Here is a 144,179-nt window from a genome sequence, read left to right as displayed (position 1 = left end):
CAGGCTAAGATTAATCCAAATGATTCATTTGTTATTTAAGCTTTCAGACAGTTTTAGAAATCTTTTACAGTCATTCATGGTCCTCTATAAATATGTTAAAGCTTTAAAGCTTTCATCTCCATTCATCTTTGAGCAAACTACCCACATTTTTAATCTATCAATATCTCCTGGTATATTCCCGTCTATCTGGAAATCTGCTCAAGTGACCCCTCTCTATAAGAGTGGAGATCCAGCGACCCTAGCCCCAATTACCGTCCAGTATCCAAACCATCCTGTCTGTCAAAAGTCCTCAAAACATTTCTGCCTCTTCACTCTATTCTAAGCCCCCATCAGTCTGGATTCAGAGCTAAGCACAGCACCACCTCTGCTGCTACTTTAATAATTGATAATATTGTTTCTGACATTGATAAGAAGAGGTATTATGCTGCTGTTTTTATTGATTTATCATTTGATACAGTCGATCATGGTCTTCTTATTCAGATACTTTTTAACACTGGCTTTGATTTTATTTCTTGTAATTGGTTTTATAGCTATCTTTTTAACAGACGCCAGTGTGTAAAGGCTGGAAACATTCAGTCAGAGTTTTTATCTTTATCTAAAGGTGTCCCACAAGGATCAGTCCTGGGCCCTATTTTATTTACTATCTACATTAATAATGTTGTTTCCTCCTGAGCAGACTGTCGTTTTCACCTTTATGCTGATGACATTATTTTACACTGCTCTGCTGATTCTGCCCACTTAGCTGTAGAAAACTGCAATGTGCTTTTAATCGTCCTCAAAATGCTTTAATTTCTCTTAAGATAGTTCTGAATACAAGTAAACAAAATTTATGATCTTCTCCAGAGCTAGAGATGTAGATTTTAACAGCCTTCAACTATCCACACTCAGTGGTAACAGTATCGAAAAGGTTTCAGTATATAAATATCTTGGTATTTGGCTGGATATTAAACACCATATTGAGACTCTTGCCAGTAAACTTAGGCAGAAACTTGGTTTTCTGTACAGACACAAATCAAACTTCCCTCCTGAGTGCAGGAAAAATGTAATTGAAGCTATTTTTCTGTCTGTGCTTGATCATGGTGACATCCTCTATAGACACGCTGCCACTTCCACACTCAAACCTCTAGATTCTGTTTATCACTCCACTCTTAGATTCATAACTGGAGATCCTTACGACATTCATCACTGTATTCTGTGTGACAAAGTTGGTTGGACTTCTCTGGCACAAAGACGTGATAAACACTTGTATGTTTTTATCTGTAAGTCCCTAACTGGACATACACCTTCATGTATAACATCTATGCTGAACTGGACCACTGGACATTACAATACTCGCTCTACGGACTGCTTAATGCTGCAGGTCCCAAGAGTTTACTCTGAATTGGGTAAATCTGTGTTCAGCTACTGTGCTCCTTTAATGTGGAACAACTTACAACAAAATCTGAGGATTACTAATACTATTAATATACTAGTTTCTGTAGGTAAATTTAAGATGATGATCTCAAATAATTTCACCACAATGTGTAATTGTTTTCATTGATCATACTTCCTTGTCTCATTTTTAACTTGTTCTTAATGTGTCTTTGTTGTATCTCGACATCATTGTAAATGAGGGAAACCTCAATGATTTTCGAGAATTAAATAGAGGTTAAATAAATGTTTCATTTTTTTATTTAGCTGCAGAGAAATTGTCATTTGCTATTTCACCTCCATTACATCTCATCGGTGTCCAGGTCAAGCTCCTCCGTGCATCCTGCATCTCTTTAACGCTACTTCCAATCATCTCATTGGTGTCTGGGTTAAACTCCTCTGAAATCTAGGGTTAGGGTTAGGGGGTTATCCTAACCCTAACCCTCAGAAGTCTCTTACTCATCTTATCTTACTCCTTCCATCAGCACCACCAGTGTCTAGACTCCATAGAGGGGTATCCTATCCTGCTGTCTGCCTCACTACTCCTTCAAGTTCATAAAGACATCAGGATGGAGAATATACGCCAAAGACATTTCACAGTTTCAAACATTTCCAAACTAGTAACATAAATTTGTGTTAAACTCATAAATCTCTGCTGATTGAAAATACTAAAAGTCGATTGAATATTCATTGATTTGGTAGGCATTGTTACTGTGACTTCTGTATTTGCATCTGTAGCACAGTGTGTGATTCTCTACACCAGGGGTTCTCAATGTTGGGGTTGGGACCCCATTAGGGGTCACGAGACACTGACAGGGGTTCTCCAGATGCCTTAGAAACACTAAGAACATTTTTGTTGCCACTTTACACCCACTTTGCCTAATTGTAACCCATTTTTATCACTTTTTTCCTGCTGATTTTGCCAATTTTAATATATTTTTGCAACTTAAAACCCAATTTTTGTCCATTTCAAACCCTTTTCACCACTTTTTTTCTGCCTGTTTTTGCCACTTCTAAACCAAATCTTGCCACTCTCTGCCTATTGTTGGCTCTGTTGACACATTATTGCCACTTTTAACCCCTTTTACCTATTTTAAGCCACATTTCACAATTTGAAAAGCCAATTTTTGCCAGTTTCTGACTATTTCTGCCTCAGCTAACCCTTTTTTGCCCATTTAAATCAATTTTCTTCCCATTTCACCAAATGTCCACCTATTTTTGCCACTTTAATGCCATTTCATCCACTTTTGAATCCTCTTTTACCAATTAATATGCCCTTTTTTTATGTTTTGCCCCTTTTATCTAATTTATGGCATTTCTAACCCATTTCTGCTACTTCTAAAATCTAATTTCACCTCCTTTCTCACCATTTTTTGCCATTATTAACCAATTTTAGCTATTTTAACAAATTTTAATTCTGTTTTCAACAAAGGGATTAACATTTTTAAGAGGGTTTCTTACTACACAAATGAATTAAAAAATTTTCTTTGATAAAGAGTGGTTATGATTCAGATTAAATATAAAATACCACAGCTTAACTTTACAATGGACCATGGTTTTGCTGGCCCCCAGTTTGGCTGGGGCCCAGAAAGCTCTCCCATTTCTCCCCCTTAATGGGCGGCCTTATCTGCACATGACTATTCTTGAATGTGCATGGCTGTGTTCAACCATCTTCAAGTACAGTGGCGGTCCCCGGTCCCTAGCACCTTTATTTTGGGGGTTGCGAGCTGAAAAGGTTGAGAACCCCTGCTTTGTGCAATGGTGGTTGCTCTTCACTGGATCAACTAAAGTGTTAGGGTCATTAAAGAGACCAGAGGACACCGCCTTGTTTTTCAGGTTTTTAATTTGCAGTCATTACATGTCAGCTTAAAGAGAATAAATAACACTCATTAATACACCATCACACTCATGGTTACAGCGTGCACTGAAAAAAATCGCCTACTTTTCTCTCTAGTTTCTGGGTTTCAAGGTCCAGCCTCATCAGAAGGATCCAAACATCATCAGACAAGTTCACCTGACTGAATAGATATTTGTGTCTCTTATATGTAAATTGAACAAAAAAACTCTCTAGAGATCTGTATTTGGAGCTAATCTGAACTTAAAATCCCTCCTGGAGGGTGACATGTTTTGGTCCACGCTGGTAGTCTGGCCATGGCGCTCCTCGTCCCGTACATCTCAGATCTCGGCCACAGAACTGCTGGATTTTCAGTTTGCTGGCATCGGACATCATCAACATCCGAGCCAAAACCAATTTAATAATTTCAAAACAAAGCAACAGGACAGTATTTCTGTTGGATTGTTTTAAACAGAGAAAATACCCTCAACAAAACAGAAAAAACAGCTCTGCTTTTAGCAGCTTTTATTTGGAATCATCATAAAGTTCACAATGATCTGTGAAACTTAGGCTTGAATCTGAAAGACTAGTCTAAACTAGTGGTTCTTAACCTTAGGGTCGGGACCCCCTTTGGGGTAGCGAGACACTGAGAGGGGGTCTCCAGATGCCTTAAAAACCAAAGGACATTTTTTAAGTTACACTGTTGCAACTTTACACCAATTTTGACACTTTTTTAAACCCCTTTTTCATCATTGTTCCCACTAATTGTAACACATTTTTGCCATTTAACACCTATCTGGTCAGTTTTAAACCCTTTTCACCACTTTTTTCTGCCTGTGTTGCCATTTCTAAACCAATTCTTGCCACTTAAGCTGAACGTTGCCTCTGTTGACCCATTACTGCCCCTAATAAACCCTTTTTCACCCAATTTTTCCCATTTTAACCACATTTCCACCATTTGATATGGCAAATTTTGGTAGTTTAACCAATATCTGCCTATTTTTCTGTCTCAGTTAACCCTTTCTTGCCAGTTTATATCAATTTTCCATCCCATTTCACCAAATTTCCACCCATTTTGCCAATTTAAAGCCATTTCAACCACATTTTAACTCACTTTACCACTATTTATGCCCATGTTTGCCACTTTAGCCCATTTTTGCAATTTTTATCTAACTTTTGCTACTTCTAACCCATTTCTATTAATTTTAAAATCCTACTTCACCACCTTTTCCACCATTTTTTGCCATTATTAACCTTTTTTTTTTTTGACAAAAAGAATGTGCATTTTTAAAAAGGCTTTTTACTATAGACATGAATAAATTAAGATATTTGTTTCTTTGATAAGACTGGTTTATTCAGGTTAAAAATAAAATATGGATTTCACAGCTTAACTTTACAATGGACTATGGTTTTGTTGACTTTCATGGGCCCCCAGTTTGGCTGGGTGCTAGAAAGCTCTCCCATTTATTGGCGGCCTTGTCTCTGCATGACTACTCTGAACAGTGCAGGGGAACAGCAGGGGTCCCCGGTCTCTGGCACCTTTATTTTGGGGGTCATGGGCTGAAAAGGTTGAGGACCACTGGTCTAAACACAGAAAAAATCTTGGTATATTGGAAGCAAATCTAAGGTGCTTTAGGTTGGACAAGAATATGGATGTCTGTCTACTTAGAGTAAAATAACACAGAGAAGCTGAAAAGCATGTTGTACTTGCTCTAAAAAATAAAAGCATAAAATTAAATGACCAAAAACAGAAGTAAAATTAGGATTAAAGAAGGATGAAGCTGACTGAAAATTAAAACCAGCTTAAATAAAGGGGGTCATTTTTACAGCATCTTTTTGATGGCTAAAAAACACGATATAAAACCAACCATCACCTCCACTGAGATTCAAAATGGATGAAAACTTCCTACAGCTCAAACCTGACTGGAGAAAATGTCTCTGATAATTGCAGCTCCACTTTGATCGGCTCCTTTTCACTGGTATCCAAGCCCACGCCTCTTAAAGTGGCAAAACAGGGGGATGGTGATGGACAGACAGATAACCTGGACAAAACACAGTTACCAACATTTTTATACACACTTCAGATTAGAGCAGATGTAAAAGTCTCAGCTTCAGCTTTCCTTTCAAGCCTGATAATTAGGAAAAAACAATAGAAACCAAAGACCTGAATGTATCGTACCTGTATGATAAACATGGTAATAACACCCGCACCTGTGCTCAGGTAGTTATGGGCAAACCAGTTCTTCAGTTTATCCACACATCCCTAGAAGACAAGAGGTCAGCAGAAAGACTCAATCTATCCATGTAAAACACAGAGAATGCTAACACACACTCATGCTTTCACAGTGTAAGCAGAAAAGATCTTAGCGGCTTTTTAAAAGGCCTGATCGTTGGTGAATGTTAATCTTGTAAAGCTGATGGCAGCTCAGCCAGACCCGTCTTATTATAATAACTTTATTTATTTATATAGCACCTTTAAAAACAATGATGCCAGGTCTGAGAACACACCTGACCAATCAGCATCATTTGAGGAGAGCGAGGCAGTAGCTACATGTGGGTCAGTACTGGAAGCTGATAGCGATGGCTGCTGCAGGTGTAGAGATTAGCTGGGATGTTGCTACAGTATAGTGTCAGTTTTATCTGCATTTCTTCACTAGAAAAGTAAAAAACAGCACTGAAAGCTTTCCTTGGTGGAAAAGATGTTTTTGCTTTTCTCCCAACCTGCTTCAGCATTGAGTTTGCAATTGTTACAGCTGGATTTAGTTGTGTTGCAATGGTTTTGCCGTCCAAGTTATTAGCTTGGATGTAACTTTAAAGGGGACGTATTATGCGAAGAGCACTTTTTCAGGTGTTTCTAACAAAAATATGCGCCCCGGCCCGTCCACAATTCCCTGAATTTACCAGAAAAATCAAATCCCCACCTCTCTTTCTCCACCTTTGAGAGAATGTGTGCTAAAACAGGCTGTTCTCATAACCAGGACTGTTGCTCCTCCCCACTTGGAAGACAGCTCCATCCTCCTCTCCTGATCCACCTGGGGATCCCCATCCAGGGGCGGAGTCAGACAGCTCAGTAGCATTTAAAGACACAGAAACAGCTCGTTCTGAGCAGGGCTGAAACAGAATAGAATGAGTTAAAAATAACTAAAATTGTTAAAAAGCAGCAGAAAGGTGGGGGAAAATGAGTGAAAATAACTAAAATGGGCTAAAAGCAGCAAAAAGGTGGGGAAAAATGGGAAAAAAGTGACATGTAATGGCAAGAGGCACCATAAAAAAGGGGCAAAAAGTGGCTAAAAAGTTTATGTTTTTAAATAATATTTTAGATTAAGACATAAAAGATCCACATGTGGCTCCAGAGCCACGCGTTGAGTATCACTGGTGTAGAGTGTTGAGTTCAAAATGGACAAACATCAGATGTTTTTCTCCTCATTAATGCTTTTGCTAGTTTTCACTCTTACTGTGAGGCTTCTTAAATGAGGGCCTAAAAGTTTTCTGTCTTCTGGGAGTTTCCATAGAGAACCATTCATAAACAGCCCAGTGATAACACAGTATCAATAACCTCTTTCCAGTTGGTTTGAAAGCGGACGCTACATGGGTCCTTGGTACAACAGGAGACCGGGACGTTACCTTTCCAGTCCGCCTCACCATGAACTCCACAGCACCTAAACTGTACAAGAGAAACCACATCAGTGGCATGTTGGACTACTGTAGAAGAGGGCAAATGTGTGTGACTACAGAAATAACCACAGATTTCTTTTAAAGACCAGAGCCCTGGATCACTTACCAGGTGCTGAACAGCATCAAAGTCATCTTTAATGGTTTTGTTGCCTTCTGGACTGGACTGTCTGTAGATCTCCAGGCTTTGCATCAGGTCTTTCTCAAAGTACGAGTCAATCTGAACAACAGACAAGTCAGCTTTGTTGTTTTCAGTGCAATAATATCAGCTGGTGATATTCTCAGCTGTAAGCACTGACCTCTCTGCTGTAGACCAGGAACACCAGAGCCATGGCCAGCTCCACCAGCATCAGGATGACCAACAGAAGGAAGAACTGAATCAGGGAACAACATGGTGAGTTCGAAACATGACCTATGACCTGATTTCAGCCATGCAGAGATAATGAACCACTGAGATAAATCATTCACACCACGAGAGGCAGGGTACACCCTGGTCACCTACGGCCAATTTAGAGTCACCACTTAACCTAAGGAGCATGTCTTTGGTGGTGGGAGGAGGCCAGAGTACCTGAGGAGAACCCATGCATGCAAACTGCACACAGAAAGGCCCTGTCTGACCAGGTCATAATCACTGATCACCAAAAAGTCTAAGGGCCGTATTTACAAAAGGATTCCACAGATTTGTGCCCTCTCAACTGTTAATCAAGAGAGGAGGATAGCGTGCAATCCACAAAACATGTGCAAAGACGGAATCAATGCACAGACTGCTATACCAAAAAATAAGGTGTGTATCACATAATCTCACTCACAGACAGATGATTGGTATCTGTACTAGCAGGGGGAAAGTGATCAGGTCACTTGTAGTAGGTGAGTTTTACTTGTAACTTCAGGAAATAGCAGTGAGGTTTAGTCTACCAGGGCTCCACTTGGAGCAACAGGATTCAAGATAAGTCCCCCATGACTGGATTCTCCTCGAGGCATTGCCAGGTGTGAACAAAATCTTGAGGTAGTGTTAATGTTGTGATGCATACAGTGAAATGCAAACTCTTGAAATGGCCACAGATTCTACTCCTAAAATGATACATACAGCTTTTCAGCCTTCTGTAACCTTGTAAATCACATTAAAATGAACATCACAGCTCATACTCACACTGATCAGCATGCAGCGATTCTCCCTCATGCCCCCTAACACTCCTATGTAACACACACACATGACGATGGTTCCAGTGACCACCAGAGTGTTGGCGGGGTAGATGGGCCAGAAGGTGGTGATGAGGGAGGCATACCTGGAGTGTATCATCTGGAACTCCCCGAAAGCCACCACAAATGCACCACAAAGCTTCAATGGAGACAGGAGACAAAAGACAGCTCTCAATAAACTGTTTCTGAAGCAGCATGAATCCCACCCTGTTCAGACCAGGCATTAATATAGATTTATATCTGATTTAGACCTCTGGATACAAACTGGTAGTCCTTGATGCTTTGTGTGGAAACACCTCACTGCACACTGATAACTGTGAGCCTTCCAATATATCCCACAATTCCTCCTAATCTGCACTTGTCACTGCTGTAACACCTCTGTGTCTACATTCACACCCCAGCTACTACACACACCTCTGTGTGTCTACATTCACACCTCAGCTACTACACACACCTCTGTGTGTCTACATTCACACCTCAGCTACTACACACACCTCTGTGTGTCTACATTCACACCCCAGCTACTACACACACCTCTGAGTCTACATTCACACCTCAGCTACTACACACACCTCTGAGTCTACATTCACACCTCAGCTACTACACACACCTCTGCGTCTACAGTCACACCCCAGCTACTACACACACCTCTGAGTCTACATTCACACCTCAGCTACTACACACACCTCTGTGTGTCTACATTCCCACATCAGCTACTACACACACCTCTGAGTCTACATTCCCACATCAGCTACTACACACACCTCTGAGTCTACATTCCCACATCAGCTACTACACACACCTCCGTGTGTCTACATTCACACCTCAGCTACTACACACACCTCTGAGTCTGCATTCCCACATCAGCTACTACACACACCTCTGCGTCTACATTCACACCTCAGCTACTACACACACCTCTGTGTGTCTACATTCACACTCAGCTACTACACACACCTCTGTGTGTCTACATTCACACTCAGCTACTACACACACCTCTGTGTGTCTACATTCACACCTCAGCTACTACACACACCTCTGTGTGTCTACATTCCCACATCAGCTACTACACACACCTCTGAGTCTACATTCACACTCAGCTACTACACACACCTCTAAGTCTCTACATTCACACCCCACACTCTCAGAAAGGATGTGTTAAAAAATGGCACAACAAATGTGTTGTGACATGCATAACACATTTTTTGTTGATTTCAACACAAGATGTGTAAAAAAAGCCTAAGAAGTTGTACACACTGCATGTGTGAGACAGTTTAACACAATTTGTGTTATTTTGAGTGGCGGAAAGGGGGCGCCCTTTTTCATGTTCACTGTTCCCGCCTGAGAGAGGAAGGAGACAAAGGAGACTGAGAAGGAGCCTGTTTCACTTGGTTTGCTCCCCAACAACTCAGTAAGTATTCATTTCTACTATATTTAGATATATATCATCAAAATATAATGTGTTAGGGTAAATTTAGCATGTATATAATCCACCAACTAAATCGTTTTTTAAAGGAAATTCATGATTAAGTTAGGTTGCGTTCAACAGGGCTGGCTAGCAGTTAGCTAATGTTATTTTTAATTTTATTTCTACCTTACTGGCAAAAATACACAATGTAAAGTTCAATTGGGACCTTATAGTCGGCTTAACAACTGCTCCTTTAAGTAAAGTCGGCATTAAACCTTGTCACGTTAACATTTAGCTAGTTAAGTTAAAGTCAATACCACAGTCTGTTAACGCCGCCATTTTACTGTAGCTGTACTGCAGGGTTGGGTTTGGGAAGGGAGAGAGACTTAAGTTGCTTATCGGGAGGCTGAACTCATACTGTAGACTACTGGAAATTTTAACGGACATTTTTCTTATATAACTTTGACCAAACTAGGACCTTTTGGAGTAGGACTGTTGACCGTTGTGTTTTAATGTGACACAGACAGGTATAACACTCTGTGTTAACTGGACGAACGCGCTATCAGTGTTTTCTTCTCGGTAGTTTTTACTTAGAACTTTACAGGAAGTATGGGTTACTATTGATAATTAGTGGGAATAAATAATCTCCCTTTTGCTTCAGTAAGGCAGAGAGAAGGAGAGTGGCTGTCAGGTTAAAGATGTGGAGCAACAGCTAAATGAAACAGTCATTGATTTAAAATATTTGTTCCTGTTATATTCCTTCATCAGTGAGAGATGCAGCTGCAATAAACATTTCTGTGTCTATGATTAGATTTATCAAATGGACTTTAAACAAAGATGAATAAACAGTGTTGATCTTTCCAGAATATGAACTTGAGCAGGACGTTAACTCCATTTATTATTTAAATAGATAATTTGACACATTATTTTTTTACTTAGGCTGGCAAATATTAAAGTGTGATCCCAGCATAATCATGTAAACAAAAAGGGTCTGGCACACAATTTTTGGTGTAGATTAGTTGGAGTTAAAGTGAGAGAAAGTTATGTGACCTGATGCAATTTTGACTCTTTTTGCCCTGAAATTGCACAAGATTTTTATGCCTTTAACTTTAAATTGCATAAATTTTTCTCTTAGGGGAGCACACCCTGATACCCCCTAGACAGTACCCTACCATAGTCTGCTAGAAATCCTTATTTTCTTTTAAATACTCAAATGAGTTCTCCTCTTTTAAGCACAATATTTTTTGATTTAGGGTATTTTTTTTTTCATTTTTGCTAATTTTTTGGATGGTCTTAGACCACAGGAGTAAAATGGTAGTGGTTCCCTTTTTAATATTGTTGTGTTATCTGCTATCTTCAGTGTGATGCAGAGTTTAGAAAAATGTCTGGGGGAGGAGTGCCTTTGGATGTGGGAAGGACACATCATTCCAAAAGTGGCATCACTTGAAAACGACCCCAAGGAGAGAGAATGGTAAGTTACCTTCCATTTATACCAGATACAATGACTGTCAGTTTAATGTGTTTTTATTTGGTGTGCACATGGCCTGTGCCATTCATTTTTATTATAGGAATATTATCTGAGGGGAATCCCATAGGGCCATAATATATTAAATTGTACTTTAATTCATATCGCCACTTGTGCTGAACCGTTAAAAAACAAAAAATGTGTTTATTGCGATTCTTTAAACTGATGGTTCGTAAGTCCTCCAGCACATCCTTATGGGTACTGTTTTTCTCTGTGGTAGTAATTTATTGAACAGCCTATGTCAGAGGTGGAATCACTAATTGTATGTATGCCTTTTGTGTTCTACTCAGAGTCACTTTGCTTCAGAGCTCTTCAGCTCCTGGTACACTATCTGCCTCTAGGAAGGGCCAAAGGATGGACCAGATAGAGAGTAAAATCAGCCCTACCTTACATCTTGGACCTTAGACCGGTAAGAAAGATGTTTTTGACTATGAATGTCTCACGCTTTTGAATTAGTGAATCCCATCTCAGCTATTAACAAATGTTGAAAAGGGTTTTTGTTTTGACATACTTAAGAATGTTCAATATCAAAATGTCTGCGCTGGTATGGAAAATCACCTTTGGTTAGGCAATTGATCATTATAGTGGACAGCAAGGTAGGGAAATGTATGCACCAGTATGCGACGTTTCACACAGGTTGAGAATAAATTTTACGTTAGTGGCTTAATGTGACCCTTACAGTGTTTGACAGTTGGGTTCTTCAATAAATACACAACTTAAGAAATGAATATCTAATTTACATGTTGAAATTTTTCATTTTCAAAATATATAAAAAAACACTATCTACTTCTTGATAGAATAAAGTTATAATAAACCATTGGGATTATATATTTAAATATTTTCAGAATTTTGAGTGAAGTTTGACTTGATTAAAGATATTGCTTATTGTCATGAATATAGACAACACGTTTTGTACACTGATGAAACCCATTTTAAGAAAGATGATTAATATTGATTTATTGACACCCCTATTTGATTTTTTTTTTTTCCCCCAGATTGGAACCAGCATCCCCAGCTTCTGAGCCAGCAGTCCATCAGCTCAATCTTTCATGTATAGGACACCCCAGCACAACAACTCAGTATGCCACTGCAGTAAAGAACAACAAAGTCACCATTCCACTTCAAGATGATGGTTTGACATGAGCCATAGACACGCTGTTCTAAGCTGTTTTGGAACAAGTCCATTTCAGTAATGTCTCAGAGGATGCAACAAGTGAATGGTGCCCCCTGTCTTGTGCTTGTGCAGTTTGATGACAGCATGACCTGATGCATCAATTATTTGTAGGCTAGTGCACTCTTGTTGAATTCTATTAATTGAACTTCTGTGAATTTTCACGCTGAACTGTTTTTTTTTTTTTTCAGTTTGATTTTTGATTAGTGCTTCAAATGTCAGCATACAACTGGAGAATGATTTGACTTTTCTAATGCATTTACTTTAATTTGTGTCTTGTAAAGTTTTTACGGTCACCATTTTTGTAAGACAGACCTATTCTCCAGTACACAATGCAATATTATGATCTTAAAAGCTTATTTTCTATCCATACATTAGACTCATCAAGACTGTATTTTGTTATACTTTATATATATTGTTTGAAAAAAAAAATCTGACCTGAATTTTATGCAGTTAATTTGTGATTATTTATTTATTTGACTTTTAGCATACAGGTAAAAAAGCATTATTTTAAATAATGCATAATTTAAAAAAAATTAACACATTATGTGTTATTTTTAACATATCTTTAACACATTTAACACACAATTTGTGTTAAACGTGCAAACACAGTGAATGTGTTAAAAGTAACAGAAAATGTGTTGTCCTTAACTAGACACACCAGTGTGCTAAAAATTAACACATTATGTGTTATTTTCAACACATCTGTTTTGAGAGTGCAGCTACTACGCACACCTCTGTGTCGCTACATTCACAAGTCTGATGGAAACAGTGATTTGACCTTATATTCCCTTTATTGGACTGAAAGGAAAAATGCCATCCACAAATATTTCCTTTTTTGATAATAATGAATATTATAATAGTGGTAATAAAAGTGATAAAAATATTATAATAATAAAAATAATAATAATGAACATTATAATAGTGGTAATAAAAATAATAAAAATATAACAATAATATAATAATATTATTATTAATAATATTAATAATACTAACAATAGTAATAATATTTTAATAATAATAACAATGATAATAATAATAACGATGATGATAATAATGGTAATAATAACAATGATGATGATAATAATAATGATAATAAAAATAATAATAATAATAATAATAATAATAATAATAATAATGATAATAATAATCATTCAGACTTATATAGCGCTTTTCTAGGAAACTCAAAGATGCTTTACAGAACAAACAAAAACACAAATAGGACAGGAAGAAAAACATGAATGGTTAGGAGTTGTATGCATTGTTAAGCAGGTAAATTTTGAGTGATTGTTTGAAAGTGAGCAGAGAGTCAGAGTGTCTGATATGGAGGGGGATTGAGTTCCAGAGGGTGGTGGTGGCGATGGCAAAAGCTTGATAATAATAATAATAACAATGATAATAATAATAACAATGATAACAATAATAATAATAATAATAATAACAATAACAACAACAACAATAATAATAATAATACTAATAATAACAATGATAGTAATTTTCCATGTCCTGTGAACAGACTAAGGCATGTGAACATTAAAAGGCATATACTTTTTTCTATAATGTGTTAAATCACAACTGTGCACAGATTGTGCTGATTAGCCTGTTTTTTACCCGACACTGGAAATTCTAGGTATCTGAGGCTGTATCCTGCATTTCCTGGAGGAGTCACTACTTAAACTCTGAACTATTTAAACATCGCTTTAACTCTTAGTAGGTCTGATCTGAGCTAAAGTAGAGGCTAAAAGCTCTGATCAGATGGAGGAGTGCTAGAATGAATGATCTCTGTTTGTCCTCTCTCTGATTCTAACAGACCTTTAAGACAGTCCAGTGTTTCAGTGTTGGTTGGACAGTGTGAGGTAACTCAGGTGTATCCTGGGCTTTAAGTACTTACCCAGCACAGAAAGTTGAGATTGATCACCATCGTTTTCAAGAAGTTTACACAAGAGCGACTCATCCTTCTTAAGAATCTTTCTCTGTACTATGTGGAATAAACACTAGCTGTTATTCTAAAGAGAATCAGAGATTATAATCCAGAGCTCCTTCAGAGTGAAAATAAGAGCTGCTGCTGCTCGTCTCTGGGTGTAGGACTGTTTACAGGACACCACTGTTTGATATGGCAACACTGAGCTGTGAGGCAGCATGGACACCTGTGACCTATTCAGACTGAACTAGAGTTTCCTGCTCTGTTATCTCTCTGGATCAATCATTTGATGAAAGTTTGAACCACAATTCTGTGATTAACACAGTTAAACTGATAGAGATGAGTAACTTCTATTTAACCCACACTAAAACAGTCCAATGTTTCTGTTTACATCAGGAGACAAAAATGACCAACTAATGACTGGGCAGTGATTGGTTCAGTGTTGTGTAACCTCCAAGTACGAGGAGAAACTGACAGTAATCAGTCACTTTAGAAAGTCTGATGAGGCCTTACTTTCTACCTGTTGTTCTGAAGGCATGAAAAATTAGACTTCAATGTTATTTTTCTAACCGTAATTTTCCAAGTAGACCTTCACATGTCCACTGGAGTGGACAACATGCGTTCTCACTTTGAACTAAAGAGAAACTGGATTAATATGACTTCACTTCAACCCATTTTGCCAATTTTATCAAATTTTTGCCACTTCTAACTCATTTCTGCAACTTTAAAAAATCTAATTTTACCATCATTTCCAATGTTTTTTGCCATTATTAACCAATTTCAGCATTTTTTTTTACCCATGTTAATTATTTTTTCAGCGAAAGTGATTTGCATTTTTAAGAGGGCTGTTTACTACACATATGACTAAAAAATTATTTGTTTCACTGATAAGAGTGGTTATTTTTTCAGGTGAAATATAAAATGTGGGTATCACAGCTTAACTTTACAATGGACCATGGTTTCTCTGACCCCCATGGGCTCCAGAAAGCTCTCCCCTTTATCCCCCTTATGGACAGCCTTGTCTGCACATGACTGTTCTTAATTGTGCAAGGCTATGTTCAACCACCTTCAGGCGTGGTGGGGGTCCCTGGTCTCTGGCACCTTTATTTCTGGGGTTGAGAACCCCTGCTGTAATATATGCTGTAACTGGAAAGAGAAAACACAGTCATATACAAAGTTTGTCCATTAGAACCTCCAATTCAAGAGTGGGGTAACAATGAAAACATGATCCCAGCAGTTTAGTTGCAAACATCATTAGTGAAATACTTACTGTAAATTAAACTAGTCCTTCTTTTCATTTGGAGAACTGCAGGCCTCATTCAGACACTCAGGTCAGAAGTTCATTGAAGTTTGGCTCAATGAACCTCATTCTGCTTGTGGGAATTCACACTTCAGTATTTTCCAGCTCTTCATCCACTTCTATAAACACCTATCAATGTATAAATGTCTTTATTTCATCCAGATTGATGTAATAATTCTGGAATTAATCCCTAGAAAGACTGCTGACTGTCAGCATGCTTGTCCCATCAATGATCTTTGCAGAGAGGCTTTGAAAGAGAAGACTAGACTATCTTACAGAAAACTGGAAAAGCTCCCAGGGCACAAACCTGGGTGAGATACTGCATGCAGATGTACTTTGTTTTTCATGTGCATTCAGTGTCATAGCACCTGTTTGATGATATTCAGATTCATGCTACTATGTATTAATTGCTTCGGAAATAATTTTGTCGTCAGTACACATGGTCTTATTTATATAATTATTTATTGCTTGAATTTGTTTAAAAATACATAATTTTAACCCAAGAATAATCGCATATTATATCGAAATCGCAATATTTGGGGAAAAAAAATCGCAATTAAATTATTTTTGCAAATCGATCAGCCCTACTCAGTCCTAGCTTCAGCTAATCTTCATTTTCCTGTTAGCCACTCATCATCACTGTCACTAACACCATCCTCACTTGACTCAGATATGATCTCCACTATCTTGTTGGCCCTCCTATCATACTCTGCTCTTGAGCTCTAACAAATATGAGGATAAATGATAAACTGCTAATTGCTTTAAATAACTTAAATACGTTTATTTTCAGGAGTTAATGGAATAGAGCTGCTGTAAACAACCTACTTTCTGTGATTTAATTTATTTACTAGGTAATAAAGGCTGTGACAGTTTTCTGATTGAGAGTGGTTTAAGTCAGGGGTTTCCAAACTTTTTTCTCCAAAGGCACACCTAAAGTCAAGCCAAAATCTCAAGACACACCATATTCATATCCATACATAATACACATTTGATAATGTTACAGTCAAGGTGGCCCCTAAGGGAGATAAAAGGGGGGAGCTTTCTGATTCCCAGCCAACTGGGGAATCATGGAGTTGGCAACAGGTGCCTGGAAAGTGGTAAAAAAAATGAGTTAAAGGTGATGAAAAAATATGGCAAAATTGGGCAATAAGTGGTAAAACAGAGTAAAAACAGGCAGAAATTGGCAAAAAAAAAGAAAAAAAAACCCATGGGGGTCCCGACCCCAAGGTTGAGAACCACTGCTCTAAGGCATTAAGAATGAATGGTGCGTTTTTTTTAATAAACATGCCTGGAACTGAACCAGGATCTGTGAAGTAAATGTTAAAGTTTGAAACATTTGCTTGTCTCTAGAAAACAGCAGCAGTTTTACCAAAGCCCATTATTTAAAATGTTATTGGACACCATAGAGGGGTTAGACATTAGCACAGCTTTCATGATGGCAGAAATTCTATGAAGAAGAAGAAAGTGTTGATTTTCACATCATCTTTTACTCTGCTGTTTCAGCTGCATTCAGCCATTTAAAGATCAGTTCAAACTGGAGAAGAAGTCAAAGCCATATGATCACAACTAATATGTTTGGAGGGAAACAAACATTTTAATTAACGTAATCAGGTGAATTTAGTACGTAAACAAAACCTTCCTCTTTACATGAAATCTTGTGCTACTTCTATTTGGTGCACAATCATGACAACAGAAAAAAATCACAGTCTTACCATAACAGATAGTTTTAGTCATTACACTTATATTAAAAATGAATAAAAAACAAATTAACTTTAGATGGCAATCAGAGAACTTGTCTTTATTGGTTTTCCATGGCCTGCTAACTAAATGGAAAATTGGATTCTTTAAATCTAAGCTTGAGGGATTTTTTTCATCTTTTTATTGAGAGTCTTAAAACATAAATCACAATGAACGAAAACACATCAAATGAGAAGTCTGGATCTAGTAAACTTTCCCTGAAAGGTCATGATGCATGTGTTATAGCCTGGTTCAACCTGAACAGTCTACTGACGCACGTCCATCACTTTTGATGTCAACTGGTCATTTTGGCCCTAGATGAAATTTGAAAAACAGAGAGCTAATCATCATCATCAACAACACATCTACAGACAATAAACATAAATTTCAGCAGATTTAAGTACTTTGGCTACTTGACATGTTGTTCCCAATCATGCAAGAGCTCATTACAATTTAGATTTTCAGTGCATCGACAAGAAAGATCCACAGGTTCACTGGTCTTCACAGCAGCTTATCAGCTGCCTTTTGGCGGCACCAAGTGGCAGTAAGAGGTATCTGCATGTCAGTAAAGGTCAAGGTAACAATGTCATACAGCATCTGGGATTGATTTCAGAGTTTTTGTCTGCCTCTTCCAAAACGGACACCAGAAACAGAAATCTACAGAGTCGCAGCAACGGCAGCTTTTAGAGACCCGCTGTGCTTTAAGCTGAGATGAACTTTAGACATTTAAAATTTCACTAGAGCAGCTTCTTTTCCATCTTCACCAGTACACACACACACAAAATATTTCACAGCTGGCTGGCTTGTTGGTGACCCCCCCACTGTTTCGTATTGGAGGTGAATGTTCTCTTGGCTCTGGGCTTTAAAACTAAATATTGTTCATTGATCATTCGGTGGTTTGCTTCAGAAGAGCTACGGCAGTATTTGCATTATTGTGTGTTAATTAAGAAACACACGGCGTGGATTCACAGTTCTCTGGTCAATAGAACCGCTTGCGTCTGTTTTCCTTCCAGCGCCCGTAAACCATCAGACCAACCACTGCCAGTACCCCCAGGCCCAGGATGGAGAAGAGGAGCGTGAAGAAGAACTGGACTCCACTCATCCCTTCCTCCTGGATATCCACTGTGAAGAAAAATGAAAAGTCGTTATAAAACTCTCATCAGAGTTATCTTGACTTAATACAACTGCTCAATGAAGATGGATTTGCTTTACACCACTGATCATCAACTGGCGGCCCGAGGGCCAAATCAGGCCCCCCAAAGCTCCCTACCCGGCCCCCAGAAGATTGTTAAATTCAGAAAAGGAGGAAAAGAAGACGTTCTGGTTTTAGGAGTATCTTTTGGCTTCAAATGTCTGCAGCTGTTAAGTCCATCCCAAAACGATTACTATTAGTTTTAGAATGATCTGATTTTGATCTGTTTTTACAGAAATTCACTCGTCAGCCATTATTAGTAAATATCTTTCTAAAAATGGGTTGAGACTGGCAGAAATGTTGCAAAAATGGCCAGAGTAAGTGATGAAAAAGAGGCAAAAATGTGCAGGAAAAGAGGTAAAAGTGGCAAAAATAGGTCAAAGAGGAAAAAGGGTCAAAGGGTATAAAAATGGGTTATAAATGGCAAAAATGGTGGAAAAAAATAATGAAAAAAGGTTAGAGGTGGCAAAAATGGATACAAGAGTGACATAAAGGGGATAAAACTTGCAGGAACAGTTGTTCAAAAGGAATTAAAGAATGGAAAAAAATTTTAAAGAAGCAAAAAGTGTTTTAAATGGGTTAAAATTAGCAAAAATATAGCAAAAATAGCCTGGCAAAGTTGCAAAAATGGGTTAAAGAGTGTCAAAATGGGTGAAAAGTGGCAAAAATGATCAAAAATAAGTTAAAATTGGTGCTTAATCACAATAGGGGAGGGCCCATTCTTTGGCCCGGACAATTCTGGCCTTTCTCCTTGTGGCCTGCTGCATTATAGATAATAGGGATAGATCTCACTGGTAATAGCTAAAAAATTTCCTGCGTTTAGAAAATAAATACAAACACTAATAAAATTATATGTTAATCAGACCAAAACATTAATTCAGTTTTTGTTTGTTTTAAAGACCGGCCCTCAGAGTCTCTATCAAGACTAAATCTGGCCCTTGTGCAAATGTACTTGATGACCCCTGCTTTACACCAACAATCTCCTCTAGAAAAATTCAACATTTTACAACCAGGGTTTAAAAGTTTAGTTAAAACTGCTAAAAAGATTAATTATGTAGGCTGAGAGTTACATACTGAACATGGCAGACTTTTCAAAGAATGATTCTTCCCATTGATTGGTTACGTGAAATGCCAGAACAGAGTATAATCAGTTAAATGCTAAATATCAACCAGCACTACTTCTTAATGATATGGAAACATGGGAAGAGGACAGAATATGTCTGTTCTCTGTGCAAGGCCATGTGCTGAAAAGGGAAATACACGCCTAGGGAGACAGTGCTCAAGCCCTGTGTGCCCAGTGTTAGATAAGGTTGCATGTTTGTAACACCTGCTGGCTTTATTATTAAGCCCCGTGAGTAATGCTGAAATGTGTGATGGTGATGTTAGATGAATTTCAATAATTTAATCTATATCAGAATTTACAGAGTCCAGAGAACCACGCTGTATCTACCTTTGAACTGATCCATGTTGTCAACACTGGGAATGCTGACTTCCTCCTCTTCCGCATCTTCCTCAGGAGTCCTCTCTACAGTCAGCTGGTACAACTTCATAGAGATGATGTCATGGTTATCTACAACAAGCACAGAGCAGGAATTAAGTCTCAAAGAAATGATCTGCATTTATTTCTCATTTTGGCATCTTTGAGGATTTTAGGAAGAGCTAATGAGTGAAAAACATTCTTCAGCATCTATCAAACCAGATTACCCACTCTTTGTTTTGAGTCTCAGTTGTTAAAATATCAAACCAGTGTTGAATCTGAGTTGAAACCAGTAGATTAACAGTGAGATGACCCTGGGTCATATTTCTGGGTAGTGCTCATGTGCAGCTCTGTCTCCTTACATCTCATGTGTTTGGGTGTGTACTGTGAGAACAGGTGTTGATGAAGCGGCTGTGGCTGATTGGCTGGTTCAACTGGAATTGCTGCAGCCAGACTGGCTCAGGCCTGACATTACAGCATTAAAATCTGGCCTTTACTGGCCACTTCCAGTAAGCCCAGCATTCATCTGTGGATACATTATCAGGTCTGTGCCAGCTAGAGATGAGTGCAACTGACCCTTCGGCCTCTGTCCAATCCTAGGTTAGCAGCCATAACCCTGCGCGACAAGCTTTCAGCAGACGCTAGTGTACTGAACCAGTGAGCTTACAGGACATCCAAATCTTTATAGTGGGTTGTTGAACTTTTATTTTTCACAACACAAAAAACAAGAGTAGATGTCAGGTATGTGAAGGCCTTAGTGAAGGGTCAGTTAACAGGGTCTCTGCGGGTTTCAACAAGTCAAATTTAAGACTTTTTAAGACTTTTTAAAGACCATAATAAATACAATTTAAGACCCATTTCACATCCATACTGGCAAAAAAGTAAAAAAGACATGAAGGGAAATCGGAGGCCCAGAATTACTTGCAAAGTATATGTAGGGCCCAATGAAAGCTGTTTTATTTTTTGCCATATTGTTTTTTCCATTTCAGTGTATTTTGGAATTCCATTTTTTAACCTTTCCACTAATTTTACCAGAAAAAAGAGTGTCTTGTTTATGTCAATGAATCAAATGTTCACTAATTAAATAGAAATAACCTTAAATTTATTGAGTAAGAGCTACAGTTGGCCCACAAGCCGTTGTTTGGGTAACCCTGATATAAAATAATTATAACCAGTGTAACAGTCAGATATTTCAAACATTTCAAGACACATTCATGAGTATAATCACATCCTAGCTGATATTTATAATGCAAATGAAGAAATCCTTCTGTTCTCTCAAACACAGAGTGATAGTAACTTAATAAGAAGGTCACAATAAAGTTAAATGGTTAATAGTAAACCTGTTACCTAAACTTTTCTTTACTTTCACAGTCTGTAACAGTCCATGCAGTTTGATGCTGCATTGTTCTACTCCTGACTGTAACGGTTCTCTCCTCATCTCTCTCCATCCTCGCTGTCCATCTGCCTCACATCAGAGCGCTACGTTAATACAGACACGTATTGGCACGTTAAGCAACCAAGGGGAACTACAGTATCTACAGGATGAATTATTAAGCTAACTGTCACTCAAATTTAACATCATTTGTTTTGACTAATGACTTACTACTCTGTGACATGGATTTGTTTGATTTGTGTTTGTAATGATTTTCTCTTTTCTATGTTTGTAACTGTACATTGTGCTACTGCCTGTCTTGGCCAGGACACTCTTGTAAATGAGATTCTTGATCTCAATGAGGTTCTCCTGGATAAACAAATTTTAAATAAAAAATAAATAAATTTAGACTGCAGGACTTCATGAAATCTCGAATCCGTCCGACCTGATTCTGAGCCTCCAAAGGGTGAGCGATGTGCCTCGTGTGAGGTGAGGCACACCACTCAGGTGGTGTGGTGAGGTAAAATAACTCGAAGCACGGATGAGTTTTCTTGAATGTGCAACATTATGTCCCATGGTACTGGCCCGTGCGGGGCTACGTGATGTTCGCCAGTGTTTCGTTCAGCCGCTTTGACATGCTGTTATTGTAGGAGGGGGCGGGGTGTGTGAGGGACAAGTTGTGCTCCGCTTTAGTGTTCCCTCAGGGACATATTCCTCAGATATATGTTCCTCTTTCTAAAAAAACACAGCATTTCAGTCAAATTCATTCAATTTCCGCATTAAATTGTAAATTCCGTTTTTATAGGCCAATTCCGAGACTCCGTCCACGATTTCGTTATAATAATACATTAATAATAAATTTTTAAGACCTTTAAAAATTGTATTGAAGACATTTTATGAGATTTTGAGAGAATTTTAGACATTTTAAGGCCTCAAATTCAAATGATTGGATTTAAGACTTTTTAAGACCGCACGGATACCCTGAGTTAAAACTAGGACCCTTTGCTGCTGGCACCAGAATTATGAGTCGGTCAAACTGATTAACATTTTTGATCAGTTCAGGCCTGTAATAGCACTCAAAACTGTAATTCAACTGCCCGCCACTAGCAGCCACTGTCGTTGTTCTTGATGACTACTGCTTTGCTGCCACACTGGTAGATTTTTTGAGGACTGAAAAAATATTTTTTGTGTGAACTTTAAGCTTCTCTTGGCTTGTTGCATTTTGTTCTGATTATTTTTTTAGGAGAACAGTTCAAATATTTGTCGCTTTGTTAATGATATGGTAACTGACATGAGCTTGTACAGCGCTTTTCTAGTCATCCGACAACTCAAGGCACTTATACACTGCAGGTCACACCTACCCATTCACACCCATGCACTCACGCTTTCATTCACTGATGGCAGGGGTTGCTATGGAGCAGTGATGCTGGTGTGCAGCCTGTCTTCATACCTGACAGATCTCCAGTTGCAGAGGAGGCACCAAAGAAGTAGCCTTTAGGAAGCCGGAGTCCTGTGATATCTGCACACTCCTTCCATTCCTGCCTTCCATCTACATCTACCATAAGCTAGTAAGAAGAAAAATAGTCAAAGATACTGCAAATTATCTTTAAAAATAATTTTCATTAAAGCTAACAAGAATTCAAAATATTTATATCTACGAATGGCACTCAGTTATTTCAGCTTTTTTTCTGTTTGAGATAAATGTGTCTCATATGATAAGCTTAAAACAGTCAAAAATATAGAAATAAGGAATTTTACATGGAAATATTCTGCATTCATTTCATTTAAATCAAGAGCTTTCATACCGTGAATCTGTTTTTCAAGTATCTGATGAGAAGGTATGTGTCATAGATGGAATTGCGTGCCATCGCTGTACACCCTCCAAGTTCAGTGGGCCGTCCATCAGTATCGTGGTCATATGAAAGAGTCCCGTTCCCCAGCATCACTGACACGTATGGAAAAGCCCTCTGTAGTGTGGACAAATGCGTTTAACATGTAGCATAACATGCTAACATGTACCAAACTGGACTCAACAAAACATCATCACACAAGTGTTCAATCAACATTTTTATCCATGATTGGAGGATGCTCGAAGTTTCCTGGTGAAAAGAGCCTGAAGAAAACAGCTATTTTATTTATACAATTTTAGAAACTTTGAGCTGTACCCCATAACTCACACATTTTCAAATTGAATCAAATTTATTTTTTTAAATTGAAAAGTAATAATAAATAGAAATTAACATTTCTTATCCAACAGTATTCTGCTTATGCAGGTTCTCTCAATAAAATAAGAATATCCATAACACCTAAGCCAGTGGTTCTCAACCTCCTCTGCCTGCAACCCCCTAAAATAAAGGTGCCAGAGACCGGGGACCCCCCGCTGCACCTGAAGGTGGTTGGACAGCCATGCACTGCTCAGAATAGTCATGTGCAGACAAGGCCATCTATAAAAGGGGATAAATGGAAGAGCTTTCTAGCGGCCAGCCAAACTGGGGGCCCATGAAGGTCAACAAAACCATGGTCCACTGTAAAGTCTAGCTGTGATACCCATATTTTATATTTAACCTGAATAAACCAGTCTTATCAAAGAAACAAATGTATTTATTCATGTGTGTAGTAAAAAGCCTTCTTAAAAATGTACATTCAGTTTTGTTGAATAAAAGTAATGAAAATGGTTTAAAAATTGCTAAAATGGGTTATTATTGGCAAGAAATGGTGGAAAAGGTGGCTAAGTTGGATTTAATAAGTAACAGAAATGGGTTAGAAGTGGCAACAATTAGATAATAGTGGCAAAAATGGGCATAAATAGTGGTAAAAGGGAGTTAAAATGTGGCTGAAATGGCTTTAAATTGGTAAAAAATTGGTGGAAATTTGGTGAAATGGGACAGAAAATTGATATAAACTGGAGAAAAAATAGGCATATACTGGTTAAACTACCAAAATTGGGCATATCAAATGGTAAAATGTGGTTAAAATGGGAAAAACTGTGCGTAAAAAGGGTTTAATAGGGGCAGTAATGGGTCAACAGAGGCAACATTAAGCTTAAGTGGCAAGAGTAGGTTTGGAAGTGGCAAAACAGGCAGAAAAAAGTGGTGAAAAGGGTTTAAAACCGACCAAAATAGGTGTTAAATGGCAAAAATGTGTTAAAATTGGTGGGAAAAGATGATGAAAAGAGGTAAAAAATGTGTCAAATCTGTGTAAAGTGTCAAAAGTGTAATTTAAAAAATATTCTTCATTTTTTTAGGGCATGTAGAGACCCCCTCTCAGTGTCTTGCGACCCCAAAGGGGGTCCTGACCCCAAGGTTGAGAACCACTGACCTAAGCAGTGCTACAGGCAGTTTGCCTTCATGCTGCACTGATGCAATATTTCATGCAAAAAGAGCCCTGCCCATGTATCAAGTGCAAAAACAAACATGCTATTCCATATACTTAACATATACTTTTTAATGATTCATCCGATGTAATTAAGAAGGGTTTGAAATATGTTTGTGTTTTGACTCATGAATTCACAAAATACTTCCATTTCAGTTTTATTTTTAAAGATGCACCCATATTTCCAAAAGTCCAATGACAAAAATGCATCTTTCATTTCAGAGGTAAGTTTAGTAACAACCAGGCTTTTCCTGCATACTAAAAGGTCAAAGTTAAACTTTGCCACCCAGCCAATTTAACCCAAGAACAATGACTAACGGTGTTGTAGAGTCCCAGTCAGACACCAGGCAACAGTGATGACATGTATGAAATGAGATTATGAGATGCTGAATAGGTGAAGACAATGGATGGACATTCTCAGCTCATGAAATAACAGCTGATGATACCTGAGTCCCAGGTTGTGTCCTCTGCACATTTAAGTTGGTTGCAGAAAGAGAAACATTACATATGTTGAAAATTTATTTAATGCTGAAACACAAGACTAGCACGCTCAATCATGCAAACTCGTTTGTTTGTTTAGTGCAATGCTACAGTGAATAAATCCTATCTTGAAAAATAAAAACATCCACTAAGACAGGTTCAGGCCTTATTTTATACAATCCAAGGCTGGAAATGGAAGTTACAAACTCACTTACATCATGGTGTTTGTCAGCATTTGGATACGTGTCCACAAATACTCCAATTCCAACAAAGTTGTTCATGCTGCCGAACACCGGGCCTGCAGAAAGATTGAGGCACATCAGTCTCCTTTATCGTTTAATAACACACAGAATTAATTTCTCCGTGTAAGAGTAAACCAGTGAAAATAAATCAACATAACATATCACTAAGAGGATGTGGGGAATCTTAACAGTCATCCTTGTATTTTCCTTCTTTGAATGAATTCTATAATATTAAAGAATAATTGTATCAAAGAAAAGACATGTGCAAGTCAAAAAAGAAAGAAAAAACAATTTAAAAGAGACTAAGACTGAGAGCGTTAACAAAGAATGACACAGGGAAGAAAAGAAAAAAAAGAAATTCAAAGAGAAAACTCAACAGACCAGTCACTGAATCCTAGTTGGAATTAAATACTAACTACTGTACATGTCAAAATCATAAACGCTTTGTCTGACAGTAGTAAGTAGACAGTAGTTTATTTTTTTTATTATTTGTTAAACAAGAAAATGGAATGCAGCTGGATTTTTTATCTCATTGTGTATTTGATATTTTGGACTGTTTGTGAATAAAAGTTTCTTTGTGCAATCATTTTACTACACCAGATAAGGTTATATTGCTCACTGAACTATGTAGCTGTGGTTTCAACCATTTATATAAATAATAGGGCTGACAGCCTCAACTCGATTGGTCGATGACCTCATGTCCGACCAAAATCCAATTGGCTGAACAATCGCATGTGCTACTTTAAATGGAAGAATCAATTTTTTGCAGGGGTGAGAAGGGAGACATGTGTTTTTTATTTTTTTAGTTATCTAGTGTTACAAAATATAATTTACAAAAAAAGAAAATAACTATGAATACAACTATTCAAATACAATTTGCTCATGCCTTTAAGAGTAATTAATTGCAGGTTAACCTCGCTAGGACCCTCCCACCTTAGAGGAGAGCACAGCCTGTGAAGCACATTTATACTCCGTTTCTCGTTAATTGACAACATGTCGAAAAAGTCAGCGGTGTGGCAACATTTTGTTAAAAGGAGTATTATTTGATTACAACATAAGGTGGTTATACTGCAAAAATCGCAAGATTTGAAGTTCATTTTGGGTTTATTTTGAATTTTAATCACCACCTAAATGCACTGACTACATTGTCAGTGATAAGTTTGATGTAGAAATTGCATGAAGGTTTTTTTTTGTTTGGTTGTTTTTTTTTTTTTTTTTGGTCCGTCCAATTACCAATCGATTAATTGATGACCTGGTGTGATTTTAGACGAACAAGTTTTTCTTGGTTGACTACAGCCCTAATAAATAATTAAGTTATGAAAAAATAAATCTATTCAGTTTTTAAAAAAGATCATCAAGCCTTAGGGTCACTGGTTTCTATGGACATAAATCTATTATTCAATATCAAAGATAAGCAGACTGAAGAAAGTTTCTGGTGTTATTCTGACAATAAAATATCCCGACTATGGATAAATGGTAACCAGTTTAATTTAGATGAAATTGCAATATGTTTTGCTGCAATGTTCAAATCACAGAAGGTGTAATATTTCTTCAAGATGAAATGTGTGTCAAAACACCAGTTTTATATTTTTGCAGCAGCAGAGGTGTTACGCCTTACATTTCATGCAGTCGTCAAAGTGTTTTATTACAATACTTTAGAGAAATACAGGATAGGTTTTTCTTAATCTAAATGAGCATTACATAAAAATTAAACCTTCCCTTTGATACAACAATTCATGTTGAATTTGCAAAATGAGGCAAAAAAAAAATCACTTAAAAATAGCTTAATCTACTGTGTGGGTTATAATAAGAATGGTGTATTGCTCGTGTTTGTTGAAAAGCACATAAGATGAGGAACTTAAAAACTATAAACTAACTAACTGCATATTAAATTGCAATGTGGCGGGGGATGTTCAGCCCTATTAGACATAGGCCTATATCATTACTGTTTTTGATTATTAATTAAAATAGGATCAGATTTGTGAAGTTTTTTCTTCCTTTAACAGTATTGGTTAATAAAGTCGAGGGCTGCAGATACACTCGCTGTTTCAGCTAACATTTTAAAATGTGTCCAGCTTCATCATGAGTGTTATTATGAATAAACTCTACCATGCCTGGACCATACTACTGCAGGATCCTCCTGAGCTATGACTTTAAGAACATGAAGCATCTAATTTTTTTGTATTGCATCAGAGAAATAAAAAATCTTTTAATTAATTAAGTCTGAACCCACCATTCTGCATACGGTCCTTGGTTAGCCAGATGGCCAGACCATCCCCATTCAAGTTTTTCTTTGCCTGACCTTGGATTTTAAAGTGCACCTTGAGCTCCCAGTCCTGCAAGTAGAAAGGCTAAAAAGCAACAGAAATGAAGCAGAGCAGGTTATTGTGTGTGTGAGAGTCAGAGGTATAGGTAGTTTGCAGTCACATGATCTTGATGGCACACAAATGTCAGATGAGGGGGCAGGAAGTAAAGTACACCAGTTGGGGGTCAAAACATTAAAAATCAAAATGGACATTCAGGCTACAATTAAAATTTGATCATTTTTACATATGTTAGGAATTATTTTACACCAGGGGTCGAAAATTGAAATTCTCTGAGGTCTGGTTTGAACAAATTTCCTTAGCAAAGACCCAGGAAATAATTTAATCTAACCTGTAATATGATTCAGTCCATGCTGATAGAACTACTCAGTGCAGGAATCAATTCCTGCCCCCCATCTGGAGTTCTCTGCTGTGACATCATCTGCAAAGAACTTACTGGATAACTTTTCTAAGGGCTTTAGCTGTTTACTGTTGTAGTATTAGCCAAAATAGAGCTATCTGAATTAAGTTTACAAACTGGTGTAATTTTACTTCAGTTTTAATGTTCGATAATACTTACAATTCGACTCCAAACTGCTCCCTGTCTGCTCTGCAGGTCTGGTGTCAGCCTCACATAGTCAGGTGAAACCATAGCAGTGCCCATCAGATCCCACTGTGAGGAACTAGAGAAGCCCAGTCCTACAAAAAATGAAATTTACCTGTTAGTCTTAGGGGTGGGAATCAAAGGGGCCCCGTGATTCGATATTATAGTGATTTTAAACATTTTTTTTGCAATACAGTGAGTATTGCAAAACCATATATTGCGATATATACCATTTTTTCAACAGTTTAGCTGTTTTAGCATTAGTCTTGCCCTCATGTTTGTCGTATTTCTACAGTATTTTATTTTCATGTAGCACTTCTTGCAACCTCATGTGTCATGTCCATCTCATTCGTGCCCTGCTTGCATTCCTAACGTCCTTCCCCTGGTGCCGCCATGTTTGTTGTACTAACTTTCTCCTGCTCTATGACCATCACTTCTGCCGACCTGCCAACAAACAGCTGTCCAGACAATTGATTCTATTTTTCAATTATCACAGACTTCGGTTTATATTAGCAATTAATAAAAAAAAAAATCAATATTTGGTGATAAGGGCCGGGCAGTTATTTGAAAATTACATTAAATCGCAATATGGGCTGCTGCAATTTTCAAATCGCAAAAGGTGCAATATTTCTTTGATCTGAAATTTGTGTTAAAATACCAGTTTTAAACTTTTTTTTGAGCAGAGATGTTGTGCATGACATATGCAATCATTCAGGTACCATTTTTTTAGAATAATCTACAAAAAAAAACTAACCTTCTTCATTTTTGTACTTTTCTCTTAATAAATATAAGGACAAAAAACCTTCAATGCAATGATTCATATCCAATTTGCAATACGAGTCAAAATCATCAAAATTAGACACTTTTAAAAGACTGTTCAGCCCTCATTTAGGAATAAAGGAAAGTTGCAACATTGAGGAAAAAAATTGCAATTAGATTATTTTCCAAAATCGTTCAGCCCTATTTGGTGGACAAGATGATACAATATATCACCAGACAAAATATCACGACACTATGCTGTATCGATTTTCTCTCCCACCTCTAGTTAGTCTTAATAAAGCCTAAAAATCAAACATCTGTGTGTGTCTTGGCTGAATAGCAACAATCTTGACTACTTTTTCTGCAAATAAATAACAAATTCAGTCAGTTTAAGACTGGGACAAATAAAACACCAGCACATTTATTGTTTACTTTTATTCAATACCAATAAATAAAGAAATTGACAATTCCCTATTTAGACTTAACATTTAAAATAGATTATCCTGTGGTCATATTACTGTTAGTGGTTCTGTAACAATCTTCTCTATTGATTATCGGGAAAGTGATTTATTTCCTGCAACATCAACATAAACTATACCAACATAAACTGCCATATCCTACATCTTTTTATAAATATATCAATAAATCTCAACTTCTCAGCTATTTTATGAAAGGACATTTCATGTACAGCTGCAGAGACGCTTAAGCCCAAGTTGCTCACTGTCTCTACTACTTATTATTATAATGTTACACTGTCCCTCAGGAAGAGGCGCCTGTAAGAGCTAATGCTGTCCTTATGGTATTTGATACATGGTATATTCCATTCAAGAGGCTACAACCGACCTGAACGTTAGCTGGTTCTTCTGATACTTGTGTGACTACTTATCTGTCTTGAATCAAAGCCCAACATTATTACCCAACTGACATGTTGCTATAATAGTGCCACCATTTCCCGTATTGTGACACTAGCTATAAAGTAACCACAAGTTCCTAAAGAGCAGATTTCCTCTTAATTAGGCAAATTATCACACAATTTATAATATTCGTAACTTGCGTTCAAGTATGAAGTAGACAAAGCTTTGGTGAAATAGTTAAAAACGATAAGAGTACTTTAAGAGTTAAACTCATGAAGACGTTAGCTCAGTCTCTCCTCTTAGCTAACTCCTGGTTACCGTAACCGTTGGTTGGCTCGGTTCCTTACCTCGGTATGGCTTAGCTAAAGAATACTCCCGCTTTAAAAACTCCTCTATGTGCTCCTGGTCTTCCGCCAACGTCTGGCTCATCAGAACACAAACGGCCACAAACACGCATGTCAGTTCAGGGATGTTTTTGAAATGAAAGGGTAAATGTAAAATACTTCTAAATCCAACAGTAGTTGACTTGATCACAGTGGCATCCATCTTTACACTCCCACTTTAAACGCGTCACGTGGTATCAAGAGCAGGAAAAACTACATTTCCGGTTTATTGTTAGCTTTCAAAATAAAACGCTTTAGAAGGCCTTTTCATTTAAATCAATCAAGTTATCAACACTTGAATAGACGTAAGCAAATGTACCAAATACAATTCAACAATAAATTAAATTATTAGATTTAAAAAAAGTTTAAATAGCGTAAAATATCAAAATAATTGAATATCTTAATTTGATTTAAAAAAATAGTTAAATATGGAATTACAAAAAGTTTTCAATCTAATGTGATGACTTTGTACATATGTCTACGTTTATTTATTTTTTAACTTTAAATTGTTAATTGCTTTGGAAATGAACCCAGCTGATTCCATCCCAATACAGCTAATGGATTTGAATTGAGATACACAGCAGTGGCGGTTGGTGCATTTTTCTTGGGGGGGGGGGGGCTACAACAAAATCCCAATTTGATATGTTATATATGTAAGGTACATCAACAGATGTTACTACACAGTTATATTCAGTTATATTAATATGCCTTTTTTACATCTGCATTTGTTTGGTTGGTGGACAAATACTAAAATAAAATGGCTATAATAAGGGTCATCATCAGCCACTGGTAACTAACTCTTATCACTTAAATTCTTAACTTATCACACATTATCAACTCAATACATGACAAAATTTTGTTAAAGAGCTGTTTGAATGTTTATTTTAAATAGAAAATTCACAAAAGACACAAGGTGCAAGTAGTCACTGCTTCAATAGTGATTGGTTGAGTAAAAAATATATATACCAGACCTGGATGCAGCAAAAATGCTTAAACTCACAAAACTATTATTTACTGATTGATTTACTTACTCCTTAATATTAGTCACAGCTTTGTTGCTTCATCCTGACATCTGGCCGGTCAGGTCCAAGCTCTTCTTTGTCCTCCTCTCAAAACACCTTACTGAGTTTTCTTATTGCATTTTGTCTTCCTAGACTGTCTTCAAATTACAAAGTGTATCTCTCTGCTGCCACCTGTTGGCGTCTGGTGAGTGGTTGGTGGTAATCCCTTCAGGGCGCAGCCATGTTGCGCCCAGAGGGCTCCTATCACTTGTATTGAAGAGGAGCGAATGCGCATGTGCAGCCTTACAACGGCAGTCAAAGGAAGGCTTTGGGCGCAGGAGCCTAGTGCCAAAGAAAGGAAACAAGTGAACAGGAAGTAAAGGCAAAAGCTTAAAAGTTTGTGATCTACTGATTTATTGCACATTATACATTTAAATCTCTCAATAAATCATCTTTACAGTCCGTAATAAAGTTTACCTGTATTCATATAAATTTATTGATATTTAAAGCGAATGTTTACAAAATTGTCTAATTAACTAAAGATCTGTCCTCTCTTTGTGGAGAGTCATGGGGGGGCGGTGCCCTAGCGCCCCCTATTGACCAGCCGCCACTTAGATAGGTAGATGGATAGATGGATAGAATATGAGATAAACATCGAGATCATGAGTTTAAAATGTCAAAATATGATATTAAATTTCAAATTCATGAGTTTTAAAAGTCAAAATATGAAATAAAATGAAAAGTCATGAGTTTTAGAGGTTAAAAAAACTAGATAAAAGTCAAAGTTAAGAATTGAAAAAGGTCTAAACATGACTTTATAAGGTCAAAATGGGATTTAAAATTTAAAATTATGAATCTAAAAGTTAAAAATATGAGATAAAAGTAAAAGTTATAAGATTTAAAAGTTAAAATATGAAATAAACGGTCAAAACCACATATTGCAAAATTGAAAATATAGAGAAAACAAAAATTTCTCCTACGTTCCTGACTTTTTAGCAAATTATTTTTACTGTTCCCTTTTTCTAGTTTTTTAGACTCAGCAAGGATATTATAAATCAAAGTTAAGTTTACATTTTTTAACTGGAGGAAATCTGCAGACCTCATACTGGTGGGCCAATTCTAATAAAAATATCATATGATCTGGTGGGCCGAGTTTGACACCCCTGCCTTAAACTGGCATTGAAAACCTTTCAGATTTATAAAATCATTTTCAAGCATCTTCAATGTTTAGAAATTACAAAAAGCATGACAAACTTGGAGAGGTGTACTACTGAAGGTAGTGGAATCATTCTGGTCATTTTAAATCTAACCCTGATTTTTCTTAATAGTGTCTTTATCAACAGCTCGTCTTTTATTAACTTTGACTGTTTTTCTGCCACGCATGTTGGTTCACTCACTCAGCACTGCTGTGTTTCATAAAATATTGATTAATTTACAAAGCCAAGTATTGACATGTGGTGCAGGAAGCGGGTTTGTGAGGATCCTGGGAGAAATAGTAATGATGTGACTAAGGGTGATGCTATTGCTCCTCAGAGGCAGAGTGGGAATAAGAGAGCAGACATGAAGGTGTTAATTATCCAGCAGTGACTTTGCGGCCTTCGTATTTCCTGTATTTGCCCCCTGGGAAGATTTTATTTACCAGAGAGCTGCAAAATTCCAGCCGACCCTTGAAACCTGAAACATCAGCGTCTAGCACCTCTTTTGGCACCCGCGTATCTTTATTTGTGAATCCCATAATCTGCAGCAGATACCAACACATGCAGCGTGGGGCTGTCTGCAGGGCCATAAATTCTAACTCAGCTTATTGAGTGGAGAAGATCAGACAGCATTCTGTGTGCAGCAGCCTCCACTGTGCCTGATGGATATTAAACATCCATCGGCACTGTCAGTTTACTGCTTATCTTTGTTAAAGTTATCCACACCTGTCCTAGTACAAACACTGGGAGTGAAGGTTCCCCAGATTAGAAAAGGCATCGTCAGACTCATGCTGTGTTGTATTATTCTATGTACTGTGGAAAGCAATGATGAACCAAAAGTGCTGTATGATATAATGTTTATGAAAAACAAGATGATTAATTACAAAGTGATCCAGCAGTCATTGGCTTCTTATGAGAATACTACGGTGGCCCTGAAGGCAGTGGCCTGCACAGACTTTTTCAAGGGCAGGGGCAAAAAAAAAAAAAGGGGGGCACTTACAGCGCGTTCTCGCCACTGAAGAGGGCACTAAGTTTGGCGTGCTTTCGAGGGCACTTTAGACATGTTTATATGTTCTACAAATGGCACATTATATAGCCTTAAAACAGACTAACTAGACAGAATACTCAAGTTAGTTTGTAATTAGGATCAGCATCCACAAGAACTGTGTAGATTCAACATTGGACTGTGAAGAACACACAGAAATAAATAAATAAATCCCCCCATTTTCAATGAAGTAGATGCCATTTCCTGTATTCTGGTGCATTTTAACACCATATTAGCACCAGATAATCCAAACTGGTTCTGTGAGATATAGTTCTGGCTCAATATAGATCAAAAAAGGCCCAACATAAAAGTCACTGCAACAGTAATGTTTCATAGTATTTCTTGGTCCTAATGGTCTTCTGGAGTTTAGTGTGTTTTTACCAACCAAGAGGGCAGTTTATCAGGTTTTAACCAGCCAAGAGGGCACTTAAGTGTTTTTTTAATTCACCGAAGAGTGCAGTTTAGTGTGTTTTGCCAATGAGGAGGGTACTTAAACACGCCTCTTTGCCACCCAAGTGGGCAGTTTTTCATGTTTTAACCAGCCAAGGGGGCAGTTTAGTGTGTTCACAAAACACAAAAAAATTTTGCAAAACACAAATATATTTCACATAATCAAAATATATTGAACAAATATATTTCACCAAAAACAAAATATATTTTAAAAAACACAAAAATATTTCACAAAACCTGAATATATTTCACAAAATACATTTCAAAAAACTAAACTATTTCAAATCACATAAACATATTTCACAAACAAAAATATTTTACAAAACACAAAAATATTTCACAAAACCAAAAAATATTTCACAAAACATAAAAATATTTCACAAAATATATTTCACAGAGCACAATATATATTTTTTGTTTTCTGAAATGTTTTTGTTTTGTGAAATATGTTTGTGTTTTTGAAATGTATTTGTATTTTGTAAAATTTATTTTGCACTTTTGAAATATTAATGGTGTTTGCCTTCAGGGCCACCGTAGAATACAGTACTGATGCGCTTGTCTCATTCACGGTGTAGGTGACAGCTTTGACACTTGGTATAAACCACTTTTTGATAATGAGTGGAGCCAGATTACAGTTCTCTGATTGCAAAGCCTCACTGGTGCCTCCCTTTGGAGGTTTGGACGTGTCCCAGGAGGAGATTACAGACTGGACCCATAGCTAATTAGAAGGATTACATATCCCACCTGGCCCCTAACACCTCACAAACCGAGGAAAGAGAGGGTCATCTGGGCTAACTTACTTAGCTGCCAATGTGACCTGACCCTTTCTAGAAGAATGAAGACTCTTAAGACTCTTATCATTCAGCCAGAACAAAGAGTTGGAGCTCAAAGACAGCGTCTTTCCACCAGTCAGGGTCGTCATTTTTACATCCAGTGCTCATGTTTCCTAAATAGCAGGTTGTGAGTTTACAACACACTTCAACTGAGCGTTCCCTCGCAGGATCCAAAAGTGCACAATAACTCATATTTTAACATCCACACATTTACGGATTTATTCAAACAGGGACACAGAGCTAAAAGAACAAACTTTTTTTTTGTTTGTTTCCAAGCTGTCCTCCATGTATGCTCACTCTAGGGCCCGTTCTGTTTAACATAAGCAGAAATCACTGCAGAAATACACTCACAGAGGCTCTCATGCTGCAGGGAGTTGGACTTATTGTAAATCTTAAAGACCCTGTAAAGTGAAAATAGATCAGTATTTAGGTTTGTTGTATGACAGGTCACTGTGTTATAAACCCCTGGGTCAAATTTCAATCAAATAAAACATCTCTAAGTTTATAAAATTAAGCTTCAAAATCATGAAATATGAGGCAGTAAAATCTGCTCCAGGATGGTGTGGGCGTGTCTGTTTAATGAGCTGAAGCCACGCCCACTCAGGAGAAATAAGATCCTCTCAAATTAAAAAAATGTTACAATGTGCATTGAAGAAAGCACTCATGCTATTAGCCTGTCTCTTGACCTTTTGTCGACCTTCGAAGAAGAGACTAATACCCCTTTCCTACTGGCCGAAAAACCCGTTTAAACATGCTAACAATCTGCTCCTGTCGCCAGTGGGAAAGGCTCTCGGCTTTCAGACCCGCGTCGACTGACCCTGCAATGGACACGGGTTTTTATCGGCTGGCCTCCGATCGACTCCAGTGAGAATGTCACACCCGGGTGAACGCGGGACGACTCTGGCATAACGTGCCTAGGTCATAATATCGCACCCGTAACTTGGGACAACAAAAGGACGCCGGCAGCTGAGGGACGAGCATTGTTGTTTTTTTGGACTTTGAAATTCCATCCGCCTTTGTACCATCAGCGCTCGAATGTCGTTCAGTCTGCGCTGAGTTTGTATATTTTGAAACAGTTGACCTCCATGTCCATGGCTTCCATGCTCCTTTCCATTGTTTACCTAGCTGTGTTTTGGTGCGCTTGACATCAGCTTGACACACCTGAGGAGAAAAAACAGCCATGCAGCTCATCTGCTGGCGATGGGAAAGGAGTCACTTGCCGATTGTTAGTAACCTTGCAAAGCAGATGGATACGCTCATTTCCTTGTTTTTCACTTTTCCATCTTGTTAAGCTCCCGTCTGAACCATTTGTGCCCGGTTAGAAAGTAAGAGGACCAATCAGCAACGAGGGGCAGTACTTTCAGGCACGACAGAGTCGTGACGTAAACAAGCAGCGGCAAGAGGGGGTACAGTTATGGAGGAAGAGATTAGCATGGATGCTGCTAAAGCGCCAGTTTTATCAGAACTTGACAACATTTCTTTGTTAAAAGAAGAACAAAGAACAGCAGTGAGTTGTTTTCTATTCAAAAACGACAAAAGTCGAGTACTTATATGTCTATAGTCGCCATGTTTCGCGTTATTCCTAGGTAGCTGCGCATGCCAGGTCACCAGGTCGTAACACAGCAGTCCAGTTTGGGTCAGTTTTCCCAGAATCCAGCATTTAACTCACAGTTTCTGCAGGATTCTCCTTCCCATGATGGTGTTTTGTGATCAAAGGGTTTTAAAGCTTAAGGCTCTGCAGACAGTTTGTTGATATGATAACCAGAATGTGCACCATCATCATTGATGATAAGAGCAGCTGGATCCCAGTGTAGTTGAGTTGAAATTACACCCACAATAGAGACAGTTTACTGGGTGAGTCCAGCCTCCTACAGTCAAGCCTGACAAGCCGACAGTGTGAAGCAGTGGATGATTAAATAATGAGGAGACCTTAATGCCTCCCCTGGCAAGACGAGCTTCTGTTAATATATGACCACTTAAAGCAGACAATAACTATCCTTTGTGTCTGCTTAAAGAGTGCAGACAGTTAGAACAGGCAAACACCTCTGGACATAAATATTCACACTATTAAAATCAACAGGCCTGAGAGAACAGAACCAGAGCTGGTGGGGTGAAATATAGCGGCGTCTTAGTTAAGGCTATTCATTCTGTCAGCTTTTTGTGCTGACATGAAGGAGAACACATCCTCTTAATTAAAACTCTCCTCTCACTACTTTCTCATCAGACCAGACCCCTGCAAAACTATAGTTTTCACAACCAAAAATCTATATGATAATATTCATGGAATGTAATTCTGCTTCATCAGATCTTTCAGATGTTAGAATTGCACGAGTTGGAAAAAAGGAGCAGCTTCTAGCTTTTGACTCAGCAGGAAGTTGTGTGGGTTTGAGCACATTTGTAAATGCAAACAACAAAAGATGGACCTCTTTATGCTGTGAAGGGCTACTTGAGAAAATTAGTAACACTCTGCCAGAGTCCGTTAATTATCCTGTAAGATGCACTCGTCTTTAGTTGTAGAGTAAGCTAGAAGGAAAGACAGAAGGATTCATTGTTTTTGGAGTGAAAGTGCTTAGAGGTGTCGTCTTTAAAACAATTCCAGTGAGCGAAGACTCCAGCACAATTGGTCACAGATGTTTAGTTATTGCACATTTACGATTTTTAAGACTTTTTTGATAAATATCTTTGCTGCCATTAAAGCTGTGTGAAACGCCTGGTTGGAGGGACTCAACACACTTATGAAACTAGAAAAGCACTCAGTGAGCGCAGACCATCGCCATTAGCCCTGTCTCCCAATAGTGAAGAATCCATTAAAAACATTCCTGATTCGTCCCCATGTGCCCCCCACCACGGCATTCACCGATTACTCCCTCCCTGGTGGGGTGGAAACACGGTGAGTTAAAGCATTGACTTGGCTACGTGTGGACTGTCATGGTGGAAGCATTGCCTGCTGGTGCCAACAGATGCACTGACAGTCTCACCCATGGTCTCACCGGTTGACTGGAAGTCATGGCAGAGGGTGAATATTCCTCTATTCCTCCCAGCATTGTGAGTATTCTCGCTACAATTCGCTGTCTTTCTCTCTGTTACGCTTGATCCCGTGTTGGTGTTAGCATCTTTGCTAACATTAGCAAAGATGTGCTTTACCTGAAAGTGGAACTTCAGGGTCGTTGTGCTTCGGTGTAAAGACGGTTCATCACTGCAGCATGTACCCACAGTTTTGATTTTATCTTAACGAATATTCTCCAGCTTTTAAAAAGGAAACTGCCATTAAGCAGACCTGTGTCGGGCTCCTCTTCACCTCTTGTGAACGTCTGTGCTGAAGGACTACGGGTGCAAGTTGGGGTCAAACTTAGTCATATGATTAAATTGATTTATTATTTTTTAAGGCATTACGGTTTCAAGATTAATCACAAGTGTTAACACATTAATGTTAACAGCGCTACTTTAAATGTATTCAGATTCTACAGGTTGTTCTTAACCATTTATGCTGACTAAGAGATCGTTACAATAAATAGAATATAATCTGTCCAAACCTTCCAATTTCTCACCTGTTTGACCAAACATCTTTCATCCCTCACCTTTAAAAGGAGCCTCACACTGATAACAGATGTTCAATGCTCATCAGTAGAGAGGCTGTTTTACTGTCACAGCTCTCTTTAACACCCATTCAATCCATCTTTCACCTCTCAATAAGCTAATAGTTCTAATGTGTCAAAATTGATTCCTGGGGGCCTCCTGCCTCCTCCTCTCACTGCTCTTTCTCATCCACTTACTTTGCTTACTTTCACATAAAACTGATTCATGGAGTCTGGAGCTGGAAAAATCACATTGATTTTTGTTTGTTTTTTAAGAGTAAAGTTTGCTTTTTGTGCAGAATAGCCTCAACCTAAATTATGTTTGAAACTGACAAAGACAAGCAAATACTATATAGTTTTTACTGAACAAAATAAACACACATAAAGTAGAAGATTAAAATCACCCCAGTGAAAACTGAGATTGCATTATGAAAATGTTCATCTTAAATATGATGGGATCTCTTTGGGGTTAAGAGACTAGAAAAGTGTAAAACAACTATATTTCTTAATTATTAATTAATGACCATGCCCCTGAGCACCATTCTCAACCTTTTTGGCCCACAACCCCCAAAATAAAGGTGCCAGAGACCGGGGACCCCCCCGTACCTGAAGGTGGTTGAACACAGACATGCACGTTCAAGAACAGTCATGTGCAGACAAGGCCGTCCATAAGGGCGGATAAAGGAGGAGGTTTTTTAGGCCCAGCCAAACTGGGGGTCCATGGAGGTCAGGAAAATCATGATCCATTGTGATGTTAAGCTGTGAAAACCATATTTTATATTTGACCTGAATAATAACCACTCTTATCAGAGAAACACATATTTTATGACACACTTTTTAAAATGTATTTGTGTGGTAAATAGCCTTCTTTAAATGAAAGTAACTCCTGTTAAAAACATCATTTAAATGGGTGAAAAATTTCTAACATTGGTTATTAATGACAAAACATGGTGTAAGAGGTGATTAACCCTCGTTCCCTTGTATTTTTTAGCTCCATCTGTCCTTGTTTGTCTATATTCTGGACATACAGAAAACCGTTCATAAAATAATCATTTTTCAACATTTCTTTTTTACTTTCACTGCTTCAAATCTTTTCTTCAACCCTGCCAATTAAATTTTTTTTTTTTAAATTCAATGTTACTCCCTTTTTATGCCAGTTATTGTAAACTATGCCTATGACTTGGATTCAGTGAGATAGCGTCCATGCTAAACAGATGTGACTATCGGAGTGATAAACACGCCAGTTTTACCGTCCTTTTCTCGAGCCTCCTCTTCTACCAAATTACATGCGAGCGAATGCATTTGTTCATGTTAAGTTTATTTTATGTGCAGGCATAAAGAATCAGAGGAAATATGTAGGAAATGAATCTTGGGCACACACATTTCCACCTCTAATCAACAGGTTAAAAGAGGCAAAAAATCAGATAAAAGTGGTAAAAATAACCAAAAATGGGTTAAAGTGGCAAAAACAGGCAGAAAAAGTGGTAAAAGGGGATTAAAAAGTGGAAAAAATGGCTTTTAACTAAAAAAAAAAAAAAAACTGGTGGAAATTGGGTGGAATTTGATTAAAAAATTGATATAAACCGGCAAAAAAAATTGTGGTTAAAATCGGCAAAAAGAGGTGTAAAAATTGGTTGATAGATGTAATAATTGGTCAACAGAGGCAACAGTAGGCAGAAAGTGGCAAGAATTGGTTTAGAAGTGGCAAAAACAGGCAGAAAAAAGTGATGGAAAGGGTTTAAATTGGACAAAAAATATGTTTTAAGTGGCAAAAATGTGTAAAAATTGTTATTAAAAGGCGATGAAAAAGGATTAACATTTGGTAAAATTGGTGTAAAGTGGCAACGGTGTAATTTTAACAATATTCTTAGTTTTTTTTTAACACATCTGGTGACCCCCTATCAGTGTCTCACGACCCCCAAGGGGGTCCCGACCCCAAGGTTGAGAACCACTGACCTGGAGCAGTAGTTCTCACACTTTATTTACCCTAAACCTAAAATCAAGCCAGAATCTCAAGTCACACAATATTCTTATCTATGCAAAACAGCCTCTTTAAAACAAGTTAAAGTAACTTTAGTTATCGTATCGTTATAGTAACAGCATGTGGTCCTGAGAATTCTAACGGCACACCTAAACTTGTATCAGGGAACACCAGTGTGCCTTGACACACCATTTGAGAACCCCATCAGAAAGGAGGATAGACACAACCCAGGTCATGCTCTGGATGTCTTTGTACATTACCAAGGGCATGGGAAAATAATCTGATGAAAACAAAACAAAAACCACAGCTTAAGGGCGGAGTTATGGGTAGATGTGGCACTTCAACATAGCCTAGAGTACTGTTAGGGCGGGTAGGAGGGTTACCACAACCCCCTGGTTGTTGTGTGTATGTTCTAAGTACCTGAAAACTCTTGGTGGTTGCTGGGCGTGTTACCAGGGGTGCAAAGGCCCAGAAAAAAGAAAGGCCGTTAAGCTCGACCTTGGCTGCTGAGCGACACACGATCATGTCAAATGTGTCGACACTGACTCTGGCCGCCCTCCCTCCTCTCTTCACCCCGGGGTTGTAGAACATCAGGACCTGTGAAGAACCGTTAGCGCTCAACATGCCTAAAACTGTGTATATGTTGCTCTTCTTCCAGTCTGCCCTCTGTGTGTCTGATACGGGCTCATATTTTGTCTCCTTCAGCTCCTCTGCTCTGCTGGTAAACTACATTTTTCCCACCTCTGAAGCCAAACTGTGTTCGCTCACACTCACCCGTTACCATCAGGCCATTCATCAACGTTCAACTGTCCAAACATGAGAGGTGTCGGGGAGACGGCACGGCCAGACATGTTTGGAAGCTTTCCAGTGACCGTCTGCAGAGGATTTCCAGTCAGCGGGGAGATGTTTGCTGGAAAACGTATAAAATATTAAGACATTCTCAAGTTTGCAAATGAGCAAAAGAGAATCTCAAAGAGATTTTACATAAGTGATGCTTAATGATACAACTAGCTCTTATTGTGTTTACAGAGTTTTGAAAGTATTAATAAGGTGGAAAAATATTGGTTCACGAGGTGCTCAGTGGAATATTCCCTAAATCTGCTCACATGTTGCCTGTCCACACCAGCAGCATGTCACCATACGGGCAAAAGTAACCCATTCAGTCTCTATTTAAAGTTCTTATGATTCTGGACAAAGAGAGAGAAATAGACATTGAGTTTGTTTCAGAGTGAAATGCTGATTATATGATTTTAGATGCACATTTTTTTGATTAGGAGCATGCATGCCCCTCTAGAGCAGTGGTTCTCAAATGGTGTGGCGAGGCGAGGCAAGTCTAGGTGTGCCGTGGGAATTTGTACAACCATACGTTACTACTTCAACTTTATTACAAGTACTGAAAAACCCTGAGAATGGGCCCTCCCCAACTGTGATTTCAGTGCTTAAGTGTTGGATTGGTGGCGTTGGTGCTAGCATCCTGGCTAACAGTTAGCTCATTAAGAGCTGAAAAGCATGGCAAGCTATTATTGGGTGGAAATTAGTGTTAAAATCATTAATTCATGCAACTTTTAACCAAGCTGACCATTTTTTCTACCCACTTTGACCACTTTTTTTGACAACTTCGAGTGGTCAATCTGCTGCTTTGTGGCATTTTTGCCACTTCTTATTACTACTTTTGACCCATTTTTGCCACTTTTTTGGAACTTTTGGCCACATTTAACCCATTTTGCTACCCTTTAGCCCATTTTTGCTATTGTTTGGACATTTTTTGCCCCTTTATAATCCCTTTTAATACCTTTAAATCACTTATATTGCCACTTTCTGCCATTTGTAACCTATTTTACCAACTTTTGGACACTTTCAACCCATTTTTGCCACCTTATTTGCCCATTTTTGCCCATTTTAGCCTATTTTTGTTCACCTTTTTTTCCCAGATTTGCCCTTTTTTGTCACTTTAAACCCATTTTTACCACCTTATTCCAACATGTTACCCTGTGAGGCCACTTGTTACCCATTTTTTTCTACATTTTTGAGACTTAAAACATGTTTTTGCCACTTTTAACCTGTTGTTTGGCCATTTTTTTGCCAATTTCTGCCCATCCTTACTCTGTTTTGCTAGTTATTGCCCAATTTTGCCATGTTTTTCATCACTTTTGACTCATTTTTGCCACCTTCCAGGCACCTGTTGCCAACTCTGTGATTCCCCAGTTGGCTGGGAATCAGAAAGCTCTCCCCCCTTTATCCCACCCTTAGGGGCCACCTTGACTGTAACATTATTCAAAAGTGTATTTTGTATAGATATGAATATGGTGTGCCTTGAGATTTTGGCTTGACTTTAGGTGTGCCTTGGGAGAAAAAAGTTTGGAAACCCCTGCTCTAGAGCCTCTTTAACCTCCACATACCCCGTCTGCCCTGCGTTCCAGGAGCGCAGCACTCTCCTCTGACCAACACTGAGCGGCCCTGCCTGGGAGCGTTCCTGCAGCACAGCGCTGAGCAGCTGGACACACTATCACAGTACTGTTCATGCAGGAAGAGTGTGAAAACAGGCTGGTTGATTTGCCACTCATTTATTATTCTATGATTTTTTTTGGCCTCCACTGTTGGTGAGTACACGAAGAAGTTAAAGAATTACATTTACTTTAAAACACGGATCATCAACTGGTGGCCTGGGGGCCATATCAGGCCCCCCAAAGCTTTCTGTCTGGCCCCCAGAAGATCATTAAATTCAGAAAAAGAGGAAAAAAAGATGTTGCTGGCTTTAGCCTAAATGTCTGCAGCTTTTGAATCCAACCCAAAAACCTTTAATATTGAAATAATTTTAGAATGACTTAACATTTGATCATTTTTTAATAGAAATTTACTTGCCAGCCATTATTAGTAAAAAAAAGAAAAACAAAATAGGGTTAAAGTTGGCAGAAATCTTGCAAAAATGGACAGATAAAGTGTTGAAAAGGGGTTAGAGAGTGGCAAAAATTGGTGTTAAGTGGCACAAAGGGACAAAAAATGGACAGGAAAAGTGGTGAAAAGAGGTTAAAATGGGGCAAAAAAAAAAAACAGGAAGAGTAGATAAAGAAGTATCAAAAATGGGTTAACAGTGGCAAAAACGTAAAAAAATAGCAGTGAAAATGGTTTAAAAACTGGCAAGAAAAGTTGCAAAAATGGATAAAAAAAGTGGCACAAAGGGGATAAAACATGCAGGAAACCGTTTTGAACCGTGCCGCGGCGTGATTCCTGGAGCCTACCCCCTCCATCTGTACCAGGGCCATGGAGGTGTGCTAAGGAACACTTACACTGGTCAAACAAGCCCTGAGTGAAAAAGTGTGACCCGCTCTGCTCTAGTGCCATTTGAGGTTGACATTTGGAGCTAAGACTGAATTTCTTAGGTGCAGGTTTATAGAGCAAGCGCCCATGAACGTATACGCACCGGTCATGGGACTGATCCATGGTCTCATCCTGTTTGGTGCAAATTACGAAAAAAAACTATTTAATGTCAAAAAATAGATTTCTGCAAAGTGATGTCAATTTAATTACATGTATCATAAAACGAGTGACTGCCAGAATACTCGCCTGCTTCAAGTCAGTATTTGGAAGAGTCACCTTTGGCTGCGATCACAGCGCTGAGTCTGTGCATGAGGATGGTGGCATGAACAGCCCTTTTTGAGTCCTGGCACAATTTCTCCATTGGATTGAGCTCTGTACTGCAGAGAAGGATCCCCACAGCGTGATGCTGCCACCACCGTGCTTCACAGTAGGGTTGGTGTGTTTGTGGTGATGTCAGTGTTTGGCGTCTCGTCTGATGGTCATAAAGCTCCATTTTGGTCTCATCAGGGCTTTCCCAAAGTTTCCCTCATGCCTTTTGGTGAACTCTAGTCCAGATTGAACCTGAGCTTTCTTCAACAGTGACTTTCTTTTTGCCACTCTCCCATAAAGCTCTGACTGGTGAAGAACCTGGCCAACAGTTGTTGTCTGCAGAGCCTCTCCCATCTCAGCTGCTGAAGCTTGGAACTCTTTCAGAGCAGCAGTCAGATTTACACATGTGCAATATGCCTACCATTTTTTATATGATGGATTTAACTGAACTGATGTTCAGCGACTTGGAAATTTTCTGTATCCATCCCCTGATTTACACTCTCAGTAACCTTATCTCCAAGTTGCTTGAAGTGTTCCTTTGTCTTCACAATGCCATGGTAGCCAGGAATACTGACAAACCTTCCAGACACAAATGTCTTTATACTAAATGGCAAAATGGGGAGGAAAGGGGTCAGAAAGTAGCAAAAAATGGGTGAAAAGTGACAAAAAAAAAAAACGTGTTATAGGTGACATAAAATGGTCCAAATGGCAAAAATTGGCAAAAGGGAGGAAACAAGTGGTATTAAATGGCAAAAGGTAACATAAATGGGTGAAAAGTGTCAAAAAAATGGTAAAAAAAAGGGCAAAAATGGGATAAAAGTGGCAAATGGAAGTGACTAAAATGGGCAAAAGCAAGAAAAGTGGTATTTAATGACAAAAGGTAGCCTAAATGGGTGAAAATTAGGAGAAAGAAGTGGCAAAAGAAGCGTCAAAATGGGCAAAAAGTAGGAAAAAAGTTCTATTTAATGGCGAAAGATAGCTTAAATGGGCGAAAAAAATCGCAAACAAATTGTGACAAAGGGCGAAAAGGGCTAAAAGTGGAAAAAAGTAGTAGCTAAAATGGGCAAAAACTAGGATAAGAGTGGTATTTAATGACAAAATCCAGCTTAAATGGGTGAAAGTTGGGAGAAAAATTGTGAAAAGGGGCAAAAATGGGACAGAAGTGGTGAAAAAAATCAGTAAAAGTTGCAAAAAAAGTGTCACAATGGGCAAAAAGTGGGGAAAAAGTGGTATTTAATGGCAATGGGTAGTTTAAATGGGTGAAAAGTGGCAAAAATGGTGAAAAGGCCAAAAAAAAGTGTCCCGTTTTAAAGGTTTTCTGGGGGAATAATATTTAAAATTATGACATGAAACAGCCATGAGTATCACTGATCTAAGCAAGTGTTTTGGTCAAAAAGCCAAATTATATTGACCATGATAGATTTCTAAAATCAATGAAAGGGTCAAACATCCAAGGGGGTGAGTACTTTTTACTGGCCTCGTAGACTAATGGGTGCTCCTGCCTTGTTTATATTATCCCCACACCCAGCAGGGTCCATCCAGTAAAGGAGGGCTCTGCCAGGAAGACTATGTTCCTGGGCAGGGACCCAGTGGAGATCTGCGGGTTTATCCTCAGTGACAGGTTTCACACACAGCCTTTGGGCCAAGCCCACAAATAACAGCCAGGGGTCTTGTTTGCCACCCTTCTCAGGCCTGTTTCAGATTACTGACTGGCTCTTTGAAGCCGGCTGATGGACATGCTGGGTTTTCCCCTGCCTCTCTGCCAGAAAAAGACTGGAGCATCAACGGCAGTACCACTCGCTGCTATCGAGAATAACCTCTGAATTAGGTAAGTATCAGAGCACAGAAATGACAGGAAACAAAAGGTCCAGTGTGGGAAAGTTTCTGATTTCACGGCAAAAATGCTATTTTTGTTTCTGTGAAAAATAAAACGCTGTTTCTCCTCATGATTACTCCCCCGAAGGCCTTAACTTTGAGGGAATATCAAGCTACTATACAAATAAGTCTACAGTTAACACCAAAAATAGGCACAGTAGTTGCTGCTGTGTTTATGAAAAAATGAACTTTTCATCATTTGATGTTTTTCTATGTGGAGGATGACTAAAACCCAGAGATTTGTTCAATTATAGAACACAAAAGAGAATGAAAAGAACGACACAAAGTCAAAAAGATACACAAACATGAACATAGAAATATGTTCTCTAATGTTTAAGTTTCATTCATATACAACAGCGTGCGTTCTACTTTATTTCAAATCAAAGACAAAAAATTTTTTGTGTAAGTCTATATCAGAAGAATTTTAGTATTACGCTAAAGCAGTGGTTCTCAACTGGTGGGTCAGGACCCAAATGTGGGTCGCAGAGCAGTTTTCAGTGGGTTGCTTCTAGGTGTCTGAAAAAAATGGAAAGTCTTGAAATCCCTACTGGACATGCATCGATACCTTTTTATTTTACCCTCTTTTACTGAGAAATTGGGTAAATTAAATGTTTGATCAAAATTTCAACTGATTAAGCTCCCCTTATTGCATCCATCTTCTTACATTCTCATTTAACTAAACATGAGTTGCTGAAAATTGTTAGGAAACTTGGGTCGCGATCTGTCGATGGACAGACTGGTGAGTCCTGAGGCCGGACCAGTTGAGAACCACTGCTCTAAAGTTAACATAGTAATACCTCTGTATCCCAGAGCTTGCCTTTTATTCTCATTTATATTTTTAACTTTTATGAGTCTTTCTTTAAGATAAAAGTCTTTAAGAATTAAAAAAAAAGGCCTTTGTTGTCAAACTCTGGGGGAAATTAAATATATAAATCAGGGCTGTTAATATGAAAGCCTTAACACTGTGATTAATCTTGAAACCTTAACCATTTGAAACCATTTAATCATTTGACTGAGTTTGACCACAACTTCCTCCCGTAAGACAAGGCAAGTTTATTTTTTTACAACACATTTCAGCAACAAGGCAATTCAGAGTGCTTCACACAGGACCTTAAAATACAAGAGAAAAAGAAACACAATGGAAACATTTTAAATAAAACGTGTAAAAGGTGATAAAAACAGCAAATAAGACCCACAAAAGATAAAAACATGGGTTCCTTTCTGTTTCTTGGTTTTGTTTTGTTTTGGGTTTTTTTGGATGTCAGAAACAACCGTGGTCCAGAGACTGGTTTCTGTCCCAGACAGTTTCACATAACTGACCTATCCCTCTATATATATGCCAGAAACAACCTTGGTCCAAAGACCGGATTCTGTCCCAGACAGTTTCCCGTTTCTGACCATCAGAAATAACCATGGTCCAGAGACTGAGATTCTGTCCCAGACAGTTTCACATAACTGACCTATCCCTCTATATATATGCCAGAAACAACCGTGGTCTGTAGACCAGATTCTGTCCCAGACAGTTTCATGTTTCTGGCCAATACCTTTACATATATGCCAGAAACAACCTTGATCTGTAGACCGCATTCTGTCCCAGACAATTCTACGTTTCCAACCATCAGAAACAACCGTGGTCCATAGACTGGATTCTGTCCCAGACAGTTTCATGTTACTGACCTATCCCGGATGCCAGAAACAACCTTGGTCCGGAGACTGGATTCTGTCCCAGACAGTTTCACATTTCTGGCCAATACCGGATCTTTATCAGAGCTCCAAGCTCTTAACTTAAAACAATTTTAAAAAATGTACAAGCTGATAAAAACATCAAATAGAACCCCAAAAAGATTTAAAAAAAAAAACACACATATTAAAGTAAAAGTTACAGTACAGAGTTTGAGAGAAAATAGGAAGTTTGAAGTTTTTTAGTCGAAGGCAGCAGTGAACAGGTGTGTCTTCAACCTTGATTTAAAAGAACTCAAACCCTCCGTAGTCCTCACATCTTTGCTAATGTTAGCAAGGATGCTAAAAACAACACGGGATCAAGCCATGGTCATACCTCCCTGTTCAGCTGCTTCAGGACAGTTTTCTTCTTCAGCTGCTCAGATAAATGCTGAAAAGTGCTCCAAACCTTTGAGACAGTCCTGTTTGTTAACAATATTAATCCAGTGTAGAAACCCACGATGGAATTGGCAAAATTGAAGTTAATTAGCGAACTTTAGGAGCTGAAGACGGAAAATATGATGCATTCAGGTAAGCTCAGTAAATTAGACGACTGTATTCTATATTTTATGATGTGTTTAAATGTCACATGAAAATGTTAAAATTTACTTTTGACTTTTTGAGTGCTATCTCCTAATGCTGACAGGCTTTAGAGCTCCTGTGGTGGTGACCATCATAAGTGGCACATATGTGTCCTGAACCTGTCGCCCTCACTCATAAAAAGTTTTCACTGGGACGGTCCTGCACTGTTGGGGTCCATCAGGCAATAAAAAGCCTGTAACCAAACCCACAACCTAATCCAGCAGGGACAATCGCTGGCAAAGGCCGCACCGCCACAGAGCGAGATCCCTGCAGACGGTCCACATACAGCGCTTCATGAGAGGGGAAACCACATTAATGGAGCTACAAAAACCACAGACTAAGACTATCAGAATGGTGGGTTACTACTCAGGTTTCATGAAGTTGGACAAATGCATGACAAGTGCTGTATGGGCGAGCATGCCATGACAATGCACGTGGCTTTCAGCACCATTCTAACATGTGGACATGTGAATTTTCTTTGATATCCTGATTTTTGGGGGTGAATTAAGGAGCCATTGAAGGTGCATTGTCGTGGATCAGTTACTAATATGTCCAGTACCAAGAACAACACCTCTTTGCTCTTGCTCTGGAACCGTTGGCTGCTGCCGTCAGGAAAGATCCTAACTTTCCTGGAATACATATTGGAACAACTGAACACAAAGTGATGCTTTATGCAGATGACATTTTGATTTTAGAACTGGACCACAGCTTCATTATGCCTTCTGCCTACGACACAAACAAACAGGATATTGAGGTTTTGGGGACCTCTGAAACCAGTATAAACTTGTCTTAACAGGGTCAAATATGTCCCCTTTAATGCTTCTGTTGAATCCAATAATCATTTGAAACTTTGAGGTGATTTTACAAGTTTACATTAAGCTGCATTTATTACAAAGAAAAGAAAGTTGTTTAAACAAAGATTTGTTTTTATCAAGCTACTGAAAAAGGTAATTTAATGTTACTTGGATTTTCTTATGTGCTAATGCACATAAAAAATAACTACAAACAGTCGCCTTATGTATTTTTCTCAGAGATCTGATTGGGTATTTTTTATTTGTGTTCTAAAGATCACGTTTCAAAGGTGCAATAGTAGCAAAGTTATTATCTGGTGCAATTTTGGTAAATGTTACCTTCTTTAACTTAAATATTCAGGAAAATATTTGGAAAATTCCTCTGCTACACCAGGAGTTCTCAACCTTTTCAGCCCGTCACCCCCTAAATAAAGGTGCCAGACAGCGGGGACCCCCACTGCACCTGAAGGTGGTTGAACACAACTATGCACATTCAAGAATAGTCATGTGGAGACAAGAGTCCAAAAGAGGAGATAAAGGGGAGAGCTTCCTGGGGCCCAGACAAACCAGGGGCCCACGGAGGTCAACAAAATTCTGGTCCATTGTAAAGTTAAGCTGTGATATCCATGTTATATATTTAATGTGAAAAAATATCCACTCTTATCAATGAAACAAATCTCTTCTTCAAATCATTTGTGTAGTATAAAGCCAGCTTAAAAAATGTAAATCTATCATGCTAAAAAAAAGAATTAAAATGGGTTAAAAAATGGGTTAATAATGGCAAAACTTGTGGAATAGCTGGTGGAATTGGATTTTAAAAGTTGCAGAAATAGGTTAGAAGTGGCAAAAAAAATTATAGAAGAATGGCAAAAAATAATTTACAAAAGGAAAAAATGGGTTACAGTGGCTAAAATGGGCATAAATTGTGGTAAAAGGGAATTAAGAAGTGGCTGAAAAGGCTTTAAATTGACAAAAATGGTTGGAAATCTGTTAAAATGGAAGAAAAATTGATAAAAACTGGCAAAATAGTGCTACCTGAGACAGAAAAAAGGCAGATATTGGCAGAAAATGGTCAAACTGGCAAAGACGAGTATATCAGATAGTGAAATGTGGTTAAAATGGGAAAAATTTGGCATAAGAAGTGGTAAAATGGGGTTAATAGTGGGAATAATGGGTCAACAGAGGCAATACTAGGCATAAGTGGCAAGAATTGGTTTAGAAGTGGCAAAAACAGGCAGAAAAGAGCAGTGGAAAGGGATTAAAATGGCAAAAATAAGTGTTAAAATGGCAAAAATGTGTTCAAATTTGTGGGGAAAAATGATGACAACTGGTTACAATTTGGCAAAATTGGTGTAAAGTTGCAACAGTGTAATTTAAAAATATTCTTAGTTTTTTTAGGGAATCTGGAGACCCTCCTCTTTGTGTCTCGCGACCCCCAATGGGGTCCTGACCCCAAGGTTGAGAACCAATGCCCTACACAATCAAATACAAAAAGACAAGAATGATATCAACACACTGAAGCTGTTTGACTTCATGGGTTCATTTTCATGGGTTCTTTAAATTGGATGTGAATGCTGCAGGGTTACAGGGTTCTTATGGTTCATCAGGTGGCTTAAACTGTTAAAAAGAGTTAGACTGATAAAAATATTCAGCCCAACCTACTTAGAAACACACAGGAAACTCTTTTCAAACTTTCTTTTGGTAGATTAGCCAGATTAATGTTTGTACAAACTACAACTGTTATAGTTCAAGAACAAGAAAATCAAAGTGAAATTTACATTCATTTTCAAGTAGATTCAACAAGACTAATCTTTGTTTAACTTTATTTTTTTAAATACATGCAATTCCACATAAACTGAGCTTTAAACATAGCTCACACTCTCAATACAGCTTAACACAATAGTTTAAATGATACCATTTATGACTCCCTCCCACTGGTTAATACTGTTAACTATGCTGTTAAAGCATGAAAAATGAATCTGGGCAAAAGTAAATTGAACTGAATTTAATCTGTGATATCTACAATAAAAATCCAGGTTTCTAGCCTGACATAAGTAAATTTTGTAGTCAGTTTCTTTTGTTAAAAATACAATTATATTTTTTCTTCTTAAACATGAATAATATAAGCCAGTCTTCCAAAGTTCATCCACATAACTAAGCCTGACTTTGTTACCTTTACTCAGTTTCATTCTGTGTTACAAAAATACAAAAACAACAACAACAACAACAACAAAAACTACATTATCCATGCCCCCTGTTGCATTGTGGGTATTTCAAATTAGTGATAAATGGCTTTTCTAACAATCAGGAATAGACAAACTGCTAACTGAGGACATGGCAGTAATGGGGATATGGGGATATGGTGGAAGAATTTTCCCATGATGCCCTGGGGCAGAGTGTTTCTATGTGTTTAGATGTGTTTAGATGAGATCAGGTGGGTTTAGGTGTTGAACGTTGTACAGAGATCACTGCTGGGATTCCTTTGTTCATCTCTCTGATGGATTATTGTTGATTCTGATGATCAACACGTCTGCACCATGAGTGAAAAGAGGACTTCCTGAAAATCAGTTTGACCGGCTGAATTAATTTTGTAGTTTAATATTTAACCAATCTCTGATAATTTCAGTAATGAGGGAATATCAAGAATATATGGAAACAAATGCAGATACTTGCATGCAAAATAGCTGGGAAGCATAAATTATACTGCTCTTATTATTGTGTTAAACTGCATTGGAAGTGTGAGTCAGTTTTACAAGCTGAGAATAATTGAAATTAAATGAATTTCAAAGAAAACATGAAGTTAAACGAAGATTAGTCTTGTTGAGAATGTAAGTACATTTCACTTCATTTTTCTTGTTCTTGAACTAAAACAGAGAAGAAGTTTTGACAAACATTAATCTGAATAATCTACAAAACAATGATGATAAAAGTTGCCCAGGTTTTTAAGCAGACTGGGCTGAATGTTTTTATCAGTGTAGAATGCTCCACAAATATTTGAGTAATGCAAAAAAACGTAGTTTTTAAAGTAATATTTGCTTAAATTATTTGATCAGACACAACTTTCGGTTTTACAGTGTTTAAAACACTCGGGGCACAAAAGGCCAACAGAGGATGACTCCGCCCACCGCTGGTGTCACGAGTCCAAAAGTGTCAATGAGCAAATCAGCGTGGACAGAGGCGAGGGGGCATCAGAGAGCAGCGGAAAGCAACCAGGAGTCATCCGAGGAAACCGAGGGAAGCATGGAGAGAGATGACTGAAACTGCAGACAGAGTTAACATGTTAGCCTGAAGTGAGTCAAAGATCTTCTTTTCTTCCCATGTTAAGACCATGCGTGTTTTCTCCGACCTTTGTGCTTCTCCAGAAACCCTCCAGTCCTTCCCAGCCGGAGCAGGAGACCCGACCCCTGCGTTAGGACCGGCCCTCTTCACGGCCGTCGCCTTCTCCTCCAGAGGATCGTCAGACCTCATCACAGACCCGATGAGCCACAGGTCACCTCCGCAGCAGACTTCGGTGTTCAGCAGGCCTGTCCAGTCTTTAGAGGGGGCAGAGGACGAGCCCAAAGTTTCTCTGGAAGAAAGCGACCTTTGGAGACAGTTCCACAGATACGGGACCGAAATGGTTATAACCAAATCTGGGAGGTACAGTAGATGAGTGAACGAATGAAGCTGAAGTTCTTCAGAGATAAGAGATTTATATTTTCAGCCTTAAAACAGAGCAAGACAGACTCATTTCTATCGATTAGTAAAAAGAATATTTACAGTTACGGTGTTTCACACAAGATTATCTAGGCCTAGAAATGTCTAAATGAAGAATAACAGTTTATTTTATGTTATTTATTTTACTATAAAATAAAACAGTTATTGGCTCCTGTTTGATACCATGTTATCAAAAATAGAAGTCTGACAGACTCCCAAAATCATTTATTGTTTTGACTCTGTCAGTAAAAAACGTTTACAAATGAAGGAAAAAGAGTCATTTTCACCCGCTTTTCCAAAAGTTGCCAAATGTCCTTTTAGACCTGCTTCCTTACATTTGGTTAGAAATATGATTGAAGATCTGTGAGGACTCTACCACTGATCTTTAAAATAATAGAGATTTTATCAGGGGAGATACCATTTTACTAAACCTCAATGAAATAAAAATGCTGCCAATATACTGTAATTTCAGAAAACTGTCAGTGAAAATCGGCCAGTATTTTGTGGCTGGTTCTTCTCTTGTACACTGTAAGCCCGGATGAGTTGAATTTACTTTAAACATTTGAGGAAACCGGTGGCCCTAAAAAATTGAAGTGATGTATAATGAAAACTTGAGTGAGTTTAACTGAAGTTTTTAAGCACAACAAACTAGATACCAAGTTGATTTAACTTTAAATCTCTTGCAAACTCAATTGTTCTGCATAATTATTAAATTTCATATTTTAAGTCCATTGCACTAAATTACAAGTTGATTTAATTGAAAATAATTTGGAAAATTTCATAAAGTCAACTTAATATCATGTGTACACTGTAAATGGCTGTTAGTGACCCACTGCACCAGTAGTTGTGCCATCCAATGTTCAGAGACATTAATAACATTAACTCATGGAGTGCCAGCCCTTTAAAATGGAAAGTGGCTTGTGCCAGCATTTTTGGCCATTTTAAGTCATCTTTCAAGACCCACAGAATATTTTGTACTATGACTCTGAAAACACAGAATAACTCAAATGAAAGAAGAAAGTCTGTATATCATCAAGCAAAACACCGTTTGTTTGCAGCTTGTTCCGTTCTTGATTTATCTGAAGTTGAATAGAGGCTAGTTTCACCTAAAAGACCACTTTTTTTTTTCCTAGAAAGCTGAGAAAAATGCATTTTTGTGAAAGAGAGTCTGTCAAGCAGAACAGTAATTTGAATGTTATAATTTTGCCTTCAGTGACATAAAAGACATCTGAAAATTGTATTACAAATGTTACTTTATTGTAAAATAAATAAAATAAATACAAAATACGGCACAATAAAACTGGACGACCTCCCCCCGATACGCCCACGTCCTCTCCTGCTTGTGTGTCCCCTGGCACTGCCTGCCTGTATTTCTGAGTTCTCAGAGAAGCCCAGTAGTGTACTGTAGTGCCTAACAGATGTATTAGACCACCTGTCAGATTTGTCTCAGAGACCATCCAGCATCATGAAGTGCTTTAATGCGGACTCTTTCATTTTCAGTCAGCTCTCCACGTTTTACCATTTTGAACAGGAATGAGGAATTTCAAACTGAATTCACCCAAATTTGAGCCGGCTCACTGGGCTTCTCTGAGAAGTCAGAAATGAATCAAGCATAACATTCAACCACTAAAACTAATTTTTCTCTTCAGTAATGCAAGTAAATAACCATAATTTGACATATTAATCAAGAAATATTAATGTGCTTTACTATTTTTCAGGTTTTTTAAATTTGAAAATTCATGGATAACAATAATAATTATATTTTAGCATTAAAAATATCATTTGGGTTAACGAGCTTCTACATATTGATGTATTAACCATTGCAGAAACATAAAAAAACATTTTGGTAATTACCAATGCTGTTAATTTAGGGCAGCTGTGGCATAAACCTTACTTTGGGTGCTGGTCTAATAAATTTGTTTAGCACTGTAAGTCAAGATTGTATCATGATTCTAAACATTTTGTTGAGTATTCTGTCTGCATGGGGTCACAGGGGTTCGTACTCCTGCCTCACAGGCTCCTGGTTCACTTTCCTGTCAGGGCCTTTCTGTGTAGAGTTTGCATGTTTGTGGATTCTCTCCAGGTACTCTGGCTTCCTCCCACCACCAAAGACATGCTCGTTAGATCGACTGATCACTCTAAACTGGCCATAGGTGGTTGTCTGGTTGTCCGTCTCTATATGTCAGCCATGTGACTGACTGGCTTCAGCCCCATGCAAAACCACATATTTAGATTTATTATGGTTGAAACATTTTTGTCATCTGCATTTCCATCCACAAAGTAAAACTTAATAAAAAAAGAGGTTTTATCATCTAAGAAAATATTCCAAGTCTATATTCAGCTCACTTTATTCAACCTGCATGTTTGTTGTATTTCTGCAGAATTTAATTTTCATGCAGCCCTCCTTGCAAACCCCATCAGTCATGTCCATCTTGTTTGTACCCTGCTTGTTCAAAAATCCAAAAAAGGCCATAGGTTTGACTTAAACGCCACCACTTAGAATATCGCGATACTATGCTGTATTGATTTTTCCCCTCACCCCTAGTGCATGTGTGTATGTAAGCATATAAGCTAATAAAATACAGTGATATTAGTCCAGACTGATTCTGTTAATGTGGCCTTATTCCATGGTTTAAGTGTATATGGGTGTCGTTTACAGCGGTATCTCTCCTACCCTCAGACGCATGTTTCCACCGCTCAGAGCCAGATGCACAGGGATGGACAGTCATGCCAAGTACATTCTTCTGATGGACATAGTGGCAGCGGACGACAGCAGATACAAGTTTCATAACTCCTGCTGGATGGTGGCGGGGAAGGCGGATCCTGAGATGCCCAAACGCATGTACATCCACCCGGACAGTCCAGCAACGGGTGAGCAGTGGATGTCCAAAGTGGTCAGCTTCCACAGACTGAAACTGACCAACAACATATCGGATAAGCAGGGGTTTGTAAGTGTGGAATCACATTTTTGCACAGTCTATTGCAGGGGTTTCAAACTCAAGGCCCGGGGGCCAAATCCGGCCCGTGGAATGATTATATCCGGCCCACAAGATCATATCATATTAGTATTATAACTGGCCCACCAGTATGAGGTCTGCAGATTTCCTCCAGTATAATAATATGAACTTCAACTTGATTTCTTAAAATATCCTTGTTAAGCCATAAAAACCTGAAAAAGTAAAGAGTAAAAAATATTTCATGAAAAGTCAAGAATGTGGGGAAAGAAATATTTTTTTATATATTTCTTTTTCAATTTTGAATCTCAAGATGACAACTCAAACTTATAATTTTTACTTTTCACTTCATACTTTGACCTTTTAAACTCACAATATCGATGATATGGCACTTTTTTTTATCTTTTAGATTCACAATTTTAAATTTTAAGTCATATTTTGACCTTTTCAACTCCTGACTTTGGCTTTTTAATCCCACATTTTGACTTTTTAACTGATGATTTCAATTTTTTTTTCTCATATTTTGATATTTTGAATTGACCTTGTAGACTCCTAATTGAAATTGAAGTCATATTTTTAAATTCTAGCTCGTTTTTTGACATTTTCAACATCGACTTTTGGCTTTTTAATCCCATATTTTGACCTATCAGACTCACAGTTTAAAATTTTAAGTCATGTTTTGACTTTTGACCTCATGATTTCAAATTTTTTCCCATATTTTGACATTTTAAGTCAATCATTTTTAATTTTCATTTCATATTTTGACCTTTTAGACTCCCAATTTTAAATTTAAGTCACATTTTTAATTTTTTAAGTGAATTAGTTTTTAATTCTAGCTCATATGTAGACATTTTCAAATCCTAATTTTTGCATTTTAATCCCGTATTTTGACCTTTTAGACTCCTCATCTCTTTATAAACATTTTTTTCTATTTTTAATATCGTGTTTTAAATCTTTTGAAATATTAGGTTGGACTTTTTAGATTTGAGCCTTTAAACTTATAATTTTTTACTTTTTTAAATTTTCAAATGATTTATCATCAGTGCTGTTTTTTTTAATATTTTATTACTGGTGAAAATGAGGTCAACAGTTTTTGGTTAAAAAGGTGACTCTGTTAGGCCCTCAGGTTCGACCTAAATCCAGAATCCGGCCCCAGCTGTGATTGAGTTTGACACCCCTGATCTATTGGATCAGTATTTTATCCCTGGGCCCAGTTTGTAATCGGAAAACTAGACAACTTTTAAAGAATATTTCTCCAAGTGTTTCACTTAAGTCCATCTTTCATCCACAGACGATTCTCAACTCGATGCATAAATACCAGCCGCGCTTTCATATTGTGAAGGCTAATGACATCCTGAAGCTTCCTTTCAGCACCTTTAGGACATACGTCTTCTCTGAGACAGCATTCATCGCAGTAACGGCTTACCAGAATGATCAGGTAGGAAGTTTGTTCCATCAGTATAATCTGAATAGCTTTTCTGGACTGAAAAATGTACAGTGGTACCAGTGGGACGAAATATCAGCAGACAAAAGCTTAATAATGTCTGTTATTGGTAGATTTGGAAATTACTCTGCTGACATGCACATATCGGCAGAATGTATGAATGATGTTTCATCCTCATTCCTCATATAAAGAGTCTCCTCAGGACTGACAAGTTCAGTCATGTTTGATGTTTTTCTCTTGAGAAGGTTTTTTTAGTTACTTGAAGCACTTTGTCACAGTTACACACATGGTCAAAATTGTTGGTACCCCTCTGTTAATGAAAGAAAAACCCACAATGGTCACAGAAATAACCTGAATCTGACAAAAGTGATAATAAATAAAAATCCAATGAAAGTTAACCAATGAAAATCAGACATTGCTTTTGAATTGTGGTTCAACAGAATTATTTTAAAAAACAAACTCATGAAACAGGCCTGGACAAAAATGATGGTACCCTTAACTTCATATTTTGCTGCGCAACCTTTTGAGGCAATCACTGCAATCAAACGATTTCTATAACTTTCAGTGAGACTTCTGCACCTCTCAGCTGGTATTCTGGCCCACTCCTTATGAGCAAACTGCTCCAGTTGTCTCAGGTTTGAAGGGTGCCTTCTCCAGACGACATGTTTCAGCTCCTTCCACAGATGTTCAATAGGATTTAGATCAGGGCTCATAGAAGGCCACTTCAGAATAGTCCAATGTTTTGCTCTTAGCCATTCTTGGGTGTTTTTAGCTGTGTGTTTTGGGTCATTATCCTGTTGCAAGACCCATGACCTGTGGCTGAGACCAAGCTTTCTGACACTGGGCTGCACATTTCTCTCTAGAATACCGTGATAGTCTTGAGATTTCATTGTACCCTGCATAGATTCAAGACACCCTGTGCCAGATGCAGCAAAGCAGCCCCAGAACATAACAGAGCCTCCTCCATGTTTCACAGTAGGGACAGTGTGCTTTTCTTGGTATGCTTCATTTTTGCGTCTGTGAACATAGAGCTGATGTGCCTTGCCAAAAAGTTCCAGTTTTGTCTGGTCTGTCCAGAGGACATTCTCCCAGAACCTTTGTGGCTTGTCAACATGCAGTTTGGCAAATTCCAGTCTGGCTTTTTTATGATTTGTTTTCAACAGTGGTGTCCTCCTTGGTCGTCTCCCATGAAGTCCACTTTGGCTCAAACAACGACGGATGGTGCGATCTGACACTGATGTACCTTGACCTTGGAGTTCATCTTTAATGTCTTTAGAGGTTGTTCTGGGCTCTTTTGTTACCATTCGTATTATCCGTCTCTTCGATTTGTCATCAATTTTCCTCCTGCGGCCACGTCCAGGGAGGTTGGCTACAGTCCTGTGGATCTCACATTTCTGAATAATACGTGCAACTGTAGTCACAGGAACATCAAGCAGCTTGGAGATGGTCTTATAGCCTTTACCTTTAACATGCTTGTCTATAATTTTCTTTCTAATCTCCTGAGACAACTCTCTCCTTCACTTCCTCTGGTCCATGTTTAGTGTGGTAACCCTAACACCATGTCACCAAACAGCACAGTGACTACTTGTCACCCTTTAAATAGGCCGACTGACTGATTACAAGTTTGTAGACACCTGTGATGCTAATTAGAGGACACACCTTGGTTGAACATGTCCCTATGGTCACATTTTTTTCAATCTTTTCTAGGGGTACCATCATTTTTGTCCAGGCCTGTTCATGAGTTTGTTTTTTAAAAATAATTCTGTTAAACCACAATTCAAAAGCAATGTCTGATTTTCATTGGTAAACTTTAATTGGATTTTTATTTATTATCACTTTTGTCAGATTCAAGTAATTTCTGTGATGATTGTGGGTTTTTCTTTCATTAACATAGGGGTACCAACAATTTTGTCCACATGTGTATCTCTGGGATCTTTCTTTTATATGCCTGCAAACCTCACGTTTGTGTGGAGCATATATTTTAACTTAAAAGTGCTTGACTCCTTAAAAATGGTCCAAATTTTATGGAGTACACTACAGCAATGGTTCTCAACCTTGGGGTTGGGACCCCATTGGGGGTCGTGAGACACAAAGAGGGGGTCTCCAGATTCCCTAAAAAATAACTAAGAATATTTTTTAAATTACACTGTTGCAATTTTACACCAATTTTGCCAAATTGTAACCAGTCACATCATTCTTCCCAAAAACTTTAACACATTTAACACTTGTTTTTGCCATTTTAAACCCTCTCCACCACTTTTTTTCTGCCTGTATTGCCTAGTATTGCCTCTGTTGACCCATGACTGCCAGTATTAACCCTACTTTACCTCTTTTTAATGCCAAATTTTTCCCATTTTAACCACATTTCACTATCTGATACCCATCTTTGCCAGTTTGACCATTTTCTGCCAATATCTGCCTTTTTTCTGTCTCAGGTAGCACTATTTTGCCTATTTATATCAATTTTTCTTCCCATTTCACCAGATTTCCACCCATTTTTGTCAATTTAAAGCCTTTTCAGCCACTTTTTAATTCCCTTTTACCACTATTTATGCCCATGTTTGCCACTGTAACCCATTTTTTCCTTTTTGTCTGTTATTTCTAGCCATCCCTATATAATTTTTGCCACTTCTAGCCCATTTCTGCTACTTTTAAGATCCAATTTTACCAACCTATCCACCATTTTTGCCATTGTTAACCCATTTTTTCCATTTTTAACCCATTTTAATTCTTTTTTTAACACAACAGATTTACATTTTTAGAGATAAATACTACACACATGATTTGAAAAAGAGATTTGTTTCTTTGATAAGAGTGGTTATCATTCAGGTCAAATATAAAATATGGTTTTCACAGCTTAACTTCACAATGGACCATGATTTTGTTGACCTCCATGGGCCCCTGGTTTGGCTGGGCCCCAGAAAGCTCTCCCCTTTATCCCCCTCCTTTCGGACAGCCTTGTCTCCACATGACTATTCTTGTATGTGCATGGCTGTGTTCAACCACCTTCAGGTGCAGTGGGGGTCTGGCACCTTTATTTAGGGGGTCAGGGGCTGAAAAGGCTGAGAACCTCTGCACTACAGCGCTCTCTGTGTGTATGTCATCAAGTTATTACAGCACTGTTGGTAGCTATTGGTTTTATTCAGAATACATTTTGCATATATGTGCATATCATGCCAAGGAAATGAGTTTTGATTTTTCATTGCTGAATGTCTATGAATGTAAAAAAAATAGATCGATATCTAATTGTAGAATTATGGGTTGTTATATGGTTTTAATGTCTGTTGCTTAAACCAGTGGTTCTCAACCTTGGGGTCGGGACCCCATTGGGGGTGGCGAGACACTGAGAGGGGGTCACCAGATGCCTTAAAAAACTACAAATATTTTTTAAGTTACACTGTTGTCAATTTACACCAATTTAACCAAATGTTAACCCTTTTTCATCACTTTTTGACACCAATTTTGCTAATTTTAGCACATTTTTGCCACTTAAAACCCATTTTTGTCCATTTTAAACCCTTTCCATCACTTTTGTCTGCCTGTTTTTGCACTTCATAACCAATTTTTGCCACTTTCTGCCTATTTTTGCCTCTGTTGACCCCTTTTTACACCCCTTTTGGCCCATTCTAACCACTGTTAGCGACTTTTGCTAGTTTATATCCACTTTTCATCCCATTCCACCTTGTTTCCATCATTTTTTTGTGATTTTAAGCCACTTTTGAATCCCCTTTTACCGCTTTTCTGTCCAATTTTGCCACTTTAACCCATTTTTTGGTTATTTTTGTCACTTTTAACCCATTTATGGTTCTTTAAAAATCCAATTTCACCACTTTTTCAGCATTTTTTGCCATCATAACCAATTTTATCAATTTTTAACCCATTTTAATTATATTTTTTAACACAAATGTTTTCATCTAAAAAAAGCTAAATGAATAAATAAAGATATTTCTTTCTTTGATAAGAGTGGTTATTATTCTGGTTAAATATGAAATAGGATTTTCACAGCTTAACTTCACAGTAGACCGTGGTTTTGCTGACCCCCATGGTCCCCTAGTTCTGCTGGATCCCAGAAATCTCCCCTCTTATGGACAGCCATCTCTGCATACGACTATTCTTGAATGTTCCTGGCTGTTCAGCCATCTTCAGGTACAGTGGGGGTCCCCGGTCTCTGGCACCTTCTTTTTGGGGGTCAAAGGCTAAAAAGGTTGAGAACCAGTGGGTTAATAAAAGAGACAAAAAGAGATCAGAGACTTGAACTGGATGAAATGGGTTTAAAAAGAAGAAGTCACAATTTAGGCTTATAATAAAACAATTAGAATTAATCAAGACTTCATGTGTCTCTCTATTTGTGCCATTAAAGATCACGCAGCTGAAAATAGACAACAATCCTTTCGCTAAGGGCTTCAGAGACACGGGCAATGGAAGGAGAGAGAAGAGGTAAGTGTTCCCAGGGACGCAGCACAGGGGGGACAAGGGTACTGATTACCCGGGCCCACAGTGGGGAGGGACCCTTGAGGAGCCTGTAATGAAAAGTGTGTTTTTATCTATTTTTTCTTAGTAATTAGTGTCATTACTGAATCGGTCAGCAGACTGAAATTTGTATCAAATGGAGTAAAAGAAATACTGAGGGGCCTCTGCTCCTCCCTTAAAAATGTCTAGATGGTACAGTCCAGCACTGCAAAATAATGCAAGTAAATTCTGTTTAACCACAGTAAAAGTATTGTGCATAACTGGGGAAATTATGCTTCAAAATACATCGAAATACATATATATGCTACATTTGTTGCTTGGCTAGCTGGTTAAAGGGGGGCTGTGTAATATTCTTTCTGGGGGCCCAGTATTCCTAGCTACACCCATGCGTGTTCCCTTCATATCTTTGTAAAAATAACTTTTATATTTTGTTTCAATATCTAAAGAACAAATTTTCTTTTTGGGGCCATAGTTCTATTTAACTTTGTTCAGCATCACCTGGAGAGTAGTACCAAAAATCACATCTCAGTACTTTTTTTTTTTTATTTTGCAGAACTGCAAAAGGCAAACAGTTCTCACTGTCAGCTTGTTTTTAAAATCCCAGACGTCACACAAGCACTTTTATTAACAGCCAGCTGAACGATTTCAGCAGCTACTGTATGTTTACACATGCAAAATTAATTCAGGTAATAAAGAGATCAGATCATGATGTGCATACTCATGCATCAAGCATTGAACAAGTAAAAATAACTGAGACATGCACACGGCTGTCCACTGGACTGATCTGTTAGAAAACAGCAGAAAAGAAGCTTTTCCTTCCAGTTGGAATCAATTAAAACTGCTCTGATTTGTACTAAACTGATCTGCGCTCAGTATTAACTCATCAGCAGAATGGACAGTAGCATCAGCTAACCATACATTCTGGTATAAAAGGAACATTATAAACTACACATTTCTATTAAAGCACATATTTCTGCAAAGTTTTTCTCCATATCTATATCAGGGTTAATCAGAAACATTAGCCAACTGTGTGTTTATTTTTCCTTTTAATTTAACTTAGCTTTAAAACATCTCCGTCTCGTAATGTTCCATGATTATTTCATAGCATGGTGAATGTGCAGGTCACAACTTGTCCATGGGGGGAGCATTTTGGAGTTGTTGGATTGTGTATTTGATGAGTTTGATGAGGGAAAGCCAAAAATACCATCTGTCTCCATAGTGTTAGCTGTGCAGCTGGTGTATCGGTCCCCCCAGATCTAGAAACAGCTTGCACCGACAACTAAAGGAAACCAACCGATTACTAAGACTATTGGAATTATGGCAATAGGCGAATTTGCCAAAATGTTGAAGTATCCCTTTAAGTCATGTTTTGACCTTTTAAACTAATTATTTTGTATTTTATCTCATATTTTGAACTCTTAACTTTGACTTCATAATCCCATTGTTTGACCTTTTAGACTCACAACTTAAAAATTTTAATCAAATTTTGACTTTTTATGTCATGATTACACATTTATTTCATATTTTGACCTTTAAAACTCATAATTTTGACTTTCTTTCTAATATATTTGCCTTTAAAAAACACAGTTTTTTCAATTTCAATGTCATGTTTTGACCTTTTTGAACTAATAAATTTACTTTTCTCAGATTATGAGCCTTTAAACTTATCTTTTTTACTTTTTGAACCTCAAAATCATTTATCAAAGTTTTTCCTTTTTTTCATAATTTATTACTGGTGAAATGAGGTTGACGGTTTAAAGGTGACCCTGTTAGGCCCTCAGGTTAGACCTGAATCCAGAATCCAGCCCCTGCTGTGACTGAGTTTGACACTCCTGATGTAAACAATCATTTATGGAATAACAAACACTTACTCCAGAAAAAATGTTTGTTTGATTCTGAACATTCTTTGTAAAATATTTGACATTGGCTGACAGGCTGGGATGAGATGGGCTAGCACTCATTCTGAATAATAAAATGTGTGTTTTTAAGTTTAAAGTAAAGGAAAAAAAAAAGAGTAAAAAAATAAAGATAAATTGTGATGAGTCGCAACAAGTGCACATTAACAAATCAACTTCATTAATCTGATTTGTAAAAGTAAAAGATGTGCAGCCCCATTGGCAGGTCACAATTATAAAAATTCATAGAAACAACTAGACAAATTAATAAAAAAAATAAAACATGAAAGGTTTTCTTTTATGAAATTCATGCCTATTTTTTCCTTCTTTAGGAAACTGCAGCATTTACCAGTAAAGTCTAAAGAGACACCAGTGAACATAAACCTGATTCAGGACAGTGAATGTAAACCTGTGATAGACTCCTCGCTACAGTTCTCTGTAAACTCCACATCTTCAGGTACAGAACTTCATCGTGTTCATTAGTCATTCTGTTAACACACGAGATTCTATCACAGAACAGAAGTTTAAAATGACTCTTTACATTTTATTTGTCAGATTCTCATGAAAGTGGGCGTGGCAAAGACAACAATGTTGAGGACAATCCTGAAGAAGAAGATCACATCACCCAGCAGGAAAATGGAACACAGTCCAGAGTTTCATCAACAGAAATAACAGCACAAAGTCACCTCAGTGCAGAGGAAGAAATGGACACCAGTAAGAGCCATGATTCCCCTGACTTAGCTGATTCAGCTGGTTGCTGCCAGCCACAATGCTTAGAGCGGGATCGGTTTTGCAAATTATGCAGCAGTCTCCCTCACAGTTGTGTTTATCCACCAAAACTCCTGGAGCATGCAATGCTGTGTGGACTGAGCCTGACAGCCCCTATAAGGACTCCAGGATCTCCAGGCTTTCACACCAGGCCACCTCAGCATCCGCTGGTTCAGGTACAACCAACTATTAACTCAGACACCTGTTAGTACGGTACATTTTACTGATACTTAATATTCAGACTCTTAAGAAGCTTAACTTAGTGATTGATCCTACTGTTCCATATATGCATGTAGATTTCAACATTCTGACCTGAATCTACACGAATGCCTTGTTAAGTCACAAATCTCAGACATTTATGTTTGATCAGGGATGCTTGAGTGAATAAAAAATGCAGGTTTTCAAGTTTTATTAACTCAAGATTATTGTGATTCTCTATGGAATTTGATTTTTTGTGCAAACCTTAATAAAAAAAATAATTGGGATAATGTGTGAAATATAAGAAAAGAAACAGTTCAGTGATTTGTAAATCTTTCAACGTAAATTCAGCAGAGCACCGCACAAAGACAAGATATTAATCCATCCATGCATCCGTCTTCTTCCGCTTATCCGAGATCGGGTCGCGGGGGCAGCAGCCTAAGCAGGGAAGCCCAGACTTCCCTCTTCTAAGCCACTTCATCCAGCTCATTTCCAACCTGGGAAGATAAGACAAGATAATAAATGTTCCTTTGTTGTTGTTTGGGAAATTTACACATATTCTAAATTTTATGCCTGCAACATTCTTGAAAAAGCTGGAGCGGAGCCAGTTATCTTAAGTGTTACATCCCCTTTGCTTCTAACAAGGATCTATAAGAGTCTACTGAATTCAGGTGTTTCACTCAGACAAAGGTGTATAAAATCAATCAAATCAATTTTCAAACATTTGTGATACAAAGTCAGCTGCTCTGAAGAGCTCAGAGACTTCAAATGCATATCAAAAGTGCATTTATTTAAATATTTCTTCACAGTCCCTGTTGGTGTGATGGTCAGGCAGCCAAATACTTTAGTCCATAAAGTTTACCTCAGTACTAACTGTGCCTTTACAGATGTGCAAGTTTCCTGTACTATGGGCACTAATACCCGACACACTCACACACACTAGCACTGAGGAATCTTAAGTCATTATTTACAACAACTTAACCCTCTGAGGACGGCAGTACTGTGTACGACAAGGAGAGACAGTGTTATTCAAAGTTAACCCTATAGAACCCAGCGTAGTGCCAGCGCAACGATTAGCATCTTCATTTTTGATTGGCGGTAGATTTGAAACCCGATAAGATAGATCGATCATTCTTTTTGCATTTAAATCTGGGGAGTTTCACTAACATTTCACACATTCACCATGTTTCAGAGCACTTTTTCATTGCAGTGATGGGTTTGTAAAAATACAGAATAAAGTGCATACAACAAAAATCTTTATAAATGAGACCCCAGTTATTTGCAGCACTTCCTGCGTTGAAATAATCATCACCTTGTGGGCATGACCTGTCATATGATTCTTACACGTCCCTACCCGATAGCCCCCCCATTTCACATCTCAGCTGTACATTTTTGTCAACAGATAACTGGTTGATTTTTTTTTCTGCTTGTTAACAGGACCTGGTGAGCTTTTCACAATCTGGAGCCTTTCTGTTTTATCCCTACTGGAGCTTTACAGCAGCATCAGCTCCATATCTCTTCCCACCAGCACCATCTGGAGTGGATTTCAGAGCCCTTTCCAGTGTCCACAGCCGGGGCTACCTCACTTCTCCCCTCATGTCTTCTGTTTCTTCTGTGAGTGGTGGGGAATTTAAATATTTTACCCCTGACTTGCTTTTCCCACCCAAAATAGACCAGAAGAACTCACTGGGCAAAGCAGATGTGGACTGCAGTAAGGAGGAGTTCAAAACAGAGTGAAAATCTAACTTGTGACTTATAGCTGCTAATGAATGTGCCTGCATGTGATCTGACCCCCCCTCACCTACAGACTGGTAAGGCTGCCATTCCAAGGATCTGCCACTGTATACTGAAAAGTTTCATTCATCAGCCTCCGTTACTGATGACTAAAGAGCATCTCATTTCAATACATGATAACATCATACATGATTGAGGTGAAGTTACATGTGGATACTAAAGATGCTTAGAATCAGAAAGTTCTACACTGAGTTACATGAGAAACCCTCCAAAAAATAACGTCTCCATAAAATAAAATAAAAAGTAATGGTGTTTCATCACCAGATGAAACTTGCTGTAAAGTTTAGCCAGCTACTGAGCCAACAACAGAAATGACAAAGACTATATCACCAAATAATGAAGTGGTACCTTGTGTAATTGGTTTAAAAAAAGAAACTGCCTCTGCACCTTCATTAAAGTACTCAATATTTTAAATGTTTTTTCTTGATTTCCTATCTTCCCTCTTCTTCTTCCTTCTTTCTTGAATTTTTTAGAGTTAAAAAAAAGTTACTTGTACTACAGTAAAAAAGAGAAGAGACCCCATGGTTCTTTGCCTCTGATTTCTCAGGCTGGCTGGGTGACCAGCGCCTGGAAGAGGTAGTGCCAAACTTACTCCATGTCAGAATTTATTTATTTATTTTTGCCCCATTAGTTGTTACCGCAGTAACGACTATTCCCCCTGGGGTCCACAAAGAGACATGACAATACACAAAACATAATCAAACAAATATACAAACAGTAACACGATACAGTGAAATACAATAAAATCAAACAGTCACAACAAACCAAGAGCTAACATATTTCATTGTCTGAAAACAGATTATTATGGAGGCCGCTTCTTGCACCTTTAGTGCAACAGGTTTTTGTTGCCAACCCCAGATCTGTGCCTGTCAACAATTCAGGTCTCTGAGCTCTGCAGCCAGTTCCTCTGACCTCATGGCTCGGTTTTAAGATTGCATTTATGCTTTGTCATTATGAGTCCTTCCATAGAGAAGTGTGTACCTTTCTTACACATGTCCAATCCGTTTAATTTACCACAGGTGTACTCCAATTAAGGTGTAAAAACATCTCAGCAAAGACTGGGGGGAACAAATGAATCTGAGCTGAATTTCAAGTTTTTTTTGCAAATGGCCTGAATACTTACGCCAATGTGATATTTCAGTTTTTATTTGGAATAGTTGTTTTCATGTTGTCATGTCGGGGTGCTGAGTGTACATTAATGAGGAGAATAAACTGTTTTCCAAAGATAAACATTTTCATGCAGTTCACAGTAATCTACAGCTGTCAGTCCTCTGCATCAGTCTCCTAATATGGCTGCTAATCCAAGTTAATCATGTTGCACAGCTGAAAACCATTTTACTCAAAAGGGAGCAAAAAGACTGGACACTGGAAGACTGGAAGAAGGTGTTGTGCACAGACGAGTCCAAGTTTAAGGTCTTTGGATCAAACAGAAGAACATTTATGAGACGCAGAATAAATGAGAAGATGCAAGAACAGAGGTAAAAAGAATCAGTCAGAAAGGTGGAGGCAGCGTGATGGTCTTGGTGGCTTTGGAGTTGGTAGATTAGGAGATTTTTAAAGAGTGGAAGGGACCTTGGGGAAGGAAAGCTATCACAGCATATTGCAGTGCCATGATGTACCCTGTGGAAAGCACTTGCTTGGGGCAGTTTCATCCTACAACAGGATAATGACCCAAAACACACCTCCAGAATGTCTACGAAATATTTAAAGAATATAACCTTGCAAAGCAAATGGATATGCCCGTTTCCTTGTTTTTCACTGGCGAATCCATCTTGCAAAGCTCCTGTCAGAACCATTTGGGCCCAGTTACAAAGTGACAGGACCAATCAGCGACGAGGGGCAGTACTTTCAGACGTGGTGGAGTCATGATGTTAACAGGCAGCAGCAAGAGGCCGGTGTGATTGGCAGAAGAGCTCACCGTGGATGCTGCTAAAGTGCCAGTTTTATCAGAACTTGACAACATTTCTTCGTTAAAAGAAGAACAAAGAACAGCAGTGAGTTTTCCTCTTTTCAAAAATGACAAAAGTCGAGTACTTACATGTCTATGGTCGCCATGTTTCGCGTTATTCCTCAGTAGCTGCGCACGCGCAGCTCAATAGCGGCTATGTCACGTGTTTTGTTGCTCTGATTGGCCTGTAGAGATGTGACAGACAGAACGTTTATCCAATCACACTCTGAGTTTTTTCAAAGCCTCTGCCTTTTCCCAGATGTCTGCTATTGAAGCTTTCCCAGATGGATGTGTGAAACACATCCATCTGACATCTCAGGTTAGAAAAATTCAGGATTCTGAGAAAAAAGTCAGAATTCTCAGTTTAAAGTCAGAATTCTGGGATTAAAGTCATAATTCTAGCATTTTTAGGAAGTCAGAATTCTGACTTTGAACTCAGAATTCTGACTTTTAAAAAATAAAATTGCACCTAGAATTTTCTTTTTTCAGTGGCCCTAATCCTCTTCCATAGTGGACATCTGTGCAAGCATTGAAGAAAGAATCCTGAAAGCCTTGTTGAGAACACAAGTATGACTTAGATGCACAAATGTGTGAAGGATGACCAAAAAGACAACCCGAAGACATAAATGCATCTGACCTTTGCTATCACTGGCACAGGGGTGCAGAAGGCACCATCCACGATACCCAAAGACAACCAGATTGAACGCAACAGGAAAGTCATAAGTCCACTTTTGTCTGTTAATTACATATGAACTGTTTAAAAGGTGTTTGAGGTAAAGGCAATAAGGACATACTATTTCAGCATCCAAAGGAAAGTAGTGAGGGAAACTTTTATTAAAAAAAACAAAAAAAAAAAAAGAAAGAAAAGAGGATTTGGATTTTGCTCTGAATAGAGGGTTATACGAAAAGGGAGACGGGAGTATTGTAGCTCTATGGACAGAAAAGATTGGTTTTAAGACAGTCACTCACCGAAGCATTACAACTTTGAGAAATTTCCAAAGGAACTCAGGGGACAAGGGTCAAAGTTTGAAGAATCAATGCAATAAAGCTACTACGATCCCACTACAGGCCGGCAGGGGGCGGTAATGCTACTGTAAGTTATTAGCCAACAGCCACAGACCACGAGAAGGAGGAAGAAGATGACGTCACACACAGGAAACCCAAACAGACCGTTCCAACGTTAGGGTGCCATCAGATAGCCTACTTTATGTCAACTATGTGGTTTTTTGTCGGAGGACCAACGGCTGTTTAACTATTTTAGAGTGACGATGATTTCGGTGAGTTACATTCTGCTGTGTGGACAGTTTTTACTCCTGCTGACGGTGATTCTGCTGCAATGTCTGAATGGAATTCACTCCCAAAACTCAACGACGACGGAGTCTCCTTCTACATCTCCTGGTCAGGGGGCTACAGCGATCCCGTTCAGCGAGCAGCCGTCAGAAACGGCTAAATATGAAATACCACCAGAAAGTACGAATTCTACAGAGACTTACGAGTACAGACCACCATCCCCCGTCGTCCTCTGCAACCATCTGTGAGTATACTGCGGACGTTTCTCCAGATGCTAGCGTTAGCATGCTAAATGATGCTAACTACGCACAGCTACTATTGTTTCATTGGATAATCTCCGAAATGGTGTTATTCTGAAAAAGGCCATATCATTAGTGTATACGTCACCTAGTCACGTTTACGCTAATGATTCCGATTCCATATCCATATCACTGCTGTTTGTACAAGTCAAGTTAACGTAAGCAATTGCATTCTGCAATATAACAACATTCACCTGGAATTATAAATAAATCAAGTATACTTGACTTTATTTGCATTTGAAGGGAAAAAGGCTGTTAACCTTTAGTCAGTCTTTGACCTTTATCAACATTTTATTATGTTGCAATTTCATTCACTCTCCATCCACCCACTTTCTACACTGTTTATCCCATAGGGCAGTGGTTTTCAATCTTTTTATCCCAGGGCATACCTCAGATTGAGCCAAAATTTCAAGGCAAAGCCAAACCATATCAATACAAAATAGCCTCTTCCAGGTTACAATAAATCTAGGCAGGCTACAGAGTCAAGCGCTGCCACATAACTGAGATCAGCTGATCTCGCAAGCCCTCATCAGCTGATAGCAGATTTATTCATCCAGCAAAATATTGACAAATTGCATGTATGCTGCCATTTTTAAACCTCTCTTTTCAGGCTATGCTTTGATGCTCCTTCTGCAAGCCGCTCTTTACAACCCTCCTCCACCCCAGCTCCTCCTTTATTCTGCCTCTGACTTCATGAGTGTCATTAGCCGTTTTTAACACAGAGATCCTGCAATAAAGGCGAAAAGGAATACCCATCTGTTCTGCAACAGAGCCGTGCACACTGAGCTTACATCTGATTACTGGAACTCTGGATTTCTCAGTTCAGAACTTTGTATTTTCTAAATGAAATACGGGGAAAATAACATGAACATTCATTTTGATCGATTAGATCCAATAGACTTTTTTCCTCCATGTTTCTGAGTTGGAGGTCCAACTTTAAGCAGTGTCACAGCACACATATTTACATTGGAGGTCGGAAACTTCAGAGTACCGAGCTCACTTCAACACATCATGGAACTTTTTAAACGCTGCTGTGAGCAGAGACGTGTCTGCTCGCTCCTCTCATGTACAGAGTGTGATCAGCTCTCTAACCTCACAGCCTCTCCAGTTAATCCAAATTATTCCTTGATTTATCCCTTCGTTGTTTTCTCAGATGAAATGGCCCTCGATTAAGCCACGCTGGTTTTTAAATCTCCCATTTATGGAGACAGCAGTGCACACTCGCCGTTGCGGAATGCCGTGACGTCCTTTCACACTCGCTGCGGAAAAGTCTGTTACGGCTCTGACACTACCTCTCGATCCGGATCAGAAGTGGGGCGAGATCCACCCCCCCCTTGCAGAACGGTTGCTTTCATACTGAGCAGCATTGCGGAACGAAGGCTGCTAATAAAGAAATCAATTTATTACCACACATCAATGACTGTGGAGGAATTTTTGTCAACTCACTTTTGCAGAATTGCATCTCAATCAGATTTAAGTCTGGCCTTTTACTAGGCAACTTTGAAACCTTCATTTTGTTTTTTGTTTTTTTCTTTTATAAGCCATTCAGAGGTGGACTTGAGCTTGAGGTCACAAGCTGATGGCCGGGCATTCTCCTTCAGGATTTTCTAGTGGAGGGCAGAGTTCATGGTTCCATCAACTACAGCAAGTGGTCCAGGTTCTGAAGCAGCAAAGCAGCCGTGGATCAACACACTATCACTTCCATGTTTGACAATGATGGTCCCTCTATGATATTCTGTGTTAGTTTTACACCAGATGTCACATTATACAGTCCTTTCAAAAAGTTTGGACTTTTTCTTGTTAGTCCACAGAATATTTCCCCAAAAGTCTCAGTGGTCATGAAGATGTTTTTTGGTAGCTGTGACACAGACCTTTGTGTTCTTTTTTGTCAGCTGTGGTTTTGGCCTTGGAACTCTCCCATGATGCCATTGTTGCCCAGCGTCTTTCTTATTGTTGAATCATGAACTCTGACCTTAACTGAGGCCAGTGAGGCCTGCAGGTCTATAGATGTTGTTCTGGATTCTTCTGGGACCTCCTGGATGAGTCTTCCATGCACTCTTGGAGTCATTTTGGTTGGCTGGCCACTCCTGCGAAGGTTTAGCACTGTTCCAGGTTTTCTCCATTGGTGGATAACAGCTCTTACCATGTTTTACAGAAGTCCCTAATCCTTAGAAATGGCTTTTTAACCCTTTCCAGACTGATCAATGACAATGACTTTCTCATCATCTGTTCTTGAATTTGTTGAGATCATGGCCTGATGTGTTGCTTTTTGAGGTCTTTTAGCCTACTTCAGGTCAGACGGGTTCTATTTAAGGGATTTCTTGATTCAACAGGTCTGGTAGTAGTCAGGCCTGGGTGTGGCCAGTGAAATTTAACTCAGCTTTCCAAAAATTAAGTCAAACAAGTTATTATCTTTGCTAATATTGAAATTTTTTTGATCTAAAACATGTGAAAGTGAGACAAATATGTGAAAACAATCAGATATCAGGAAAGGGGGAAATACTTTTTAGCAGTACTGTATGCATGCATTGTGTGAAGGATTTTTTTTTTACCACCACTACCAGAAACAGTTCATATTTACATGGTAGCTTTATTTTTTTCTATGCTTGATGAGGGAGTCACCTGCTCTCAAAGACTTCGCCTTCTACTTCCACACCTGCACAAGCAATGATATAAGAAAGACTAGAAATCACGTCTTATGGAAGGCATCTGTGCGTTTCTTTCATAGACATCTGAAAATACTTGTGAGTTTCAGTTGCAAGCTACTTTTCTCACTCTTTTTCTTTTTCATTTTACCCCTTATGTCTATTGAAGACCAGAGGAGTTCATCTACTGTCAAGACCCAGTAGACCACGCAGGCAACAACAGTGCCTATCTTGAGCTGGGCTATGGCTGTGTTGGGGTAAGTCTGATAGAGTTAAGATCACCAATAATTGTAAATGGCCGCACCATTAACCGTTTCTGATATTTCTGTGTTTAGTGGGGTGGCCAGACTCAAAAAGAGGTGAACCATACACCGGTTATCTGCACTGCTCTGGATGGTATTGAGTGTCATGGACAAAGAGAGTTCCTCAGAGGAAACGTACCATGCATCAAGTAAGAGGCAACCTTCTGGAAACTACTGCATTTACATTTGATTACACTGTTTCAGCAAACTTCCTGTGAAACACTATTTAAAGAATAATTTACAAATACATCTGCATTTTGGCTTAACTAGTTTACAGTATTGTAAAGCTACATGTCTGTGTCATTTCAGAGTTGTTATGATACCAGAATTTTATACTTTGATATACTAATAAAAATCAAACAATATCAACATCTATTCCAGTACCACAGCAACCAAACAATACCTGGAATTTTAAGTGCACCACCCAAAAATTGAGGGAGCATAATGACACAGATGAAGCTAAAGGAGAGGCAACTAAAAACAGTTTGAAAAGGAAAAAAAATGTCAAATATAGCAGTATTAACTCTTAATATATATAAATTATTAGTAATGGCAACAAACAATTGGAATCGATGAGGATGAACTTATGATCCACTCATTTGAACAGACTCCCTCCCACTGGGTCTGGGAGTTCTCAACACTGAGTTAACACCGAGAGGGGTCAGATACCTAAAAGAAATTAATTATTTCAGACTGTATATTTCACCATTTCAAATAAAAAAACATGCATGAAATTAGTTAAATATAGAATAAAAAGATGATCATGTGGTGAGAGTTTTGCTGAAGTCAAAGTAATTCAAAAAAAGTCTATACAAGTAGTTCTGCCAACAGGCCGGAAACCGATTTGACTGGGCCCCTGATAAACCCAGAGAATGGGCCCTTGAAAAACCCAGAGAATGGACCCTGATAAACCCAGAGAATGGGCCCTTGAAAAATCCAGGGAATGGACCCTTATAAACCCAGAGACTGGACCCTGATAAAACCAGAGAATGGGCCCTGATAAACCCAGAGAATGGACCCTGATGAACCCAAAGAATGGACCCTGATGAACCCAGAGAATGGACCCTGATGAACCCAGAGAATGGACCCTGATAAACCCAGAGAATGGGCCCTGATGAACCCAGAGAATGGACCCTGATGAACCCAAAGAATGGACCCTGATGAACCCAGAGAATGGACCCTGATGAACCCAGAGAATGGACCCTGATAAACCCAGAGAATGGGCCCTGATGAACCCAGAGAATGGGCCCTGATAAACCCAGAGAATGGACCCTGATAAACCCAGAGAATGGGCCCTGATAAACCCAGAGAAAGGGCCCTGATAAACCCAGAGAATGGACCCTGATAAACCCAGAGAATGGGCCCCTGATAAACCCAGAGAATGGGCCCTGATAAACCCAGAGAATGGACCCTGATAAACCCAGAGAATGGGCCCTGATAAACCCAGAGAATGGGCCCTGATAAACCCAGAGAATGGACCCTGATAAACCCAGAGAATGGACCCTGATAAACCCAGAGAATGGGCCCTGATAAACCCAGAGAATGGGCCCTGATAAACCCAGAGAATGGACCCTGATAAACCCAGAGAATGGGCCCTGATAAATCCAGAGAATGGACCCTGATAAATCCAGAGAATGGACCCTGATAAATCCAGAGAATGGACCCTGATAAATCCAGAGAATGGACCCTGATAAATCCAGAGAATGGACCCTGATAAATCCAGAGAATGGACCCTGATAAACCCAGAGAATGGACCCTGATAAATCCAGAGAATGGGCCCTGATAAACCCAGAGAATGGACCCTGATAAATCCAGAGAATGGACCCTGATAAATCCAAAGAATGGACCCTGATAAATCCAGAGAATGGACCCTGATAAACCCAGAGAATGGACCCTGATAAATCCAGAGAATGGGCGATCCCCATAAGTATTTATTATTGCCACTCTAACCCCCTTTGCCACCCAATTTTGCCATCTCTTTTTGCTCCTTTACATCAATTTTGTGCAATATGCAGAATTCTTGTGCTGACCAGCCTCAGGGGGATTTTTAGCTCTGCTGTCCAGGGACTTCCAGAGGACTCCAACAGGATTTCATTCTTATTTGATTCTCTTGAATTGTCCAATATTTAGATTGCATTACAAAGACCATTTCACTCACTGTTTTCAACAACGAGGAGGTTATGACAGTAAGCACCACTAGGAGTCAGCTTCATTTACCAAGGGTTCAGTTCATATATAGGCTGCTGCTAAAAAAGGATGTGTTGTTGCCATCGATGGGGGTTAGGGTTAATTATTTGGTAATGTCTCCAGCCTCAGAATGACATTCATCATTCACAATGATTTCATGCACATTTATTTATTTAAAAATCTGTGTGATAGTGTCTTTACTCTCCAAGCATTACCATTAAGGTAGTGACAGGCTAATACCTTCAAGGTAAAGTAGCTGACGTTGTTCCTAGCATCCATACACATTCACACTCTGATGCTAACATTAGTCGGTAGGCTGTTGTTCAATAAAGGCTAAAATTTAATGTCACCATTGATTCTTGCTGGAAACATGTAAAGCTGTTTCTTTTAGAGCATTTTCTCATCCATTTACAAAAGCATCAACCTTGAAAAGCAGCTGGATGCGCCCGTGTCCTTGTTTTTCACTAGAGAATCCATCTTGTTAAGCTCCCATCTGAACCATTTGGGCCCAGTTAGAAAGTGACAGGACCAATCAGCGACGAGGGGCAGTACTTTCAGACGCAGCAGAGTCGAGACGTAAACAAGCAGCAGCAAGAGCTGGTGCAGTTATGGAGGAAGAGATTAGCGTGGATGCTGCTAAAGCGCCAGTTTTATCAGAACTTGACAACATTTCTTTGTTAAAAGAAGAACAAAGAACAGCAGTGAGTTCTTTTCTTTTCAAAATGACAAAAGTCGAGTACTTACATGTCTACAGTCGCCATGTTTTGTGTTTTTCCTCAGTAGCTGTGCATGCGCAGTGCGATAGCGGCTATGTCACGTGTTTTGTTGCTTCGATTGGCCTGTAGAGATGTGACAGAAAGAACGTTCATCCAATCACACTGAGTTTTTTTCATAGCCTCTGCCTTTTCTCAAATGTTTCCTATTGAAGCTTTCCTAGATTTCAGGTTATAAAAGCATAAGGTGCAAGTGAAAACTGGCAACAAAACCAGCTTATTTTTCCTTGTAAAGCAGTGGTTCTCAACCTTTTCAGCCCGCGACCCCCAAAATACAGTTGCCAGAGACCGGGGACCCCCACTGTACCTGAAGGTGGTTGAACAGCCAGGAACATCCAAGAATAGTCATGTGCAGACAAGGCTGCCCATAAGGAGAGATAAAGGGGGAGGTTTCTGGGATCCATCCAAACTGGGGGCCCATGGAGGTCAGCAAAACCACGGTCTATTGTGAAGTTGAGCTGCGAAAACCATATTTTATGTTTGACCTGAATAATAGCCACTCTTATCAAAGAATGAAATATCTTTATTTATTCATTTAGCCTTCTTTAGATGAAAAAACTTGTGTTAAAACATAATTTAAATAGGTTTTAAATTCCTAAAACATATCAATAATGGCAAAAATGGTGGAAAAGGTGATGAAATTGGATTTTTAAAGAACATAAATGTGTTAAAAATGGCAAAAAATAACCAAAAAATGGGTTAAAGTGTCAAAAATGGGCACAAAAAGTGTTTAAAGAGATTAAAAAGTGGCTAAAATGGCTTTAAAGTGCAAAATATGGTAGAAATTAGGTGGAACGGAATGTAAAATTGTTATAAACTGGGAAAATTGGGTTAACTGTGGTTAAAATGGGCAAAAAGGGGGTGATAAAGGCAATGGGTCAAAAGAGGCAAAAATAGCAAGAAAGTGGCAAAAACAGGCAGAAAAAAAGTGATGGAAAGGGTTTGAAACTGACCAAAAAATGAGTTTTAAGTAGCAAAAATGTGCTAAAATTGGAAAGAATTGTGTTAGAAAGTGATGAAAATGAGGTAAAATGAGGTAAAATTAGTGTAAAGTGCCAACAATGTTATTTAAAAAATATTCTTAGTTTTTTTTAAAGCGTCTGGTGACCCCCTATCAGTGTCTTGCGACCCTCAGTGGGGTCCTGACCCCAAGGTTGAGAACCACTGTTGTAAATAATCAGAACAGCTAAACGTAGCACTACATCAGTGTCTGATTTAATCTCCATCTGCCTCCTGGTGAACTGTCACGCAGAACATCAGGAGATATGTTGCTTCCTGTGGCATGTATGATATTTCTGTGAAATTCTTGTTGCACTATTATTTTAAAAGTTTGTGTTATGTTTGGACCAGAGAATACTATAAAGGCAAGTTTGTCCTAATGTGAGTGAAGCAATCTGATTCTCAACCCGTGATGATGAAGTCTGGGCACACATTCATGATGACACTGATTTGACTTATACTGATTCACAGTAGAGGAAACGACAGATATATATTGTAACTGATACACAGACGAATTCTATGGCTAATTTGCGGACGCTGCCATCAGCTGTTGACTGCTGTCTCCTGACTGTGACGGCAGTAGAGATAGTTGGATTGAAAATGTCAGACATCTGCTAATAAAGGGACCATAATCAGATTAACTTCACTTTAATATGATTTTACATATTTGGCCTTCCTTGTGTCTGATATTTAATTTATATTTTCTGAAACAGAAATGAACAGATTTAATGAATTTCCTGTATGTGAAGAAAATGTTTTTCTTTATCCCCCTCTGAAAAATATCTAAATTCTCTGAGTGTTAACCCTCTCTGAGCGAGAGCGAGCGAGGAGCGCGAACAGAAGGATTTTGGCCAGACGCGGAGTGGTTTTTTCAAAAAAGCTGGACCGGCACCTTATCTTGCGCTCCATCCCGCTCCAATTTTGCTCCGGTACCGCTCACACCATGCGTCTGAAGCATGTCTCACCCTGAATGCATCTGCAAGAATTTGTATCCGTGAAGCATCCCGTGTTGGTTTCACTGCTCCTGCAGAGAGACAGCGACATCCAGCACTCAGACTGGGCTCTCCGCCGGAATAATCCGAGAGACTTGAGATGCCTGCACAGTGTTGAAAAAAGTGATGAAACTGGTTAAAATTGAGCAAAATTGGTGTAAAGTGGCAACAGTGTAATTTAAAAAGTATTCATAGTTTTTTTAGGACATCTTGCGACCCCCATGGGGGTCCCGACCCCAACATTGAGAACCACTGGCCTACCAGACAGCCATCCACTCATTCTCCCAGAAAAACAACAACCTCAAGAGTCTCATCATAGTTTGTAAAGAATAAACTAAAGAGTGAAATATTGTTCACAATGCTGTTTAAAATCATATAAGCAACATTCCAGCAAACATTGCCCCAAATAGATTCTGTCTTTTTTTGCCACTGCTGCAGCAACAGTCTGGTGATTTATATGAAAAACAGGAAACAAACAAAACTTAGTGTGTGGAAAACTTTGAACATGGTGAACAGTTGACATCAGTCATTGTACAAAGATTATTTATTTTCATACATTCCCATATAAATGCAGTTGTTTTATGAAACGTGTGAATATATTCAGTTCAAACTAAATCAGTGCATGACTGCTACAAAAATATCTGCTACCATAGTCATCACCATGAAGCCATTCTTTCATACCGGTGAAACAATATATACTGGCAAATTCACAATTCATTCTTTTAAGAAACAGGAAATAAAATAAACTGTTTGGCATCGGCAGAAAAGATCTGGCACATTTTTCACGAGTGTAACCCACACACTCAGCTCTGCTGCTCATCCCACGAACGCATGTTCCTTACTAATGTGGCACCATTTAAAAGGGAAGTAAACATGTTTTCCCAACACAAGAATTATTTAAAGAAGAATTGTTACACAAACACACACGTCCTTATTTTTTGTTTCTGTTATATAGGGGTTTGTATTTAAAAGATTCAGGCATGCCTTGTCACGCTACTGTCATAACTGTTGGTATTTTTCCCGAGGACTTGTTGTTTCAGTCAGGTGTAATGTGGTAAATCTTGTAGCTACATGTCAGCGGTATAGAAATTAGTATCCTTGCCTTTGATTTTGTCTCTCTCCTAAAGAAAGCCCTTAGAGCAGTGATACTCAACCCTGCTCAACCAAAGAGCCAAATTGTTGAAAAAAAACCTTCTCAAGAGCTTTATCTAAGTGGTGAAAAATGGGTAAAACTGGCAATAAAAATAAGTGAACGTGGCAAAAAAAGGGTTAAAAACAGCAGAGAGTGGCAAAAATTGGTGAGATGTAACAAAAACATTAGTTACAGGTGGCAAAAATGGTCAAAAAAAGGCAAAAATGGAACAAAAAGTGACTAAAACTGGTAAAAAAAATAGCAAGAAGGTGGGAAAAATGGGCAGAAACCAGTAAAGGGGGGCAAAAATGGAGGGGAAGTGGCCAAAAAAGGGGGAAAAATTGCTAAAAGCAGGATAAAAGAGGCAAAAACTGGTTAAAAAAAGTGTAAAAATGGCAAAAAGGGGCTAAATAAAGTATTGAAAGTGGGCTGAAAGCAGTAAAAACTGATGTACAGTGGCAAAAAATGGGAAAAGAGGGACAAAAAAATTGCAAATTAGGGCAATGGAAATAAATAGATAAAAAAATAAAGGTTGACAATTAAAGCCAGATGTATATGTGTGGGAAACAAACTGATAAATGATTGATTTCTGAGCACAGTTTCCCCTTTAAATGTTTTCTGGTGGAGTATTATTTCAAATTAAGACATAAAAGAGCCACAAATCATCAAATAAGAGCCACATGTGGCTCAGGAGCCACGCGTTCAGTATCACTGCCTTAGAGGAACAAACATAGCTTTGTTTGTACTCACAAACCTGAGCCCATCAGAAAAATCTGGGGTTTTTTTTCAGTAGAGAAAAAGCACATTTCAAACCTTTATTCTCAAAAGGAATTGAGGTTTCCCTCATTTCCAAGCACATTAAAACCACAGCACAATAAAACATAGAATATAGAAACAACTAGAAAAGCACTCTGAGAGCACAGATCTCCGCCATTAGCCCTATCTCTCAATAGTAACGAATCCTTTAAAAAATTCCTGGATCCAGACGGTGATCCGGATCAGTCCCAAAATCTAATCAGTTCTTCCTCATGCCATTTCTGACATTTCCTAAAAATTTCATTAAAATCTGTTCATAACTTTTTGAGTTATGTTGCTAACAAACAAACTAAGAAACCCTGCTGATCACATAACCTTGGCGGAGGTAATCATTGAGAGCAGCAACACTGGGATAAAGGCAGATGAATTTACATGAAGTGACCTCTGAGAGAGAGGGAACGTCGATCTCCAGAGTTTGTTGGAGGGCTTTCCATGAGCTTGGGACATCAAAGTCCATTTACTGTCTGTGGTATCAGCTGATCTCTTCAGGAATGACCGTAAGTGTAATGTCTTTTTCCCTTCGTCTCACCAGCACTGACACTGCTGTGCTACTGTGGATGGCGTCACTGACTTCCTGTGTGGTGTGGACAGCCCGGCCGTTGATGCCAATGATGACGTCATGTTCCAGCATGCCAGCGCTGTTGAGATACAACAGAATAAATTATTTATCGTTGTTAGGACTCAAAACTCAAATTTTGTCCGATGTTTGCATGATGTTAACAGTAAAAACGTGGTTGGTTTGTTTGTTACATTCTGAGAATAGATAGATACTTTATTAATGCTGAAGGAAATATATATTGAATTTAATTCTGCCCAAGTTTACAGCCAGTTCTCAATCCAAAGCTGTGATACACAGCAGCTTTATGAATGGTCAAACGCATCTACAAATGTTTTTTTTTTTTCTTTCTAAGTCGACCATGTTTATACTCCTCTCCAAAATTATTGGAACGGTGGGCCCAATTCCTTAATATTTGCTGTAGACTAAAACATTTGGGTTTGACACAAAAAGATTAATATGAAACAAGAGGTCAACATTTTAGCTTTCATTTCCAGGTATTCACATCTAAGGAGTTCATCAGTGGCAAGAGGTGGAAGGTTTTAGACTGGGCAAGTCAATCTCCAGACCTAAACCCCATAGAGCAGTGACACTCAACCCATGGCTCCTGAGCCACATGTGGCTCTTACGTGATGATTTGTGGCTCTTTTATGTCTTAATTTGAAATATTATGCCCCCAGAAAACTTTAAAAAAAAGAAAATTTTGACCTCAGAAATTATCCATAGAAAGTCACAAGACTTGTACAAATATTTACAACTAAGAAGCTATCTTCAGAAAAGGAGAAGGGGTTAACGGTTGTGAAACTCCTAAAACAGAAGAAGTGTTCATGTCATCTACAGACAGAAACAACAACAATCTGAGCTGTGCTGGAGAGGTTGTGGACAGTTGGGGGATTTACACACATTTTTGGACTGTCCAAAACTCAGGCTTTTAGAAAAACCCTCAGAATGAAATCAGATAATCATAAAAATACATATATATATCCAGAGGCAGCTACTCTTACATTTAATAAAACCCAGGTCCTAAAAAATCTCTAGCTCAGTATCATCCTGATCTGCTTCAGGAGACTTTCCCAAAGGGAACAACAGCTGGTGTGGTGCCTGTGCAAATTTGTGCAGATAATTACTATCATTATAATTTACCTCATGAGTATTATCCAATTTATTATCAAATCTATTATTTAATCTGTTATTATTAATTATGTATTTATTTTTATTTCTGATGTAATTGCCAGTCTAATTATTTCACTGCTCTCTTTTTTTCTTTATTGTTTTTTAGGATAACTGTACTTTCTTTATAGCCGTCCCCTTTTCCCCTTAACCTACAAGACTGGAATAATAAATACTGTATAAGCCAGGACACCTTATCACACCACAGATTATTCAACACCAAGGCCATAATAATGTTTGTTCTGTATTTTTTGTGTGTGTTTGTTGTTTTCTTGTTACTGTTCCGAGTATGTATTTTCACTTTATCTCCGATAAAAAAGTGAAATTAAAATTTAAAAAAAGGTTTGTGCTGAGCAGGTGTTTTAAAGCTTTAAAGTTTTTCTGAAAGCAGAAGAAAGTTCACGTTTGTGTTGAAATGTCCCTGCAGGTGACAGAGAACCTCTGATGTGTGTGACCCGGTCAACAAAATAACTGTGGAAAACCCTTAACTCTGTACCGGTCACTGCTATGTAATGTAGTACTACTACTGTAGTATTATTACTGCTATGTAATGTAGTACTACTACTGTAGTATTATTACTGCTATGTAATGTAGTACTACTACTGTAGTATTATTACTGCTATGTAATGTTGTACTACTACTGTAGTATTATTACTGCTATGTAATGTAGTACTACTACTGTAGTATTATTACTGCTATGTAATGTTGTACTACTACTGTAGTATTATTACTGCTATGTAATGTAGTACTACTACTGTAGTATTATTACTGCTATGTAATGTAGTACTACTACTGTAGTACTAAAAAGTCTAGGGAATTTAGTTGTCCTACTGTAGTATTATTACTGCTAGGTAATGTAGTACTACTACTGTAGTATTATTACTGCTATGTAATGTAGTACTACTACTGTAGTATTATTACTGCTATGTAATGTAGTACTACTACTGTAGTATTATTACTGCTATGTAATGTAGTACTACTACTGTAGTATTATTACTGCTATGTAATGTAGTACTACTACTGTAGTACTATTACTGCTATGTAATGTTGTACTACTACTGTAGTATTATTACTGCTATTTAATGTAGTACTACTACTGTAGTATTATTACTGCTATGTAATGTAGTACTACTACTGTAGTACTATTACTGCTATGTAATGTAGTACTACTACTGTAGTATTATTACTGCTATTTAATGTAGTACTACTACTGTAGTATTATTACTGCTATGTAATGTAGTACTACTACTGTAGTATTATTACTGCTATGTAATGTTGTACTACTACTGTAGTATTATTACTGCTATGTAATGTAGTACTACTACTGTAGTATTATTACTGCTATATAATGTAGTACTACTACTGTAGTATTATTACTGCTATGTAATGTAGTACTACTACTGTAGTATTATTACTGCTATGTAATGTAGAACTACTACTGTAGTATTATTACTGCTATGTAATGTTGTACTACTACTGTAGTATTATTACTGCTATGTAATGTTGTACTACTACTGTAGTATTTTTACTGCTATATAATGTAGTACTACTACTGTAGTATTATTACTGCTATGTAATGTAGTATTACTACTGTAGTATTATTACTGCTATGTAATGTAGTATTACTACTGTAGTATTATTACTGCTATGTAATGTTGTACTACTACTGTAGTACTATTACTGCTATGTAATGTAGTACTACTACTGTAGTACTATTACTGCTATGTAATGTAGTACTACTACTGTAGTACTATTACTGCTATGTAATGTAGTACTACTACTGTAGTACTATTACTGCTATGTAATGTAGAACTACTGCTGTAGTATTATTACTGCTATGTAATGTTGTACAACTACTGTAGTATTATTACTGCTATGTAATGTAGTACTACTACTGTAGTATTATTACTGCTATGTAATGTTGTACTACTACTGTAGTACTATTACTGCTATGTAATGTAGTACTACTACTGTAGTACTATTACTGCTATGTAATGTAGAACTACTACTGTAGTATTATTACTGCTATGTAATGTTGTACAACTACTGTAGTATTATTACTGCTATGTAATGTAGTACTACTACTGTAGTACTATTACTGCTATGTAATGTAGTACTACTACTGTAGTATTATTACTGCTATGTAATGTAGAACTACTACTGTAGTATTATTACTGCTATGTAATGTAGTACTACTACTGTAGTATTATTACTGCTATGTAATGTAGTACTACTACTGTAGTATTATTACTGCTATGTAATGTAGAACTACTACTGTAGTATTATTACTGCTATGTAATGTAGTACTACTACTGTAGTATTATTACTGCTATGTAATGTAGTACTACTACTGTAGTATTATTACTGCTATGTAATGTAGTACTACTGAGGACAGTATTATTACTGCTATGTAACTGTATGCAGCTGTAGTATTATTACTGCTATGTAAATGCCAACTACATCTGTAGTATTATTACCTATGTAATGTAGTACTACTACTGTAGTATTATTACGACTATGTAATGTAGAACTACTACTGTAATATTATTACTGCTATGTAATGTAGTACTACTACTGTAGTAAATTATTACTGCTATGTGTTGCCTACATTGTACATTATTACTGCTATATTAAAGTCAGTACCACTGCAGTATTATTACTGCTATGTAAGATATGCTCAGTGATTACTGGGTATGCTTATTACTAGTTGATGTAATGTAATAGCCAATCATTTTAAGGTATTACTGCTATGTAATCAGATTTTAGCCTCAGTCAGCTAGTACCATTACTCTGCCCTATGTAACATCTGTTATCTGCTGCTGTAGTATTATTCCTGCTATGTAATGTAGTACTACTACTGTAGTATTATTACTGCTATGTAATGTACAACTACCTGTAGCATTATTACTGCTATGTAATAGTTTAGCACTACCACTGTAGTATTTTTACTGCTATATAATGTAGTACTACTCACTGTAGTATTTTTACTGCTATATAATGTAGTACTACCACTGTAGCATTATTACTGCTATGTAATGTAGCATTACTACTGTAGTGGTATTACTGCTATGTAATGTTGTACTACTATATGTACTATTTATCTATGTAATGTAGCACTACCACTGTAGTATTATTACTGCTATGTAATGTCAAATCTACTAATAAATATTATCAATGTAATGTTGTACTACTACTGTAGTATTTTACTGGTTTATAATGTAGTACTACTGCTCTTTGCATTATTACTGCTATGTAATGTAGTATACTAAAACATTATTACTGCTATGTAATGTAGCTCCATTACTTTCTGCATTATTACTGTTGTATGTAATGTTACAGAGATGCACTGTAGTACTATTACTGCTATGTAATGTAGAACATTTACTCAGTAGCAAATTGCTATGTAATGTAGCATCCTGTAGTACCATTACCTGCTATGTGAAATGTAGCCTGTAGTAGGACTTTTCTGGCTATGTAAAAGTAGCACTACCATGCAGTACTATTACTCCTGTAGTAGAACTACTACTGTAGCCTCTTACTGCTATGTAATGTTGTACTATGTGGTACTATTATCATATCACGTATGTAATGTGCCTACCACTGCAGTACTATTACTGCTATGTAATGTAGAACTAATGCTGTAATTATTACTGCTATGTAATGTAGTACTACTACAAGCCTTTGATGGCATACTCAATTTATGTAAGTATAGGAACACAGAAAACATGTAGTACTTTTTCATTCTCTATGTTATGTCTGTCCAACTGCACTCCGTAGTATTATTACTGCTATGTAATCTCTAGAACTACTGATGTAGGTATTATTACTGCTATGTAATGTAGTACTACTACTGTAGTATTATTACTGCTATGTAATGTAGTACTACTGCTGTAGTATTATTACTGCTTATGTAATGTATTGTACTAACTTAATTATTACTGCTATGTAATGTAGTACTACCAGTTTACTGCAGCTTATTCTGAGCTATGTAATGTAGTATCTACTCTGTGGATTATTACTGCTATGTAATGTAGAACTACTACTGTTTATTATGCTATGTAATGTAGTACTACTACTGTAGTATTATTACTGCTATGTAATGTAGCGCTACTACTGTAGCATTATTACTGCAGCACAATGTACTGTAGTATTATTACTGCTATGTAATGTAGTACTACTACTGTAGTATTATTACTGCTATGTAATGTAGTACTACTACTGTAGTATTATTACTGCTATGTAATGTAGTACTACTACTGTAGTATTATTACTGCTATGTAATGTAGAACTGTAGAGGACATATTTAGAGAGACTGAGGCTTGACTTTCACCTGTATGCAGCTGTTCCAGGTAAAACTTCATAGACGTAAATGCCGAAGCTCACATCTGGAAATTCACTTACACGTTCCTTGAGATCTCGGATCAAACTGGAAAAGAACGACAAACATTGTATTAGAACAAGGGTGTCCAAACTTTTTCCTTTATGAGCCACATGCAGAAATATATGAGGATGGTGGGGCCACATTAATACATCTCACCTCTATATTAAAGTCAGTAAAACCAGTCTAATGTTGGTTAAGATATGCTCAGTGATTGGGTATGCTTAAATGGCTAGTTGATGGCTTACAAGCCAAATAGCCAATCATTTTAAGGTTTTTGGAGAGGCTAATCAGATTTTAGGGGGCCTCAGTCAGCTATGGTTACCATTGGCTCTGCCCCGGGAACATCTGTTATCTGCTGCTGTAATCCATTCTTCCAATCTATTCAGGGTCATATTTCACTTGATTTAAAGAATTGGGAGCCAATCAAAAATGGGCCGTGGGCCACATATGGCCCCCAGGCCATAGTTTGGACACCACTGGATTAGAAGGAATTTAAAATCAGTCTCATCCTACTCAGACAAAATCGTGCTCAGAAAGTAATGCCAGAAAAATTGTTATTGCAAGTGGAACACAGACTGAGTGGTAGACTGTGATAATGATTTTACTTTATATGTATTTATCTATTCTAAGGGGATTTGCCTTTACACAAAAGATTCCAAATCTCATAAATAAATAAAAGTTATCAATTAAACACCGATATCAGATCAGATCTGATGGTTTTGTTCCATTGGCACACAAAAAAGTCTTTGCAGCTACAACAAGGAATGGGAAGTATAAAAAACATGGGTTAAACCAGTCAGCGACAGCTCCATGAAGGCTTTCTGCACTTTCAATTGTTGTGATTGTCCTGTTACAGAGATGCACTAAAAGATGTGAGCAATATCGCTGCGGTTTTTGGAACATTTACTCAAAAAAAGGCAAAATTGCAGCTCAAGAAGCATCCTGGGAACCACACCTGAAATATGTGAAATGTAGCCTGTAATGTAGGACTTTTCTGGCTGTGCAAAAGGAAGAAACATCCATGCAAAAAGTGACCTTAGTAAGCTGTGCCTCTTTTTGGGTTTAAAACAATTTTTTAGTAGGCCTGGGCGATATGGCCTAAAAATCATATCACGTATTTTTCTTGCCTTTGACAATAACGGTATTATATCACGGTATTACAAAATTAAAAGGAGATAATGCTTTTTAATTCAAATTCAAGTGTTATTAACCCCCTTCTCCCCTTAAAACAAGCCTTTGATGGCATACTCAATTTATGTCTAAGTATAGGAACACAGAAAACATGTTTTATTTTTTTTTCATTCTCTCTGGGTTTACTTCTGTCCAACTGCACTCCAAGTTTCACATTTCATCTCTAACCTGATGAGGTGTGTTAAGCTGCTAATGACTTGAACACGTTTCCTAGTGAAGGCGTTCACAATAAAAGCGTTCCAGAAAAATAACAGCCGCGGACTTTTATTTTGAAGAGCTTGACGGAAGTATTGTGTTTAACCCCTAACCCCTAACCCCTGGCTGCCGTACCGGAGAATACGGCCAGTTTACAGCAGCTTTTCTGAGCTCATTTAACATCGCAGCCTGGATCTTTGACTCGCTGTGGACTTAGAAAAGAAAGCCATATGTTAAAATAGACTTTTAAACGGTTGTTTATGCCGTTGTAAGAGGAAGAATCACTCTCTCCACCAGCTGTTGGAGCGCATATGCCTCGCACATGCATCACAGCACAATGTAGGCATTTGTTGCAGAAATCCTTTCTGTGACAAAATTTTACCAGTGACAGTATTAATACAGGTTTACTGCCCACCTCTATTTTTTAGTGATTGATTGATTGACTGACTGATTTATTTTTACTGTAATTTGACAGGTGGTCTGCACGGCGGTGCAGTGGTGTTGCTTTGCAACTAGAAGGTTCCTGGTTCGCTTCCCGGCCAGGGCCTTTCTGCACAGAGTTTGCATGTTCTTCCCGTGCATGCGTAGGTTCTCTCCAGCTTTCTCCCACCACCACTGTGATTGGCTGGCGACCAGTCTTTGGCGTTCCCCGCCTGTTCTCATTTGACAGGCACTAAAGATGAAATATTTCTTTTGACATTTACTTACGTTGCTGAAAGCTGCAGCATTCGGACACCAATGTATTTCTTTTTTTGAGCTGCTTTACCTAGGGAAAATGAGAGCATAAATAGCATATTTAAATGAATAAATGATATAATGTAGTCATTATTGGATTTTCTTATATCTGCAACAGCCACCTAGACTAAAATGATCCTGCTCACCGCTGACTTTTCTGTCGTAGGACTCGGCGAGGAACTGTCGTATTCTGTCTGCAGGGATGGCAAATGAAATTCCTGCTGCCACTTTCAGAGTATTTATGCCAATAACATCTCCATCCTGTTAAAGAAATAAAGAACTGTGGTTTTAGCTGTTAGAATTAATTTCACAGCTTTAACTAAGACAAATTAAGTGTGTTGAGTGACCAATGCGTCATCAAACTTATATCATACTCTCATATTCTCAGTTAAGAGTGCTTAAATTTTACTAACAGCCTAAAGTTTTGTGGACGATAATTCGGTCTACGGTCTTAGGCGCTAACCATGTACGCGGGCAGCCCAGGTCCAAATCCGGCCTGTGGCCCTTTGCTGCATGTCTCTCCCCACTCTCTCCTGTTTCTAACTCTATCCACTCGCCTCCTCTATAGAATAAAGGCATGAAAAGCCCAAAAATAAATCTTAAAATAAATAAATAAATAAGATAAAAAAGTGAATTGATAACCAACTTCATGTTCTGCAGCTGTTCTCTTCCAGAGACAGAGCTGTATTTTAAGTGAAGAGAGGCCTCCATAATCGTGTCTGGTCCACAGTACTGTATGAGATTCTAAATCTTTATTTGCTTTGCTCTGATTCAGCTGGTAAAATAGGGCATTGATGGCTCATTTTCTCTTTACACTGCAATATTTAAAAAAAAGCAAAAACCAGCAAGGGCAGGGTATAATCCCACTTTGCATTTTGAGATGGCTAAAGAGTGCAGGTTAGCTAGCTCAGTGGTTCTCAATGTTGGGGGTCGCAAGACACTGAGAGGGGGTCGCAAGATGCCCTAAAAAACTAAGAATATTTTTTAAATTTCAGTGTTACCACTTTACACCATGTTTACTAAATTTTAACCAGTTTTCATCACTTTTTCCCACCAATTTTAACACATTTTTGCAACTTAAAACCCAATCGAACACGTTTTTCTGCCTGTTCTCGCCACTTCTAAACCAAGTCCTGCCAAGTTGCACCTATTGTCACCTCTGTTGACCTTTTATTGCCTCTATTAACCACTTTTTACGACATTTTAACCACATTTTAACCACATTTTAACCACATTTCATGATTTGATATACTAATTTTTACCAGTTTAACCCATTTCTGCCAATTTTTGCCAATTTTTCTGTCTTAGTTAACCCTTTTGTGAGTTTATATCAATTTTTCATCCCATTTCACCAAATTTTCCACCAATTTTTGCCAATTCAAAGTCAATTCAGCCACTTTTTAATTCCCCTCACCACTATCTATGCCCGTTTCTGACACTTTAACCAATTTTTGCCACTTTTTGCTTATTATTTGCCAATTTTATCACATTTTTGCCACTTCTAACCAATTTCTGCTACTTTTAAAATCCAGTTTCACCACCTTTCCCACCATTTTTTGCCATTATTAACCTATTCTAGCCGTTTTTAACCCATTTTATTTCTGTTTTTAACAAAACAGATTTAAACCCACTTTTAATAAGGCTATCTACCACACAAATGAATAAAAATATACACTTGCTTAGGTAAGAGTGGTTATTTTTCAGGTTAGAGCTCTCCCCTATATTATAGGCGGCCTTGTCTGCACATGACTATTCTTGAATGTGTATGGCTGTGTTCAAACACCTTCAGGTACAGTGGGGGTCTCCAGTCTCTTGCACTTTATTTTTGGGGTCCTGGGCTGAAAAAGTTGAGAACCACTGAGCTAGCTAAAGTGTTTGAAGCTTTGCGGATGTTATGGTTTAATATGTGATCATGTTAACTGTGTTAACTGGTGTTCTTTAGCAGATCGTAGTTTTTATTAAATGAAATGGTGCCTTCGTTCTGGGCAGTAAAATTATAGTCCTTAGAATCAACTTACCAGGTTTACCAGTGGTCCACCAGAGTTTCCGTACTGTGAAAAAGCAGGAGAATAAAAAAATACATTCATAATGTTGGAAAGTAACAAACTGTCCAATGAGATGCATTATAAAGAATGTTTGAATGACCATGAATGTAGCTGACATTAATGATAGCATCAGTTTGGATGTAATCCATGTCCGAGTCCTTAAAGCCCAGCTCAAGGCCGGGGCGTTGGGCGGTGCTGATGATGCCGGTGGTCACGGTGTTCTGCAAAGAGAAAGGGCTTCCCACAGCCACCACGAACTCACCGGGGCGCAGGTCTGAGGACTGGCCCAGCCGGAGCACAGGCAGTGGACCCTACATGAGGTCACACAAAGATATGGGGACACGTGAGTCGGACACAAAGATGTTTGCAGCTGAAAAAAATGTTTTATTATAAAAGGAACTGATTTTGTTTTCAGAACTCAAGCAGGAATTCTGGCTTTCTGAGTCAATAGCAACAGAAAAATAAGCTGTTTAGCATTGGCAGAGAAGATATGGCAGATTTTCATGGACAAACCCACATACTCAGCTCTGCTGCTCATCTCACAAATGCATGTTCCTTACAAATGTGGCATCATTTAAAAGGGTAATAGACAGGCTTTCCAGCGGTATAAGACTTATTACCGAGAAGTATTGTTACAACAAAGAAATAATCTACCAAACACAAATTTCCTTACTTTTTGTGCTGAGTTTATTTTTGTTAGAGAAGCCTGAGAAGGAGATTTTTGCACAATATGTCCCCTTTAATGGATGTTGAAAATCTACCACAATATTTTGGTTTCTAAGTTACACCCCTAGTTAAGCTGAACAATGACACAGCTTACGTTAGCTAGTCCAGGTGTAGCGTGGGCTTTTGACCTTGCAACAGGTGATATGATTTGCCACAACTAGCAACACTGATTTAAAGAATAAGCAGCTCTTTGCATCTAGCCCATCGAGGCCTTTATTTATGGCTAGCAGTCTTAAGAGACAGCTGTGCAGACGTGTGATAGTGCTGCTTGAATAAAGTTAACTTGGATCAGAGTAATGTCTGGAAATGGATCATAACCACAAAGTGATTTACTATGTTATTTCTGGATGTGTTAACCTGTGAGTGTACCATGGGACTTTAGTTCAGCTTCCCTGATTATCTTCAAACACACATCTATGTGATGTGATTTTAACACGGTGTTTGTTGAACATGAATGGAACTACCCTTTCATGTCTATGCCTGCAACCTCTCTGTAGGCTGCAGATGGGGGGGGGGGGGTGATACTCAGCCAGTGTATATTGCCCCATCTCTCAGGACATGGAGCCCTATGAAAAATTTGCCTTTCAGCAAGCTTTAGAGGAATGTTCCAAAGAGAGATAAAGCTGTCACCACTCCCTGGTTATTATCAGACAAACACTTTCACCTATAGGGCCGTCGTTTATCAGATCCTTAAGGTTTTGACGCTAAGATGTTCAGAAGAGGGCTTCATATTTTAATCATGTGAGTGGGATCAGATGGCAAAGTGACCTTGAAAAGACATAATACTCTGATTTGAAAAAAACAAAGCATTGTTGGCCTCTACTAAGCACATAAGGCTTACAGGATGGCACCCTGAGGTGTCTAGACCAGTGGTTCTCAAATGGTGTGAAAGTGCGCACTAGTGTGTCTTAAAGGTGCAGTGTGTAAAACTGAATATCAACATCTAGAAGTGGGTTCTAGATTGCATTTCTCTGCTGGAAACTGTGGCAACTAGTTGAATTTAATGTGTATCTGTAATGTGAATTCCTCTATGTTACCATGGAAACATGTAGAAATCCAAGATGGTGGCATCCATGGAGGGGACCTTCCCTATGTATGAATTGAAGGTTTAATTCTGAGTTGTTTTTTTCAAAATAGCTATTTTTGAATTTAGATGACTAAACACTTATTTAGATAGACCGTCTTAGAAATGTTTCACTTTTTTTTTTTTTACCAAGTTTGTTCAGCTAAATGCTACTAGGCTAAATATTACACACTGCACCTTTAAGGCAAGTCCATGTGCAGTGGGAATTTGTACCATACGTTATTACTACAACTTTATAGCAAGAACTGTAACCAGGCCCGCCCACAGATCTGGCTGGACCCCCAGAAAAAACCCAGAGAGTGGGACCACCCCAGTTGTGATTTATTGATGATATCAGTGTGTGTGTGTTGGATCAGTAGCATTCGTGCTAGCATCCTGGCTAACAGTTACCTCATTTAGAGCTGAAAAGTAAGGCAAGCTATTATTGGGTTGAATTGGTGTTTATTAATTTGTGCTATTTTTAACCAAGTTAACCAATTTTTCTACCCATTTTTGCCACTTCTTTTGACAACTTAAAACATTTTGCTGCTTTTTAGCATTTTTGCCACTTCTTATTACTACCTTTGACCCATCTTTGCCACTTTTTTGAAACTTTTTGCCACATTTTACCCATTTTTGCGACCTTTCCTCCACTTTTTGCCCAATTTCGCTATTATTTGGCCATTTTCCCATCAATTTTAACCCCTTTTTAACAACTTTACCCCTTATTGATGCCACCTTTTTTGCTAGTTTTTGCCCACTTTTACCTTTGTTTGACCACTATTTTTGGCCATTCTTGCCCTTTTTTTCCACTTTCAACCCCTTTTACAACATTTAACCCTTTAGACCACTTGTAACCCATTTTTGCCTTCTCTTTGACACTTTTAACCTATATATAGCACTTTTTTCCAATTTTTGCCCACTTTTGCCTTTCTTTGACCACTTCTTTGCCCAATCTTGCCCTTTTTTTAACCACTTTTAACCAATTTTTACCAACTTTTTAGCTTTTTAGGCCACTTGTAACCCATTTTTGCCACTATTTTGCCACTCTCTACAAGTTTTGCCCATTTCAACCCATTGTTGGCCACTTTTTTTTCTTTTTTCTTTCTTTCTTTCTTTTTTTTTTTTTTTCTTTTTTTTTTTTTTTACCAATTTTCACCCATTTCTGGCTTTGTTTTGCCACCTTTAGTCAACTTTTGCCATCTCCATGATCCCCCAGTTGGCTGGACCCCACAAAGCTCTCCCCTTATAGGCCACCTTGACTATAACACTATTTTAAAAACTTTTTTCTGTATTGATTTAAATGTGGTGTGCCTTGAGATTTTGGCTTAACCTTAGTGTGCCTTGGGTGAAAAAAGTTTGAAAACCGCTGGTCTAGAAGCTCTTGTAAGCTGAGGAGGGAAGATACTCACATCTGGTTCAATTTTGATGAGTGCAATGTCTATCTTTTGGTCCACATCCTTGACTGAAGCATCGTACTGCAGACCGCTCTTCAGCTCTGCCTTTATGCGCTGCTTGTTGGTGAGTACGTGAGCATTTGTGACAATCCATCCATCCTCTGACACTATAAACCCAGAGCCACTGGACACAGAGACCTCCTCACTAGAGAACGGATCCCTGAAAAGACAGGAAGAGAAAGATGCATGATCTCCTTTTAATCTGTTGGCAGAGAAGATGAGGCTGCTTTTTAGTTTTACCTCTGGAAAAGCTCCAGATGCACCACAGCTGGGACGATCTTATCCACCACGTCAGCAATGAAGTTAAATTTGTAGCGGTTACTTCCTGGATGTTGCATTCCTTTGGGGACAGAGGATCATAAATAACAGGTTAGCTCTGTCAAATCGGATTTTTTTAATCAGTAAAATTTGCCATAAAAAATTCAACACTTATTTTTCAAAGTCATTAAATGGCTATTTTATGTCCTCATTTGGAATATCATTCCCGCAGAAAACCTTAAAAAGGAAAATTTTATCTCAGAAATCATCCATTGAAAGTCATTAATCAGTTTGTTTCCCACACTTACACAGAAGGCTTTACTTGTCAAACTCTTATTTTTTGTCTGCATATTTCCATTGCCATTATTTGTATTTTTTTGTTACTTTAATTCCATTTTTCGACTTTTGGCCAATTCTTGGCACTTTTATCCTGCTTTTTGCAATTTTTCCCCCTTTTTTGCTATTTCTCACCCATTTAAGCTGTCTTTCGCATTAAATGCGCCTAATTTCCCATTTTGCCACTTATTCATGCATTTTGTCAATTTTTGCACTTTTTTCAGATTTTTGCCCATTTTAGTCACTTTTTCACTCAGTTTTTCTCCACGTCTTTGCCACTTTTGGACCATTTTTGCCACTTTCTGTCCTTTTTTCCACTTTTCTCCTAGTGTTTGCTTCTGAAGCCCATTTTTGACACTTCTTTTTGACACTTTTATCTTGCTTTTTGCAATTTTTACCCCTTTTTGGCACCTTTTTTTTTTTTTTGGCAATTTTTTGCCCATTTAAGCTGCCCTTCTCATTAAATGTGACAAATTTCCCATTTCGCCACTTATTCATGCTTTTTGCCCATTTTTTGCACCTTTTTCCAGATTTTTGCCCATTTTACCACTTTCACTCATTATTTTCCACGTTTTTCCACTTTTTGACTATTTTCACAACCTGTTACTCATTTTTTTTTTGGCACTTTACGCCCATTTTTGCCACTTTATGCCCTTTTTTTGCCACTTTTCTCCCAGTGTTTGCCTCTTTAAGCCCATTTTTGCCACTTCTTTTTGCCACTTTTCTCCTGCTTTTTGAGATTTTTTCCCCTTTTTCACCTTTTTGCCCCTTTTCACCCATTTAAGCTCTTGCATAAAATGTGACTTATGTCCCATTTTGCCACTTACTTGTGCTTTATACCCATTTTTTGCACCTTGTTTTCTGATTTTTGCCCATTGTAGCTACTTTTCACTCATTTTTGGACCATCTTTGCCACCCCTAACTCTTTTTTTTACCACTTTTCACCCATTCTTGCCACTTTCTGCCTTCTTTTGCCACTTTTCTCCCAGTGTTTGCCTCTTTAAGCCCATTTTTGACGTTTTTTTTGTCACTTTTCTTCCCTTCAGACACCTTTATCCTGCTTTTTGCATTTTTTTTGCCCCTTTATGCCACTTCTCGCCCATTTAAGCTGAGTTTGCAAATAAATGCTACTTTTTGCCCATTTTTCCCACCTTTTTCTGATTTTTGCCCATTTTAGTCACTTTTCACTCATTTTTTGCGACATTTTTGCCACTTTTAACTCATTATTTGGTCACTTCCCGCCCATTTATACCATTTTTCTCTACCCTGCCATGCTGTCTACCACGGAGTTTCTCCTGGACAAGCAGAAACCTGCTGGAATATAATTTTTCAATACAGCTCAGACTCCACATCTAATACAAACGTAAACCACAGCACTTACATGCTGACAGTCCCATCCTCTACTAAAACCCTCCCACTGAAGTTTGGCTTGCCAACAAGGCAGTGTTTGGCTTGGTGGTAACCATTCCATGGTGTCAATTACACCAAAACAATGTTTATTTTAAAAAAAGAAGACGAAAACATTTGTTTGTGCCAGGAAAAAGGATGATCTGATCATCATGGTTTGTTGCCGGGCAACCAGAGCAGTTGGTAGCAAGAAAGATGCACTCTCGAGTTAAATCTTGGACTTGTAGAGTTATTTCACAATTAAGTTGACGACAAAAGTTGAAACCTGTGAAAGCAAAGAGGATGGATGGTCCAGGACACCTTTGAGGGAAAGAACGGGAAATTTCCATCAAGAAAAACTCCAAAAAGGTGAAAAGAAGACCTCAGTCTCAACTACAACTCCTGGCTAGCTTACAAGCTAACATCTGCCAGTAACTGCCATGGAGACTACTGAATGCTACCGACTGAGGGAGCATGGGGCGGCGCGTACGACTGCAGCGGCCCAGAGCTCCAACACTAGCAACATGACTCGAATGATGAGGCAGAGAACGGTAAGACATTTGAGTTACACATATCTCAGCCTGTAAAGGTAAAAGGTCAGCGTGGGTCCTGCAATATTAGAGACACCGAGCTAAAGCATGGAAACATTTTAAGCACTCATGCCTCCTCTCTATAAATGTGGTAGGAAATTTACTTACTTGGTACATAAAACAACAACAATCTCTGCCCTGATTGGCCAGTATCACGGCCTTGAGGCAGGGTTGTTTGAGGCGTTGTGTTCCCTGACATTCTTCGCTGTGATAATGTATAGAACATTAAACTCTCACAGGTGTTATCTAACCACAATATTTAGTGTTGACGCTTCCCTGTTGTAACATGCAGTTTAATGCATGCTTGGTACTGCTGATTGAATGGCCTGAGGGCGTGTTTGCAGAAATGGAGAACGTTTAAATATGAAAATAAAATTGAACACAATGATGTGATGATTGGACGCTCCTTGAAATGTTTGTTTTTCCTGTGTGCAAAGATCAGCTCTGCTCATCAGGGCTGACTGTAGCGGCTTGGTTCTCTGAGGCTCCAGGCGCAGGACTTTGACATACAGATGCTGCCAGCTGTTGTGTAGACAAGTCTTTAGTCGACTCCCTCTCCTGCCTCAGTGGGCATGAAGACTGAGTGCTCTCAGAGAGGTTGAAACATTTCTCCAACAATTCAGAGAAGTTCAGTTCTAGATTCTAGATGTGATCCTGCATCTCATTTCAACCATAAATGTAAACACGGTTTAGGGAACCTGCCTCTACCAAAAGCTGAAATTCAAAACAAAAGTCAGAACAAGGAAACCTTTAAAACCTTGACTTAAAACATGAGATTCATCAAAACCCTTCTATTTTTCCAAGCATGCTAATAGTTACACTGTGCATGTGTGTGCGCCTGAGTTTTTCTGTTTTCATGTAGTTTTTAAATATGATCAGAGTATAAATGGGGGCATAAAGGGGAGAGGGCCAAGGCAAATAAGGGGCCCATGGAGGTCAGCAAAGTTACAGTCCATTTTAAAGAGAAGCTGTGATCACTATATCATTTCAACCTGTATAATAACTACTCTTATCAAAGCAACAAAACTTGAATATAATGTATTCATGCTGTTGTACAATAAAGCCTTTTTCAAAATGTAAACCCCTTTTTTTTAAAAACAGAGTTACATTTTTATTGGTGATGTAAACAATGTGGATGAGCACACTGAACTTTCAGACTTCATAGCAAGGCCATAATGTGCACAAAGATCAGGACGCTTAAAGTAGAAGAAACTGAGATAAAAAAGAGTAGAATAATTGTGAAAAGAGACCAAAAAAGAGAGTGAGACACAGCAAAAATAAGTTAAAATAGAAAAAAGGCATGAATGGGTTAGTAGTGGTGAGTGGAGCAAAACTGGTAAAGATGGGTGAAAAGTGGCAAAAAAAGGAAAAAAGAGGCCAAAAATGGCTGAAAGGCAAACAAAAAATAGCAAAGGTGGCTAAAATAGGGGGAAAAGGTTGCAACAAGATGTTGCAGAATTTCAGCAGAGATGCGGATTTAGCCGTTGTTATTGGTGGGTGAAGGACCGTTAAATTCACCCTGAGATAATAATAATAATAATAATAACAATGATAATAATAATAATAACCCTCTGGTATCTCTACAAATTGATGCCTCATTTTCCTTCTAGTGCAAAAAAGTGCAGGGGGGTTATTACTGTAAATAAAAAAGTTATATTAGTTTATTTTTAACTGTTTTTTTCCCCTTGTTTCATCAACTTGTGCCATTAACAAAAATATCAAATACTCAATAATTGTCATATCTTTTAACCCTTTAACCCCATGTTTGTAATGTAAACCAAATTTTTTTTATAAAAAAAACCCAAATTGATTTTTTTCAGGATACTACACTGAAAGTGAATAACTTATTTATGGATGATTGCAGCCTGGTGTATGTCATTGATTAGTAGCAACATTGGTTAAAATTCATTATTATTTTTTTATGAGGTCAGTTATTCTAAAATACTCACGTTTTTCATCCTTCTGCGCAAAAAATGCACACCTTTAAATCATGTTATAAATAACATACATTTCTAAATAGTTTTACTGTTATTGAATTATATTTTTCTCATTTAAGGTCAGCCCTAATCATAAATGTCAAATACTCATTCATTTTAATTTTTTTAACCCCTTAATTGCCATATTTTATTGATAATGTCACTGCATTTTTAGATGCAAAATACACAACATTTTATTTTGCAAGTTACTGCATAAAAATGAGATAACTTATTTTTTGATTATTGCACAGACACTCACAGACTCACACACTGATCTGCACTTAAACAAAACCTCAGAGAGTCAGTGAGAAGGGGAGCGAAGGGCAGTGTAACACTGAAATCTGGTTTGAAAAAAACGTGTGTTTCCTGCCCTCGCCCATATATGGTAAAAGTGACCTCACAGGGTAAAAAAATGGTCCAGGTGCAAATGTAACAAAAGTACCTTGATGCAGACAAGATGGCCGACATACATCCAGTCCATACTGGAAGTCTTGACCGGACTCAACTGGCAGCTGAGTCCAACACGAAGAAGAAACTTCCGCTTGGGACTTCCGGCATGGATTGGGTGTATAGCGACGCCCATGTTGGCCATTTTTACTGCATCTCAAAATCTCAAATGTAAAGCCCCAACTCTCAAATGAGGCCCAGAAACCAGAAAATGCATGATTCATGCCTTAATGGCATATACAGTAGATCAAAAGAAGTGGTTTGAAGCTCTTGTAGGAGCGCTCTGAAAAACACTGCTTTTCTCTCCTGCCTTTAACTGTTGGATTACAGGGATTTGCTGAAAGAAAGAACAACATAAGCTGTATTGTATATGTGTATTCTGTGCCTATGTGTGTGTGGGGTGGGGGTGGGGGTGTTTGTGTGTGTGTGGGGGGGGTGTTCAAGTTTTTATTGCTTTTACTGTTTGTTTTTATCTTGTATAAGGTACATGGGGCCTACATTTGTATGAAATGTGCTATATGAATAAAGCTGATTTGAATTGAATGGGTTTCAATGCGCATTTTTGTGCACCAGGGATATTAACGCTATGAAAGAGGTTTACTTTATTTATGTTGGGCTGATTGTTGTGGCTGGGACAGAATTTTGAAAATGTGCAAAAATGAACAAAAAATACAATACTTGATAATATTAAGTGTGAAAGAGGACAAAGTTTTTTTTTTTTTTTTAAATATCAACTAATTGTGCATTTTTTTGCACAAAGGGTACCAGAGTGATAACAATAATAACAATAATAATAATAATAATAATAATGGTCAAACATCTGAGTTATATTGAAAGAAAGAAAGAAAGAAAGAAAGAAAGAAGGAAAGAAAGAAAGAAAGAAAGAAAGAAAGAAAGCAGTCCGGAGGCTCACACCTGAATCACATGCTCCTCTCTGGATCAAAATAACCGGGGGGATTTCACCGAGCTCGGCTCTCTTGATCTCGGCTCTCAGGCGACAGATGCTGGGGTAAGTCCTGCCGTCACTGCCGCACACCTGGCCGGAGGTGGCGCATACGCAGTAGCCGTGGGGCCTACCGAGCCTCCCCGGTACAGAGTCACACACCAGTCCTTCTCCACAGGTGAGACGTCCAGCAGTCCCACATGCTTCTCCCTCCCCGGCCGCACACACCGCACAGCAGCCACACGCGTCCTTCACCTGGCCATAATAACAGGCCTGCGGAGGTAAAGGGCACTGAGAGGCATCGCACACCTGTGGGCAGGTGTGTCTTTTTCTCAGCAGACCAGCATGGACTGCAGAGAAGAAGAGGATGAAGAAAGCCCCAGACTTCATGGTGACAGGATCTCCTCTTCTCCAGACTCAGAGGGCACACTCTGATGTGTCTTTACTGCTGATGTTCCTGCAAGTATATACCTCTGCAGCCTGACAGGATCTTTCTGCTACAGCTTTAAGGTTTGTCTCTGAGCCAGCAGACTTCTATCTTCTAGTTGCTGCATGTTGACCCCCCCCCCGCTCTTCTTTATGGTATGTTCTGATGTAACCTCAGTGGAATGAGATCTCATGAAATCCCACTCACCCACAGCAAATAACATGTGAGGATAATTGCTCTCTTAAGTGTGTTTGAGAAGTACTTTAAAACTAAAGACTGAGCTGAGCCTCAGGCTTCACAAAGTCACGATTTAATCTGATGTTTTATTTCTGAAACTATAAGATAAACACTCAGATGTTTATTTTCTCTGATCTGGCATTCAACGTTAATTTGGATTATTTTGTTATCAAGGACATCTTTTCAACAGAGATATTTTAGAGCAGCGATGCTCCACGTGTGGCTCTTTTGTGACTATTTGAAGCTCTTTTATGTCTTCAAATTTGGCAAAATTGGTCCAAAGGGGCAACAGTGTAATTAAAGCTGCAGTGTGTAAAACCGAATATCAACATCTAGAAGTGGGTTCTAGATCGCATTTCTCTGCTGGAAACTGTGGCAACCAGTTGAATTTAATGTGTATCTGTAATGTGAATTCAATACAATACAATAACTTTATTTATCCTTTTTTCCTTTTTTCCTCTATGTAACCATGGAAACATGTAAAAATCCAAGATGGCGGCATCCATGGAGGGGACCCTCCCTATGTATGAATTAAAGGTTTATTCTGAGTTTTTTTTTTTTTTTCAAAATAGCTATTTTTGAATTTAGATGACTAAACAATTATTTGATTGACCGTCTTAGAAATATTTTGCTTTATTTTACCAAGTTTGTTCAGCTAAATGCTACTAGGCTAAATATTACACACTGCACCTTTAAAGAAAATATTATTCGTTTTTTCAGAGCATCTGGAGACCTCCTCTTGGTGTCTCACAACCCCCAAGGGGTCCAGACCCCAAGGTTGAGAACCACTGCATTACAGCAGAGTCAAATAGAGTAACCATTAACAGTTCAAATACTCAAAAATGTATTTTATAGTTTTCACATGATTTTATATCAGTTCAATGATGATGTCGTTACTGTCATGTTAATCCAGTTTCTCTTTAGTTCAAAGTGAGAACGCATGTTGTCCACTCCAGTGGACATGTGAGGGTCTACTTGGAAAATTACTTTTAGAAAAATAACATTGAAGTCTAATTTTTCATGGCTTCAGAACAACAGGTAGAAAGTAAGGCCTCATCAGACTTTCTAAAGTGACTGATTACTGTCAGTTTCTCCTCGTACTTGGAGGTTACACAACACTGAACCAATCACTGCCCAGTCATTAGTTGGTCATTTTTGTCTCCTGATGTAAACAGAAACATTGGACTGTTTTAGTGTGGGTTAAATAGAAGTTACTCATCTCTATCAGTTTAACTGTGTTAATCACAGAATTGTGGTTCAAACTTTCATCAAATGATTGATCCAGAGAGATAACAGAGCAGGAAACTCTAGTTCAGTCTGAATAGGTCACAGGTGTCCATGCTGCCTCACAGCTCAGTGTTGCCATATCAAACAGTGGTGTCCTGTAAACAGTCCTACACCCAGAGACGAGCAGCAGCAGCTCTTATTTTCACTCTGAAGGAGCTCTGGATTATAATCTCTGATTCTCTTTAGAATAACAGCTAGTGTTTATTCCACATAGTACAGAGAAAGATTCTTAAGAAGGATGAATCGCTCTTGTGTAAACTTCTTGAAAACGATGGTGATCAATCTCAACTTTCTGTGCTGGGTAAGTACTTAAAGCCCAGGATACACCTGAGTTACCTCACACTGTCCAACCAACACTGAAACACTGGACTGTCTTAAAGGTCTGTTAGAATCAGAGAGAGGACAAACAGAGATCATTCATTCTAGCACTCCTCCATCTGATCAGAGCTTTTAGCCTCTACTTTAGCTCAGATCAGACCTACTAAGAGTTAAAGCGATGTTTAAATAGTTCAGAGTTTAAGTAGTGACTCCTCCAGGAAATGCAGGATACAGCCTCAGATACCTAGAATTTCCAGTGTCGGGTAAAAAACAGGCTAATCAGCACAATCTGTGCACAGTTGTGATTTAACACATTATAGAAAAAAGTATATGCCTTTTAATGTTCACATGCCTTAGTCTGTTCACAGGACATGAAAAATTATTATCGTTGTTATTATCAGTATTATTATTATTGTAATTATTATTATTATTGTTATATTATTATTATTATTATTATCATTATTGTTATCATTGTTATTATTATTATTATTATTATTATTATTATTATTATTATTGTTGTTGTTGTAATTATTATTATTATTATTATTATTATTATTGTTGTTGTTGTTGTAGTTATTATTATAAGTATTATTATCATTTTAATTACTGTCATTATTTTTTATTATCATGATCATCATCATTATTTCTTATTAATTATTAATAATATTAAATATTACTACTATTATAATTACAGTTGTTAATTTATTATTATTATTATTATTATTATTATTTTCATTTTTATTACTGTTATTATTTTGTTATCATCATCACTATTATTTATCAATAATCAGTTTTTATTTATTATTATTACCTTTATTATTGTTATTATTATTATTATTATTATTATTATTATTATTATTATTTTCATTTTTACTACTGTTATTATTTTTGTTATCATCATCACTTTTACTTATCAATAATCAATTTGTATTTATTATTATTATCACTGTTATTATTATGATTATCATTATTATTATTATTATTATCATTATTATTATTATTAAATTTATTATTTTATTTTATTATAATCATTATCATCATCCTTATTTCTTTATTATTGATTAATTAATCAATCAATTAATTAATTAATTAATAATAATAGTAATAATAATAATAATTATTATTATTATTAGTAGTAGTATTATTATTATTTAAAAAAGGAATTATTTGTGGATGGAATTTTTCCTTTAAGTCTAATAAAGGGAAGATGAAGTCAAATTGCCGTTTCCATCAGATGTGTGAATGTAGAGACATAGAGGTGTGTGTTCTAGCTGAGGTGTGTGATGCATTGTTGTTGTCTTGGTTCTGAGTGAAGACTGCAACAGTCTTAAGGCTTGTTTAGGCAATCTGTTTTGCAGATGAGTGATGCATTGTGGGCATTCAGGACTTTGCTGCAGTCCTCCTTATTAGGCATTAACAGTACGTCTTCAGCAATTCCCATTTATGAGATGCTTTCCTCTTTTCTATTTTGTTGTTAATATTTATGTGTATTGTAAATTCACTACAACATGCTGTGATGTGAAGATATGAAGGGAAAGTTAAGGGAAGAAATGAAGGATATCCATGCTCTATTGTAGAGTTATTTTATCCTCTGTAGGTCCTTATTTAAATCCAAATATGTTACATTTGTGCAAAGCTGATGCACATCTTATTAAATGTTTAGGTCAATGATCTGAGCTGTAGACAAGTTTATATGTATTTTTATAATCATTGCATCAGTAAATATATTTGAAAATATATTTGATGAGTAATTTCTCCCATCTTTGCCTCTTATCATTAGTGGATCTCTCTGACGGCTCCTGTGAGTTTGTATGAAAGCATCGTTAGAACATGGATGTTAGGGCGCAGTTATGATTACCAGCACCCATGACAGAAATCAGGACAGAAAAATATACATAACTTCTTTAATGAACTTTCTCCATGTTACTCGGTGCTATTTGGAACAATCAGGAGACACCGAGGTGTGGCGTCCAGCACGGCGCGCCCACCTATCACCGATGCCCAGAACCGGCCCTGCGTCGTGTTCATCAGAATTATCCATCTTCTGTGTTTGTTCAGATAACTGCTATCCTCTGACTGGTTACAGCAGTGACAAGTGCAGATTAGGAGGAATTGTGGGATATATTGGAAGGCTCACAGTTATCAGTGTGCAGTGAGGTGTTTCCACACAAAGCATCAAGGACTACCAGTTTGTATCCAGAGGTCTAAATCAGATATAAATCTATATTAATGCCTGGTCTGAACAGGGTGGGATTCATGCTGCTTCAGAAACAGTTTATTGAGAGCTGTCTTTTGTCTCCTGTCTCCATTGAAGCTTTGTGGTGCATTTGTGGTGGCTTTCGGGGAGTTCCAGATGATACACTCCAGGTATGCCTCCCTCATCACCACCTTCTGGCCCATCTACCCCGCCAACACTCTGGTGGTCACTGGAACCATCGTCATGTGTGTGTGTTACATAGGAGTGTTAGGGGGCATGAGGGAGAATCGCTGCATGCTGATCAGTGTGAGTATGAGCTGTGATGTTCATTTTAATGTGATTTACAAGGTTACAGAAGGCTGAAAAGCTGTATGTATCATTTTAGGAGTAGAATCTGTGGCCATTTCAAGAGTTTGCATTTCACTGTATGCATCACAACATTAACACTACCTCAAGATTTTGTTCACACCTGGCAATGCCTCGAGGAGAATCCAGTCATGGGGGACTTATCTTGAATCCTGTTGCTCCAAGTGGAGCCCTGGTAGACTAAACCTCACTGCTATTTCCTGAAGTTACAAGTAAAACTCACCTACTTCAAGTGACCTGATCACTTTCCCCCTGCTAGTACGGATACCAATCATCTGTCTGTGAGTGAGATTATGTGATACACACCTTATTTTTTGGTATAGCAGTCTGTGCACAAGCTGCATTGATTCCGTCTTTGCACATGTTTTGTGGATTGCACGCTATCCTCCTCTCTTGATTAACAGCTGAGAGGGCACAAATCTGTGGAATCCTTTCGTAAATACGGCCCTTAGACTTTCTGGTGATCAGTGATTATGACCTGGTCAGACAGGGCCTTTCTGTGTGCAGTTTGCATGCATGGGTTCTCCTCAGGTACTCTGGCCTCCTCCCACCACCAAAGACATGCTCCTTAGGTTAAGTGGTGACTCTAAATTGGCCGTAGGTGACCAGGGTGTACCCTGCCTCTCGTGGTGTGAATAATTTATCTCAGTGGTTCATTATCTCTGCATGGCTGAAATCAGGTCATAGGTCATGTTTAGAACTCACCATGTTGTTCCCTGATTCAGTTCTTCCTTCTGTTGGTCATCCTGATGCTGGTGGAGCTGGCCATGGCTCTGGTGTTCCTGGTCTACAGCAGAGAGGTCAGTGCTTACAGCTGAGAATATCACCAGCTGATATTATTGCACTGAAAACAACAAAGCTGACTTGTCTGTTGTTCAGATTGACTCGTACTTTGAGAAAGACCTGATGCAAAGCTTGGAGATCTACAGACAGTCCAGTCCAGAAGGCAACAAAACCATTAAAGATGACTTTGATGCTGTTCAGCACCTGGTAAGTGATCCAGGGCTCTGGTCTTTAAAAGAAATCTGTGGTTATTTCTGTAGTCACACACATTTGCCCTCTTCTACAGTAGTCCAACATGCCACTGATGTGGTTTCTCTTGTACAGTTTAGGTGCTGTGGAGTTCATGGTGAGGCGGACTGGAAAGGTAACGTCCCGGTCTCCTGTTGTACCAAGGACCCATGTAGCGTCCGCTTTCAAACCAACTGGAAAGAGGTTATTGATACTGTGTTATCACTGGGCTGTTTATGAATGGTTCTCTATGGAAACTCCCAGAAGACAGAAAACTTTTAGGCCCTCATTTAAGAAGCCTCACAGTAAGAGTGAAAACTAGCAAAAGCATTAATGAGGAGAAAAACATCTGATGTTTGTCCATTTTGAACTCAACACTCTACACCAGTGATACTCAACGCGTGGCTCTGGAGCCACATGTGGATCTTTTATGTTTTAATCTAAAATATTATTTAAAAACATAAAAAAGGGAAACTTTGACCTCAGAATTGTATATTACAATTTTTCCCCATACTTATTCTGTAAGCTTTAATTGTCACGTTTAAATGTCAACCTTTATTTTTTGTCTCTATTTTTCCATTGCCCTTATTTGCAATTTTTTGCCCTTTTTTTTTTTTTTACCTTTTTTATCTTGCTTTTCGCAAATTGCATTTGTCCCTTTTTGTCACTTTTTGCCCATTTAAGGTGCCTCCTGCCATTAAATGTAACTTTCCCATACTTCCCCACCTTTTGCTGCTTTTTGCCTATTTTAATTATTTTTCACTCATTTTCTACCACCTTTTTGGTGTTTTTTTTAAAATCAATTTTAGTTATTTTTCACTTGTGTTTTTTACCACCTTGTTCTTTTTGCCAATTTTAGTCACTTTTTACTCGTTTTTTTTTGCCACGTTTTGTCCAGGTTATCTGCACTTTTTTTTAAACCATTTTTGTCCCTGTTAGTCATTTTTTGTCACATCTATGCCATTTCTGCCACTTTGCTCCTCTTTCAAAGAAGAGATCTTGTCCAGATCTGATAAAAACCTTAAATGTCATATTTTAATTCTTTTAAGACAAGTGTATATTGGTCTCAGACACTCCAGTATTGGATGTTTGTATGTCTAAAAACCTCTCTGTTTCAGCCCTGCTCAGAGCGAGCTGTTTCTGTGTCTGTGGCTTTAAATGTTACTGAGCTGTCTGACTCCACCATGAGGGGAAAATATGAGAACAGCTTGTTTTAGCACACATTTTCTGAAAGGTGGAGGAAGAGATGGGGGGATTGGATTTTTCTGGTAAATTCAGGGAATTGTGGATGGGCTAGGGGCGCATATTTTTGTTGGAAATGCCTGAAAAAAATGATCTTTGCATAATACGTCCCCTTTAAAGCTACATCTGTGCTAATGACTTTGACAGCTGCAGTCATTGCAACACAACTAAACCCGGCTGTAACGGTTGCAAACTCAATGCTGAAGCAGGTTAGGAGAAAAGCAAAAACATCTTTTCCACCAAGGAAAGCTTTCAGTGCTGTTTTTTACTTTTCTAGTGAAGAAATGCAGATAAAACTGACACTATACTGTAGCAACATCCCAGCTAATCTCTACACCTGCAGCAGCCATCGCTATCAGCTTCCAGTACTGACCCACATGTAGCTACTGCCTCGCTCTCCTCAAATGATGCTGATTGGTCAGGTGTGTTCTCAGACCTGGCATCATTGTTTTTAAAGGTGCTCTATAAATAAATAAAGTTATTATAATAAGACGGGTCTGGCTGAGCTGCCATCAGCTTTACAAGATTAACATTCACCAACGATCAGGCCTTTTAAAAAGCCGCTAAGATCTTTTCTGCTTACACTGTGAAAGCATGAGTGTGTGTTAGCATTCTCTGTGTTTTACATGGATAGATTGAGTCTTTCTGCTGACCTCTTGTCTTCTAGGGATGTGTGGATAAACTGAAGAACTGGTTTGCCCATAACTACCTGAGCACAGGTGCGGGTGTTATTACCATGTTTATCATACAGGTACGATACATTCAGGTCTTTGGTTTCTGTTGTTTTTTTTCCTAATTATCAGGCTTGAAAGGAAAGCTGAAGCTAAGATTTTTACGTCTGCTCTAATCTGAAATGTGTATAAAAATGTTGGTAACTGTGTTTTGTCCAGGTTATCTGTCTGTCCATCACCATCCCCCTGTTTTGCCACTTTAAGAGGCGTGGGCTTGGATACCAGTGAAAAGGAGCCGATCAAGGTGGAGCTGCAATTATCAGAGACATTTTCTCCAGTCAGGTTTGAGCTGTAGGAAGTTTTCATCCATTTTGAATCTCAGTGGAGGTGATGGTTGGTTTTATATCGTGTTTTCTAGCCATCAAAAAGATGCTGTAAAAATGACCCCCTTTATCTAAGCTGGTTTTTACTCTTTGTCAGCTTGTTTTAATTTTCAGTCAGCTTAATCCTTCTTTAATCCTAATTTGACTTCTGTTTTTGGTCATTTAATTTTATGCTTTTATTTTTAGAGCTAAAGCACCTTAGATTTGCCTCCAATATGCCATGATTTTTTCCTGTGTTTAGACTATGGTCTTTCAGATTGAAGCCTAGGTTTCAGCCACAGATCTTTGTGAACTTTATGATTTCCTCTGTATAAAACCTGCCAAAAGCAGAGCTGATTTGTTTGTCAAGGGTATTTTGTAAGATTAAACATGTCAAAACAAACAGAAACATTGTCTTGTTGCTTTATTTTTAAATCATTAAATTGGGTTTGGCCATTTTTCCCTGATGCTGGATGTGAAATGATTTTTCTTGGTAGGTTATGAGGTAAATATGCACCAAGGATTTTATTTGAACAGCTTATATTGTCGAATTGTTTTGTCCAGTAGGAAGATTATCAACATATCCCTGTATATATCTGTATTGTTTTCAATAACACTTTATGCAGTGCCTAGAAAAATATTAGCCCCTTTGGATGCTTTGCCCTTTAATTGATTTTATACATCAAATATGGTGAATATTATTTGTATTTTTTTTTTTTCTTCACAAGGTACAAAAAGCGTCAGGAGGACTACTTTTTCTTCGCTAGTAACAGCTTCTATATGGTTTTTAGTTAAAACAGGAACAGAGATCTTTTTATACTGACATTCTGTGAATAGCTGACTACATACAGTCATGGACAAAAGTATTGGCACACCTGGAATTTTCCCAGAAAATACACCATTTCTCCCAGAAATTGTTGCAATTACAAATGTTCTTTGGTATACATGTTTATTGCCTTTATGTGCATTGGAACAACACAAGAAATCTGAAGAAAAAAGACAAAATTGACATAATTTTACACAAATTTTTTAGACAAAATTGTTGGCACCCTCAACTTAATATTTGGTTGCACACCCTTGGAAAAAAACCTGAAACCAATCACTTCCTGTAACCATCAACAAGCTTTTTACACCTCTCAACTGGAATTTTGGACCACTCTCCTTTTGCAAACTGCTCCAGGTCTCTCAGATTTGAAGGGTTCCTTCTTGCAACAGCAGTTTTGAGATTTCTTCATAGGTGTTCAATGGGATTTAGATCTGGACTCATTGCTGGCCTCTTCAGAACTCTCCAGCTTTGTCTCCAACCATTTCTTGGTGCTTTCTGAGGTATGTTTGGGGTCATTGTCCTGCACCCATGACCTCTGACGCAGACCCAGCTTCTGACACTAGGCCCTACACTGTGGCCCAAAATCTTTTGATAGTCTCCAGATTTTGTGATTCCTTGCACACAGTCAAGGCACCCAGTGCCAGAGGCAGCAAAACAACCCCAAAACATCCTTGAACCTCCACCATGTTTGACTGTAGGTACTGTGTTCTTTTCTTTGTAGGCCTCATTCTGTTTTCTGTAAACAGTAGAATGACGTGCTTTTCCAAAAAGCTCTATCTTAGTCTCATCTGTCCTCAAAATGTTCTCCCAGAAGGATTGAGGCTTACTCAGGTACATTTTTGCTAACTCCAGTCTGGCTTTTTTATGTCTCTTTGTCAGCAGTGGGGTTCTCCTCGGTCTCCTGCCATAGCGCTTCATCTCATTCAGATGACCACGTATGGTCCCAGCTGACACTTCTGCACCCTGAGTCTGCAGGACAGCCTGAATTTGTGTGGAAGTTGACTGAGGATGTTTATCCACCATTCCAACTATCCTGCGTTGCTTTCTTTTGTCATTTTTTCTCTTCCGTCCACATCCAGGGAGATTAGCCACAGCTCCATGGGTTATAAACTTCTTGATTATATTACACACAGTAGACAAAGGAATCTCAAGATCTCTGGAGATGGTCTTGTAACCTTGAGATTGTTCATATTTTTCTACAATTTTTCTTCTTAAGTCCTCAGACAATTCTGGGCTCTTCTTTCTCTTCTCCATGCTTGGTGTGACACACACAGGCACACAACACAAAGGTTGAGTCAACTTTTAGCCATTCTAACTGGCTTCAGGTGTGATTTCTAGATTGCCAGCACCTGTTACTGCCACAGGAGAGTTTAAAGGAGCATCACATGCTTGAAATAAAATGATTTACCAACAGTTTTAAAAGGGGGCAATCATTTTGTCCAGCCCATTTTTGAGTTTTATGTTAAATTATGTCAATTTTGTCTTTTTTCTTCAGCTTTTTTGTATATAGGAAATAAACACATGTATACCAAAACATCTGTAATGCAACAATTTCTGTGAGAAATTGTTTTCTGGAAAAATTCCAGGGATGCCAATACTTTCGTCCATCACTGTATAGTTTATTAATTTATCAGAAGATCTGAAATAAAGTATGAAATTAAACAATGTGAGGACATGGTTTGTTCCGTCACTCAGCTTTACATTTGATCCACTAGGAGGAAATGATGAGCCTTGTTTCAACTGTCAGATTCCAGGAAAAAGGCGAAGAAAAACATTAAGTAAATCGTAGAAGAAGATGTCGTGAAGAAGATCTGACAGCAACTGGAACTGAGGATAAATCAGTTAAATCACATCTCAGCTGGGAACACCTCCAAACAACAAAAGTTGTTTTAAATTCTCCATTGGACTGGACTGTAGGCTAGAGCGGTGGTTCTCAACCGTTTCAGCCAGAGACCCCCAAAATAAAGGTGCCAGAGACCGGGGACCCTCACTGTACCTGAAGGTGGTTAAAGACAGCCATGAACATTCAAGAATAGTCAGACAAGGCCGCCCATAAGGAGGCATAAAGGGGGAGGGTTCTGGGACCCAGCCAAACTGGGGGCCCATGGAGGTCAGTAAAACCATGGTCCATTGGGAAGTTAAGGTGTGATATCCATATTTTATACTGACCCAAATAATAACCACTATTATCGAACAAACAAATATCTCTTTCTATTCATTTGTGTAGTAAATAGTCTTCCTAAAATGAAAATAACTTTTGTTCCATACATATTTAAAATGCTTAAATTAGTGAATAATGCCAAGAAATAGTGGAAAAGGTGTTGAAATTGGATTTTTAAAGAACATATGTGGGTTTAAAGTGGCAAAAAATTGGATAAAAGTGGCCAAAAAATAACCAAAACTGGATTAAATTGGCAAGAATGGGCACACAAAGTGGTACAGTGGATTAAAAAGTGGCTGAAATGTCTTTAAAGTGCAAAAAAATGAGGGAAATTAGTTGGACTGGGATGAAAAATTGATATAAACTGGAAAAAACGGGATAATTGTGGTTATAATGGGCAAGAAGGGGTGTTAAAAGTAATAAATAGTGGCAATAATGAGGCAAAAACAGGCAAAAGGTGGTGGAAAGGGTATAAAATTGACACAAATGAGTTTTAAGTGGCAAAAATGTGCTAAAATTTTGTGAAATTGGTGTAAAGTGGCAACAGTGGAATTTAGAAACTATTCTTAATTCTTTTTTAAGGAATCTGGTGACCCCCTCTCATTGTCTTGCGACCCACAATGGGGTCCTGACCCCAAGGTTGAGAACCACTGGGCTAGAGTGAGGCGCCTGAATAACCTGCAGAGACCTGTGGAGGGCAGCAAAGCCACGTGGTTGCGTCTAGTCTGCCGGAAATTTAACAGAAGAAGAAGAAGTGGTTCGTTTGATCCTATAAGGAGTTCTTCCTTGTGTTAAACAGTGAAATGAGGATTAAAACATGGACGTGAACCAAACTTTTTACTGCTCTGTGTTCGATAAAAAGAGTCAGACTAAATTCATCTGTTACACCAAGAGAAGAAACGGAACATGTCGTATTTGGTGAGTTAAAGACGGATAAATATTAGAATATCTCTGTTTAATAGCAGAGCAGCTAACCTATCTTTGTTTAACCTCTGACAGTTCATAACTACACCAGTTTTATCTGGACTTGTGTTGGTGTCAGATCCTTATTTGTTTATTCATTTATTTACTTTTATAAAGACAGAGAAAAGGGCTCATTTCTCTAGGATTCCACCGCACAATGTTAAAATGACATCTATTAAGAGTTTATTTCTGTTTAAATTAAAGCGGAATTAAAAAATGACGGTAATACTACACCATGTAGTCTTCAGTCGTTTTCTCACGGCAACACTGAGATAATAAGGTACGAATTAATCGTGATTTTGCCCTCATTTGAATGCAGTTTGGTACAGAGGTCCTCCACTGAAATACGATGCTGTAAAAAAGTATTAACCCATTCCTGGTTCCCTTTTAGTAATACTTTTTTATTTTCATATTTGTAACACTTAAATGTTTCAGATCAGATCATCAAATACATTTTAATATTAGACAATGACAACCTGTAAATACAAAATGCAGTTTTAAATGATCATTTCATTGATAAAAGGGAAAAAACTTCCAAACCTATATACAGTTGCAAGAAAAAGTATGTGAACCCTTTGGGATTTCTTGGATTTCTGCATCAATTGGTCATCAAATGTGTTTTGATCTTTATCTAAGTCACAACAATAGACAAACACAGTCTGCTTAAACTAATACTGCACAAAAAGGATATGTTTTTACGTTTTTATTGAACAAAACATGTAAACATTCACAGTGCAGGGTGGAAAAAGTATGTGAACCTCTAGGCTAATGACTGGTTGACCCTCCTTTGGCAGCAATAACCTCAACCAAACATTTCCTGTAGTTGCAGATCAGACCTGCACACCGGTCAGGAGGAATTTTGGACCATTCCTCTTTACAAAAATGTTTCAGGTCAGCAATATTATTAGGATGTCTGGTGTGAATCGCTCTCTTGAGGTCATGCCATAGCATCTCAGTCGGGCTGAGGTCAGGACTCTGGGCCACTCCAGAAGGCTATTTTCTTCTGTTGAAGCCATTCTGCTGAACTTTCTCCATTTGTAGACAGTCTGTCTTACCTTGGACACATGAACATCAAGGCTTTTAGAGATACTTTTGTAACCCTTTCCAGCTTCATGCAAGTCAACAATTCTTGATCGTAGGTCTTCTGAGAGCTCTTTTGTGCCAGGCATGGTTCACATCAGGCAATGCTTCTTGAGAACAGCAAATTCAAAACTGGTGTGTGTTTTTTATAGGGCAGGGCAGCTTTAACCAACACATACAATCTCATCACATTGATTGGACCCCAGGTTTGCTGACTCCTGGCTCCAATTAGCCCTTGGAGAAGTCATTAGCCTAGGGGTTCACATACTTTTTCCACCCTGCACTGTGAATGTTTACATGTTTTGTTCAATAAAAACATGAAAACATATCATTTTTTTGTACGGTATTAGCTTAAGCAGACTGTGTATGTCTATTGTTTTGACTTAGTTAGATGAAGATCAGAACAAATGTTATGAGCAATTTATGCAGAAATCCAAGAAACCCCAAAGGGTTCACATACTTTTCTTGCAACTGTATCTATAGGCCCTATATGAAAAAGTAACTGTCCACTAAACCTAATAACTGGTTGTTCCTCCCTAGCGTTTGCTATAACTGTCAGTGACTGTGTTCACACGGACGTGGTGTTGTAAAATAACATCAGAGATGCCTGCAGTGATCAGAAACAGTGATACTCGTTTTTCTCATGTATACAGGGATTTGAGTAACCGGGTTTCTCCATGTAAACACAGTCAGTGAGTCTTTCATTACGCTGTGAAGGATTTAGCCATATTGGGGTGGGGGTTTAAATAAAAATATGTGCATGTACATTAATATGTTTGGTATCTCTTATTGTTTGAAGACATATTATGATATTACTTAGTTACCAAAAATGAGTTTTTTGGTTTGTTGCCTCAGGGCGACATTATGCAGTTAGGCCACTACTATTAGAGCAATTTTGCTGAAGCAGTGGTTCTCAACTCTGGCCCTGGAGACATCCCCCCCAGCATGTTCAGGTGCTTGCCTTCTTCATTACATCTGAACCAAATGATCAGCTTGTTGTAAATCCAGTTGATCCAATAAATCAAGCAAGAAGCAGCGAAAAAGGGTCCCACAGACCAGGACTGAGAGGTACCGAGTTACAGTTTTCAGAACATTGTCATGAGTGATTAGTAACATAATAATAAGTATTTTGAATTGGAGAGTAGCCAGTCAGATATCAACTTTGATGTAAATGAGTTAGTTATGGTGTATGTGTAGATGTCCGTGTTTAGTGAGTCCTTTTTTGGAAGGTTCGAGAAGTCATATTGGGATTGACTGTCTTTTATAGGAGATGGTCTGTTTACATCCACCACTGCAACTGCACTGCATCCACAGCAACAGCGTTCCTCGGTTCTACACCAAATACTGTTGCAAAGAAACACTGGGACTAAAACGTGTTCAACTAACACGTTATTCAGACACACAGAATCACTTCTACTGACATGCAGACTAACTCCTGCATGCATACATTTTCTTGCTTGATCTCTATAAGGACCCCCAAGCTACCAAAAAGTAGGGTGAAATATTTATTTCTCAAAAAAAAATAAAAAAATCATACAATAGAGGGTTAAAGATGCATCAATATCAGTCTATTTTGACCAAAATGGAGCAGCCATATTAGTCTCCATATTCCCTTTGAATATTCTCACTATTTCTATCCTCCTTTTAAAGCTTATTTCTGATCGTTCATGATGAACTGATGTGTAATCGTGCCTTTTTTTCCTGCTGCAGTTTGACTGATGCTGCTGATGTTTGGACCTCAGAATTGACTTCAGACACATTGGATCATTTTGTAAGTTTCCTCTGCAGACTCTTCATCATCTCTGTGTGAATCAGTGAAGGTTTCTGATTTTGTTTTTTATCATTTCTGGTTTTTTTTTAGAGACAGAGATTTGCCTTAAAATCTGCAGATGATTTCATCCAAAAACTGAGGTGAGTTCATGCTTTATCTAAATTCACTAATCTCTTCTTTTAGGGACTATTTTTTATTGACTTTTTTAAAATTAACACTAGGGCTGTCAAAGTTAAAGCGTTAAAAACACATTAACTCATATTACTTAACGCCACTAATTTTTTTGTCGCACGGTTAACGCACAGCTTTCTGTGTGATCCTCAACCAATCCCGTAGTTTGCCAGATCAGGATGCAGGATTTAGTTTGCCAGGACGTCGTGATACAGTCAAAGTGGGCAGAAATGGATCAAGGACAGAGACTGTTGAATGGCAGCTTCAGCTTTCAGATCATGCCAGATAAGACTGAAGTAATTTTCTCTTCTGTTCTCAACATGAACTGAGTTTCCTGGAGTTCCTAGAGTCTTAAATACCCTGTGCCTCTGGCGACTTTTAGGACAGCCAATAGCTACTTTCCTTATTGAGGAGATCACATCTCATAAAGGTCCATTTACCCCCCCTCCCATCATCACTCAGCTCCTGAGAAAACAAATTTCAAGCATGAAACCAGTCGCCTAGATTCATAAATAAATGTAAAATTTTAAAAAGTGTCACTCTAGATGCTGCAAAAGTTGCAAAGACTCCGCAATCTCTATAGGAGAAGGTCTGACGCTGGTAAATAAACAGCTGCATCATGTGAAGGAGGAGGGGACAGAGCAGGACAGGCCTGTGTGGGACAGGGGAGCAGAGGTGTTGCAGGAGAGCCTGAGAGTGAAGTAGTGAATGAGCTCTGAAGAGTTTATAAAATGGGCTAATAAGCATAATTAGACTGTGGGTCCCCTTTATTTATGAAGAAAAAACAGTTTGAGATTAAATTTGTAGCTCTTCTCTTACTCCATCTGAGTAAACAGATGGTTACGTCTTCTTACCACACCTTCAGAGTACTCCATTTTTAAATGACAGTCCTGAATTCAGCTTTTTTTTTTTTTTAACATTTTGTGTTTACAAGTTTTGAAAAGCAGCTTCAAATTTTTGTTTTTATCTGCATTATTCCAGTAAACCTACTGTACTGATGACAGTAATTTCTTACTGTCAGCATTTATTTTACATTTGGGCATTTTTTTAGTTTGAAAAAAGATGATAAATGATAGCAGAGATGTTTTAAGTAACTACTTGCTCTTTCTGCAGCTACTTGAGCAGAGATGAAGTGCCCACCATACTCCTGACCACAGGTAGTCTGTCAGAACAGACTTAAAACACCTTTAGACGTCTCTGTGCCACTGCTGAGCTCTCACTGAAGACGTGACTTCTCCCAGTAGTCTGTAGTGTAATTCTCTAACTCAGTGTTAATCAACGCATGGCTCTAGAGCCACATGTGGCTCTTCTGTGATGATTTGTGGCTCTTTTATGTCTTAATTTAAAATATTATTCCCCCAGAAAACCTTAAAAAGGGAGACTTTGACCTCAGAAGTTATCGACTGCAAGTCACATTAATCGGTTTGTTTGTGAAATTTCCTCGCTTCTAAATATTCCACAGTCAGCTGTCAGTGGTATTATAACAAAGTGGAAGCGAGTAGGAACAACAACAGCTCAGCCACCAAGTGGTAGGCCTCGTAAAATGATGGAGCGGGGTCAGCTGATGCTGAGGCACATAGTGCGCAGAGGTCGCCAACTTTCTGCAGTCAATCACTACAGACCTCCAAACTTCATGTGGCCTTCAGATTAGCTCAAGAACAGTGGTAGAGAGCTTCATGGAATGGGTTTCCATGGCTGAGCAGCTGCATCCATGCCATACATCACCAAGTGCAATGCAAAGCGTCTGATGCAGTGGTGTAAAGCACGCCACCACTGGATTCTAGAGCAGTGGAGACGCGTTCTCTGGAGTGACGAATCCCGCTTCTCCATCTGGCAATCTGATGGACGAGTCTGGGTTTGGTGGTTGCCAGGAGAACGGTACTTGTCTGACTGCATTTTGCCAAGTGTAAAGTTTGGTGGAGGGGGGATTATGGTGTGGGCTTGTTTTTCAGGAGCTGGGCTTGGACCCTTAGTTCCAGCACCTCACAAATGCGCTTCTGCAAGAATGGTCAAAAATTCCCATAAACACTCTTAAACCTTGTGCAAAGCCTTCCCAGAAGAGTTTGAACTGTCATAACCGCAAAGCGTGGACCAACGTCATATTAAATCCTATGGATTAAGAATGGGATGTCACTTAAATTCATATGTGAATCAAGGCAGGTGAGCGAATACTTGTGGCAATATAGTGTATACCAATGCCCCCCAAAACAGGCCACGAATTGCTGAAAAATTTTGGACAAACGATAAACAATTTGGTCCTGGCCAACCTTAGGTCGGTCCTTGGACCCCAAATAATAGAATTTCAGCAGATTATAACAATACTGTGATGAAGGTGATAAGTGTGATATTTTAGATCATGATAAAGTGATATGAAATTGTAATGTCTTTACATCTTAAATACATAGTAAATGTGTTAATGATGTAGCAGTTGCTGATTGTCTTTTTACATTTCTCTCAGCTCAGCCTGTAGTCGTGGGGACGTGTCAGTTGTGGTCGGTGACTTGACTGCAGACGTCCATGTTGGTTCTGGTCCAGCTGACCTCAGAGTGACTTTGAACAGGCTGGAGGCTCCTCAGGCACAAGAGGAGCTGAAGGAGCTGCTATTCAAGATGGCTGACAGCCTCACACAGAGTGACGGTAACTTTTTCAGTTTAACAGCTTTTATTCAGAGTTTAACTCAGCATCAATCTGCTCATGGTGTTTCTTTATCATAAACTGCAGGTGTGTCTCCGTCAGTCAGCCCGGTGAAAAATCCTCTGAGGAGACCCACAGGTACTCGCTTTACTTTTATGTATCTGGACATCAAAGTTCAGTGTTTTTCTGTGGGAATATGGGATCATCACCATTTTTCTATTTGACCTCTAAGACTTAGTTTTTCTTTAAAGCTCCAGTTGGTTAGGATGTTGTCACACTTACATTGCTGGTTTTATTCTTTTAGTGGTGCACAGACTGATCAGTTGAAGACCAAATCAGCTGATTTTCAGCCTGTTCAGCATTAATCTCTGAACCACTCAGCTGTCATTGTACACACATGTAAACAGATATGAATTGGCCTGTAATTTCAGTCTGGACTAAGGTTAGTGCCAGGCTGCACTCACCATAGGGGTGTGAATCACCAGTTCAAGACAACATGACACAAGATGATACAATACAAAATAATACCACAGGCCACTTCACAATACAATGCCATACCACGAACACAAGATGACACAGTACCGTACAATAAGATGACACACTACAGGACATAACTGGGCAGGAAACAACAAAACGACATGATACAGCACTGCATTATACAACACTGATAGGACATTAAATGATACAATACAACATGGCACAGTAAGTTATGACATGATACGTAACACACACGATAGGACCCGCCAGGGTACAACAGAAAAGGACACAATATGACATTACAGCACTACAGGACACAGTAAGGCGGTGGTGCCCAAACTTTTTTCTGCCAGGCCCGTCTTTGGCAGATGAAAATATTTTCTGGCCCGTCTGAAAAAAAGGCCTTACTGACGAGAGGTGTTAGAAAATATCGATACACTGATGTATCGTGATATTTCGTGGCGCAGTACTGTATTGATATTTTTTTGGTGCGGTAGTTTGTGGTGTAATTCACCCCCTGACCCCCCTCCATAGGTGTTCAATGGGATTTAGATCCAGACTCATTGCTGGCCATTTCAGAGCTCTCCAGCTTTGTCTCCAACCATTTCTTGGTGTTTTTTGAGGTATGTTTGGGGTCATTGTCCTGCTGGAGCACCCATGACCTCTGACGCAGACCCAGCTTTTTGACACTAGACCCTACATTGTGGCCCAAAATCTTTTGATAGTCTCCAGATTTCGTGATTCCTTGCACACAGTCAAGGCACCCAGTGCCAGAGGCAGCAAAACAACCCTAAAACATCCTTGAACCTCCACCATGTTTGACTGTAGGTACTGTGTTCTTTTCTTTGTAGGCCTCATTCTGTTTTCTGTAAATGGTAGAATGACGTGCTTTTCCAAAAAGCTCTACCTTAGTCACATCTGTCCTCAAAATGTTCTCCCAGAAGGATTGAGGCTTGCTCAGGTACATTTTTGCAAACTCCAGTCTGGCTTTTTTATGTCTGTTTGTCAGCAGTGGGGTTCTCCTCGGTCTCCTGCCATAGCGCTTCATCTCATTCAGATGACCACGTATGGTCCCAGCTGACACTTTTGCACCCTGAGTCTGCAGGACAGCCTGCATTTGTGTGGAAGTTGACTGAGGATGTTTATCCACCATTCCAACTGTCCTGCGTTGCATTCTTTTGTCAGTTTTTCTCTTCCGTCCATGTCCAGATGGATTAGCTACAGTTCCATGGGTTATAAACTTCTTGATTATGTTATGCACAGTGGACAAAGGAGTTTCAAGATCTCTGGAGATGGTCTTGTAACCTTGAGATTGTTTATATTTTACCACAATTTTGCTTCTTCAGTCCTCAGACAATTCTGGGCTCTTCTTTCTCTTCTCCATTCTTGGTGTGACACACAGGCACACAACACAAAGGTTGAGTCAACTTTTAGCCATTCTAACTGGCTTCAGGTGTGATTTCTAGATTGCCAGCACCTGTTACTGCCACAGGTGAGTTTAAATGAGCATCACATGCTTGAAATAAAATGATTCACCCATAGTTTTTAAAAGGTGCCAATCCTTTTGTCCAGCCCATTTTTGAGTTTTATGTTAAATTATGTCAATTTTGTCTTTTTTCTTCTGCTTTTTTGTATTGTTCCAATGCACATAAAGGAAATAAACATGTGTATACCAAAACATTTGTAATGGCAACAATTTCTGGGAGAAATGAAGTATTATGCAGTTCTGTCCATGTTGAAGAGACATATTTATTGATCAGTAACTTCAGGAGTAAATCACTTCCAGCTGAGGCAGGTTTCAACTAGTCTTGTTGCAAAACTTGGTATAAAATTCCTAGAAAACCAATTAAACACTGGAATCATTTAAAAAAGGAATCACAAATATTTAGTGGTTCCCCCGTGTCAAAGATTCACCAGTTTGTGATGAGCTAGGGATCGAGCTCACAGATCTGTCTCCTCCTCAGAGTTTGAGCCACGGCAGCAGAACGTAGCACCATCAGTGATGCTGAAGAAACGCCTTCCAGGAACTTCACTCATCAACCCAGGAACTAAAAAGTGAGAGCAAGTCCATCCCAACTTTTTCCAGATGATCTTTCTGAGTGCAGTGAGTTTAAAGACTTGTTGATATTTCATTGCAGAAAGCTGCGAGCGACCGGCGTGGCTTTTGATGATGCTGATGAGGACTGAGCCTTCAGACCGTTCCTCCCACATTGCTACTGAAGTACTTCAATTGATCCAGACAATATGATGGAATTAAGGATTTTTTAAACAGCTTGTATGATGAATATCTTTTAATACGTGGTATTTACCACAATGAAGTCTTGAACTCTTGAACTGTGCTTTTAACTGTATTTTAATGTAACCGGAAGGAATTTTAAGCTGAATGATTCTGCAATGCAACTGAATCTTGAAACAAAAATTAAAGGAACTGCAAAAATATGTTTTCTAAGTGAGTTGGGCTATCAGGGGCTTAGTTTAAAAAAAGTCAGACATTGTACTGAGCTCAACAGTGCCTGCCCACCTTTCTGCATCTCTGGTTCCAGAAGTAAAAATTGCCCGTTTTAATGCAAGGGCTAACAGGGTTTGAGCCCCGGGGCCCATCCAGCCCGATAAGGCCAAGAGGATAACAACAATGATGCTAGTTTAGTTTGACTGTTGGGTGCTATTTTGCATGTGTGTGGGTGATTATATTGGGCCATTGGTGGAGAGAAGAAATATCAGTGACTTAAATAAACAAAAGTCCTTGTTATTGGTTAGGTGGAAGTACCTACTGTCCAATATAGAATTAGACTTCAACTAGAGGGGAGACCAGGTATGGTTAAAGGTTCAAATCTGGAATAAAAATTCCAATTTATTAGTTCAAAAGATCAGAACATGATATTAAAAATAGAAAAAAAAGTTTTTAAGCAGCAAAAGTATGAGGAGAAAGTTGAAATCATAAGTTTGAAAGGTGAAAATATTAGATTTTTAAAAGTCAAAATATGGGATTAAAAAGGCAAAGTAAGGAGTTGAAAAGGTCAAAATATGACTTAGAAATAAAAATCGGGAATCTAAAAGATAAAAATGTGATATATGAAGTCCAAATTATGAGTTGAAAAGGTCAGAGCATGAAATGAAAAGTCAGAATCTTAAGTTTGAGTCGTAATCTTGAGATGCAAAATTGAAAATATGAAATAAAACACCAATTTAATTTCTTTCCCCACATTCTTGACTTTTTATGGTTAGTATGTATAGAAGAAAAAATAGTACAGTCTTTTTATATTTTCTGGATGCATCCAGAGCATTTGACAGAGTCAATCATGGAAAGCTATTTGCCAAACTTTATGAGCGTGGAGTCCCACCTTATATGATAAGAATTTTGCAGTACTGGTATACACACCAAACCATACATGTTCGTTGGGGTGCAAGTACATCTGCACCTTTCCTTGTGACCAATGGTGTGAGACAAGGTGGAATTTTATCACCTGCTCTTTTCAATCTGTACATGGATGATTTGTCTAGACAGTTAAACCAGTGTAGAACTGGATGTATGGTGGGAGAGAGGCTTATTAATCACCTGGTATATGCTGACGATCTGGTCATTGTCTCGCCCTCTAGTGTTGGTATGCAGTAATTGCTTAGAATCTGTTCCTGCTACGGTGTGCAGTACAATATCTTGTTTAATTCTAAAAAGAGTGTTATTTTAACTGTGAAATCTAAGGAGGACAAGAAATCTAATTTTCCTTCCTTTGTGCTTGCTGACCAAGTGCTTGGAGTTGTGAACAAATTCAGATATCTTGGCCACATAACCAGAGATGATTTATGTGATGATGATGACATCCCGCGTCAATGCTGCAAACTCTATGCACAAGCCAACATGCTTGTACGTAAATTCAATAAGTGTACTGAAGATGTCAAGATTGCTCTGTTTAGGTCATATTGTACTTCATTGTATACAGCACAACTATGGTGTGGGTACAGTGTTGCAAAAATGAAAAAGCTTCAGGTGGCATATAATGATGCATTTAGGATTTTACTCAGGCATCCAAGATGGACAACTGCAAGCCATATGTTTGTAAGCAGCAATGTGCCCACTTTTCATGCTGTTCTTAGAAAGTGTATATACAGTTTTATGTGTCGACTTAACCAGTCAAAGAATGAAATCATTATGGCCCCAGCGATACCCGCACAGAGTGACACAAAATATATGTCATTCTTCTGGAAGCACTGGAATAGATGCCTGTATGTGTTTTAAATCTATTTGTGTTGATTTTTGTGTTCTTGTATGTATTTTATATGGACCTGAGTCTGGAAATAAAGTTTATATATCTACTTTTTCAGATTTTTATAGCTTAAACTGGAGGAAATCTGCAGACCTCATACTGGCGGGCCAGTTAGAATACTAATATGACATGATCTTGTGGGCTGGATTTAATCTTTCCACGGGCCGGATTTGGCCCCTGGGCCTTCTGTTTGACAGCCGTGGCCTAAAATCCCCACAGATGAAATAGTTAACAGGGTTTCAAACATTTTACTAAGCCTCCATCCTCTTTAACTCCACCATTTCTGGTAGACCTAGTAGCTTCAGGGAAATAAGAACATGTTTGATCCTTTCCAGGTTGAAAGAGCGGGAGGACAGAGTGGACTCCCCACCCTCCTGGCCCGGCCCCGCCCCCTCTCAGCCTGTGAACAAGAGCACAGACAAGCATGTGACTCGGCTGTTAGAGGAGAAAGACACTCTGCTGAGGACGGGAGTCTAAACACATGATGACAGAATCATCGTTGAGCTAAACCGGCGGATACAGGAGGCCGTGAGGGACAGAAATCTCTGACAGCAGGCCAAACTGACTGGGACAGAGCAAAAGTATTTATTTATTTAGTGACATATTTATCGCTTTATTTGTGAGGGGCAGTACATAGGTATTGTTTCACTGAAATACAGTGCAACCAATGCAGGACTTATAGCCATGGCTAATTTGCATTGCAAATCTATTCAAAATCATTGTTAATTGGCTGGTGAAAGAAAGAGCAGGATATACAACCTGGTTTTACTCAGACATGATGTCTGTGTTCTATTTATCCAGTAGAGGGCGCCCTGACTCTTTTCATATCACATGCTCAATACTTCATACAGCAGAGTGAACTAAAGCTCAGAGCAGTTTGGCTGAGTATCACATTTGTTGAAGAGAACTGTCTGCCTCAGTGTTAGGTTTATAACTAGTTTGTGAAAGAAACAATAACTCCAGATGGCCTTTGTTGTGCTGGCAGACAGGGTCGGCCCAAGCTTACTTGGGGCCCTAAGCAAAGTTTGACTGGGGGCCGCCGATCACTGTAACTGATGCAGTCACTGCTAGATAATCTGTACATATACAATTAATCTAAACCCCATTGGAGAAAAAATGAGGTAATAGAACTTGAGATTTTGTTTGTTTTATTTCAAACCACATTATAGATATTGAGAGAAATTCAATATATAATGTCATGTTCATTACTTTAGTTAAAGCTGAAGTGGTTTGTCTCAGTTGAGTCTTTAAATGAGTTAAACTAGACTGATGTAGTTGACCAGTGTGAATGAACTGTCTATTTAGTCCACTGATGATCATCCCTGTACATAATAGTATGGCTGTTAGATCCAGACTCTGGGCCCACTGGCATGCATGCAGTAAACTGAGCTGTGAGCTGGACTGTTGTGGCTCTGGAGAGGACTGTGATTGTCTCCGGGAGCAGGGGCAGTTTTAGTGACTTGGAGGCCCCAGGCAAAGATCAATGTGAGGCCCCCTCTAATATCACTCACCTCAGCTTCTTTGATGACCGTCATATGAACGTGATTTAACAGAAACAGCACAGTGTGCAGTGGCCACTAAAAACATATTTAACTCCATTCAGTGTAATATCATCTGCATTATAACCAGCATCTGTTAGGTTAAGTATTAGTGAATACTCGGTTACATCAAGCTGGACAAACTGCATCCACCTTAGAAAGAGAATAAAAAAACAAAAGTAAACCTGATGTCTCCTCCAAAGAGAAATGAGAATAAAGACTCTGTTACTTAAATTATTTTTATTTGCAAACCAATGACTTTTCTTCATCATTTTCTGAAGTTCATGTACTCTCCTGTTCTCAGGGTTTCATGTTTTCAGTTAAAATATCTTAGTAATTGTATCTGGTCCAAGGTTCCATTAAGAACTTAATACAGTTAATTTGTATCTGAGCCCCTAGAGTAGTTCTTCTTCATGTCCACTCTCTGAATCCCCCTAACATGCCTGCATGCATCATGAACGGGGCCATCTCCGTGCGTAATTATGGATGAGCTGTGCCAAGATCAAACATGCCGACCTCACTTGTCATAGGACAGTCTGTGTCCAGATTAGGACTGAATGTTCAGTTATTAAGTCATTTTCACCGTTATGAGAAGAATTTCTACCATTTAATGAGAGCTGGAGTGAAATATGCCACAGGATTTATAAACAATGTCCTGTTTAAACTTAAGTGATCAAGACCACAAGTTCACTTCTTGATGACATAAAATAAGATCTTATGTAAATAAAATTGGGTTATATTAGTCTGGCATTACAGATTTGTTTTAATGTAGGATTAAATTAGGCTGGAGATTGAACTGAGTCGCTCTCCAAAGCGTGATGCGATGTCTGCATTTGTGGTTGAGGGACAATTACGCAGAGAAAGTACTTGTTATCCTGAGAGCAGCTGTTTTAATCCCACTCAGGGGAAGAGCTTTGGTACTACAAGGCAAAATCCTCTGGCTTTGACATTTGTTAAGGCTTGTGGAAGAAACTAGTCAGAGGTGTGGACAGGACAAGACTCAGTGAGAGAGCAGAGGTGATGCTACAGCTGCGCTCTGCTGTGCGTCTTTTTTATGATGTTCCTCACGGCTCTAAATGATAAACTATGAAACTATGAACTAAAAACATAAGTGAGCTATAATTGTAGGAAAACAAACCTAGGCAAATTCTTGAGGCCACCCTTATGGACGAGGCCCCAGGCAACTGCCTACCTTTGCCTAATGGTAAAACCGCCTATGTCTGGGAGATCAGGAAGTCCTCTACTTCTCTGTCTCTGCTGGGATGTTCTGGGTTTTACCTTTATGCACAAAGATGAAGAAAGTTTCCTGTCTCCCCTCTTTTTTCTGGACTGTCTGTGTTGGAGCCCCTTAAGGTCCTGAAGTCTGTAGGAGTGGACACTTGTGAAGGAGATGGACGTCTTCCTCTTTTTCTTATCTGTCAGTCATTCTTTTGGAGACCCTCTCCGTCAGCATGCATCCAAACTAAAAAAAAAAAAATCAATCTTTTGAATGTGTTAATGGTAATAACTTACATCTATGTAAAAAGCACAGAAATCAGGGGTGGAAATAAACTAATTACATTTACTCAAGTTATTGTAATTGAGTAGCTTTTGTGTGTACTTGTACTTTTTTGAGAACTTTTCAAAACCACTACTTTTACTTTTACTTAAGTATATTTTGAGAGAAGTATTGTACCTCACTACATTTCAAAAAGTTTTAAGTACTGAGTAATAAAAAAAATAAAAGCCAAAATGAGGAGATTCTAGCTTTCAGCCAACAAGAAAATGTCCAGAAGTTTGACTTTCACAGCACATGATGGTCAGCAGAGAGAAAATAATTCCACATTTCATCCTCAAAGAGGTGTTGAACAGTAGTTCTCGTAGGTGTTCTGTGGTACGGGTCATCCGAGGTGACCCGGATGATGTCTTGAAGCCCCTAGTCATCAAAATGTAGAGGGTCTGCAGTCTCTGGCGACCCATTAGAGATCGCATTAGTTAGCTTAGATGTTGTCGTTTTGGTGACAAATCCAAGTCTGCTGGACTGCGCCGGTGTAGCTTGAAGTAATGGCTTGATCTGGTGTTGTTGTTAGCATCTTTACTAACATTAGCACCATTAGCTATAATGGCTTGATCTGGTGTTGTTGTTAGCATCTTTACTAACATTAGCACCATTAGCTATAATGGCTTGATCTCATGTTGTTGTTAGCATCTTTACTAACATTAGCACCATTAGCTATAATGGCTTGATCTCATGTTGTTGTTAGCATCTTTACTAACATTAGCACCATTAGCTATAATGGCTTGATCTCATGTTGTTGTTAGCATCTTTACTAACATTAGCACCATTAGCTATAATGGCTTGATCTGGTGTTGTTGTTAGCATCTTTACTAACATTAGCACCATTAGCTATAATGGCTTGATCTGGTGTTGTTGTTAGCATCTTTACTAACATTAGCAACATTAGCTATAATGGCTTGATCTCATGTTGTTGTTAGCATCTTTACTAACATTAGCACCATTAGCTATAATGGCTTGATCTCATGTTGTTGTTAGCATCTTTACTAACATTAGCACCATTAGCTATAATGGCTTGATCTGGTGTTGTTGTTAGCATCTTTACTAACATTAGCACCATTAGCTATAATGGCTTGATCTCATGTTGTTGTTAGCATCTTTACTAACATTAGCACCATTAGCTATAATGGCTTGATCTCGTGTTGTTATTAGCATCTTTACTAACATTAGCACCATTAGCTATAATGGCTTGATCTCGTGTTGTTGTTAGCATCTTTACTAACATTAGCACCATTAGCTATAATGGCTTGATCTGGTGTTGTTGTTAGCATCTTTACTAACATTAGCAACATTAGCTATAATGGCTTGATCTCGTGTTGTTGTTAGCATCTTTACTAACATTAGCACCATTAGCTATAATGGCTTGATCTGGTGTTGTTGTTAGCATCTTTACTAACATTAGCACCATTAGATTAATGACAGCTAATTGGCTTGATCTTGTTGTTGTTAGCATCTTTACTAACATTAGCACCATTAGCTATAATGGCTTGATCTGGTGTTGTTGTTAGCATCTTTACTAACATTAGCACCATTAGCTATAATGGCTTGATCTCATGTTGTTGTTAGCATCTTTACTAACATTAGCACCATTAGCTATAATGGCTTGATCTCGTGTTGTTGTTAGCATCATTACTAACATTAGCACCATTAGCTATAATGGCTTGATCTCGTGTTGTTGTTAGCATCTTTACTAACATTAGCACCATTAGCTATAATGGCTTGATCTGGTGTTGTTGTTAGCATCTTTACTAACATTAGCACCATTAGCTATAATGGCTTGATCTCGTGTTGTTGTTAGCATCTTTACTAACATTAGCAACATTAGCTATAATGGCTTGATCTCATGTTGTTGTTAGCATCTTTACTAACATTAGCAACATTAGCTATAATGGCTTGATCTCATGTTGTTGTTAGCATCTTTACTAACATTAGCACCATTAGCTATAATGGCTTGATCTGGTGTTGTTATTAGCATCTTTACTAACATTAGCACCATTAGCTATAATGGCTTGATCTCATGTTGTTGTTAGCATCTTTACTAACATTAGCACCATTAGCTATAATGGCTTGATCTGGTGTTGTTGTTAGCATCTTTACTAACATTAGCAACATTAGCTATAATGGCTTGATCTCATGTTGTTGTTAGCATCATTACTAACATTAGCAACATTAGCTATAATGGCTTGATCTCATGTTGTTGTTAGCATCTTTACTAACATTAGCACCATTAGCTATAATGGCTTGATCTGGTGTTGTTGTTAGCATCTTTACTAACATTAGCACCATTAGCTATAATGGCTTGATCTCATGTTGTTGTTAGCATCTTTACTAACATTAGCACCATTAGCGATAATGGCTTGATCTGGTGTTGTTGTTAGCATCTTTACTAACATTAGCACCATTAGCTATAATGGCTTGATCTGGTGTTGTTGTTAGCATCTTTACTAACATTAGCAACATTAGCTATAATGGCTTGATCTCATGTTGTTGTTAGCATCATTACTAACATTAGCACTATTAGCTATAATGGCTTGATCTGGTGTTGTTGTTAGCATCTTTACTAACATTAGCACCATTAGCTATAATGGCTTTGTCTCGTGTTGTTGTTAGCGACTTTGCTAACATGATAGCAACATTAGCTATCATGGCTTGATCTTGTGTTGTTGTTAGTGTCATGAAAGAAAGCCTCATGATTTATTCTCTTGCCTAAATCTGGTACCAAATCATGGTAGTGTGTTCTCTGCACTCTGATAAACCTGGGGTCCCTGCTTTCTACAGCTGAGAGGCAGAATAGATACAGATGCATTGTTTTTGACAGATTTACCCACAGTGGAGAAATATCATGGATTTTTAATGTCTGACGAAACTAAATTACATTTTAGTCTAGTTTTAGTCATCTTGACGAAAACTAAACTTAGTTTTTGTCAGTTTTAGTCGTCACAGATCTATTTTTGTTAGTCTTAGTCTAGTTTTTGTCATGGAAAAAAGGCTGTAGAGGAATATTTTCAGTCGACAAAATTAACACTGCCTCACACATCTCAGTTTCTGGTGTCACTGAAATGATGATGTCTTTGTTTCATAACTCAGAGTAATATTTGTTTTTAGATTAATGACAGCTAATTGGGTTTATTTTGGCTGTCAAGACTTAATTACAGTGTAATTATCTGATGAATCATTTTACAGTCTTAGCTCAAACAGCGCTGGAACTGTAAGCTTCATTGATATTGGCTCTAATGTATCAGTGTACGTGGCCTTACTGGGATGTCCAGGATCTGAAGCGTATTTAAGGGTCTGTCTTTGTGAACTTCATCAGCTCCACACTGAACAGCTGAGATCATTCTGCTGCAGGTTTGATTCATCATCCTCGTTCTTTCTGACATTTGGAGTCGTCTGCCTGCTGCTAAAGCTTTATTCACATTTAGCCCTTTTTTTCAAAGGTTACCATTCTTACCCTAACACCGGGAACATCTCCACCATGAAGCTGCTGACCGTTTTCCTCATCGTTTGTGTCCTGATGGCTCTGACACAAGCTCAGGGTAAGTATTTACTGGTTGTTGTGGCAGTAATTTAAGCAGCCTCTATTATTTGTTTCAAACAGAAAAACCTTCACAGACCATAAAACACACAGTTACCATTGTTAATAACCAAGATGTTGATTCACATGGTATGACCTGCAGGCCACTCTATTCTGATTTATGGTTATTTGCACCTATTTTTTTTTACTTTACAATCACAGACATGGTGGATTTACAGGGGATTAAAAACACAAATGTATTATAAATGACCAGAGGTTCCTGATAATACTGATCCAGAGTGAATAGGGCAGAAATATCAGCCATAACTCCATAACCTCAGTTCTCTGATGTGAGCTCAGGACTCACCTCATCACTCAGTTTTCTTCAGTTGTAGGACTGCTTCTACACTAAATGTCCATCAGAATCATAGAGATGATCAGTATTGATCCATTTAATAACAGGAATTATTCTGAAAATAAAAATCTTATGCTGTTGCTAACTTCTGTCTCTGTCTATCCATGAAGCTGTCAACACCGGGGTTAAGGATTCTCCTGGAAAGGACAGATCAAATTGTAAGTTTGTTTTTCACTGTCTCTATTAGTGAATTGAGTTCTTTAATGTGAAAAATAAGACATTTATACTGATAATGTGGCTGCTGTGATGGTCCTTATAAATGAGATAGATCATTATTAGTAAAGCTGATCCATTTTGAAAATAGAATCATTCTTTAAATAATATTCTTATATAATAATGATTTTGTTTTTCTGTTGTTTCTAGCATATGGACCTCTTTATCAAAATCTTCAAGGTGAGTTGAAAAACTTTGAATTGTTCCTTTTCTCAAAGGGTTTTATAACAGCTCAGAGGAACATGTAATATTGAGAGTAAATAAGATGGAAAACCTTCCAGTGTTTACTTCATACAGAACAAACTCATCTGTCTACACTCTTCCCTTTAACAGCACGTTTATTCTAAAGAACCCTCAGATTTACAAAACTGACTTTGTTTGACATCTTTGTGCATCTTTTATCCAATTTTTGCCACTTTTGAACCACTTCCCTCCATTTTCCCACCCAGGATGGATCATTTTCTTCAGTTGTAGGACTGCTTAAACACTAAATGTCCATCAGAGTTATAGAGATGATCAGTATTGATCCATTTAATAACAGGAATTATTCTGAAAATAAAAATCTTATTCTGTTGCTAACTTCTGTCTCTGTCTATCCATGAAGCCCTCAAAAACAGGGTTCAGGATTCCCATGCAGAGGAAGCATCAAATTGTAAGTTTGTTTTTCACTGTTTCTATTCAGAAATTGAATTCTTAAAAGTGAAAAATAAGACATTTATACTGATATTGTGGCTGCTATTATGTTCCTTATAAATAAGATAGATCATTGTTAGTAACACTGATCCATTTTGAAAATAGAATCATTCTTTAAATAATATTCTTATATAATAAAGCTTTTGTTTTCCTGTTGTCTCTAGCATGGAGAGATTCTGCTGAAGTACTGGGCGGTGAGTTGAAAAACTTTTAGTTCTAAAAGAACCCTCTGGTTTACAAAAATGACTTTGTTTGACTTCTTTGTGCATCTTTCATCCAATTTTTGATGCTTTTTAACCACTTTTGACCAATTCCACCCATTTTTCACCATTATTGATCCATATCTGAATCTTTTATCCTGTTTTTGCCATTTTTAACTGTTTGTTAATTTTTCACTTCCATCTATTTCATTCCATCCATTTTCTACACCACTAATCCCGTTCGGGGTCACGGGGGGTGGAGCCTTTCCCAGCTGTTATTGGGTGAGAGGTAGGGTACACCCTGGACTGGTCACCAGTCAATCGCAGGGCTGACATATAGAGACAGACAACCAGGCACGCTTACACTCACACCTACGGCCAATTTAGAGTCACCAATTAACCTAATGAGCATGTTTTTGGTGGTGGGAGGAAGCCAGAGAACCTGGAGAGAACCCACACATGCACGGTGAGAACATACAAACTCCGCACAGAAAGGCCCTGACCTGGAAGCGAATCAGGGACCTTCTTGCTGTGAGGCAACAGCGCTAACCCCTGTGCCGCATAGCAGCCCCATTTTTAACTTTTTTTCATGAAGAGATCTCCCCATGTTCAGGTGGGCACACGAAAACAAAATCTCATATTCTGTTGGACTGACTGATAGAAATAAATAAAACATGAATCAATGATCAACTAAGGATCACTACAACAAACATGGAGAACATAATCCCAGTTAGTCTGTAAACATCTGTCCTGACTCTATAACCTCTGTTGGGTCATGTGATCACTGCTTTAGACACACGATAGATCCATGAGAGAATTATGTTTTCAAGCATTTATTCAGCTGTTGCTTTCTTCCCTCTCTTCTTTTTTCCTGGATTTGTTCTAAATATAGATGTGCCTCCTCTTAAAGCAGCAAAGTGAGTTACTCCTGAGCATTCAGCGTTAAAATGATAATTTTCTGTAATCAATGATATTTCTGCTGTTTCCTGTTCCCGCTCACCGCTGTGTCTGTCTCTCATGGTACAGATGATGGAGGTGACGGAAAATGAGCATGAGGAGATTTTGAGCCTGGTCATCTTCAGTGTGAGTTTACATGGCTTTGGTGATCCATAATGATTCTGGGGGTTTAAAGTAGTTTTACATTTTTGCCTGCACTACAAATAAGGTGCACTTGGACAGTTGCATGACTTGGGTACCACTGAAATGACTTACAGAGCCAGAGGAGCAACAAGGATTTGTGGGTTTAAAGGACCCATTACTTATTTATAAATGCTTCTTTTATTTTTCATACCCTCCCACCTCTCTTTCTCCACCTTTCAAAATATGTGTGCTAAAACAAACTGTTCTCAGATTGTCCCCTTATGATATCATGTGGGGAGTTAGCTCCGCCCCCAAGTTTGGTTGGCCCACCCTACTCACTGGCAGCTGAGAGGAGGATCAGGAGAGCCACATCCATTTCTGAGAGGGCCGTGGTCAGGGGTGGAGTCAGGCAGCTCATTAACATTTAAAGCCACAGACACAGAAACAGCTCGTTCTGAGCAGGACTGAAACAGAGAGTTTTTTAGACACACAAAAATCCAATACTAGAGTGTTTTTTTCAGCAAAAGACTTCAAAGGCATGTTTTAGGGCCCTTCGAGACGGATATAAACTTGTCTTAAAAGGGTAAAATATGTGACCTTTAAATGATAGTAGACCATCTCACCTGCTTAAAGCGTGTTTTTAAACCTGGTGTGATTTCAGAGATACTCTTTTTGTGTTAATGACTCTGTTCTAAAGACTTCAGAATGAAGGAACAAACTACAGTTAAACTCACGTGCCTTAGATTTGTGCTGAAACACATTCTGGATGTAGAAATGCACAGAGCTAGAAGTCAATCTTCAGCTCTGTTTCTGATGTTGGTGTTTACTGACTCCAGTGTTGTTTCTCCTACAGGATCATGGGAATGTTCGGTTTCATGAGCGTGAACCAGGGCTCCTCTTCATCTGCTGTAGACCTGTTTCAAGACTAATCCTGATTAATCAGTCAGAAAGCTCAGACACAGGCCCATGTGTCTGAGTGCCATTAGACTCTTCTGTTGATTGAACTGTTCTTCCTTCTCACTCATTAAAAGCATTAAAAAGGCTGGAGATCTGAGTCTCAGTTTTTGTTTTTACATACGGTGGGTGTGAAATGAAGCTAGCTCAACATTCCCAAACTTTTTTTTTTTGTTTTTTTGTGAAAAGCTCGACCAATCCTGCAGCTCCAGCCAAAGGTTAGATTGTGACATTGGTGTGGACACAAAATTGATCGCCCTCTGGAGGCAGCGGCTTTTTTGAGTTCACTTCTCTTCACGGTTTTATTTCATCTGGTTTATTAGGCCCAGAGCAGCAGCCTTGGAGCAAGGACCCTAGTGAAGGAACTCTTCTCTTATTTTTATTATGATTCCAGCAAATAAATTGTTAATTTGGAGGCCTTGACGTGCCCCAAAATGAGCTAAAACTCACAGGTAATGGAATCCTTGTGGAAATGTATGTCGTGTAGTCTGTTCATGCATGTCTGTCACAAAGTGACCCCACAGGGGCCCCAACTGGCCTTTTCTCATGGCCCCTCAACATACACTATATTGCCAAAAGTATTTGCTCACCTACCTTGACTCACATATGAACTTAAGTGACATCCCATTCTCAATCTATAGGGTTTGATATGAAGTCGGTCCACCTTTTGCAGCCATAACAGCTTCAACTCTTCTGGGAAGGCTTTCCACAAGGTTTAGGAGTGTGTTTATAGGAAATGTTCACCATTCTTCCAGAAAAGCATTTGTGAGGTCACACACTGATGTTGGACGAGAAGGCCTGGCTCTCAGTCTCCGCTCTAACTGCGGGCCAGTCAAGTTGATCAACACCAAACTCTCTCATCCATGTCTTTATGGACCTTGCTTTGTGCACTGGTGCACAGTCATGTTGGAACAGGAAGGGGCCATCCCCAAACTGTTCCCACAAAGTTGGGAGCATGGAATTGTCCAAAATCTCTTGGTATGCTGAAGCATTCAGAGTTCCTTTCACTGGAACTAAGGGTCCAAGCCCAGCTCCTGAAAAACAAGCCCAAATCCCCCCTCCACCAAACTTTACACTTGGCACCAGGGCTTGACATTAACTCTCTCTCCCTTGTAATTTTAAGCATGGTTGAGGCCAGTATGTCCAGAAATCAGATATGCAGATAAGTGGTAATAAAACACTCATTATTCTACTTTCTTTTACTTTCACTGCTTCAAATCTCTTCAACAACTTCAACCCTGACCACAAAAAAACAAACAAACAAAAAAAAAAAATTCAATGTTACACCCTTTTTATGCCAGTTATTGTACACAATGTCAGTTATTTTTTTATGGTAAAAAAAAAACACCAAAAAATATAAATAAAAAAATATAAAATGGTCAAGAAAGAAAAACTTAAGAAAAAATAAATACAGTCTTGGCCATGTCAATGATGAGTAGTAAAACTGATTTTGATGCATTGAATTTTTTTTTGTAGTGTCCAATGCCATATTTTAGCTCCATCTGTCCTTGAACGTCCATATTCTGGACATACAGAAAACTGTTCATAAAACACTCATTTTTCTTTCTTTTTTGGTTTTTGTTTTATTTATATATTTATTTATTTTTGTTCACTTTCACTGACTCAAATCTCTTCCACAACTTCAACCCTGACCACAAAAAAAAAAAAAAAAAAAAAAAATTCAACGTTACACACTTTTTATGCCAGTAATTGTCCACTATGCCTATGACTTGGATTCAGTGAGATAGCGTCCATGCTAAACAGATGAGTCAATCGGAGTGAAAAACACGCCAGTTTTACCATCCTTTTCTCCAGCCTCCTCCTCTACCAAATCATATGCGAGCGAATGCATTTGTTCATGTTAGGTTTATTTTATGTACAGGCATAAAAAATCAGAGGATATATGTAGGATATGAATCACGAACACACGCATTTCCACCTCTAACCAAAATGTGACCACGATTACGCTCATTACGCGCATATATAAATTTACTGCATATTTGAGATATGATATATTCTTACCTATTGATCGAAAGGACCTGTGCATCCTCATGCATGTAAATCCACTTACTATGAAGTGAGGGCAAAGTTGAAATTGTCCAAATGTCCCCCTTTCTTAGTCCCAGACTGCAGAGCCCGGAAGTAGCATTTTGGACTGTAAACACTCCACTTACGGCATGTCCGGCTGTAAACACAGACGCAGATTCGCACCCGAGCACACACGTGGGAGCGTACAAACTTTTCCTTACACATGTTGCCCACTCTCAGACAGCCATATCTAGTGGCACGAATCATTTCGATTAATTCTGATGATGTTTAGTGGATGAAATAGCGCTTCAAACACTCTAAATCCATGGAAGAAATCCTGCATGCACGTTTCTGAAGGGGTTAAAATTGTGATTGTTTTAATTGATTTCTGCTGATTTTTACTGTTGTTTTTTTTTTGCTTGTTTTAATGTGCTTGTAATCTCAACAACATTGGAAATGAGGGATACCTCAATGTCCTTTCAAGAATAAATAAAGGTTTGAATTGAATTGAATTGAAAGTGGTGCGCTGGCACTACCTGCTGGATAGCTGTGGAATTGTGAAATTTAGAGTCCTGGTGATTGACTGCATAGAAAAGGTTGCTGTATGTTGCTTTGGTGCCATAGACACACAGTTAAAAATGTGTTTTTAATGGAAGTCTATTATTCAGATTTTGGACAAACAAGGATGGATGCAGCTATTTGGCATCAGTAGAGTTCTATGGGCAACACTTTTTCTTTTTTCTTTTTTTTTTTTTTTTTTTGATATGAAGAAAAATAATAACTTTGGCCAAATTTGATGCCTCAATCTATAAAATTTTGACTATCAACTCAAAATAATGATGATAAAAATGATGAATGTCCTCAAAATGGACATACCAGGATCCAAGGGTTAACTTTTTTGCTCACCAGGCATGGTGGCTAGTGGTTTTGCAAACTTACTAGCCACTTGGTATTTCCACTAGCCATTTTGGTGTTTGGAAACCATGAGCTATATGCAAAATTTGGTACCAATAGCTCTGAATAGTTTAGGCCCAAAATACATCAGAGACCTTCTAGTCCAGTATGAACCATCCAGACCGCTCAGGTCGTCTGGTGCAGGTCTGCTCTGTGTCTCTAGAGTCAGAACCAAACATGGAGAATCAGCATTCAATTACTATGCTCCTTATATCTGGAACAAAGTCCCAGAAAACATCAGGTCTGCTGAGAGTTTGAGTTCTTTTAAATCAAGGTTGAAGACACACCTGGTCACTGCTGCCTTTGACTAAAAACTTTATCACTTTTCAAATTTTCTATTTTCGCTTAAACTCTGCACTGTAACTTTAATATGTGTGTTTTTATCTTTTTTGAGTTTTATTTGCTGTTTTTATCACCTTTTACATTCTTCTTTTAAATTGTTTTAAGTTAAGAGCTTGGAGCTCAGATAAGAATCTGGTATTGGCCAGAAACGTGAAACTGTCTGGGACAGAATTCAGTCTCCGGACCAAGGTTGAGAGGAACCCAGGTTTTTATCTTTTGTGGATCTTATTTGCTGTTTTTAATCACCTTTTGCATGTTTTGTTTAAAAATTTTTCCATTGTGTCTCTTTTTCCCTTGTCATTTTATTCTAATGTCCTGTGTGAAGCACTTTAAACTGCCTTGTTGCTGAAATGTGCTATACAAATAAACTTGCCTTGCCTTGCCTAATGCTGCAAATTCAATAAATGACCATTTTCAGTTCTTTACAACCCATAAAATCTTTTTAAATTCTGTTTTGCGTAATGATATGGAACAGTGCATTTGAGGTTTTTATTTAAAAAAAAAACAGTTATCATTTGAAGTATGCTCTAACGGCTGATGACTTAGAAAAAATTCACTCATTTGTATTAATATTTAGAAAAATAAGAGAAAATTTCATTTGCATAATAATGTGAAAGCGGTGTAAAGCACCTCTTCCTGTACACAGCACACTACAGAGATATGTCATACTGCACTGTTAGAGACAGTCATTTAAGAGTCAAGTGTCAAACTTCTCCTGTCCTCTGCTCTGTTCTCTTTTAAACTGTAGGGTGGAAATGTCTCCATATGTGTGTCTAAAATTAATTTAAAAATCTGTTTGAATAATAGATGACTTACATTTTGTGCATGAAGGTCACATTTGGAGAACATTAAACAACTGGACTGTTGTTTAATATTAGAAGCAAAAAGAAAAAATACCTGTTTAGTTGATTCTCTTTGACTCCAAAGTGAAGACTTTTATCCTCCTGCCTCTGTTTCTCACTGACTCAGTGAACTGATTCAAAGTTTCAGAGTTTCTCTCATCTTTTATATCCATTAATTATCGATATATATCGACAAATCCTTCTACAAGGGTTTTAATGACGTTTAAATTATGCTCGTATTTGCAGAGGGTTTATCATTTAGATCGCCCTTAACAAACAAAGATTATAGATAGAGTATTAATCAAACAGTGTCCAGACAAACTACACACCCTGGCTCGCACGAGCGACAGAGACACACAGCGGGAGTGCACACACACACACAAACGGTGCTGACGCGCTGATCCTCCATGGACAGACAGAAGCGTTAAAGCAGAAGGAATGATGAAGAAATATTTCATAAATACTCCACAAACTGAGGTGAGGGAAAGACACAAGAGACGAGATGACTTAGGTTGAGCTGTTGACTAGTCTTGGCCAAGGAGAAACAGTGACATCAACACAGTGAGAGGTTGAAGCCAGATTTCTAACGAAGCCACAAGTAGTTCACACTCTTATACCTTCTGGTAAACCTTGATCTTGATCATAACTCAACATATGATCCACAGACTCTGCTGTACTGGAGCCAGACTGTCTCTGTCTAAGGTTCACAGACACACAAGCTGTGAGGAAACAATCCTTGACTATAGGAACAAACAGCATTTTATCTAACTCAAGAATATGAGTTTAGACTATCCACCCAGGAGATGAGGAGAGATGCCTAGAGTCTCCACTCCTGACCATACAGTGTGACCTGGGACCTTGGATTAGCTTAACAGAACATCTAAGAATCATTAGAAATATAAGGAATATTGGAAAAGTCCTTATCAAGGAGAAAGTTCAGGTCTGAGCTTATCCTCCAACATTCTGAAATATTTTCCCTAAACAGATCGAAGCCTTCAGTCTACATTACCAACATGTCAGTGCGAGTGTGTATCAGTATGTGTGTGGGTGTCACGTTTGTGTGTATCATGCTAGTCAAAGGCCTTGGCACTGTGTAAAAATGCACGAATGGATGAAGAGACCAGCCTTTTCAGTTATATTGGAGGGAAATTTGAGCTTCCATGTGCCAAACAGTGTTGCCAGATACAGCTGATATTTTCCAGACCAAAAGCTGTCCAAAAACCGCCCAAAAGCACAAAAAAATGCCCAAAATATATAATCAATGTCTAGCTCAGTAATAACATCTTAATTGCCCTGTAATACATCATAGAAGCACACTAACAGCAGCAGCAAACATAAAATTTTTTTTTAAAAGCTTTATAACAACACCAACAGCCAGCTTCCACGGCACACCCATTAGAGGTGCATCACTGCCCCCCTCTGGACAGTAGTTCACCTCACACACCTCTCGCCCTCAGCACAAGCATAAACATTCAGAGCGCATATTGTACTTCTACCGGCAATATTAACATTAAAACTATTTGAAAGATTTCGCTAATTATCATCAGGCACAGAAATAAATTGTCAAAGCTATTGTATCTCTCTCCAGAAGGTTAAGTGTGTATGATTTCCTACCTTAAGTTGCAGAACATGCTGAGGGTTGCAGTCAACACACTGGCTCAGCAGACTTGAACATCCGAACGTAACTTTGCAGAACTATTTACAGTCCGCACAGATGTCTAGTACATGGAGGAGTCAAACCTCTCAAACAGTTGTCGGGGAGGCTGGAACGTTGCAGAGGTCCATCTGTTCCGTGTTAGACCTGTGCACACATCCATCAGAGTAGAAAGGAGAGGTAATCCCATGCAGTCTCTTGTATTATCTTTGAGTAGCGTTACTTGGGAAAAGGCTCTTTCCACGTGAGCATTTGAGATGGGCAGGGTGAGAAATCCTGGAAGCACTTGTTATCTCCCACATCTTTAAAGGCCTCCACCTCCAGCTAAAACATATCACTGGGCTGATGATGAGAGAAACCCACTGAAGCCATATTTCTCCACTGGGTCTCAAGTGTGTCCAGTGAGGATGAGAAAAACTCTACTGGCAAGTCCTGGAGCCTTGGCCTGCTAATGGTGGACATTACAGAAGCCGGGCTCAGTGATTCGAGTTTTTGCAGTATTTCCAAAGAGGCGGGTAAGCGTGTCTGGTACTGCACCAGAACTTCTTTTAGGAATTCCATGCAGCGAGTTAAAATGATCTGCTTCTTTTCAAGTGGTAGGGCTCTTGCCTCCAATTCCTTACAAAAAGAAGTCCCCAGGTCTGCATCAGAGGGTGAAAGGAACATGTTAGGTTGCTGTAGGTCCAGTTCTCTGAGCTGTTGCTCAGTGTTCATGCGAAGTACACTTGGCTTTATTATTCGTCTCAGTGTTGATGTGAAACACCTGTTCAGGTCCCTGAAAACACTCAAACACTCTCCTGTTTCCAGCTGAAAGTACTTGTTGACAACTTTGATCTCAAGAAGAACAGGACGCAGAAAATGCATGTAAAGACTGTTGGTTGGGTTGTTATACATTTCACTCGGGAGACGTGCAGCATAGCAGTGCTCAGCATTAGCTGCCAGGGTGAAGTGTAACTTCAACTCATCTTCTTGTTGAAGTATTCTGTCAATGCAGTCAGCTGTCACCAACCAACGGGCTGCACTAGGTGAGAGCATTTTCAGCGGACATTCTCCATTGTTCATTGTCTCATATATGGCTCTGTAGTCAGTTTGCCGCTTGGCTGAATGAGCAAACCAGTTGTAAGTCTCTCTGATCATGTAGTCTAGATTGCTGGGGAGATGCTGCATTGCCTTGTGAACAATGATATCTAGAAAACGGCAGACACACTGAATTAGCTGTAAGTTCGGTTGGTGCAGGTTAAGTAGAGTGTAAACAGAATGTTGTTTACCAACCATGACGCTTGCTCCATCAGTGGCTATTCCCACCATGTTCATGACTTTTAGACCGCTATCTTCCAAAAAGCTAATAATAGCTTCAACAATCCCTCTGGCATCTGCACGTGAAAGTTCAACCAGGCCGAGGTACGTGCTGACAAACGTGTTGTGTTTCTTAGAGTGGTATTTAACACAAATACAAAGCCGTTTATTTACTGAAATGTCTGTGGTTTCATCCAGGTAAAGTGAGTAAGGGGACTCACCAATGTCATCTCTGAGCTCCTGTCTGAAGTGCAGTGCTGATATTGATCTGATAACCACCATGCACTTTGTTCTGTGCACCTTAAATGCACCGGTCTCCTCCTGAAGGATATCCGATAAGTCATTCACAGCATTTATAGATGTGTGGCAAGCGACATACGTTGCTCTCCTGAGCTCCCGGCGTTTTTGGTCGTCGTTGATGTTCTGGCCACCTCCGCTGTTCGTAGGCACAGCAAACGTCCTCACGCTTGGAACACAACGCGACTTTTGCTTGTTTGTGGCACCGTGGTCCTTCAAGTCTTTGTAATGCGCCCTAATGTCAGTGTTGCAATATTTACAATGCGCCTTCGATTCATCTGTTGCTGGCATAATCCATGCTTTTAGATCAGGGTCCGATTCCCACTCCTTCCGATAACTTTTCTTATATTTTCCTCACTTCGGCATCTTGAAAAACATAGTCTGTTAGCAGAAAAGTTTCTTCAGTCTGCCCAAAATGTTACCACCATAGATATCTATAATAAAGGCTAGATGTCTTGTCCGCGCTGCCGGCCAATGGAGTCGCATGTCTGCACTGGTGGCCATCTTGCCACAGTCAGCTCGCTCACCCATAACATCGTGTAGTAGTGGGGCATGTACTTTTTAAATTACCATAACTTGCTCAGTTTTCTGTTTTTCAAACCGTTTGGTTTGTTATAAATATCAGAGGTGTAGTTATAACACTGCACTTATGGATAATTATGTTACACTTCCGGTCAAAAGTTTGGGATCACCTACTTATTTCCCCATTGGACTTCAGATAGGTACAATGAATATACACACACACAAGGTATTTATGTCAAATCAATATATGAGCTACTAAAACTCAGCGTACAGAATGGCAACGTGAGATATATGTATACTTTTATAATAGGAATATTACTAATACGATAAAAATAATTTGAATTATTACATGTTTAGTTTAAACAAGTAATAATTCAAAATATTGTATTATATTAGTAATATGTTATAAATGTGACATTTATTTGCAATAAAAAATTGGCACAAGATTTCCCTTTACAAGTATACATCAAGAAATGCTGCATGTTGAAATCCCCACCTTCTGGAGAGAACTAGACTACTGTGGAGGTATACACATGGAGGACAAACAATTATCCTAAATATAGTCATAGTATTGTAATATCTTACAGGTGAAAGGTGATCCCACAGGCTCTGGTTTCAACACAACGGCAATTAGAGCATCGGTAGGCTGCACAAAAGTCTGGCATCTTTACTCAGCAATTTCCTGTGGGAATCATAATGTACGATGTTTTTAACAAACTTTTTTAACAAGTTAAATCTGGTGGTCTCAGCCTTACACAACTATGCTGCATGATTTAGTCATTTTTGAAGAGAAGAGCAGCAATTTTAACATGTTCAAACATCCAGAATTGTAGCCACGTTAATAATGTTTGTAAGAAACCAAACCGTTTGTAAATCCGTCAAGATTTTAGCGATATAAGAGTATTTACGTTTGTGCAGATCACTCACCTTCCCTCAGGTACCACAGATTCCACCAGAGAGCTTGCCTGTGTTAAGATGGCCGCCGGTGATGGCGTCAGAGACTCCGCCGTAAGACATCTAGCCTTTATTATAGATATCTATGGTTACCACCACGTAACGTCGCTGTCTACGTCCAGCGCAGGCGCTGAGATGACGTTACTGTTGCTTAAACAAATGTATGTTTGTTTGCTACACCTGTATGTAGCAGGTGGGTATGAGCTTAACTTGTTTCTACTCTGTGGTGAATCCTGTGATTTTTGACTTTATGTGACATTATTTAGTAAGATGTTGGTTTATATTTAAGAAATATATATTTGATATAACATCGTTAAAACCAACTTACTGAAAACCAGACTAAATTATGTCAACCCGCCCAAGCCCATTTTAACCCGCACAATCCCATCCAAAACCACCCAATCTGGCAACACTGGTGCAGAATGGCCTCTCTGTAACAAGTCTAAATCCTAACGGCTAACAGACAAGCACGGTCAGAGTGAAGCATTAGTCATGACACTGATAAATTCAACCTGCCATTGTGGCTAGTTAGAGTCTCGCTGCTACCCGCCATGGCCAAAATCCACCTGCATTTGGGTACTTGGCGGGTGTAAATGTCAAGCCCTGCTTGGCACAGTGCAGTCAGACAAGTACCGTTCTCCTGGTAACCACCAAACCCAGACTTGTCCATCAGATTGCCAGATGGAGAAGTGCGACTGGTCACTCCAGAGAACGTGTCTCCATTGCTCTGGAGTCCAGTGGCGTCGTGCTTTACACCACTGCATCTGACGCTTTGCATTGCACTTGGCGATGTATGGCTTGGATGCAGCTGTTTGGCCATGGAAACCCTTTCCATGAAGCTCTCTATCACTGTTCTTGAGCTAATCTGAAGTCCACATGAAGTTTGGAGGTCTGTAGCCATTGACTGCAGAAAGTTGGCGACCTCTGCGCACTATGCACCTCAGTATCCGCTGACCCCGCTCCGTCATTTTACGTGGCCTACCACTTGGTGGCTGAGTTGCTGTCGTTCCCAATCGCTTCCACTTTGTTAGAATACCACTGACAGTTGACTGTGGAATATTTAGGAGCCAGGAAATTTCACCACTGGACTTGTTGCACAGGTGGCATCCTATCACAGTAGCATGCTAGAATTCACTGAGCTCCTGAGAGCGAGCCATTCTTTCACAAATGTTTGTAGAAACAGTCTGCATGCCCTATACCCATATTTGTCAATCTGAAATTTTTCAGATCATCGGACAAATTTAAACATTAGACAATGATAACCAGAGTAAATACATATTGCCGTTTTTAAATGATGATTTAATTCATTTCATATGGAAAAAAGCCATCAAACCCAGCTGGCCCTGTGTTAAAAAGTCATTGCATGAATTCTGCTCACTAGCAGAAAACCCTGATGGAGAATGTCCGACCAATGAAGGTTCTGGAGTGGTCTAGTCAAGTCTGGACTTAAATCTGATTGAGATGCTGTGGCATGACCTTAAAGAGGCTGGAGAACCCTCTAGTGAGGCTGAATTACAACTACTCTGCAAAAAAGAGAGAAAACAACATTCCTCCACTGATGAGAAAGATTCACTGATAGTTATCACAAATGTTTGCTTGCAGTTGTTGCCACCAAGTATAAACAACCAGTTATTGGGTTCAGGGGTAATGACTTTAGGGACAGGTAGGTTTGAATGTTTTTTTTATCTTAATAAATAAAATCATCATTTAAAAACTGACTTTTGTATTTACTCAGGGTATCTTCAGGAATGGGAAAATACTTTTCACAGCGCTGTGTTGAGAATGTTTACAGTGAGGTTAGAGAGAGAAGAGAGAGAACAATGAAAGTAAAACAAAGAGATTCTAGATTGTTTCAGTCCATCTTTATGTACATATGCAGCTCAAATCGAGGATTAAGCTGAGGAAAATCAGCAGATCAAATGTCAACTTGTGCACACCCATACACGGACTTACAGACGTCACACCTGCAATCCTTTGTTGATTTAATGTTCCTCAAACAGAGCTTGAAAGAAGTCATATTTAAACAAGTGTGTGTCCGACAAAAACTACAGTCATGGATAAAAGCATTGGCACCCCTGGAATTTTTCCAAAAAATACACCATTTCTCCCAGAAATTGTTGCAATTACAAATGCTCTTGGTATACACATGTTTTTTTTCCTTTATGTGCATTGGAACAACACAAAAAAGCAGAAGAAAAAAGACAAAATTGGCATAATTTTACACATAACTCAAAAAAGGGCCAAACAAAATTGTTGGATCCCTCAACTTAATATTTGGTTGCACACCCTTGGAAAAAAATAACTGAAACCAATCTCTTCCTATAACCATCAACAAGCTTCTTACACCTCTCAGCTGGAATTTTGGACCACTCTTCTTTTGCAAACTGGTCCAGGTCTCTCAGATTTGAAGAGTGCTTCTTGCAACAGCAGTTTTGAGACCTCTTCATAGGTGTTCAATGGGATTTAGATCTGGACTCCTTGCTGGCCTCTTCAGAACTCTCCAGCTTTGTCTCCAACCATTTCTTGGTGCTTTTTGAGGTATGTTTGGGGTCACTGTCCTGCTGGAACACCCATGACCTCTGATGCAGACCCAGCTTTCTGACACTAGGCCCTACATTGTGGCCCAAAATCTTTTGATAGTCTCCAGATTTCATGATTCCTTGCAAACAGTCAAGGCACCCAGTGCCAGAGGCAGCAAAACAACCCCAAAACATCTTTGAACCTCCACCATGTTTGACTGTAGGTACTGTGTTCTTTTCTTTGTAGGCCTCATTCTGTTTTCTGTAAACAGTAGAATGACGTGCTTTTCCAAAAAGCTCTACCTTAGTCTCATCTGTCCACAAAATGTTCTCCCAGAAGGATTGAGGTTTACTCAGGTACATTTTTGCTAACTCCAGTCTGGCTTTTTTATGTCTCTTTGTCAGCAGTGGGGTTCTCCTCGGTCTCCTGCCATAGTGCTTCATCTCATTCAGATGACCACGTATGGTCCCAGCTGACACTTTTGCACCCTGACTCTGCAGGACAGCCTGAATCTGTGTGGAAGAGGACTGAGGATGTTTATCCACCATTCCAACTATCCTGCATTGCTTTCTTTTGTCATTTTTTCTCTTCCGTCCAAGTTCAGGGAGATTAGCCACAGCTCCATGGGTTATAAACTTCTTGATTATATTACATACAGTGGACAAAGGAATTTCAAGATCTCTGGAGATGGTCTTGTAACCTTGAGATTGTTTATATTTTACCACAATTTTTCTTCTTAAGTCCTCAGACGATTCTGGGCTCTTCTTTCTCTTCTTCATGCTTGGTGTGACACACACAGGCACACAACACAAAGGTTGAGTCAACTTTTAGACATTCTAACTGGCTTCAGGTGTGATTTCTAGATTGCCAGCACCTGTTACTGCCACAGGTGAGTTTAAATGAGCATCACATGCTTGAAATAAAATGATTTACCAACAGTTTTAAAAGGGTGCCAACAATTTTGTCTGGCCCATTTTTGAGTTTTGTGTAAAATTATGTTAAGTTTGGCTTTTTCCTCTGCTTTTTTTTGTGTTGTTCCAATGCACATAAATGAAATAAACACATGTATACCAAAAACATTTGTAATTGCAACAATTTCTGGGAGAAATGGTGTATTTTCTGGAAAAATTCCAGGCATGCCAATACATTCATCCATGCCTGTACATTACATTTTAATCTAGTTGTAGTCATCTTGAC

General features: G+C 38.5%; 7 protein-coding genes and 1 long non-coding RNA gene across 8 annotated transcripts; 5 read left to right on the top strand and 3 right to left on the bottom strand.

Annotated features, from left to right (window-relative positions):
- Positions 1-5,217: 5,217 nt before the first annotated feature.
- On the bottom strand, positions 5,218-14,174 carry LOC121510503 (leukocyte surface antigen CD53-like). Its single transcript, XM_041788565.1, has 7 exons — positions 14,112-14,174; positions 8,067-8,255; positions 7,216-7,290; positions 7,026-7,136; positions 6,801-6,908; positions 5,424-5,507; positions 5,218-5,286 (listed from the first exon to the last, which is right to left on the bottom strand). The coding sequence occupies exons 1-7, from the start codon at positions 14,172-14,174 to the stop codon at positions 5,218-5,220; spliced, it is 699 nt and encodes a 232-aa protein (XP_041644499.1).
- A 2,823-nt stretch (positions 14,175-16,997) lies between these two features.
- Positions 16,998-30,394, bottom strand: lman2lb (lectin, mannose-binding 2-like b). The gene is made up of 8 exons (XM_041786473.1): positions 30,181-30,394; positions 28,197-28,315; positions 27,547-27,664; positions 25,287-25,369; positions 23,025-23,186; positions 22,670-22,784; positions 19,821-19,940; positions 16,998-18,300 (listed from the first exon to the last, which is right to left on the bottom strand). The coding sequence occupies exons 1-8, from the start codon at positions 30,377-30,379 to the stop codon at positions 18,158-18,160; spliced, it is 1,059 nt and encodes a 352-aa protein (XP_041642407.1). The 5' UTR covers positions 30,380-30,394; the 3' UTR covers positions 16,998-18,157.
- Positions 30,395-52,111: 21,717 nt separating this feature from the next.
- On the top strand, positions 52,112-66,778 carry tbx3b (T-box transcription factor 3b). Its single transcript, XM_041788000.1, has 7 exons — positions 52,112-52,530; positions 55,268-55,535; positions 56,833-56,979; positions 61,346-61,422; positions 63,683-63,807; positions 63,906-64,294; positions 65,754-66,778. The coding sequence occupies exons 1-7, from the start codon at positions 52,220-52,222 to the stop codon at positions 66,051-66,053; spliced, it is 1,617 nt and encodes a 538-aa protein (XP_041643934.1). The 5' UTR covers positions 52,112-52,219; the 3' UTR covers positions 66,054-66,778.
- A 2,430-nt stretch (positions 66,779-69,208) lies between these two features.
- tm2d2 (TM2 domain containing 2) lies at positions 69,209-72,747 on the top strand. Its single transcript, XM_041787451.1, has 3 exons — positions 69,209-69,592; positions 72,462-72,549; positions 72,628-72,747. The coding sequence occupies exons 1-3, from the start codon at positions 69,327-69,329 to the stop codon at positions 72,745-72,747; spliced, it is 474 nt and encodes a 157-aa protein (XP_041643385.1). The 5' UTR covers positions 69,209-69,326.
- Positions 72,748-79,965: 7,218 nt separating this feature from the next.
- htra4 (HtrA serine peptidase 4) lies at positions 79,966-99,338 on the bottom strand. Its single transcript, XM_041787450.1, has 9 exons — positions 98,921-99,338; positions 93,253-93,352; positions 92,968-93,172; positions 89,883-90,077; positions 89,740-89,772; positions 87,868-87,982; positions 87,695-87,752; positions 85,550-85,645; positions 79,966-80,131 (listed from the first exon to the last, which is right to left on the bottom strand). The coding sequence occupies exons 1-9, from the start codon at positions 99,336-99,338 to the stop codon at positions 79,966-79,968; spliced, it is 1,386 nt and encodes a 461-aa protein (XP_041643384.1).
- Positions 99,339-101,137: 1,799 nt separating this feature from the next.
- LOC121510002 (leukocyte surface antigen CD53-like) lies at positions 101,138-106,992 on the top strand. The gene is made up of 7 exons (XM_041787858.1): positions 101,138-101,200; positions 103,532-103,720; positions 104,506-104,580; positions 104,660-104,770; positions 104,888-104,995; positions 106,701-106,784; positions 106,924-106,992. Exons 1-7 carry the CDS (start codon positions 101,138-101,140, stop codon positions 106,990-106,992), a joined length of 699 nt encoding a protein of 232 aa, XP_041643792.1.
- A 3,814-nt stretch (positions 106,993-110,806) lies between these two features.
- paxx (PAXX non-homologous end joining factor) lies at positions 110,807-119,588 on the top strand. Its single transcript, XM_041787857.1, has 7 exons — positions 110,807-110,971; positions 113,807-113,867; positions 113,958-114,007; positions 116,497-116,675; positions 116,760-116,810; positions 119,114-119,204; positions 119,288-119,588. The coding sequence occupies exons 1-7, from the start codon at positions 110,871-110,873 to the stop codon at positions 119,334-119,336; spliced, it is 582 nt and encodes a 193-aa protein (XP_041643791.1). The 5' UTR covers positions 110,807-110,870; the 3' UTR covers positions 119,337-119,588.
- An 8,148-nt stretch (positions 119,589-127,736) lies between these two features.
- LOC121509356 lies at positions 127,737-129,298 on the top strand. The gene is made up of 3 exons (XR_005991873.1): positions 127,737-127,852; positions 127,942-128,040; positions 129,251-129,298. It is a non-coding gene; the product is annotated as an uncharacterized LOC121509356 (long non-coding RNA).
- Positions 129,299-144,179: the final 14,881 nt, after the last annotated feature.

This window comes from Cheilinus undulatus, linkage group 5 (genome assembly GCF_018320785.1).
Source record: "Cheilinus undulatus linkage group 5, ASM1832078v1, whole genome shotgun sequence".
In the NCBI taxonomy this organism is placed as follows: domain Eukaryota; kingdom Metazoa; phylum Chordata; class Actinopteri; order Labriformes; family Labridae; genus Cheilinus; species Cheilinus undulatus.
Note: the sequence above shows the minus strand (reverse complement) of the source record. Positions and strands in the feature narration are given on the sequence as shown.

Bases quoted from the DNA above. Each gene is read 5' to 3' on its own strand.
- LOC121510503 (XM_041788565.1), bottom strand. From the start codon at position 14,174: ATGAGTCGCTCTTGTGTAAACTTCTTGAAAACGATGGTGATCAATCTC. The intron at 7,291-8,066 runs GTGAGTATGAGC...TCCCTGATTCAG, and splicing joins ATCGCTGCATGCTGATCAGT to TTCTTCCTTCTGTTGGTCAT. The intron at 7,137-7,215 runs GTCAGTGCTTAC...TCTGTTGTTCAG, and splicing joins TCCTGGTCTACAGCAGAGAG to ATTGACTCGTACTTTGAGAA.
- lman2lb (XM_041786473.1), bottom strand. From the start codon at position 30,379: ATGGATGCCACTGTGATCAAGTCAACTACTGTTGGATTTAGAAGTATT. The intron at 27,665-28,196 runs GTAAGTATTATC...GTTGCTTTTTAG, and splicing joins GAGCAGTTTGGAGTCGAATT to CCTTTCTACTTGCAGGACTG. The intron at 25,370-27,546 runs GTGGGTTCAGAC...ATCTTTCTGCAG, and splicing joins CAAGGACCGTATGCAGAATG to GCCCGGTGTTCGGCAGCATG.
- tbx3b (XM_041788000.1), top strand. From the start codon at position 52,220: ATGCGTGTTTTCTCCGACCTTTGTGCTTCTCCAGAAACCCTCCAGTCC. The intron at 56,980-61,345 runs GTAGGAAGTTTG...GTGCCATTAAAG, and splicing joins CGGCTTACCAGAATGATCAG to ATCACGCAGCTGAAAATAGA. The intron at 61,423-63,682 runs GTAAGTGTTCCC...TTCCTTCTTTAG, and splicing joins AATGGAAGGAGAGAGAAGAG to GAAACTGCAGCATTTACCAG.
- tm2d2 (XM_041787451.1), top strand. From the start codon at position 69,327: ATGATTTCGGTGAGTTACATTCTGCTGTGTGGACAGTTTTTACTCCTG. The intron at 69,593-72,461 runs GTGAGTATACTG...TGTCTATTGAAG, and splicing joins GTCGTCCTCTGCAACCATCT to ACCAGAGGAGTTCATCTACT. The intron at 72,550-72,627 runs GTAAGTCTGATA...TTCTGTGTTTAG, and splicing joins TGGGCTATGGCTGTGTTGGG to TGGGGTGGCCAGACTCAAAA.
- htra4 (XM_041787450.1), bottom strand. From the start codon at position 99,338: ATGAAGTCTGGGGCTTTCTTCATCCTCTTCTTCTCTGCAGTCCATGCT. The intron at 93,353-98,920 runs GTGTGAGCCTCC...CTGTCCCCAAAG, and splicing joins GAGAGGAGCATGTGATTCAG to GAATGCAACATCCAGGAAGT. The intron at 93,173-93,252 runs GTAAAACTAAAA...CTGTCTTTTCAG, and splicing joins CATCTGGAGCTTTTCCAGAG to GGATCCGTTCTCTAGTGAGG.
- LOC121510002 (XM_041787858.1), top strand. From the start codon at position 101,138: ATGAATCGCTCTTGTGTAAACTTCTTGAAAACGATGGTGATCAATCTC. The intron at 101,201-103,531 runs GTAAGTACTTAA...TCTCCATTGAAG, and splicing joins ATCTCAACTTTCTGTGCTGG to CTTTGTGGTGCATTTGTGGT. The intron at 104,771-104,887 runs GTAAGTGATCCA...TCTCTTGTACAG, and splicing joins TTGATGCTGTTCAGCACCTG to TTTAGGTGCTGTGGAGTTCA.
- paxx (XM_041787857.1), top strand. From the start codon at position 110,871: ATGGACGTGAACCAAACTTTTTACTGCTCTGTGTTCGATAAAAAGAGT. The intron at 113,868-113,957 runs GTAAGTTTCCTC...GTTTTTTTTTAG, and splicing joins CAGACACATTGGATCATTTT to AGACAGAGATTTGCCTTAAA. The intron at 119,205-119,287 runs GTGAGAGCAAGT...ATTTCATTGCAG, and splicing joins ATCAACCCAGGAACTAAAAA to AAAGCTGCGAGCGACCGGCG.